At 50.1% G+C, this 144,179-nt stretch overlaps 4 protein-coding genes across 5 annotated transcripts in view; all 4 read right to left on the bottom strand.

Annotated features, from left to right (window-relative positions):
* Window positions 1-25,360: 25,360 nt before the first annotated feature.
* Window positions 25,361-53,029, bottom strand: LOC142906429 (uncharacterized). The gene is made up of 10 exons (XM_076054132.1): window positions 52,427-53,029; window positions 49,647-49,772; window positions 44,758-44,894; window positions 42,669-42,794; window positions 37,279-37,414; window positions 35,655-35,736; window positions 34,910-35,082; window positions 33,480-33,540; window positions 32,563-32,680; window positions 25,361-27,973 (listed from the first exon to the last, which is right to left on the bottom strand). The coding sequence occupies exons 2-10, from the start codon at window positions 49,659-49,661 to the stop codon at window positions 25,600-25,602; spliced, it is 3,222 nt and encodes a 1,073-aa protein (XP_075910247.1). The 5' UTR covers window positions 49,662-49,772; window positions 52,427-53,029; the 3' UTR covers window positions 25,361-25,599.
* Window positions 53,030-59,037: 6,008 nt separating this feature from the next.
* On the bottom strand, window positions 59,038-95,956 carry LOC116957884 (transcription initiation factor TFIID subunit 6-like). Its single transcript, XM_076054026.1, has 12 exons — window positions 95,815-95,956; window positions 95,019-95,134; window positions 83,633-83,867; window positions 79,306-79,448; window positions 74,788-74,865; window positions 74,550-74,651; window positions 72,668-72,850; window positions 64,334-64,408; window positions 63,009-63,134; window positions 62,637-62,837; window positions 62,148-62,339; window positions 59,038-61,490 (listed from the first exon to the last, which is right to left on the bottom strand). The coding sequence occupies exons 1-12, from the start codon at window positions 95,954-95,956 to the stop codon at window positions 60,930-60,932; spliced, it is 2,154 nt and encodes a 717-aa protein (XP_075910141.1). The 3' UTR covers window positions 59,038-60,929.
* Window positions 95,957-105,846: 9,890 nt separating this feature from the next.
* On the bottom strand, window positions 105,847-130,392 carry LOC142906427 (uncharacterized). Its single transcript, XM_076054131.1, has 10 exons — window positions 129,832-130,392; window positions 127,047-127,172; window positions 122,096-122,232; window positions 120,015-120,140; window positions 118,378-118,513; window positions 116,760-116,841; window positions 116,015-116,187; window positions 114,806-114,866; window positions 113,192-113,309; window positions 105,847-108,456 (listed from the first exon to the last, which is right to left on the bottom strand). Exons 2-10 carry the CDS (start codon window positions 127,059-127,061, stop codon window positions 106,086-106,088), a joined length of 3,219 nt encoding a protein of 1,072 aa, XP_075910246.1. The 5' UTR covers window positions 127,062-127,172; window positions 129,832-130,392; the 3' UTR covers window positions 105,847-106,085.
* A 6,012-nt stretch (window positions 130,393-136,404) lies between these two features.
* The window catches only part of TAF6 (TATA-box binding protein associated factor 6), a 38,662-nt gene continuing 30,887 nt past the window's right edge, over window positions 136,405-144,179 (bottom strand). The window contains exons 11-15 of one of the 2 annotated variants that reach the window (XM_032980318.2): window positions 141,749-141,823; window positions 140,365-140,490; window positions 139,994-140,194; window positions 139,505-139,696; window positions 136,405-138,850 (exon numbers count right to left, since the gene is read on the bottom strand). In XM_032980318.2, coding sequence (XP_032836209.2) covers window positions 138,287-138,850; window positions 139,505-139,696; window positions 139,994-140,194; window positions 140,365-140,490; window positions 141,749-141,823 — 1,158 coding nt within the window. In that variant the 3' untranslated portion in view covers window positions 136,405-138,286. The remainder of the gene's footprint in view (window positions 138,851-139,504; window positions 139,697-139,993; window positions 140,195-140,364; window positions 140,491-141,748; window positions 141,824-144,179) is intronic. The other variant, XM_032980319.2, reaches the window with a different exon arrangement.

Below are 144,179 nucleotides of genomic sequence, written 5' to 3'. Positions count from 1 at the left end.
TATCTCCACGTGTCTCTGTGTCTCCATGTGTCTCTGTATCTCCGTGTGTCTCTCTGTCTCCTGTGTCTCTGTATCTCCACGTGTCTCTGTGTCTCCACGTGTCTCTGTATCTCTATGTGTCTCTGTATTTCCATGTGTCTCTGTATCTCCACGTGTCTCTGTGTCTCCATGTGTATATGTATCTCCGTGTGTCTCTCTGTCTCCTGTGTCTCTGTATCTCCACGTGTCTCTGTATCTCCACGTGTCTCTGTAACTACACGTGTCTCTGTATCTCCCTGTGTCTCTGTGTCTCCACGTGTCTCTGTGTCTCCACGTGTCTCTGTATTTCCACGTGTCTCTGTATCTCCACGTGTCTCTGTATCTCCACGTGTATCTGTGTCTCCTGTGTCTCTGTATCTCCACGTGTCTCTGTGTCTCCACGTGACTCTGTATCTCTATGTGTCTAGGTATCTTCACGTGTCTCTGTATCTCCACGTGTCTCTGTATCTCCATGTGTCTCTGTATCTCCACGTGTCTCTGTGTCTCCATTTGTCTCTGTATCTCCGTGTGTATCTCTGTCTCCTGTGTCTCTGTATCTCCACGTGTCTCTGTGTCTTCACATCTCTCTGTATCTCCACGTGTCTCTGTATCTCCACATTTCTCTGTATCTCCCTGTGTCTCTGTGTCTCCACGTGTCTCTGTGTCTCCACGTGTCTCTGTATTTCCACGTGTCTTTGTATCTCCACGTGTCTCTGTATCTCCATGTGTATCTGTGTCTCCTGTGTCTCTGTATCTCCATGTGTCTCTTATCTCCATGTGTCTCTATCTCCACGTGTCTCTGTATCTCCACGTGTCTCTGTATCTCCACGTGTCTCTGTATCTCCATGTGTCTCTGTATCTCCACTTGTCTCTTTATCTCAATGTGTCTCTATATCTCCACGTGTCTCTGTATCTCCACGTGTCTCTGTGTCTCCACGTTTCTCTGTATCTCCACGTGTCTCTGTATCTCCACGTGTCCCTGTGTCTCTATGTGTCTATGTTTCTCCATGTGTCTCTGTATCTCCATGTGTCTCTGTATATCCACGTGTCTCTTTATCTCAATGTGTCTCTGTATCTCCACGTGTCTCTGTATCTCGACGTGTCTCTGTGTCTCCACGTGTCTCTGTATCTCCACGTCACTCTGTATCTCCATGTGTCTCTTGTCTCCATGTGCCTCTATCTCCACGTGTTTTTGTATCTCAATGTGTCTCTGTATCTCAATGTGTCTCTGTATCTCCAAGGGTCTTTGTGTCTCCATGTGTCTCTGTATCTCCCTGTGTCTCTGTGTCTCCACGTGTCTCTGTATCTCCATGTGTCTCTGTATCTCTCTGAGTCTCTGTATCACCACGTGTCTCTGTATCTCCGTGTGTCTCTGCATCTCCACGTGTCTCTGTATCTCGACGTGTCTGTATATCCATGTGTCTCTGTATCTCCACGTGGCTCAGTATATCCATGTGTCTCTTTATCTCCCTGTGTCTTTCTATCACCATGTGTCTCTGTATCTCCACGTGTCTCTGTGTCTCCATGCGTTTCTGTGTCTCCATGCGTCTCGGTGTCTCCATGTGTCTCTGTACCTCCCTGTGTCCCTGTATCTCAATGTGTCTCTGTATCTCCCTGTGTCTCTGTATCTCCACGTGTCTCTGTGTCTCCACATGTCTCTGTATCTCCACGTGTCTCTGTGTCTCCACGCGTCTCTGTATCTCCATGTGTCTCTGTATCTCCACGTGTCTCTGTATCTCCCTGTGTCTCTGTTTCTCCACGTGTCTCTGTCTCCACGTGTCTCTGTGTCTCCTGTGTCTCTGTATCTCCACGTGGCTCTGTGTCTCCACGTGACTCTGTATCTCCATGTGTCTATGTATCTTCACGTGTCTCTGTATCTCCATGTGTCTCTTGTCTCCATGTGTCTCTATCTCCACGTGTTTTTGTATCTCCACGTGTTTTTGTATCTCCATGTGTCTCTGTATCTCCCTGTGTCTCTGTATAACCATGTGTCTCTGTATCTCCACGGGTCTTTGTGTCTCCATGTGTCTCTGTATCTCCCTGTGTCTCTGTGTCTCCTCGTGTCTCTGTATCTCCATGTGTCTCTGTATCTCCCTGAGTCTCTGTATCACCACGTGTCTCTGCATCTCCACGTGTCTCTGTATCTCGACGTGTCTGTATATCCATGTGTCTCTGTATCTCCACGTGGCTCAGTATCTCCATGTGTCTCTTTATCTCCCTGTGTCTTTCTATCACCTTGTGCCTCTGTATCTCCACGTGTCTCTGTGTCTCCATGCGTTTCTGTGTCTCCATGCGTCTCGGTGTCTTCATGTGTCTCTGTATCTCCCTGTGTCCCTGTATCTCAATGTGTCTCTGTATCTCAATGTGTCTCTGTATCTCCCTGTGTCTCTGTATCTCCACGTGTCCCTGTGTCTCCATGTGTCTCTGTATCTCCATGTGTCTCTGTATCTCCATGTGTCACTGTATCTCCACGTGTCTCTGTCTCTCAATGTGTCTCGGTATCTCCATGTGTCTCTGTATCGCCACGTTTCTCTGTCTCCACGTGTCTCTGTATCTCCATGTGTCTCTGTATCTCCATGTGTCTCTGTATCTCCACGTGTCTCTGTGTCTCCATGTGTCTCTGTATCTCCGTGTGTCTCTCTGTCTCCTGTGTCTCTGTATCTCCACGTGTCTCTGTGTCTCCACGTGTCTCTGTATCTCTATGTGTCTCTGTATTTCCATGTGTCTCTGTATCTCCACGTGTCTCTGTGTCTCCATGTGTATATGTATCTCCGTGTGTCTCTCTGTCTCCTGTGTCTCTGTATCTCCACGTGTCTCTGTGTCCCCACATGTCTCTGTATCTCCACGTGTCTCTGTATCTCCGCGTGTCTCTGTATCTCCAAGTGTCTCTGTATCTCCCTGTGTCTCTGTTTATCCACGTGTCTCTGTGTCTCCACGTGTCTCTGTGTCTCCACGTGTCTCTGTATTTCCACGTGTCTCTGTATCTCCACGTGTATCTGTGTCTCCTGTGTCTCTGTATCTCCATGTGCCTCTGTGTCTCCACGTGACTCTGTATCTCAATGTGTCTATGTATCTTCACGTGTCTCTGTATCTCCATGTGTCTCTTGTCTCCATGTGTCTCTATCTCCACGTGTCTCTGTATCTCCACGTGTCTCTGTATCTCCATGTGTCTCTGTATCTCCCTGTGTCTCTGTATCACCATGTGTCTCTGTATCTCCACGGGTCTTTGTGTCTCCATGTGTCTCTGTATCTCCCTGTGTCTCTGTGTCTCCACGTGTCTCTGTATCTCCATGTGTCTCTGCATCTCCACGTGTCTCTGTCTCTCGACGTGTCTGTATATCCATGTGTCTCTGTATCTCCACGTGGCTCAGTATCTCCATGTGTCTCTTTATCTCCCTGTGTCTTTCTATCACCATGTGTCTCTGTATCTCCACGTGTCTCTGTGTCTCCATGCGTTTCTGTGTCTCCATGCGTCTCGGTGTCTCCATGTGTCTCTGTATCTCCCTGTGTCCCTGTATCTCAATGTGTCTCTGTATCTCCCTGTGTCTCTGTATCTCCACGTGTCTCTGTGTCTCCACATGTCTCTGTATCTCCACGTGTCTCTGTGTCTCCACGCGTCTCTGTATCTCCATGTGTCTCTGTATCTCCACGTGTCTCTGTATCTCCCTGTGTCTCTGTTTCTCCACGTGTCTCTGTCTCCACGTGGCTCTGTGTCTCCTGTGTCTCTGTATCTCCACGTGTCTCTGTGTCTCCACGTGACTCTGTATCTCCATGTGTCTATGTATCTTCACGTGTCTCTGTATCTCCATGTGTCTCTTGTCTCCATGTGTCTCTATCTCCACGTGTTTTTGTATCTCCACGTGTCTCTGTATCTCCATGTGTCTCTGTATCTCCCTGTGTCTCTGTATAACCATGTGTCTCTGTATCTCCACGGGTCTTTGTGTCTCCATGTGTCTCTGTATCTCCCTGTGTCTCTGTGTCTCCACGTGTCTCTGTATCTCCATGTGTCTCTGTATCTCCCTGAGTCTCTGTATCACCACGTGTCTCTGCATCTCCACGTGTCTCTGTATCTCGACGTGTCTGTATATCCATGTGTCTCTGTATCTCCACGTGGCTCAGTATCTCCATGTGTCTCTTTATCTCCCTGTGTCTTTCTATCACCTTGTGCCTCTGTATCTCCACGTGTCTCTGTGTCTCCATGCGATTCTGTGTCTCCATGCGTCTCGGTGTCTCCATGTGTCTCTGTATCTCCCTGTGTCCCTGTATCTCAATGTGTCTCTGTATCTCAATGTGTCTCTGTATCTCCCTGTGTCTCTGTATCTCCACGTGTCCCTGTGTCTCCATGTGTCTCTGTATCTCCATGTGTCTCTGTATCTCCATGTGTCACTGTATCTCCACGTGTCTCTGTCTCTCAATGTGTCTCTGTATCTCCATGTGTCTCTGTATCGCCACGTTTCTCTGTCTCCACGTGTCTCTGTATCTCCATATGTCTCTGTATCTCCATGTGTCTCTGTATCTCCACGTGTCTCTGTAACTACACGTGTCTCTGTATCTCCCTGTGTCTCTGTGTCTCCACGTGTCTCTGTGTCTCCACGTGTCTCTGTATTTCCACGTGTCTCTGTATCTCCACGTGTCTCTGTATCTCCACGTGTATCTGTGTCTCCTGTGTCTCTGTATCTCCACGTGTCTCTGTGTCTCCACGTGACTCTGTATCTCTATGTGTCTATGTATCTTCACGTGTCTCTGTATCTCCACGTGTCTCTGTATCTCCATGTGTCTCTGTATCTCCACGTGTCTCTGTGTCTCCATTTGTCTCTGTATCTCCGTGTGTATCTCTGTCTCCTGTGTCTCTGTATCTCCACGTGTCTCTGTGTCTCCACATCTCTCTGCATCTCAACGTGTCTCTGTATCTCCACGTTTCTCTGTATCTCCCTGTGTCTCTGTGTCTCCACGTGTCTCTGTGTCTCCACGTGTCTCTGTATTTCCACGTGTCTTTGTATCTCCACGTGTCTCTGTATCTCCATGTGTATCTGTGTCTCCTGTGTCTCTGTATCTCCATGTGTCTCTTATCTCCATGTGTCTCTATCTCCACGTGTCTCTGTATCTCCACGTGTCTCTGTATCTCCACGTGTCTCTGTATCTCCATGTGTCTCTGTATCTCCACTTGTCTCTTTATCTCAATGTGTCTCTATATCTCCACGTGTCTCTGTATCTCCACGTGTCTCTGTGTCTCCACGTTTCTCTGTATCTCCACGTGTCTCTGTATCTCCACGTGTCCCTGTGTCTCTATGTGTCTATGTTTCTCCATGTGTCTCTGTATCTCCATGTGTCTCTGTATATCCACGTGTCTCTTTATCTCAATGTGTCTGTGTATCTCCACGTGTCTCTGTATCTCGACGTGTCTCTGTGTCTCCACGTGTCTCTGTATCTCCACGTGACTCTGTATCTCCATGTGTCTCTTGTCTCCATGTGTCTCTATCTCCACGTGTTTTTGTATCTCAATGTGTCTCTGTATCTCAATGTGTCTCTGTATCACCATGTGTCTCTGTGTCTCCACGTGTCTTTGTATCTCCACGTGTCTCTGTATCTCCATGTGTATCTGTGTCTCCTGTGTCTCTGTATCTCCATGTGTCTCTTATCTCCATGTGTCTCTATCTCCACGTGTCTCTGTATCTCCACGTGTCTCTGTATCTCCACGTGTCTCTGTATCTCCATGTGTCTCTGTATCTCCACTTGTCTCTTTATCTCAATGTGTCTCTATATCTCCACGTGTCTCTGTATCTCCACGTGTCTCTGTGTCTCCACGTTTCTCTGTATCTCCACGTGTCTCTGTATCTCCACGTGTCCCTGTGTCTCTATGTGTCTATGTTTCTCCATGTGTCTCTGTATCTCCATGTGTCTCTGTATCTCCATGTGTCTCTGTATCTCCACTTGTCTCTTTATCTCAATGTGTCTCTATATCTCCACGTGTCTCTGTATCTCCACGTGTCTCTGTGTCTCCACGTTTCTCTGTATCTCCACGTGTCTCTGTATCTCCACGTGTCCCTGTGTCTCTATGTGTCTATGTTTCTCCATGTGTCTCTGTATCTCCATGTGTCTCTGTATATCCACGTGTCTCTTTATCTCAATGTGTCTCTGTATCTCCACGTGTCTCTGTATCTCGACGTGTCTCTGTGTCTCCACGTGTCTCTGTATCTCCACGTGACTCTGTATCTCCATGTGTCTCTTGTCTCCATGTGTCTCTATCTCCACGTGTTTTTGTATCTCAATGTGTCTCTGTATCTCAATGTGTCTCTGTATCACCATGTGTCTCTGTATCTCCAAGGGTCTTTGTGTCTCCATGTGTCTCTGTATCTCCCTGTGTCTCTGTGTCTCCACGTGTCTCTGTATCTCCATGTGTCTCTGTATCTCTCTGAGTCTCTGTATCACCACGTGTCTCTGTATCTCCGTGTGTCTCTGCATCTCCACGTGTCTCTGTATCTCGACGTGTCTGTATATCCACGTGTCTCTGTATCTCCACGTGGCTCAGTATATCCATGTGTCTCTTTATCTCCCTGTGTCTTTCTATCACCATGTGTCTCTGTATCTCCACGTGTCTCTGTGTCTCCATGCGTTTCTGTGTCTCCATGCGTCTCGGTGTCTCCATGTGTCTCTGTATCTCCCTGTGTCCCTGTATCTCAATGTGTCTCTGTATCTCCCTGTGTCTCTGTATCTCCACGTGTCTCTGTGTCTCCACATGTCTCTGTATCTCCACGTGTCTCTGTGTCTCCACGCGTCTCTGTATCTCCATGTGTCTCTGTATCTCCACGTGTCTCTGTATCTCCCTGTGTCTCTGTTTCTCCACGTGTCTCTGTCTCCACGTGTCTCTGTGTCTCCTGTGTCTCTGTATCTCCACGTGTCTCTGTGTCTCCACGTGACTCTGTATCTCCATGTGTCTATGTATCTTCACGTGTCTCTGTATCTCCATGTGTCTCTTGTCTCCATGTGTCTCTATCTCCACGTGTTTTTGTATCTCCATGTGTCTCTGTATCTCCATGTGTCTCTGTATCTCCCTGTGTCTCTGTATAACCATGTGTCTCTGTATCTCCACGGGTCTTTGTGTCTCCATGTGTCTCTGTATCTCCCTGTGTCTCTGTGTCTCCACGTATCTCTGTATCTCCATGTGTCTCTGTATCTCCCTGAGTCTCTGTATCACCACGTGTCTCTGCATCTCCACGTGTCTCTGTATCTCGACGTGTCTGTATATCCATGTGTCTCTGTATCTCCACGTGGCTCAGTATCTCCATGTGTCTCTTTATCTCCCTGTGTCTTTCTATCACCTTCTGCCTCTGTATCTCCACGTGTCTCTGTGTCTCCATGCGTTTCTGTGTCTCCATGCGTCTCGGTGTCTCCATGTGTCTCTGTATCTCCCTGTGTCCCTGTATCTCAATGTGTCTCTGTATCTCAATGTGTCTCTGTATCTCCCTGTGTCTCTGTATCTCCACGTGTCCCTGTGTCTCCATGTGTCTCTGTATGTCCATGTGTCTCTGTATCTCCATGTGTCACTGTATCTCCACGTGTCTCTGTCTCTCAATGTGTCTCTGTATCTCCATGTGTCTCTGTATCGCCACGTTTCTCTGTCTCCACGTGTCTCTGTATCTCCATATGTCTCTGTATCTCCATGGGTCTCTGTATCTCCACGTGTCTCTGTGTCTCCATGTGTCTCTGTATCTCTGTGTGTCTCTCTGTCTCCTGTGTCTCTGTATCTCCACGTGTCTCTGTGTCTCCACATATCTCTGTATCTCCACGTGTCTGTGTCTCCACGTGTCTCTGTATCTCCACGTGTCTCTGTAACTACACGTGTCTCTGTATCTCCCTGTGTCTCTGTGTCTCCACGTGTCTCTGTGTCTCCACGTGTCTCTGTATTTCCACGTGTCTCTGTATCTCCACGTGTCTCTGTATCTCCACGTGTATCTGTGTCTCCTGTGTCTCTGTATCTCCACGTGTCTCTGTGTCTCCACGTGACTCTGTATCTCCATGTGTCTATGTATCTTCACGGGTCTCTGTATCTCCACGTGTCTCTGTATCTCCATGTGTCTCTGTATCTCCACGTGTATCTGTGTCTCCATTTGTCTCTGTATCTCCGTGTGTATCTCTGTCTCCTGTGTCTCTGTATCTCCACGTGTCTCTGTGTCTCCACATCTCTCTGTATCTCCACGTGTCTCTGTATCTCCACGTTTCTCTGTATTTCCCTGTGTCTCTGTGTCTCCACGTGTCTCTGTGTCTCCACGTGTCTCTGTATTTCCACGTGTCTTTGTATCTCCACGTGTCTCTGTATCTCCATGTGTATCTGTGTCTCCTGTGTCTCTGTATCTCCATGTGTCTCTTATCTCCATGTGTCTCTATCTCCACGTGTCTCTGTATCTCCACGTGTCTCTGTATCTCCACGTGTCTCTGTATCTCCATGTGTCTCTGTATCTCCACTTGTCTCTTTATCTCAATGTGTCTCTATATCTCCACGTGTCTCTGTATCTCCACGTGTCTCTGTGTCTCCACGTTTCTCTGTATCTCCACGTGTCTCTGTATCTCCACGTGTCCCTGTGTCTCTATGTGTCTATGTTTCTCCATGTGTCTCTGTATCTCCATGTGTCTCTGTATATCCACGTGTCTCTTTATCTCAATGTGTCTCTGTATCTCCACGTGTCTCTGTATCTCGACGTGTCTCTGTGTCTCCACGTGTCTCTGTATCTCCACGTGACTCTGTATCTCCATGTGTCTCTTGTCTCCATGTGTCTCTATCTCCACGTGTTTTTGTATCTCAATGTGTCTCTGTATCTCAATGTGTCTCTGTATCACCATGTGTCTCTGTATCTCCACGGGTCTTTGTGTCTCCATGTGTCTCTGTATCTCCCTGTGTCTCTGTGTCTCCACGTGTCTCTGTATCTCCATGTGTCTCTGTATCTCTCTGAGTCTCTGTATCACCACGTGTCTCTGTATCTCCGTGTGTCTCTGCATCTCCACGTGTCTCTGTATCTCGACGTGTCTGTATCTCCACGTGTCTCTGTATCTCCACGTGTATCTGTGTCTCCTGTGTCTCTGTATCTCCACGTGTCTCTGTGTCTCCACGTGACTCTGTATCTCCATGTGTCTATGTATCTTCACGTGTCTCTGTATCTCCACGTGTCTCTGTATCTCCATGTGTCTCTGTATCTCCACGTGTCTCTGTGTCTCCATTTGTCTCTGTATCTCCGTGTGTATCTCTGTCTCCTGTGTCTCTGTATCTCCACGTGTCTCTGTGTCTCCACATCTCTCTGTATCTCCACGTGTCTCTGTATCTCCACGTTTCTCTGTATCTCCCTGTGTCTCTGTGTCTCCACGTGTCTCTGTGTCTCCACGTGTCTCTGTATTTCCACGTGTCTTTGTATCTCCACGTGTCTCTGTATCTCCATGTGTATCTGTGTCTCCTGTGTCTCTGTATCTCCATGTGTCTCTTATCTCCATGTGTCTCTATCTCCACGTGTCTCTGTATCTCCACGTGTCTCTGTATCTCCACGTGTCTCTGTATCTCCATGTGTCTCTGTATCTCCACTTGTCTCTTTATCTCAATGTGTCTCTATATCTCCACGTGTCTCTGTATCTCCACGTGTCTCTGTGTCTCCACGTTTCTCTGTATCTCCACGTGTCTCTGTATCTCCACGTGTCCCTGTGTCTCTATGTGTCTATGTTTCTCCATGTGTCTCTGTATCTCCATGTGTCTCTGTATATCCACGTGTCTCTTTATCTCAATGTGTCTCTGTATCTCCACGTGTCTCTGTATCTCGACGTGTCTCTGTGTCTCCACGTGTCTCTGTATCTCCACGTGACTCTGTATCTCCATGTGTCTCTTGTCTCCATGTGTCTCTATCTCCACGTGTTTTTGTATCTCAATGTGTCTCTGTATCTCAATGTGTCTCTGTATCACCATGTGTCTCTGTATCTCCACGGGTCTTTGTGTCTCCATGTGTCTCTGTATCTCCCTGTGTCTCTGTGTCTCCACGTGTCTCTGTATCTCCATGTGTCTCTGTATCTCTCTGAGTCTCTGTATCACCACGTGTCTCTGTATCTCCGTGTGTCTCTGCATCTCCACGTGTCTCTGTATCTCGACGTGTCTGTATATCCATGTGTCTCTGTATCTCCACGTGGCTCAGTATATCCATGTGTCTCTTTATCTCCTTGTGTCTTTCTATCACCTTGTGTCTCTGTATCTCCACGTGTCTCTGTGTCTCCATGCGTTTCTGTCTCCATGCGTCTCGGTGTCTCCATGTGTCTCTGTATCTCCCTGTGTCCCTGTATCTCAATGTGTCTCTGTATCTCAATGTGTCTCTGTATCTCCCTGTGTCTCTGTATCTCCACGTGTCCCTGTGTCTCCATGTGTCTCTGTATCTCCATGTGTCTCTGTATCTCCATGTGTCTCTGTATCTCCACGTTTCTCTGTCTCCACGTGTCTCTGTATCTCCATATGTCTCTGTATCTCCATGTGTCTCTGTATCTCCACGTGTCTCTGTGTCTCCATGTGTCTCTGTATCTCCTTGTGTCTCTCTGTCTCCTGTGTCTCTGTATCTACACGTGTCTCTGTGTCTCCACATGTCTCTGTATCTCCACGTGTCTCTGTATCTCCACGTGTCTCTGTAACTACACGTGTCTCTGTATCTCCCTGTGTCTCTGTGTCTCCACGTGTCTCTGTGTCTCCACGTGTCTCTGTATTTCCACGTGTATCTGTGTCTCCTGTGTCTCTGTATCTCCACGTGTCTCTGTGTCTCCACGTGACTCTGTATCTCCATGTGTCTATGTATCTTCACGTGTCTCTGTATCTCCACGTGTCTCTGTATCTCCATGTGTCTCTGTATCTCCACGTGTCTCTGTGTCTCCATTTGTCTCTGTATCTCCGTGTGTCTCTCTGTCTCCTGTGTCTCTGTATCTCCACGTGTCTCTGTATCTCCACATCTCTTTGTATCTCCACGTGTCTCTGTATCTCCACGTTTCTCTGAATCTTCCTGTGTCTCTGTGTCTCCACGTGTCTCTGTGTCTCCACGTGTCTCTGTATTTCCACGTGTCTTTGTATCTCCACGTGTCTCTGTATCTCCATGTGTATCTGTGTCTCCTGTGTCTCTGTATCTCCATGTGTCTCTTATCTCCATGTGTCTCTATCTCCACGTGTCTCTATATCTCCACGTGTCTCTGTATCTCCACGTGTCTCTGTATCTCCATGTGTCTCTGTATCTCCACTTGTCTCTTTATCTCAATGTGTCTCTGTATCTCCACGTGTCTCTGTATCTCGACGTGTCTCTGTGTCTCCACGTGTCTCTGTATCTCCACGTGACTCTGTATCTCCATGTGTCTCTTGTCTCCATGTGTCTCTATCTCCACGTGTTTTTGTATCTCAATGTGTCTCTGTATCTCAATGTGTCTCTGTATCACCATGTGTCTCTGTATCTCCACGGGTCTTTGTGTCTCCATGTGTCTCTGTATCTCCCTGTGTCTGTGTCTCCACGTGTCTCTGTATCTCCGTGTGTCTCTGCATCTCCACGTGTCTCTGTATCTCGACGTGTCTGTATATCCATGTGTCTCTGTATCTCCACGTGGCTCAGTATATCCATGTGTCTCTTTATCTCCTTGTGTCTTTCTATCACCTTGTGTCTCTGTATCTCCACGTGTCTCTGTGTCTCCATGCGTTTCTGTCTCCATGCGTCTCGGTGTCTCCATGTGTCTCTGTATCTCCCTGTGTCCCTGTATCTCAATGTGTCTCTGTATCTCAATGTGTCTCTGTATCTCCCTGTGTCTCTGTATCTCCACGTGTCCCTGTGTCTCCATGTGTCTCTGTATCTCCATGTGTCTCTGTATCTCCATGTGTCTCTGTATCTCCACGTTTCTCTGTCTCCACGTGTCTCTGTATCTCCATATGTCTCTGTATCTCCATGTGTCTCTGTATCTCCACGTGTCTCTGTGTCTCCATGTGTCTCTGTATCTCCGTGTGTCTCTCTGTCTCCTGTGTCTCTGTATCTCCACGTGTCTCTGTGTCTCCACATGTCTCTGTATCTCCACGTGTCTCTGTATCTCCACGTGTCTCTGTAACTACACGTGTCTCTGTATCTCCCTGTGTCTCTGTGTCTCCACGTGTCTCTGTCTCCACGTGTCTCTGTATTTCCACGTGTATCTGTGTCTCCTGTGTCTCTGTATCTCCACGTGTCTCTGTGTCTCCACGTGACTCTGTATCTCCATGTGTCTATGTATCTTTACGTGTCTCTGTATCTCCACGTGTCTCTGTATCTCCATGTGTCTCTGTATCTCCACGTGTCTCTGTGTCTCCATTTGTCTCTCTATCTCCGTGTGTCTCTCTGTCTCCTGTGTCTCTGTATCTCCACGTGTCTCTGTGTCTCCACATCTCTCTGTATCTCCACGTGTCTCTGTATCTCCACGTTTCTCTGTATCTTCCTGTGTCTCTGTGTCTCCACGTGTCTCTGTGTCTCCACGTGTCTCTGTATTTCCACGTGTCTTTGTATCTCCACGTGTCTCTGTATCTCCATGTGTATCTGTGTCTCTATCTCCATGTGTCTCTTATCTCCATGTGTCTCTATCTCCACGTGTCTCTGTATCTCCACGTGTCTCTGTATCTCCACGTGTCTCTGTATCTCCATGTGTCTCTGTATCTCCACGTGTCTCTTTATCTCAATGTGTCTCTATATCCCCACGTGTCTCTGTATCTCCACGTGTCTCTGTGTCTCCACGTTTCTCTGTATCTCCACGTGTCCCTGTCTCCACGTGTCTCTGTATCTCCACGTGTCTCTGTATCTCCATGTGTCTCTGTATCTCCACGTGTCTCTTTATCTCAATGTGTCTCTATATCTCCACGTGTCTCTGTATCTCTACGTGTCTCTGTGTCTCCACGTTTCTCTGTATCTCCACGTGTCCCTGTCTCCACGTGTCTCTGTATCTCCACGTGTCTCTGTATCTCCACGTGTCCCTGTCTCTATGTGTCTCTGTTTCTCCACGGGACCCACCCCGAGCCGGGGGGGGCCCCAGCCCCGAGCGGGTCGACGGGCGGAGCGGCTGCCGGGCCCCAGGAGGGCGTGCAGCAGGGTTGGTTTTACGACTCCGACCTAGGTGAGGAACGAACGTGGACGGGCTCGGGATCGGAGTCGACGATGTCGTACGACTCCGACCTGACCGACGACGATAGCGCCGAGTTCGGCAAGCGGGGAGACGGGGAGGGCGAGGAGTACGACGAGCAAGCCGTCCTCGACTTCGTGCGAGCGACTCGCGGGAGGCGAGGGGTGGACGCCGAGACTTCCTTCCCCGACATGGTGGCCTTCCTGGCGACCGCATGGAAGATCTACCGCACCGTAGACGATGGCGCTTGCGCTTATGGGGATTACGCGAGACTGAAGTATTTGTCGATGAGGATAAAGGCGAGGCTGCGCGCTCTCCGGCCCCCCCCCGGTGACCGCCGAACCGGTCGTCGCCGGGGGCGATGACTGCCGGGGGCAGGAGCGGCAGGACGCGAAGCCTCCCGTTACACCGGAAATACCACCCGGCTCGCTGATACGCCAGGGCCGGGAGGGAGCGTCGCAGCTTGGACAAACCTTCTGCGAGATGTGAAATGGTTTCGTGCGAGAACAGTTGAAAAGTCGAGGCAGTGCCTAGTCGGACTTGCCTCTCTATGCCGCCTCGTGGCTGCGTTTTTTTTCCTACCGAACGCTGAGCACGGCCACCCGTGCTGCAGTTGGTTTACTGGGCTCGATGGGAGGTTTCCGGCTCCTCTCGCGAGGCACAGCGGTTAATCTCCGTGTCGTGCGCTGCGGGCGGGCCCGGGACTGTGTAGTTGTTGGTTTGTTGTTGTTTTTGCTCGGAGACGCCGGGCATGCGCGCGTGTACGCGCGCGCGCAGGCACGCGGCGATCGGGGTGTTTGGTTTACGCTCTAATGGCAAGTCGGTCACGCGCGCGATGGCGAGCGTGGACCCCGAAGCCGTTTTTTTTCGCGCAGGTGTTCACTCACGTGCTGGCAGGCCCCCCCCCCCCCCCCTGTGCAGCGCGGGTGTTGGATTCCGGACCCGGGGTGGTTGGGTTTCCCACTTCTCTCGGTGTGAAGCGGTTTTCTTTGCACTTGTCCGTGCCTTTGGCGAGCGGCTGTATCGGTTGCTTTTGCTGCGCACGCGATGATGCGCGAGGACCTGTCTCTGGGTTGATGGCTGGGATCACCAGTGTCTGGTGGCGGTGCGTGGGTCGCACCTGGCCACGGATTGTTTTCTGCTTCCTGTTTTAGTGTCATTACGATACGATGTTTTCCTTTTGTAACGACATGCACGCTTGCGTTGATGGTGACGTGTTTTTTTCTGACTGTGGCTGTTGTTGACGGCTCGCGCGATGGTACGCACATGGACCTTGTGTATTGGACTCTGTGTATTGGAGACTCGCTGTATGAAAACTGAAACCACCAGAGCATTTGCTGCTGGGAAATAAAGGATTCAAAGGTCAAAGGTCTCCATGTGTCTCTGTATCTCCATGTGTCTCTGTATATCCACGTGTCTCTTTATCTCAATGTGTCTCTGTATCTCCACGTGTCTCTGTATCTCGACGTGTCTCTGTGTCTCCATGTGTCTCTGTATCTCCACGTGTCTCTGTGTCTCCATGTGTCTCTGTATCTCCATGTGTCTCTGTATTTCCATGTGTCTCTGTATCTCCACGTGTATCTGTGTCTCTATGTGTCTCTATCTCCACGTGTCTCTGTGTCTCCCTGTGTCTCTGTATCTCCATGTGTCTTTGTTTCTCCATGTGTCTCTGGATCTCCACGTGTCTCTGTATCCCCATGTGTCTCTCTATCCCCATGTGTCTCTGTATCTCCACGTGTATATGTGTCTCTATGTGTCTCTGTATCTCCACGTGTCTCTGTATCTCCCTGTGTCTCTGTATCTCCATGTGTCTCTGTATCTCCACGTGTCTCTGTATCTCCACGTGTCTCTGTATCTCCATCTGTCTCTGTATCTCCACGTGTCTCTGTATCTCCCTGTGTCTCTGTATCTCCATGTGTCTTTGTGTCTCCAAGTGTCTCTGTATCTCCACGTGTCTCTGTGTCTCCGGGCGGGGTTTCTGCCGTTCGCGCGCCGCTGATTGGGGAGGGCCGCTCAAACAGTGGCGCGAATACGCGCTCGCTCGGCGCTTTAACTCGCTACTCCGCGATTAGACAATTGTGCGGGTGCGTGACCGTGACACAGCCACCCAGGTACGCGATCGCTAAGCACTATTGTGAGCGATATCACGGGTACGCGAGCACTGGGCACCACCGAAAGTCGGCACGTATGCCCGTACACGCCGCGTAGTACTGTACACAATTGCACGGGTGCGCGATCGCAACGCCGTCACACCGGTATGCAAGCGCTATGCGCTATTGTAAACAATCGTGCGGGTACGTAAACACCGCACACTTCGTCTCGAGGTGAACAGCTGCGCATACACCTAGACACCCAGCACACTTTGCCCTCCACTTCACACTCCCAAAAGACCACACAACACAGTTTTATCCCCCCACTAGCGAATTTTATTTACCTCGAGTAACCAATTTTATCTACGCGTGATGGTATGGGTCAGTGGACGCTAGTCTATCCCTCGGAGGTCTTCGATTCAATTTCTCCTACCGATCGCCCCGCTCTCTATCCTGGATTTAAAACGCTTAAACTTACGCCTCTCTCCCTCGCACTTACTTCCACCCTGCTGTGCTGACCGCTGTAAGGGGACGAAGCGGCGAGATGTCTCTGTAGAGGAGCGAGCCTGGCGGTGCTGGAGTACATCTCACGGACGTCTCGGACGGCTGACTCTGCTGCTCCTGGAACCGCGATGATCTTGAAGAAGAACTGACTTCCTACCTGAATCCCCCTCCCTTTATCCTACCTCAAACAAAGGAATTTCGCCGTTTCGGTCTCTTGGCCTCCCGTCCAATCAGGGGCTCGGATTTTCCCGCCCTATCGATACCCGGATCCCAGCTTGGGTGACGTCGCCGCAGTGATCCCACCGACGTCCGCTCTCTGTTCTCCCGCTACCAGTCCACTGACCCATGCTTGTGCGTGTGTGGTTCCACTCGCGGTGGCTCGATGGCCCTTGCCGTGACCATGCAACTTTAATATTAGGTTGCGGAGCCGCAGGGCATGTCAGCTACAGGGGGAAGATCGCCTAATTTCCCGGCCGCAGGAAACCATGAAGTTCGATCCCACTAGGGACTTCTGAACAAAAACCTATCAGCCGGGTGACCTCCCCTCCCGGCTCTACGTGGGGCGTGTGTGCGTTTGTGTGGGGGGGGGAGGGGGGGGGTGGCGAGGGTGCACCGCGTCGGCATCCCCCGGTGGCGGCTTCGTGGCGGTGGACACGACCTCGGCAGAGCGGCTCTGCTGCGGCGGCCTTACGACTGTGCAGTGGGCAAAACGCGGATGTCTGAGAAGGCACCGGCCCCGGGAGAGTGGCGGGAAATCCGGGGCATTGGGACGGCGTCCACGCTCTCGAACGGTCGGACGAAGATGCGCTACGAGCGCTGCCATCCGTTCTGGACGACGATGCGCTCGCCTCTTACACCTCCCTTCCCGTGCGCAGCGACACCACGCCGCAGGCGGCCCACGAGGCGTTGGGGGAGATCTAATCAACAGCTGAGGGCGCCTTTAGATGGTTTCAGGACCCCCAGTGTGGGGCTGGAGAGTCCCCTTTAGCCTACAGGGGTGCGCTGCTCGTGTTGGCGAGGAGGGCTTTCCCTCGCCTGGCCAACGAGGCGCTCGAGAACCTCGTGGTTGAGCACCTTGTCGCCTGTCACTTGCCACGCCGGCGCTGTAATGCCGGTGGTGATGCCGGACGAACGTAAGGGCTGCCCGGATCCTAAAACCCCATGAGCAGGTCACGGGCCGGGCGTAACCAGTGGGCCAGGTGGCCGGCGTGGCAGGGGGGATCAGCCGGGCTGTTACCGCGGTGCTATCAGGGCCAGCTACACCAATCACCAGGCCTGTACCGTCGCTACGTGCTGTCTACGTAGCAGCTCAGAGCGGGCCTCCAGCAGCTAGCCGAAGCCATCGCTGTGGGAGGTCTACACGGTGATCCGGGGGCTGACGGAGCAGAGAGGCCAGGGGCATGACTAACCGCGGTGCCGCTGGGCGCCGCCTCTACAACACCGTGCCGAGCCACCCCGACAGCACGCCCAGTGGGTCTTTCACAGTTGCGGTCGACAGGGGCACGTGGCAAGAAGGTGCCGGAGGCAGCCTACAAGAACCACGCGAGTGACGCTATCCCGATCACTCGGCACGCGAGAGCGTCGGGCCGGTCGGCCGGGCCGGCAATCCACACTCCCAACACCGCCAAATCGCCGCTGGCGGCCTCCTCGGGGTTGGCGTTGCCATCCTGGTCGAGTGAAGGGGATCGCGACGGGGCCGGGGATCGAGACGGGGCTGGGGAGTGAGTCGCGACGGGACGTGATTCCGCGGTCGGAAGCAGCGTCACGCTCGGAAGTGACGTCACCGCGTGGGATGACATCGCGGGTTACTAGCAACGCCGGCGGGTTGCCAGGGCCAATGGCCCCGGGGCTGAGGCAGCACAGGCAACCGCCGGTGCGCCGCGGAGCTGTCTCGTGCACCGCCTCGCCCCCGCGATGCGGCGGAGTGAGACGGGGCCGGGAGAGGCACATCACAAAGGGCGCCCCCGCAACAAAGGAGGGGGAGGGGGGAGGGGGGAGGTCTCACGGAAAGGCCCACCCCCCAACCCCCACCCCCCAATGCAATGGGGGGGCTGCCCAACACCACAGTGGGGCCCATTCTACATCACAATGGGGGGCCACCTCTCACTACATGGGGAACCCAGGCCGCACCCCAGTGGGGAGCCCACCCCTTGTGACAAGGGCGCATTCACCATGCTGTGACACACCCCAGAGAGGGGGGAACAACTTATTTGAGCCGGTTCACATCCATCCCCCGTCACCTTGCCATACACCGCGGGATAGCGAGCCTGGTCAGTAGCCGGACTCAGCAACATGATGGAAGAAGCTGGGAAGGCGGGTAGGAGCGGCCACGTCAGGAACCTCGGTCCTGGTCGGTGCAATCGTGGGAGTGTCGGCACGCATCCTGGTTGACACGGGGGCACTGGCCACAATCATCTCGAGCACCATGGACGAGATGCTGCTGGATAAAAATCGCAGGGAGTTTGGGCTTCCTGTGCCAGGTTCAAGCCCCGATACAGATTGGGCAGCTTTCGGTAGCTGGACCCATCCTTGTCTCCGCAATGCTGCCCGTGACCTGCCTATTGTGGACGGGACTTTCTGAGGAAAATACAGGGAACACATCTCCATTTCCTGAATGCGTGGAGGGACGGTGCCGGCCGAGTGGTACCCTGAGTGCAGGCTCTGGTCAGTGAGTCTGTCTCCATTCCCCCGGCAGCCCAGATACTGATACTGCTGCGATATTGGTCCTCCCTCGTGACAGCCTGGCCGGACTCACCCGTCCAGGTGTCTCCGGCGCCAGCCACCACGGATCGCCATGCACAAGTGGGGGCCGAGACTATTGTCCAGGGGAACCAGCATCTATTCATTCAAGTGCTGAACACCTCGAACAGAGGAGCAGTGGTGCAGGTGGGAATGGTTCTGGCCCACGTTAGTCCCTTGTCACTCGGAGTCCCTGGGATGGGGCCAGAGCTCGTGGGAAGCATCAGCCAGTCCGAGGACAGAGGGGACGACTCGTGGATGGACCAGTTGGTGGGACCCAAGCCGGATTTGCCACCCGATCAGAAGCACCAGGGGACAAGACACGCCAACGCGGAAGCATTGCCCCGGCTTGCGCCCCAGGTCCCTTGTCCATGCACTGCAGGCACGGCACGCTGCAAGGAGGCGATGCCGGAGGGAACGGTCATCGCTACCGTAAACATGGCAGTTGGTGCACAGGGTGAGGTCCAACCTGCATTGGATGCGTGCGGTGGAAGCCACCACCCCGGGTAACCCGGGTGCCTCTGAAGCCCATCACGGTGACCAGGGTCAACGAATTGGTCGCGTTGGACATCTTGGGACCGCTGCCGGTCACGCCATGGGGAAATAAATACTTGTTGGTTGGATTCGAGTACTGCACGAGGTGGCCGATGGCGTGGGCTCTCCCGGACCAGATGGCATAGAACATTGCTGATGCCTTCGTGGGGGGCTATGTTCTTGACAAGGGGGCCACCGGAGCGGTGCACTCTTACCAAGGACGTGTGCTCTATCCTGGGCACTAAAAAGGTCCGAACATCTCCATATCATCCCCAGATCGATGGGATGGTGCAGCGGCTTAACCACCATAGCGACCACGCTGTCCCAAGTGGTGGACGAGAACCACTCTGATTGGGACCTCCACATCCCTTCGGTCTTAGCGGCGTACAGGGTGGCCCCGCACGCAGCTTAGGGGTTCTCGACGTTTTTCCTGATGTACGGACGAGATCCCATCCCACCTATTGAGATGCAGCTGACGTACATTCCCACGAGAGCCGACGCATGGCCAAAGGCACTGAAGGCCTCCCTTATTTATTTGAGGAAGGCCCGCCAGGCAGCCGAGGCCACATCAGCCGACAGCCATGGGAGAAATGTACGGATATGGGAGAGGACAGCGACAGCCAAGCCCTGTAAAGTCGGGGACCAGGCATGGCTACACTGTCCTCAGGTGCCGGTCGGCCTGTCACCGAAACTGCACCCACTGTGGAAAGGGCCGGTCAAAGCACTCCGACCGCAGTGCATCCAGGTCCAATTGGGTAAGCGGCGATGGTCTGTGCACACCACGCGCCTTCAGCCGTACATCTCTCCGCCCCTATTGCCTCCACCATCCTCTGCATCGTCACCGCCATCATCATCACCCCTGCCCTGGCCGAGGTCGCTGGCCACCACTCGCCGACCTGTGAGGGGTTCGGTGCCCTGTGTTCCCTCGTAACCTACAGCGCCCCGTGTGAGGCCTGATGGAGAGGCGGCGCGACCGGGGGTCGCGGGGGCTGGAGGGACGGCAGCACGGGGCGAGGCGCCACCGGCGCCACCGAACCGGGGGCCGCGGTGAGAAGGGCTCTGACGGAGGGAGCCGCCGCGCTCATCTGCGGCCCGTGGATGCCCCGGGCTGTTACGGAGCACTGGCTGGAGACCCGGGAAGACCATTCAATTGATGTTGTTATATTGAATTGTATGGTTGCTAAGGGGTTAAGGGTTGTTGTCACTATAAATGGGGGTGGGGGGCTCATGGGGAGACTGAAATGGTCGATGGCGTAGGCAGAACCGAGGACGGGTTTTTTTTCTTCCCGGGGGGGGGGGGGGGGTGATGTAAGGAATGTCAGGGGAAGGATTCCCGCCAAAAGGAGGGGGACAGTGGAGCGGGAGAAGGGGGAGGAGCGGGTGAGGAGACATGAGAGAAAACTGGCGGAAAAGGGAGAAGAACTGGCAGGAAATGGATGGAGAAGGCTGGGGACGAGTGTGGACTGGGGGTAGCAATGAAGGACGAACCCCCTGCAACCATGCGTCAGCTCTCCTTTACACCACTATCACCACCACTATCAGAACTTCACAAACAGTCACCGCGTCACATGGCAACATCTCGCTACTGTACTTGTACTCACCTTACTGTATGTAGCTCGTGTACAGTTCGTCGCACAACCCCATTTAAAATAAAAACAGAATAAGAACTGTCCATTGCCCGGTGTGTTTTACAAATGCCTGGGGAGATTTCTTTAGTCCCAGACCGTCACTGGTTGTGCCAAGTACTTTGTGTGTAATCAGTGCGACCTTCTCACCACACTACTCGCCACACTGCTCAACTTTATACTTATTGTTGACGTTGGTGGTTATCTGTGGAGTGTGCACATGCGTGTTCCCTGTATATGTGTGTGTGCAATTCTAAGGATGTGTAGTGACTGTGCTTGTCACTATGGTGCCGGGGCTTGCGAAGCCACGGCCGGTAATGTGTTGTCTTTACGGGCAGCCCGTGTTACGGGATGTAGTACCACCGGCCCTAGCGGGCTTGGGTGAGCGCTGGTTAGCACGGAGGCACCGCGAGCAGTGTGCGGTGCGGGCTCCCGGTGAGGGAGCGAGAGGGAGTATCAGCCAGCCAGGGTTACATTGGGGCATGATACTCTGGTTGACCAGCCGACACGTGAACGGACGATATTGGAGGGGGGCCACCCGTAGACGGGGGCCGTGGGGCGGTCACGTGGTCCAAAGGAGCTCTCGGGAACCTTCGAGAAGGAGCTCAAGAGGCTTGGAAGGTGGGCTGGGCGAGGGGCGCAGCCAGCCTCAGTCCGGGAGCATATAACGAGGGCCCCGTGAGGAGCTCGAGGTTCTTCGTGTGCTAGTGTCAAGAAGATCCACGTCGGGGAGAAGAAGTATCTAGCCACACGGTCCAGGACCCGTTTGTGGTCCAGGCCGGGAGAGCGAACCGTGTCTAGTTCTGCCGTAGCGTGGTTAGATGGGCATTCGAGACCCGAGTGTAGATCGTGTTGTGTGACGTGTTAAGTCGGAATAAAGTGTTGCTCCCAAGATAGCGTCTGCGACTCAGTTGGACTCACTACAGATGCATTACGCCTCTTCCGACAAGCAAGCCAGCATCGAGACTCAAGGTGATTGAAAACAAAACTCTTTTTTCTATTAATGTCACTTTTTTACATGTTTTCTTCAGAATGTAATATTTATTTCAGTATTACATGTGTAGTGTAGCAGCGCCGACGGGTGGCTAGAAGTAGCAATTGTGGGTGTACCCACCCAAGGGGAGACAGTATACACGGGAAAGTCCACAAGCAGAAGAACTGGGGCAAGGGTCATGGGACTGATAAGAACTGGGCACAGGGTCATGTAAAGGATCCATCGTTGAGCTCCCAGAACCAGCTAGAAGGTTCGACAGTAGCTTCCAGGACTAGCCAAAGACCCGGACAATACGGAATGCGTACGTGATTGGCCAACCCCCAAGTCGGTGGGTGAAGTTCACAGTTTTGTCGGGTTCGCCTCCTATTACCGATGGTTCGTTCCTCAGTTCGCAACGATTGCCAAACCGCTTCATGCTTTGATCGCTAAAAAACCAAAGTTTCGATGGGGGGGAGGAAGAGGCTGTGTTTTGCTGTGCTGCGTGATCACCTTGGTCACGGACCTCGCCTTGACTATCCAGATGTATCCTTGCCATTCGTATTAGATATGGATGCCAGTGATATGGGCATAGGCGCTGTCCTGTCCCAGGTAAAGAACGGCATGGAAAGGGTGGTTGCATCCTGTCCACCACGGAGCAGCACCGTTGCGTAACCCGCAGGGAGCTTTTGGCCATGGTATATTTTATACAGCAGTCTCGGCCATATCTTTATGGCAGGGACTTTGCAGTTCGCACGGACCACGCGGCCCTTCAGTACTCCTTGCGCAGTCGACCAGCCTTCCAGGCCAACTTTTTCACTAGCTGGAAATACTGCAAGAGTACTCATTCAGGGTAGTTTACCGAAAAGGTCTGCGGCACTGCTATGCACATGCACTGTGCGCGATGTGTGTGCTCGGTGGGTGCTGCCTGGTATAAACCACCTGCAGCTGGGTCGCCACAGGTCGTGGCGGCATCTAGAGATGCAGTACCAGCCGAGGGGGTTACCGAGTGGGGACGGCTGCAGGTGGAAGACGTGTCATTGCTGAGCTTACGGCGCCGCGCTGAGTCGGATCGCACAAATCTCGCTCCTACGAGGACTTTTGACTAGGTGGGATGAGGGGCTGCAGCACCATCGTATAATGGTTCCCACTGAACTGCGGGGTAGAGTGATGCGGGTGGCGCACGAAGATAAATTCTTGCACCTCGGAGTCTGGAAGACGTTGACACTCCAGCGAGATTTGTATTGGCCGGGTTTGTCAAGCGATGTGTACCGCCTGGTAAAGGGGCTGTGCTGATTGTGCGCACCAGAAACCACCGTTAAGAAGGGCTGAGTCTTCATTGCAATTCATCACAGTGTCTCGAATTAATGAATTGGTTGGGGGCCGTTTCCGGCTACCCAAAATGGGAATACATTTCCCCTGGTCGGCGTGAAATATTTTTCCCAGAGGCCAATAGCTTGGCGACTACCAGACCAATGTTGCATCCATTGCCAACGCTTTTTTGCATGGCCATGTGATGGACAAGGGAGCGCCTGAGTAGCTTCTCAAGGATCGAGGGCGGAATTTTTCGTCGAAACTGCTGCGCGAGGTGTGCGATGCTCTGGGCACCAAAAAGGTTAGAACTTCTCCATACCATCTTCAAACGGATGACATGGTTGAACGCCTGTACAGGACCTTAACATCAATGCCCTGTGAGGCTGTTAATGAGGTGCAGACGGATTTGGATTTGCACATCTCAGGAGTTCCTACAGCATACAGGATGGCCCCACATGCCTCAACAGGATTTTACCCGTTCGACCTTATGTACGGGCGAGAGAATGAACCTCCCCCATGGAAGCTTAATTGGGTATGTCCTTGAAAGGAAAGAAGGACGCCATCTCCACGCCCATGCAGGCCACGCTCGGGCAATTGTCTGAGGCACGCGAAGCGGCTAGAGGGAACTCTGGCAAAGTGCAGGCGGCTAACGAAAAGAACGCAGGGCGGCGGGAGTAAGTGCTTCCATGGAAAGTTTGGGTCAGGGCTTGGTTGCACTGCCTGCAGGTATCACCGGGTACGTCCCCCAAATTGCACCAGCCATGGTGAGGTCCGGTTGAGGTGGTGGAGGTTCGAAAGGCGGTGTGTGCGGATATAGGCGAACATGGCCATTGGTTCATTAACCCGTCACGCCTGAAGCCCTATGTTAATTCACAGTTAGACAGTTCATTCCCAAATACTCTAGGGCCGGTGTCTTGATGTGTCCAAAAGCCGGGGTGGTCGGCCCCGGAAGCTGTGCCTCAGAAAAGTTGACTTGTGTTGCCCACAGGATCCGAGCCACCGACATCTGGGAATCCTCCCGAAGCTGCCTCGGGAGAAGCACCCCAGGCAGGAGTCCAGTTGAGTTGTTCCGATGAGTCCAGGGAGGGGCCGAGCCCTTCAAGCCTTTTGTGCAAATCCCCAGAGCCCCAAGGAACAAAAGACCACGCGCAAGGCGGGGGACCGGCGTCGAGAACCCGGTCCAAATGTGCAAAGTTCCGTTCATCGGATACGCTACCCCATGTTGGATATTTTCACGTCATGAGCGGTTGTAAAGGGAATGTGAATCAGAATCGTGTTCATCGAATGACGGGTCATATATTTTTTTACTTCGCTCGCCCTTGCAGAGTTTTGTTATTCTGTTATCAAACTTTGTTCCGCCCTACTCTTGATTGCGTGTTGTTCTGCGGGATGTTGCTCTGCCGTAACAAACGTGATGTTGCTAAATATTATCCAGGACGGCTATCTTTTTAAAGAGAGCGGGGGGTGATGGAGCGTAGCAGCGCTGACTGGTGGCCAGAAGCAGCAATTGCGGGTGTACCCACCCAAGGGGAGACAGTATACATGGGAAAGTCCACAAGTGGAAGAACTCGGCCAAGCGTCATGGAAGGGACCCATCTTTGAGCTCCCAGAACCAGCTAGAAGGTGGCAAAGGCAGGGCCGGGCCCCGCTGGAAGCATATAAGGGGGTGAGCGAGGAAGCTCGGCTGTCCGTGGGAATTGGGGTCGTCTCGCCATGGAAGTCGTCATCGCCATCGTCGCTGCCGTCATTGTCATCGCCCGACGTCGCCACTGCTGGATAGTCAGCCAGCTATCCAGGCATTTATCGCCATCGAGCTATATGGTCAGCGTCACATTATGTGCTCAGTAAGTTGTGCAGTGTGAGTACAAATGTAAAGGTGCTAACTACTCACTGTTCGGTAACCTGCATTGCCACCAGCTATCAAAGGGGCAGTGCAGCGTTACCTCTCTGTGTGAATAACGGTTGGGGTCAGACGAGGTGAAGTGGATCACAGTCACAGTTTGGTAAGAACCAATCAGACAGTTCCACGTGGGAATGTGGGATTGGTTAGACCTGGCCACAAACGGGTATAAGAAGGGTGAGTGCGGAAAGCGAGGGGAGTTCTGACCCCCTACACGAAGACCGGGCAGAAGATAGCCAGGACCCTGGACCCGGCCTTCCAGCCCTTCTGAGGGCTAAGGCTCGGCGTATCCAGCGGTCAAGACCCACCGGGCCAGCGGTGGGTCAGATATCCTCCCCTAGGTCCCAGCCGGAGGACTCTAGGATAGCGGTAGACTTGAGAGTAAGTCCCGCCAGGACAGGAGGCTGTACCTCCTTAGGTTAGCAAGAGATCCGTGTGTAGGTCCCGCTAAGTCCGGAGGCTGTACCTTCTTAGGGTAACGGGTGAGGGGACCATATACCCTTTGTGTGTTAGGGAGTGTATCAGAGGACAATAAACAGAGTGTGCCTCATCAGAAGTTTATTCGTCATCATACAACACTACTTAAGTAATATAAATAAAGATGCCTCTCCAGTTATTGTCTCCTACAATACACATGCAAATGTACAATATTTCTTCTGATGAGTCTAAGAAGGCTTTTCTGGTATAACCGTAGCACACTGACAATATCGCCATTTAATAATAATAATACATTTATTTTGTACAGCACTTTTCCCACGCACGTGGGGGTCCGGATGGGTGTTAGCACAAATGGGTGGGGGCCCTGACGGGTGAGAGTCCGGAGAGGTGGGGGTCCGGACGGGCGGTGGCACGGACGGGCGGTGATCTAGATGGGTGGTGGCATGAGCGGGTGGGAGCCCAGACAGGTGGGGGTCCGGACGAGTGTGGGTCTGGACGGGTGAGGGTCCGGACGGGTGGGAGTCCAGATGGGTGGGGGTCTAGATGGGTCGCTTCACGAACAGGTGGAGTTGCAGATGGGTGGGGGTCCAGACGGGTGGGAGTCTGGACGGGCGGGGGTCCGGATCGGTGGGTGTCCGCACGGATGATGGCACAGACGGTTAGGGGTCCAGACGGATGGGGGCACGGATGGGTAGATGTCTGGATAGGTCGGGGTCCAGGTGGATTGGAGCCCAGATGGGTTGGGGCACGGACGGCTGGGAGTACGGATGGGTGGGAGCCCGGATGGGTGGGGGTCCGGATGGATGAGTATCCGGACGGCTGGTGGCATAAATGGTTGAAAGCCCAGTCGGATGGGTGTCCAAACGGGTAGGGGGATGGACGGCTTGAATTTTGGATGTGTAGGGGTCCGAATGTGTGGGGGCACGGACGGGTGGGGGCACGGACGGGTGGGGGCCAGGATGGGAGGGGGCACGGACGGGTGGGGGCCCGGATGGGTGGGGGCCAGAATGGGTGGCGGTCAGGATGGGTGGGGTCTCGGATGGGTGGGGGCACGGATGGGTGGGGGCCCAGATGGGTGGGGGCACGGATGGGTGGGGGCCCGGATGGGTGGGGGCACGGATGGGTGGGGGCACGGATGGGTGGGGTCTCGAATGGGTGGGGTCTCGGATGGGTGGGGGCACGGATGGGTGGGGTCTCGGATGGGTGGGGGCCCGGATGGGTGGGGGCCCGAATGGGTGGGGGCATGGATGGGTGGGCGCCCGGATGGGTGGGGGCACGGATGGGTGGGGTCTCGGATGGGTGGGGTCTCGGATGGGTGGGCGCACGGATGGGTGGGGTCTCGGATGGGTGGCGTCTCGGATGGGTGGGGGCACGGATGGGTGGGGTCTCGGATGGGTGGGGGCCCGGATGGGTGGGGGCCCGGATGGGTGGGGGCACGGATGGGTGGGGGCCCGGATGGGTGGGGTCTCGGATGGGTGGGGTCTCGGATGGGTGGGGGCACGGATGGGTGGGGGCACGGATGGGTGGGGTCTCGGATGGGTAGTTTCTCGGATGGGTGGGGGCCCGGATGGGTGGGATCTCGGATGGGTGGGGGCACGGATGGGTGGGGGCCCGGATGGGTGGGGGCACGGATGGGTGGGGGCCCGGATGGGTGGGGTCTCGGATGGGTGGGGGCACGGATGGGTGGGGGCACGAACGGGTGGGGGCACGAACGGGTGGGGGCACGGACGGGTGGGGGCACGAACGGGTGGGGGCACGGACGGGTGGGGTCTCGGATGGGTGGGGGCACGGATGGGTGGGGTCTCGGATGGGTGGGGGCACGGATGGGTGGGGTCTCGGATGGGTGGGGTCTCGGATGGGTGGGGGCACGGATGGGTGGGGTCTCGGATGGGTGGGGGCCCGGATGGGTGGGGGCCCGGATGGGTGGGGGCCCGGATGGGTGGGGGCACGGATGGGTGGGGTCTCGGATGGGTGGGGTCTCGGATGGGTGGGGGCACGGATGGGTGGGGTCTCGGATGGGTGGGGTCTCGGATGGGTGGGGTCTCGGATGGGTGGGGGCCCGGATGGGTGGGGTCTTGGATGGGTGGGGTCTCGAATGGGTGGGGGCCCGGATGGGTGGGGGCCCGGATGGGTGGGAATCCGGACGAATGAGTGTTCGGACGGCTGGTGCCATGAACGGGTGGAAGCCCAGTCGGGTGGGTGTCCGTTCGGGTAGGGGCATGGATGGGTTGGGGTCTGGCTGTATCGGGGTCCGAATGTGTGGGGGCACGGATGGGTGGGGGCAGGAACGGGTGGGGGTTTGGACGTTTGGGGTCTCCCACGGGTACGTGTCTGGACGGCTGTGGGCCTGGACGGCTGGGGGTGTGGACGGGTTGGGGCCTCGAGTTGATGCTTGTAAGTGGATGATGATGATGATGATAGCAATGATGGTTGATAGCATCTGCGCATTTTAATTGGGGAAGAGTTCCGGGCGGCTGCCCGTGCAGCTGATTGTGGGTAGGATGAGGGAGCGGTGGGGTTGCGAGCACGAGGAAGCCGTGTGTCGTCATCCTCAGCACGGCCTCCGCAGACGAGACGTTTGAACAACTTGCGCACAAAGTGCCAGATTCTCGTGCGCCTGCTTTTGGGCCCGCAAGGTTCACACGCTTCTGCTTCCCGCGTCATCCATGGGTGTTGGAGAGCTTCTTTTGGGGTGGGTCGCTCTTCTGGCGTCCAACTGAAAACACAAAAAGTACACTTCTTAAAATAACCAAATTAAAAAGAGAGACTGCTCCCCATAACAGAGGTGTTGTTTTGCGTTAGATCGCAGAAATATGAATGTGTCGTAAAACCCGCCACCACCCACGTTCGCTGCGTAAATAAAACATCCCAATTAGTTACTGGTTCAACACACCGATGGCGCTGGAGAGTAAACCAACAACATTTACCGTACAAGCCTCGTGACGTTTCGCCAGTAATTACAACCAGCCTCATCAGGCGACAGCCAGAATTGTGGAGAAATCCTCCTAACCGAAAAAAACCTCTTATGGATAATATTGGTCGCACAAGCCTCCGTGTTAAACAGACACTGTTGCCTATTTAATTCACGTATAAATTAACCTCGAATTGTTATCTTCTAAGCGGGGACCAACGTTTTTCACACAAATCCTTTTGTTTTTTGAAGCCCGTGTCTCACCATACAAATTATGTGACCATGTTAGGAATATAAAAGTGTGAAGATGACTTTTCCTTTTTGACGCATCTCCACGGAGAGATGCGGTGAGTGCTGGAGGCTCATTTGTGCCATGTTGCTGGTGCTTGCTCCATGCTCATTCTATGCATCCTTTGGTAGGATGTGCTGGTACTGATTGTAACAGAGAGAATTAGAATCTGATTCAGATTTCTTCTTCCCATTTTACTTTGGAGGGAAACTATTACGGATGAGTTTTCTATTTTCAATCAATAACCGAGATAAGACCATGAGTGACAGATAAGGTGGTTCCTCGTGTAAATAGGAAGGGTCTAAGTTTAGTTCCAAGCTTATTTTGTTTAACCAGATGAGAACTGAAAAGACCAGGATAGTCAATTTTACAAGCGCAACCTGGGGCATCAGTCTGCCATGACGGGTGATGATTGCCTCTGCGAGGTCCGTGTCTTGTCAAAAGTCTGCCTTTAAGTCCATGTGTCTATATGAGTGTGTGGGTGTGTAAGTCAGCATCTATACGAGTCGTTGGGTCTCCATGAGTCTTTGAATCCGAGTCTATGGCACGGGGTCGGCAACCTTTCAAAGAAGCACTAGAGCCATTTTTACTTTTTTAACTTTGACCAAAAGGGTTTGAGAGCCGCATCACATGCAGAGTTACATGTACCCAAACACAGCAGCAGGTATACAGCAGATAACAATAACACATTCTGATTTCAATACACAAAACAGGTGATGGAATAAACTGTCTCTTTAGTTTTTGTCCCCTTTAGTTAACGATACAGTTTGACGACGTATTGTTGCCACCAAGACATTCCACAGTGACCCATTCCCTGGCATATTTAATCAATTATTGGGTTTTTTGGATTAGATCGAGTAAATATAGAAATGTATAATTAAACCCACCACCTCCCGACACAGCTAATTAGTAAGGTTTGTCACGTAAACAGAAAATGCCAATTCGTTACTAGTACAGCACTAGTGTATAGTGTAGTGTATAGTAGTGTAGTGTATAGTAGTGTAGTGAATAGTAGTGTAGTGTATAGTTGTGTATAGTAGTGTATAGTAGTGTAGTGTATGGCAGTGTAGTGTATAGCAGTGTAGTGTATCGTAGTGTAGTGTATAGTAGTGTATCGTAGTGTATAGTGTAGTGTATAGTATTGTATAGTGTAGTGTATAGTAGTGTAGTGTATAGTAGTGTAGTGTATAGTAGTGTAGTGTATAGTGTAGTATATAGCAGTGTATAGTGTAGTGTATAGTAGTGTATAGTGTATAGTAGTGTAGCGTATAGTAGTGTAGTGTTGTATAGTAGTATATAGTGTAGTGTATAGTGTAGTGTATAGTAGTGTAGTGTATAGTAGTGTAGTGTACAGTAGTGTAGTGTATAGTAGTGTAGTGTACAGTAGTGTAGTGTATAGTAGTGTAGTGTACAGTAGTGTATAGTAGTGTATAGTGTAATCCTCACAGGGCATCACAACAGTTGATTCAGCCCTTATCAGCAGCAAGCATTTTGGATATTTTTACTTGTGCACAATTCTCTTAAGGCTTTTGCTTCACTGAAGCCAATATTAGATTTTGCCAATTTACTGTTCTCAATAATCTTGGCAACCTCATGCCTAGTCATCTCAGCTTATGCGGGCGATGACTAACTTTCTGAGTCCTCTTTCAGCAATTATCTCATCGACAGGGATTGTACGGTGGGGCACCAGCAAAATGAAGACCTTCAGGCAGGACTGAAACCATATCGCCGGATAATTCAACGTTCAATGATAGGGATTACCGTTGAACAATCACAGGTGTAAGGGAATCTGCGAGCCACCCTTCCGCGCACACGCACCACGCAGACACAACATCTCCGCTCTCACGAACACGCACCAATCACACGCGCGGGAATATGCTGGACGGGGGGCGGGGGGTCAAGGGTTAAAGGGCAAATGACGTCACCCGGTCCAGAGGCGTACCAGACGTGGATGTGTATTGGGAGCAAGGGCGGAGAGGTTAAAAGGGGGCTGTGTGCTCGGGGTTGGCTTGGAACGAGAGTCGCTTTGCGATATTTTTTGGTTCTATTCGGTAAAGTCACGTAGGTAAAAAAAAATCACGACGTTTCGGCCACAACACAAGTGGCCTTCATCAGGTGAAGGGACCGGACTATCCAGAGGACAGTGTCCGGTCCCTTCACCTGATGAAGGCCACTTGTGTTGTGGCCGAAACGTCGTGATTTTTTTGTTTTATTTTTTTACCTACGTGACTTTACCGAATAGAACCAAAGAGTGTGGATCCTTGCAGTCACGAAAGCTTCAAATCTAGAATTGCTGTGCGTTGTTGAATTAAAGAAGTGGTTCAACTATTCCCCGACTCCTCTTCACAGGTATGGCTATTTTAGTGCACACAATCGACAGGAGGTACAAGAATAATGGCCTCGCATAATATGCACGCGTAATGAGTGTGATTACCATATAAATAACCCAACCGGCAATGCATACCCATTGTCATTTACAGTAAAACATTGGATTGCGAGTAACTTGGCATGCGAGTGTTTTGCAAGATGGACAAAACTTTCAAATAAATATTAATTTGATATACGAGCGAGGGTCTAGCAATACGAGTAGTGTACGTGTATACACTTTGTCTGCCGAGCGTCACGTGATCACAACTGATGTACGAGTGCTTTGGATTACAAACACGTTTCCGGAACGAATTATGCTGCGCAATTCAAGGTTTTTACTGTACATGCATTCATTAATCCCCCCCAAACCCAACTTCGTTCAAGACGGGCTCGCAAGTGATGCCATCACACACCTACCCCTCTATTTAAGGAACGAAACAGTAGGGGATTTGTCCACAAATCTTGCTGTCGCCTGATGAAGCGAGTTGTAATTACTGGCGAAATGTCGAATTCTGATTGTAAATGTTGTGGCTTCGCTTTCCAACACACCGGTGTGCTGTACTAGTAATGATTTACGCGATCTAACCCAAAAAAAACCTGTATTAGGGGTGAAAACCTACGTGTTAAATTATCAGTTTAACACGTGACCAATATTATTATAGTGTAGTGTAAAGTGTAGTGTATAGTGTAGTGTATAGTGTAGTGTATAGTAGTGTATAGTGTAGTGTATAGAGTAGTGTATAGTAGTGTATAGTGTAGTGTATAGTGTAGTGTATAGTGTAGTGTATAGTGTAGTGTATAGTGTAGTGTATAGTGTAGTGTAAAATAATGTTTAAGATTTTTTTTTAAAAGCTGCCTGCAGTGAACCAATGATTATGCTGATCAGATGTACTCATTTTCTGCTGCGGGTATCTTCACAAATGCACCCAATAAATTCAAGGTAGAAGCCAAAGAGCTGCGTTCGGCTCCAGAGCTACAGGTTGACAACCCCCTAAGTCTACGGCATTAGTCTGCTGTCAGTAGTTAGCGATGATTGCTGCTTTGCAAGTAATAATCCACATCGGGTAACTCGCGGTGTAATTTTTGAATTTGACAAACTTTAGCTCTGACGCCGGCCCACAATGGCCTACTCTTGCGATGAATGCCACCGGGTCACTGCCTCCTGCTACAAAGCGCAGAGGTGTCGTGGAGTGTTACCATGGTGGTTCTTACACCCTCGTTGCTAATCAGGAGGGCACGGCCAAGTTACAAGTGCAAAGTGACATCGTGATGAGGGGGTGGGGAGGATGAGTTGCACGAGGGGACGCCTGCTGCATATTTGTTCTCCCTGTGGTCGTGTGGATTTTTCTCTGGGTACTACGGTTTTTCCTGCACGTTTAGAATAAACGTAACGCGTTCAGAGTATTTGACTGCTGCTATGCACACGACAATAAGCCACTTCGTTCAGCTATCATTTGTGGCCAGTGTTGCTTCTGTTAAAGGGCCGTATAGCTCCGTGGGCCTTACCTGGTTATATAAAAAATAGTTTCGTTTAGATTGGTGGGTGACTGGTCCAGGAGTTTTAGTCCAGAATACGTGATCGCTCGTTTAGCTCAGTCTGCTAAGTGGGGACATTGCAGGAACAATCCCAATTGCTCCTCACCACCTCCCCATTGTGTCGAAATTTTAAGGTGGTGAAATGTAATCGGACGTGAATTTGCGAGTGAATGCCGAGGGAAATCCAAAGTGGGACACTTACTGTAGGAAACACTTGATGAACTCCTGGAAAGAGCTGTCCAAGTCGTTCAGGAACGTGTCGAGAGGAAAGCAGTGAGGCATTCGTTCGATGCATCCCTCAGTCAGCTGTCCAGATTCGTCTGGGGAAGGGACAACAGATAACGAAATGGATCACAGTATTAGCCTTTCATACGACAACAGCAAAAGGTGCAGATAATCATTTAGTGGGGAAGCCAATGAGGGAATTCTGAAAGCTAAAGCACGGGATTCAATTGTCGTCCAGTGCCGTCCTCTCTCCAGAACGTCGGTGGCACGCAGCCACGAATTGAAAACTAATTTATTTGAGAACTGCTTTTGGTGCTTAGTTTGTTGTCCTTCCACCGGCAAACCTCTGATCAGCATGCTTGGCGGCGTACGGCGCGAAAGAAGTTCAATGTACGTGGGGGCGGAGCCGGGGGGGGTGACAGGGGTGACATTCTGCGTATAAGTGTACGACACTCGGTCTGGCGGACTCCGTGCAACTGCATTGTCAGAGCGTGTCCGCCAACCGATGGCGTCTAGTTCAACAACCTGACTCTCTAAATCATTCTTGAAATTGAAATGGCAATCGCGAACGAGAGCTGAATGAAGTGGTATATCATTACGTCAAGATTTATAGCAGCCAAATGCGTTTAAACGCACGATGTTGATTCTAAACGTGGGGGGGGGGAACTGAAGCACGTGGAGAGAAATGCACGCAACCCAAGAGGAAAACATGCAAACTCAAAATATACAGGCATCAGGGTCGAGATGGACATCACAAACTGGATGTATCCAATTCGCATCTTCGTTATATATATAAAAAAAAAAACGTGTTTCCGAATACATTAATCAAGCTACATCCATTTCACGTTCTTAAAAAAATGCATTATAGCAGAACTGACTGTATTTTTCCCTTACCGAAATACATGCTCCGAAGCGGTGCAGCCTCCAGCATTTCTGATGGAGGATCATTCAGGATCTGGAAATAGATTCACACGTTTGTTGGTACATCACTGGAAAGTTCAGAGCTTCTTGTAGTTACGGTTTCATATAAATTCGATTATTTCTCGATGATGCATCCAATTAGTCGGATCGAACCACAAGTTGTGCTGCCGCAAATGGTGCATTCCCCAAGTGCTTGCCACAAACAGTTTGAAACCCCCCCCCCAGCTGCGATACATTTCCACGTGATGATAAGCCAATTTGTTGAGCTATCATTGATGGCAAGGTCGCTTGTGCAAAATAAGTTCATCCCTCAGCGGGGGTTGCCTGGTAGGATGGGGATGGTTTAGTTTGATTTGTTTGTGTTTGGGTAATTTGTTTACCTTGCGTGCACTTTACACTCCTAACGTGTTTTGTACTGTTTGTTGTTGTAACATTCTTACCCCGTGCCCCTATTGGACATCTGTGAAAAAAAGCTTTACAGCTCTTCGGATTCCTCCAGTATAAATACACATTCTGATTCAAATTTCGCTAAGGTACCTTTTATCTGGGTGTATTGGGTTAATCTACTCAATTAGTTTAACGTATATTAATCCCATATGAGTATATAATAACATATATAAAAGGCCCAAAGTGGAATAAGAGAAATGGCCATCGCACAAAACTTATTAATGAATCTAACCGACATTCCTAATGACCTAGAAAATATAGAAGTTATATTTAGTAGTTTGCGTGGTAGCTGCAATGACGGTAAATGAGGAAAACTCGGCTTTGTGTTGAAATGTGAAACAAAGAGTGGGTAAAATATTAACATTAAAATCCATTGCTTTTTTTTTCTCTTTAAAAGTGACATCCACCCTTAAATTTGTATGGGTTTTGGGACGATTGGCTTAAACAAATTTTTCTCACCAATATCATCCATAAGGGAGGTTTTTGAGTTAGATCGCGTTAATATAAATGCGTCGTTCTACCTGCCACCATCCGACACAGTGAATAATTAAGGTTTGTCACGTAAACAAAACATGCCAATCCGTTACGAATTCAGCACACCGGTGTATGGAAGAGTAAACCCACAACATTCACCATTCACTGCGGTGTGCTGAACTCATGCAATTTGTCCACAAATTGCAGGGTAAGTATGCATCACTTGTGAACTGCATGCATTTGATGCTCGCAAGTGTTCATTCTCTTCTTACATTCAACCAACAAAATAAACTTCGAAGAAGCAAGTGCTCCGTGCTCAATGGGTAATCATAGCCACGTGGTTTGGCTTGCCGCAAGGAAATTTTGAAGATAAATTGTTACCACCTGTGAATGACTAATTATAGCAACTTTCATGTATTACCGCGCTTATATTGCCCTACATGACGGCTATGTCACGTGACTATACAGTGTGGTGATTGTACCTTCGTGAGGCCAGGGACATCCAGCCAGAATTTCCACGTCGGAAGCAGCCTTTTGCCCACGGCCAACTCGGCCAGTATGACGCCAACCGACCAAAGGTCGATGGGCGAGCCGTATGGGAGACCCAGCAGAGCTTCGGGGGCCTTGTAGCCCGGGGTCCCCCTGACCTTGACAACTGTACAGAAGGAAGAGACGATGACGGTGGTCCGGAGCACAAAGTTGTCTTTGTGATGTTTTCTCACGCGATGCGCTCACCTACCTTGGACGTCACAGGGTAGGTGTGGATTTCCACTGGAATGTGAACCATCCCTTCTTGCAATGGATCTACCATAACCTTATTACCCAGGGCTTAGGCAGCGTCGCTTATATTAACAGAAAATAGTACACGGGAGACATGCTACTATGGTACATTGCAAGTAACACCATCCTATTGTAAATTGATATGATGGACTCGTGGATTTGTTAGTACAGTATAAACCTTGGATTGCGAGCATAATTCGTTCCGGAAACGTGTTTGTAATCCAAAGCGCTCGTATATCAAAGCGCTCGTATATCAGTTGTGATCACGTGACGCTCGGCAGACAAAGCGTATACGTACTGTTCGTATTGCAAGACCTCGCTCGTTTATCAAATTAATATTTATTTTAAAAATGTGCTCGTCTTCCAAAAACTCGCAATCCAAGGTTCTACTGTATCTAGTTACAACGACATCTCAGGGGTTGTTAACGTGCTCCAAAAACAACTTACACGGTTGGTCTTCATTAAAGCAGGCGTTAAAGTCAATCATCTTTATGGAGCCTGTGTCATGGTCGACCACCATTATGTTTCCCTGAAGAAGAAGGAGAAGGAGAGAAAATGTGCATTAGGCTATAGGTCTGAGCATGACATGTTGCCTGCACACTACACAACTATACACTACACTACAATACACTATACACTACACTACTATACACTACACTATTATCCACTATACACTACACTACTATACACTACACTGCTATACACTACTATACATGACACTACTATACACTACACTACTATACACTACACTACTATACAATACTATACACTACACTGCTATACACTACACTGCTATACACAACACTACTATACACTACACTACTATACACTACTATACACTACACTACTATACAATACTATACACTACACTGCTATACACTATACACAACACCACTATACACTACTATACACGACACTACTATACACTACACTGCTATACACTACACTACTATACACTACACTGCTATACACAACACAACTATACACTATACTACTATACACTACACTAGTATACACTACAATGCTATACACTACACAACTATACACTACACTACTATACACTACACTACTATACACTCCACTATACACTATGCAACTATAAACAACACTACTATACTCTGCACTATACACAACACTACTACTATACACTGCACTATACACTACACTACTATACACTACACTACTATACACCACACTACTATACACTGCACTATACTATATACTACACTACTATACACAACACAACTATACACAACACTACTATACACTGCACTATACTATACGCTACACTATACACTGCACTATACTATACACTACACTACTATACACTACACTACGTATACACTACACTAATGTACACAACACTATGTATACACTGCACTATACTATACACTACACAACTATACACAACACTACTATACAATGCACTATACTATACACTACACAACTATACACAACACTACTATACACTGCACTATACACTACACTACTATACACTGCACTATACACTACACTACTATAGACTACTATACACTACACTACTATACACTATACTATACACTACACTACTATACACTATACTATATACTACACTACTATACACTATACTATATACTACACTACTATACACTGCACTATACTATACACTACTATATACTATACACTATACTACACTACACTATACACTACACTAGGAGTCTGCAGCATGACATGTGCAGAACTCGTCACCAATTACCTCGGCCTCAGTAGCAGTCCTTAGGCGGTCATAGAAACGAGTTCTCATCATTACTGTGGGGGTCTTACTGACTATAGGAAAGGCCGTAAAAGCGGAAGGTTGCAAGCCAAATCGTTGTAAGCCAGAGGCCACCTGTATATTTTTTCACGAAAGATTGGATGCTTTGGTTAACAACAATAGCGCCAATTCTAATATCCACTTAAATTTGTAAGAACGAAGTCTGAATACCGGATTAAACCTGTCAACCTCAAGATAATGTGAACTGGGGGCGTGTGATGACCTAAACTGTGAGCTTTGCTTATGAGTCCTAATTGAGATATGATTCTCCAAACTTACTGGCGTGATGTTCCCATGAACAACTTTCTTTTCTTTAAAGAAAGCCAAGACCTCCAGCAAAGATCGTCCGTACAATTTAACAAGGTCCAAAGGGAAGGGACCTTTCTGCCGCAGGACATCCTGAAGATTCCCTCCCCTGAAGACAAAAAACACATCCAATGCCGATAAAGTCATACATATTCCAACGTAAATGTGCTTACATATCTAATATACATGTGCAATGAATATTGTTACACCGTAACGGTAAGGTAAGGCTTGAGATACGTACATATTCCTGGAATGTATATTGATTTAAACTGACTTAAAACATTCCGACTGTTTACCAGATGTTTTGCAGCAAATAAAGAAACATTCTTGATATATTCTAATCTATATATACAGTATACTGCTGCAGAGTCTGCAGATACTACTAGAGTCTGTAGATACTACTATAGAGTCAGTATATACTACTATAGAGTCTGCAGATACTGCTATAGAGTCTGTAGATACTATAGAGTCTGCAGATACTACAATAGTCAGTAGATACTACTATAGAGTAAGTAGATACTGATATAGAGTCTGCAAATACTACTATAGAGTCAGTAGATACTACTATAGAGTCAGTAGATACCACTATAGAGTAAGTAGATACTACTGTAGAGTCAGTAGATACTATTAGAGAGTCAGTAGATACTACTGTAGAGTCAGTAGATACAATTATAGAGTCAGTAGATACTACTAAAGATGCAATAGGTACTACTATAGAGTCTGTAGATACTACTATAGAATCAGTAGATACTACTATAGAGTCAGTAGATACCACTATAGATTAAATAGGTACTACGATAGATTCTGTAGATACTACTATAGAGTCAATAGATACTATAGTAATATCTATTAACTGGCACAAAACTGACACCTTTATTCAAGGCATCATGTTTGCAATAACCACAACACAAGCAGTCAAAAATGCAAACAAAAAGAGACAACTCTGATGATATGCACTGTCCTTGAATTTGATTGGTCCACACCCGAGACGGCTTTTCTTAGAGCCTAGTCTCCACTGGTGTTGGACCAGATGACGCCAAAAGACTAGGCTCTAAGAAAAGCCGTCTCGGGTGTGGACCAATCAAATTCAAGAACAGTGCTAATATCTATTTCGATTTAAAGCTTTCGTGACTGCAATGATTCATCTTCTTTGGTTCTTTCGGTAAAGTCACGTAGAATGAGAATAAAATAATAAATTGATAAAATAAAATAACACAATAATATTCTCACGACGTTTCGGCCACAACACAAGCGGCCTTCATCAGGTGAAGGGAGCGAGACTGTCTGGTAGGACAGCGCTGGAGTGAGAGAGCCACGTTCAGATCACGGCTTTTAAGCTGTGTGAGAGGAACAAAGAGCCTTGACGAAGGAATTAGCATAAAATTTAGCATTGAAAAGGCTGAATGATTAGCTTGTGACTGGTCACAGAAATAGCTATGTTAAAAGTTAAAGCATACACATCCGCAGAGGCACCCATTGTTAAAAGGAATTAGCATAGAATTTAGCATTGAAATAGCTAAATTAAGGCATTCGCTTGTAACTGCTACAGAAATAGTTACGTTGAAGTCAGAGCATACACATTCACCGAGGCACTTAGTACAAATCAAAACAGGAGAATTTAGCATTGAAATAACTAGGCGAATTTAGCATTGAAATAACTGGGTGATTTGCTGGTGACTGGTCACAGAAATGACTACACATCTGAGCTATTCACAGTACTATATAGTGAACCAATAAAAACTAAAATATAAATTACCTTCATGTTATCAATAAACTCTATATTCTCCAATCAACTAAGCTACCAACCATAAGTCTTTATATATCACAATGCTATATGGCGAAAAAATGGGTGGATTCTTACCCTCAAATTTCCGTACCACGGATAGCTACGGGCCCCGTTCAGACGGACGAGTTCGTCCATGGTCGGAACAGAGGAGGGGGAGAGAGACAGCTGCGAAGCCCTAGTATACTCCATGTTGTAAACCATACCATTAACCGTGGTGTGAGAGGTATTAAGAGGCAATGCTGGCGAAAGAGCTGCGGTCTGAAGGTCATCGTAAAATTACAATTAATTAAGAACAGAAATGATTTAACACATCTTTCCAGTGGTTACTAAGCCTGAATCCATCTTCTCGGTTGAAATTGTCTCTGTGCTTGTATATGTGAATGGCCTCATGAACGAATCTCTCATGGTAGCCAGTTGGTTTGCAAAGAACCTCCGTCTTGGAGAAGTCAATGTCATGTGAGCCCACTGAATTGTAACAGTGATCTGCCACGGCAGAGGAGTTCGTCTTACCGTGTTTCAAGTCTGCTTTATGTTCGCGGATGCGGTCCGAGATATGTCTTTTGGTTTCTCCAATGTAGCTACTACCACAGAGGCACTTTAGTTTGTAAATGCCCGGGTACTGTATGTCTGGAAGAGCATCTTTTACAGATGGAACTAAATCACGGATTTTGTGTACTGTGTTGAATCGGACCTGGATCTTGTGTTTATTCAGGATTTTGGAGATCTTTTTAGTGACCCCTGAAATGTAGGGTAAGGTGATGGTTTTGAGTGGCTCCACAAGAGGATCCTTCTTCATGACTGGAGTGATGGCTTTGCGGATTGTGTAGTCGGAGTAGCCATTAGCCCTGAGAGCCTGGTGTACGTGCTTGAGTTCACTGGTAATGTGTTCCTGGTCGGAAATGCATTGGGCTCTATGGTATAGAGTCTTGATGAGGCAGTTCTTCTGGGATGGATGGTGGTGGGAATCCGGTTTCAAGTAAGCATCTGTATGGGTAGCTTTCCTGTAGACAGAGTGGCTCATTGAACCATCATGTCTCCTTTTAATTAAGACATCTAGAAAGGGTAGTTTGCCATCTTTTTCGACCTCCATGGTAAATCTGATGGCTGGGTGTATGGAATTGATGTGGTCGCGGAATTGGTCTAGAGCAGGCTGGCCATGTGGCCAGATGACAAAGGTGTCATCAACGTACCTCTTCCATAAGGTCGGGCGTAGAGTGGCAGTCTGGATGGCGTCAGTTTCAAATTTTTCCATGAATACGTTGGCTACAACCTGCTCTAGACCAATTCCGCGACCACATCAATTCCATACACCCAGCCATCAGATTTACCATGGAGGTCGAAAAAGATGGCAAACTACCCTTTCTGGATGTCTTAATTAAAAGGAGACATGATGGTTCAATGAGCCACTCTGTCTACAGGAAAGCTACCCATACAGATGCTTACTTGAAACCGGATTCCCACCACCATCCATCCCAGAAGAACTGCCTCATCAAGACTCTATACCATAGAGCCCAATGCATTTCCGACCAGGAACACATTACCAGTGAACTCAAGCACGTACACCAGGCTCTCAGGGCTAATGGCTACTCCGACTACACAATCCGCAAAGCCATCACTCCAGTCATGAAGAAGGATCCTCTTGTGGAGCCACTCAAAACCATCACCTTACCCTACATTGCAGGGGTCACTAAAAAGATCTCCAAAATCCTGAATAAACACAAGATCCAGGTCCGATTCAACACAGTACACAAAATCCGTGATTTAGTTCCATCTGTAAAAGATGCTCTTCCAGACATACAGTACCCGGGCGTTTACAAACTAAAGTGCCTCTGTGGTAGTAGCTACATTGGAGAAACCAAAAGACATATCTCGGACCGCATCCGCGAACATAAAGCAGACTTGAAACACGGTAAGACGAACTCCTCTGCCGTGGCAGATCACTGTTACAATTCAGTGGGCTCACATGACATTGACTTCTCCAAGACGGAGGTTCTTTGCAAACCAACTGGCTACCATGAGAGATTCGTTCATGAGGCCATTCACATATACAAGCACAGAGACAATTTCAACCGAGAAGATGGATTCAGGCTTAGTAACCACTGGAAAGATGTGTTAAATCATTTCTGTTCTTAATTAATTGTAATTTTACGATGACCTTCAGACCGCAGCTCTGTCGCCAGCATTGCCTCTTAATACCTCTCACACCACGGTTAATGGTATGGTTTACAACATGGAGTATACTAGGGCTTCGCAGCTGTCTCTCTCCCCCTCCTCTGTTCCGACCATGGACGAACTCGTCCGTCTGAACGGGGCCCGTAGCTATCCGTAGTACGGAAATTTGAGGGTAAGAATCCACCCATTTTTTCGCCATATAGCATTGTGATATATAAAGACTTATGGTTGGTAGCTTAGTTGATTGGAGAATATAGAGTTTATTGATAACATGAAGGTAATTTATATTTTAGTTTTTATTGGTTCACTATATAGTACTGTGAATAGCTCAGATGTGTAGTCATTTCTGTGACCAGTCACCAGCAAATCACCCAGTTATTTCAATGCTAAATTCGCCTAGTTATTTCAATGCTAAATTCTCCTGTTTTGATTTGTACTAAGTGCCTCGGTGAATGTGTATGCTCTGACTTCAACGTAACTATTTCTGTAGCAGTTACAAGCGAATGCCTTAATTTAGCTATTTCAATGCTAAATTCTATGCTAATTCCTTTTAACAATGGGTGCCTCTGCGGATGTGTATGCTTTAACTTTTAACATAGCTATTTCTGTGACCAGTCACAAGCTAATCATTCAGCCTTTTCAATGCTAAATTTTATGCTAATTCCTTCGTCAAGGCTCTTTGTTCCTCTCACACAGCTTAAAAGCCGTGATCTGAACGTGGCTCTCTCACTCCAGCGCTGTCCTACCAGACAGTCTCGCTCCCTTCACCTGATGAAGGCCGCTTGTGTTGTGGCCGAAACGTCGTGAGAATATTATTGTGTTATTTTATTTTATCAATTTATTATTTTATTCTCATTCTACGTGACTTTACCGAAAGAACCAAAGAAGATGAGTGCTAATATCATTATCAGAGTTGACTCTTTTTGTTTGCATTTTTGACTGCATGTGTTGTGGTTACTGCAAACATGATCCCCTTGTATAAAGGTGTCAGTTTTTGTGCCAGCTAAAAGGGTAAAAACCTATTACTATATCTTGTTACTGGCAAAGGAGGTCTTTTAGTGTAAAGGCTTACCCCGAGCTCTCAATACTCTGATAGTGCACTGTTTTTGAGTTGTACGCCTTATGGTGTCATCTGGTCCAACACCAGTGGAGACTAGGCTCTAAGAAAAGCCGTCTCGGGTGTGGATCAATCAAATTCAAGGACAGTGCCAATATCATTATCAGAGTTGTCTCTTTTTGTTTGAATTTTTGACTGCTTGTGTTGTGGTTACTGCAAACATGATCACCTTGTATAAAGGTGTCAGTTTTTGTGCCAGCTAAAAGGGTAAAAACCTATTACTTTATCTTCTTACTGGCAAAGGAGGTCTCAACATGACTGTGTGAAGCAATTTGGTGTAATCCTTACGTGATGAGACTGAGAACCAGGTGCATTTTCCCATTCCACATGAATTCATCCAACAGCCTGACGACCCTCCTGTTTCTCAATTTCCTGAGGAAGGTAGCTTCATGCAAACGATCCACCTCCGTCATCCTGTGTGTAACGAATTCGACACAGATCAGACATCTCATCACAAACTACTACGAACCTCCATTACCGTGTACACCGGCAACTCTTTTAAACTGAACTATTATATATGCATATTCTTGGTTATTTCGGTAAAGTCACCACGTAGAAGGGAAACAATAAAATATTCAAAATATAAAACAATAAAATTCTCACGACGTTTCGACTGCAACACAAGCAATCATCATCATCATCAGGTGTGAAAACCACACCTGTGAAAACCAGATCTGATGATGATTGCTTGTGTTGCAGTCGAAACGTCGTGAGAATTGTATTGTTTTATATTTTTATTATTTTATTGTCTCCCTTCTACGTGGTGACTTTACCGAAAGAACCAGGAATATGAATCCCTGCAGTCACGAAAGCTTTAAATCAAAATGTATTATATATTCATTTTACAAGGTAAGGCCTACTGAGCTATGTAGTTCTTTGTCAGAAGTGATTTGGCTACAGAGAATGCTCAACGAGGTGGCTTACCATTTGGAAATGTTAGGCACCCAAATACTCTTAAAACAAGTGTTTCTAAATGTTGAGAGAAATATCCCGGAGGACCCGGAGAAAAAAATCCACATGAACACGGTGGAAGAGAGAGAGAAGACGCTAACTCCAAATACATAGCAGGTCGCTCAAGAGCTGCAACATTTCAAGTGGTAAACGTTCAGACTATGAACGGTGCAGGCTGCTCAACAAGTAAATGAAATTTGATGGGGAACGCGATACAGCAACTCCGATTAGCACAGTTGACTACGTACAGTGTGAAAGAAGTTTGATTTAAAGCTTTCGTGACTGCAGGGATTCATATTCTTGGTTCTTTCGGTAAAGAACCAAGAATATAAATAAATATATTGTTTCCCTTCTACGTGACTTTACCGAAAGAACCAAGAATATAGTGCGAAAGAAGTTCAACATACATATGTATTATGCTATACACTACATACTTCACTACAGACTACACTATACACTACATACTACACTACACACTACACTACTATACACAACAGCAAACATTAAACTAATTTTCAATGGTACAGTATATTTTTCAAGTAGTGGTACCCCAAACTTTCGCAGCTCTTAAAAATTCCCCTTTTCACACCATCAATAGGTAAACTCCCCCTCCCCCCCGCGCCAACCGGCATGTGCACCCGCATGTACACCACCTCTACACCGTTCATCATGCTAAGTCGGCCAATCAGATGCTAATTTTTATGATAATTCCTTTGTCAAGTCACCTTGTTTCCTCGCACACAGCTTAAAGGTCGCGGTCTGAGCGTGGCTGTGTTTCACTCCAGCGCTGTCCTCGAGACAGCCTGGTGTTGTGGCCGAAACGTCGTGATTTTTGTTGTTTTATTTTTTACCTACGTGACTTTACCGAATAGAACCAAAGAGTATTAATTTAACTCATTTCTTTAGAACGGCTTTTTGTGTTTAGTTTGTTCTCCTTAGCTCACCCCCCCCCCCCCCCCCCGATTATCACGGTTGGCTACGTACAGTGGGAAATAAGTAGTACGGAGTTAGACTGATGGCCTTAATCTAAGTTTTCTTGTGGTTGTTGTTGTTGTTTGACTTGCATCCCACTGGGATTTTTTTGCACACAGCGTTGGTGGTGAACGGTGCTTTTTTCAGGAATATTTTTGCTGTTTTTTTTTTCCATGGATTTTCTGTTTGCACAGTCACACAAAGTCACTTTAAGATGTTTTTCTTGTTCGTGTTTTAGTTTTTTTGTTTGTTGTGGTTGCACCCGATTCAAGAGCCGAATGGCTCACAGGGCTATACCAAAATAAATCAAACTGAAACTGAAAGCTGAAACACACATTAACTTCGCCAATCACGGAGCTTTCAATTGATTTGTTCCCATTTCCCGAGGCAGATATTTCGAAAGTTCGCAAGCTTGCAAATCTAAAATCGTCGTCCTGTTCCAACGTATTCTCACCTGTCAGCATTGTGTGTAACCTTCACTGCCACAATGATCTTATTCTTGCTGTCCGTGCATTCAAATACGTTGCTATATATTCCTGAGCCGAGTTGGGACGAAAACCAATAGTGGCGATTGATGCAGTACTTCCTCACCTAGGCATGGGGAAAGGGTTGGGGGGGGGGCAGAAGAGGAATGGGATCAGTGAGTGCAGCACGAGGCAGTTTATACAGTAATGGATATTCATTGTGATAGATGTCATTTGTGATTTATATGCATTCAAATTTCGATTTAAAGCTCTGCGTGACTGCAGGGATTCACATTCTTGGTTCTTTCGGTAAAGTCACGTAGAAGGGAAACAATGTCAATTTTTATTGTTTTATTTTCATTATTGTATTATTTCCCTTCTACGTGACCTTACCGAAAGAACCAAGAATATTATATGCATTCATTAACCACCCCCCCACCCCCCTCTGGCCTTCGCAACCGATTGGCTCACACGTGACGGCATGCCATTTATCCTTCCTCTCTTTAAGACAGAAACAGGAGGTATTCCCCCACAACTCTGGCTGTCGCCTGATGATGCTCGTAATTACTGGGTTTACTCTCCAAAACACCACTGTGCTGTACGAGTAACGAATCGGCATGCTCCGTTTACGCGACACAACTTACTAATTGGCTGTGTTGGGTGGTGGCCGGTTTAATGACACATTCAAATGTATGTGATCTAACACAAAAATATCTATTATGGAGTTTAGACATCAGGTCGCACGACCCCCACATGCTCTTTGGTTCCATTCGGTAAAGTCACGTAGGTAAAAAATAAACAAAAATCACGACGTTTCGGCCTTCATCAGGTGAAGGGACCAACCTGTCCAGAGGACAGCAGAGGACAGGTTGGTCCCTTCACCTGATGAAGGCCACTTGTGTTGTGGCCAAAACGTCGTGATTTTTGTTTATTTTTTTACATACGTGACTTTACCGAATAGAACCAAAGACTATGGATCCTTGCAGTCACGAAAGCTTCAAATCTAGGACCCCCACATGCTCGTAAATAATCGGTGAAATACAAATCAACGTATAGGCGGTCTGCTCGTGGTGGGCGGTACAAAGAACAGCAAATTTTTGCGCAACAATCACTTATTTCCCCGCCGTGTTTCGCAAAACCCCGGTCGGAAAATCTTGCGGGGGGGGTCGGTGGTGGTGGTGCGAGTCAAAATCAGCTCTCCTGACGCGGAAGCAGCCGGAAGACGAAACGTTACTAGCGGCTGAACGCGAAGACGCTTCACAGCCTGCTGCTGTGTGGCAGCACCCAGCCATGATGGCGATCGGCTGGCTCCGTGTTCCACAAAGGCAGATTTGACTCCTGATGCCCTGGACTTTTGTCGGACGCTTTCTCGATGCACGCGCGGAATAATTTCTCGGTGGGCGGGTGCCATCAAAAAAAGGTCGCGACTCCCGTCACCGCGTTCGAATGGGGAAGAGCGGCCGCCGATTCAAAAGACAGCTCCGGATGGAGAGCCTGCAGCCCACTGAGCTGCAGATGACTTCACCAAAGAATTCAGTATCGCGTGCCTCTCTATCCACACCGGGGACACACTTTTTTGGTTTTGTAATATGCTTCGACGGCATTTTTATTTAGCGTCTGCTAACCCCAGGGGCGGGCAACCTTTCACAGAAGCAGCAGCGAAAATTGTCTGAGAGCCACAATCACACGGAGAGGCTACAGCACAGACAGGCAGCAGGGAATCTGCAGCAGCCGAAAATATTCCGACTGAAATCAACTTAACAGGTGATGGAATAAACTGCGTCTAATGCGGATTCGTACCTGCCCTTGGCTATGCATTACCAATACAGTTTGACTGTTGTCCATTTTGTGGTCACCATTCCCCGCATTAATTAATCAATAATCTTAACGTTACATTATGTTTAAGATTTAAGTCAATTAAAAAAAGGGCAAAGCAGCAGCCCGCAAGGGGGCAGCCTACAGAGCCCCTCGCTGCTCCGCAGAAGCAGCAGCAGCAGCAGGTTTGCCGGTCCGTGTGCTAGCACCGATGGTCAACTACAATTCCCAGAGCGGTAGTGAAAGCACGTTAAATAAGCAGGCTTGAACGTGGATCCGTGCCTGCAGAAACACACACGGCGTGATGGGCAGTCGAGAGCAGTGAAGAAACATCCAAATGTTGTTCTGTGCTCCCTGTGCTTCCACGTCTGTGCTCAAAGCCTTTACCAAACCTTCCCAGGACCAGCATGGTAAAAAAAAATAATGGTTCAATTAGCACAAGCCCAAACCAAAGTTGGGCTTGTGCAGGGCTCATCCAGCAGTGGATTCGCAATCGGGCCGTGCATGTGACCCGTCCAAAGCGTCTCGATGCATCTCCCGAGTTGTGTCTGTCACGCAATTTGTGCGCGTGGTTCCAATGTCAATGCACTCGGGTTGTAACTTTTCTCATCCGCACGATGGCAAATAATGGCTCACATTCCTCAATAGCGTTGCCAAGTAGGAAATAAATATGTAACGAGTGACGTTTCGGGCAATGTGGCTTCGTCACAGCACGTAACGATCATACAAAACGACTGTTATAACCTGTGAAGAAGAGGCATCAGCCGCAACGTTGCGTAGTATATGTTTTTTTTTAATGTTCTTGTAAGGCAATGTTAATGACGAATGTGTTATGATGCATCATGAAAAAGGGGCATTGCATGAAACGTTGGCCATTGTACTTTTTTTTCTCCAAAACGGCGTTTTTGACGAATTAGTTTTATGTTGACGTTGTTGTTGAATTCAGAATCAGGACGTTTATTTATACTGCAGGAATCCGATGAGCTATAAAGCTCTTCTTTCAACTGGCGTCCAGAACTTGGGACCAATGCCCCCCGGCAGCTGCAAGCTGCAGCAGCAGCAGCACCAACTAAAAAAAAAGTCGCCATAACATTGCTGCACTTGACTGAATGTGTTTCAGATGGCGACTTTGTATTCTTTCTGGAACGCCATCCTGGAATTGCTCCCCCACACAAGTTACGGAGATTCAGACCTCACCGTCGACTATTTCTGCATACAAACATCAGACGTGCACACTCCTCGCCGCTCCGTGTGACTCCATGAGGCTTGCTGGGGTTCGGCGAGAGATGTTAATGCCCTCGCCTGGTATACAGGAGGACGTAGATTTGACCCAGGCCCTGCCGACCCCCTGACCATGGACGTCCAGGTCACCATGGAAGTCCAGTTTACCATGGAAATCCAGTTTACCATGGAAGTCCAATTCACCATGGAAGTCCAGTTTACCATGGAAATCCAGTTTACCATGGAAGTCCAATTCACCATGGAAGTCCAGTTTACCATGGAAATCCAGTTTACCATGGAAGTCCAATTCACCATAGAAGTCCAGTTCACCATGGACGTCCAGTTTACCATGGCAGTCCAGTTTACCATAGAAATTCAGTTTAACATGGAATTCCAGTTCGCCATGGAAATCCAGGTTATCATGGAAGTCCAGTTTACCATGGAAGTTTAGTTTACCATGGAAACTCAGTTTACCATAAAAATCCAGTTTACCATGGAAGTCCAGTTCACCATGGAAGTCCAGTTTACCATGGCAGTCCAGTTTACCATGGAAATTCAGTTTACCATGGGATTCCAGTTCACCATGGAAATTCAGTTTACCATGGAAGTCCAGTTTACATCGGAAGTCACGTTTACAATGGAAGTATACTTTACCATGGACATCTAGTTTACCATGGAAGTTAATTTACCATGAACATCGAGTTTACCATGAAAATCCAGCTCACCATGGAAGTCCAGTTCACCAAGGAATCCAGTTTACCATGGAAGTCCAGTTTAGGATGGAAGTTAAATTTACCATGTAAGTCTTGTTTACCATGGCATTCCAGTCCACCATGGTAGTCAAGTTCACTATGTAAATTCAGTTTACTATGGAATTCCAGTTCACCATGGAAATCGAGTTGACCATGGAAGTCCAGTTTACCATGGAAATCCACTGCACAATGGAAGTCCAGTTCACCATGGAAGTTCAGTTTACCTTGAAAATCCAGTTTACCATAGAAATCCAGTTTACAATGGAAGTATATGTTACCATGGACATCTAGTTTACCACGGAAGTTCAGTTACCATGAACATCGAGTTTACCATGGAAGTCCAATTTACAATGGAAGTCCAGTTCACCATGGAAGTCCAGTTTACAATGGAAGTATTTTACCATGGAAATCCATATTCTTGGTTCTTTCGGTAAAGTCACGTAGAAGGGAAACAATAAAAATAACAAAAATATGAAACAATGAAATTATAAAATTATATTATTTTATTGTTTCCCTTCTACGTGGTGACTTTACCGAAAGAACCAAGAATATGAATCCCTGCAGTCATGGGTTAACTGAAAGTTCTGTTAACCCATGGACATCCAGTTTACCATGGCAGTCCAGTTTAGGATGGAAGTTCAGTTTACCAAGGAAGTCCAGTTCACCATGGTAATCAAGTTCACTATGGAAATTCAGTTTGCCATGGAAATCTAGTTCACCATGGAAGTCCAATTTACCATGGAAGTCCAGTTTACCATGGAAGTTCAGCTTACCATGGAACAGCTCAGTGGGTCTTACCTGGTAAACATAAAAAAATATATTCTTTGCTCTTTTGGTAAAGTCACGTAGAAGGCAAACAATTAAATAAAAATACATAAAACGATAAAATTCTCACGACGTTTCGACTGCAACACAAGCAGTCGAAACGTCGTGAGAATTTTATTGTTTCATATATATTTTTTATTGTATTGTTTCCCTTCTACGTGGTGACTTTACCGAAAGAACCAAGAATGTGAATCCCTGCAGTCACGAAAGCTTTCAATGAAAATAAAAAAATAGTTTACATCGTTAAGTTTAATAGTTTAGCTTACCCTTTTAAGTTTCATTGCTCTGGAGAATCAGCGTAAGAACGCAGTGGTGGAGGCGGGCACGGCCCCACGAAGTTGCTGCGTGACGTCACCGGGATGAGTGACGTAACAGCGAATGCGGGGATTCTCCTGGCACGTGACCAAAAACGAGACACGTAAAACGAATAGAACGTATTCTCTGCAGCACTGTTGTGTAAAGGGGCCGTCCATGAATGACGTCACGCACCTGGGGGGGGGGGCGTGGTCAGCCATTTGTGACGATGTATGACGGGGGGGGGGGGGTTGAGAAATGTGACGTCACATCAAAATGCGCAACTTTAAATCAAAATATAGAATTGTTACAAAAACACTAATTCTTAGCTCTCGGTAAAGTCACATTGCAGGGAAACAACGTGACTTTACCGAAAGAGCTAAGAATATAAATTAATGCAGTCACGAAAGCTTTAAATCAAAATTTAAAACACTAATTGTTATAACACTCCTACAACATCAGAGTGCAGCAAAAATCACGACATTTCGGCCACAACACAAGCGGCCTTCATCAGGTGAAGGGACGAGACTGTCTGGAGGACAGCGCTGGAGTGAAAAAAGCCACGCTCAGATCACGACCTTTAAGCTGTGTGAGAAGAAACAAAGCGCCTTGACAAAGGAATTAGCATATAATTTAGCATTGAAATGGCTGAGTGATTAGCTTGTGACTGGTCACAGAAATGGCTATGTTAAAGTTAAAGCATACACATCCGCAAAGGCAACCCTTAACAAAGGAATTAGCATAGAATTTAGCATTGAAATAGCTAAGTTAAAGTATACACATCCGCAGAGGCACCCCTTGACAAAGGAATTAGCATAGAATTTAGCATTGAAATAGCTGAGTGATTAGCTTGTAACTGGTCACAGAAATAGCTATGTTAAAGTCAGAGCATATACATTCACCGAGGCACCTAGTACAAATCAAACAGGAGAATTTAGCGAAACACAACCACGCTCAGACCGCGGACCTTTAAGCTGTGTGCGAGCAAACAAGGTGTCCTGACAAAGAAATGAGCATAAAAATTAGCATTTGATTAGCCGATTTTAGAAAAGAGGTGGTGTACGTGCCGGTGGACTTGCCGTTTGGCGCGGGGGGGGGGGGAGTTTACCTATTGATGGTGTGAAAAGGGAATTTATAAGAGCTGCGAAAGTTTGGGGTACCACTACTTGAAAAATATACTGTACCATTGAAATTAGTTTAATGTTTAGTTCGATTTAGAACATCTTTCCAATGGTTGCTTAATTTGAAACCATCTTCTCGGTTGAAATTGTGTCTGTGTTTGTAGATCTGAATTGCCTCGTGAATCTACAAACACAGACAATTTCAACCGAGAAGATGGTTTCGAATTAAGCAACCATTGGAAAGATGTTCTAAATCGAACTAAACATTAAACTAATTTCAATGGTACAGTATATTTTTCAAGTAGTGGTACCCCAAACTTTCGCAGCTGTTATAAATTCCCTTTTCACACCATCAATAGGTAAACTCCCACCCCCCGCGCCAAACGGCAAGTCCACCGGCACGTACACCATCTCTTTTCTAAAATCGGCCAATCAAATGCTAATTTTTATGCTAATTTCTTTGTCAGGGCACCTTGTTTGCTCGCACACAGCTTAAAGGTCCGCCGTCTGAGCGTGGTTGTGTTTCGCTAAATTCTCCTGTTTGATTTGTACTAGGTGCCTCGGTGAATGTATATGCTGACTTTAACATAGCTATTTCTGTGACCAGTTACAAGCTAATCACTCAGCTATTTCAATGCTAAATTCTATGCTAATTCCTTTGTCAAGGGGTGCCTCTGCGGATGTGTATACTTTAACTTAGCTATTTCAATGAGCCATTTCAATGCTAAATTATATGCTAATTCCTTTGTCAAGGCGCTTTGTTTCTTCTCACACAGCTTAAAGGTCGTGATCTGAGCGTGGCTTTTTTCACTCCAGCGCTGTCCTCCAGACAGTCTCGTCCCTTCACCTGATGAAGGCCGCTTGTGTTGTGGCCGAAACGTCGTGATTTTTGTTATTTAACTTTTTTACCTACGTGACTTTACCCAATAGAACCAAAGAGTATGGATCCTTGCAGTCACGAAAGCTTTAAATCTAGAATATGACAGGGGGGTTTGAGAAATGTGACGTCACATCAAAATGTGCAACTTTAAATCAAAATATAGAATTGTTATAAAAACACTAATTCTTAGCTCTCGGTAAAGTCACGTTGAAGGGAAACAACGTGACTTTACCGAAAGAGCTAAGAATATGAATTAATGCAGTCACGAAAGCTTTAAATCAACATTTAAAACACTAATTGTTATAACAACACTCCTACAACATCAGAGTGCAGCGCCATAGGAGGTACGAAGCTCAGTGGGCCTTACCCCGTACAATGTATATACATTTAAAAAACATTTAATATGATAGTGTAGTTAAATAGTTTTAATTTAATAATTTAATTTACCTTCTTTGGTTCTTTCGGTAAAGTCACGTAGAATGAGAATAAAATAATAAATTGATAAAATAAAATAACTCAATAATATTCTCACGACGTTTCGGCCACAACACAAGCGGCCTTCATCAGCGCTGTCCTACCAGTCTCGTCCCTTCACCTGATGAAGGCCGCTTGTGTTGTGGCCGAAACGTCGTGAGAATATTGTTATTTTATAAATTTATCATTTTATTCTCATTCTACGTGACTTTACCGAAAGAACCAAAGAAGATGAATCCTTGCAGTCACGAAAGCTTTAAATCGAAATTTAATTTACCTTCAGACGAGACTCGTGTCTGCCCGAGTCGCGGTTGAAGCACGGAGTGAGACGCCCGAGCTCCACGAAAGCGATCACGTGCCACGTGACGTCACCGGAAGAAGTGACGTTGGCCAGGAGTTTCCTGGCACGTGACCACTGACGAATGACGTCACCGCCGGAAGTCGCAGCCCAGGCCAAGGAGTGAACAAAAACGTTCACGCATTTAAGAGGAAAATAAATAAGCAATATTTAAGTACAACTTTCATAAAAACACCGTGCTAGCAATGGCAGAACTCCACTGTTCCAGGAAGTGGCCCCGAAGCTTGCCATGACGTAAGGGGACGGTGGCCAGTTACAGCCAACGTCACTTGAGCGTGGACAATTAGACCCAAGCCGAAACGTAACATATAAAAAAAAGATTGTTTAGAATTTTTTTTAAATGTGATGATAGAATATAGTATTGTCATCGGTATGCCATAAGTATACCAAGTTTGCAGTCGATACCGCATTGGGAAGTGGGTTTAAATTGAGTTACAACATTTGAGGATACAACAGAGTTAATAAAAAGCGTGTAATAATAACAATAAAAAACGTCGTGTTTTATATTTTTTTTAATCTACGTGACTTTACCGAAAGAACCCCGAGAGAGAGAGTGTATGGATTCCTACAGTCACGAAAGCTTCAAATCAACATTGAGGAAAGTAAAAGCGAAGCCTCTTGTGATATTTTGGGTTCATATTCTTTGGTTCTTTCGGTAAAGTCACCACGTAGAAGGGAAACAATAAAATAATAAAAATATAAAACAATAAAATTCTCGCAACTTTTCGACTGCAACACAAGCAATGAAAACCACAGCAAGGAAATTTGAAAATGTTTTAAAATTGTTATTATTTTATTGTTTCCCTTCAACGTGGTGACTTTACCGAGAGAACCAAGAATATGAATCCCTGCAGTCACGAAAGATTTAAATCAAAAATATTTTTGGTTCTTTCGGTAAAGTCACGTAGAAGGGAAATAATAAAATAATAAAAATCAAACAATACAATTCTCACAACGTTTCGATTGCAACACAAGCAATCATCATCAGGTGTGAAAACCACAGCAATATATATTTTTTAAATTGGTGTTTTTTTCACGAATATTCAAATTTTCTTGCTGTGGTTTTCACACCTGATGATTGCTTGCGTTGCAATCGAAACGTCGTGAGAATTTTATTAATGTAGAATTGAAGCTTTCGTGACTGCAGAAATGACTATACTTGCTTTTTTTCGGTAAAGTCACGTAATTAAGAAATAAAATTTAACTAAATACATTTTATTCATAATCTTAGCTCTTTCGGTAAAGTCATGTTGAAGGGAAACAATAAAATAATAAAATATATATAAAACAATAAAAATTCTCACGACGTTTCGACCATAACACAAACGGTCATCATCAGATGTGAAATACATTTTATTATACATTTATTATTTAATTTGTATTATTTCCCTTCTACGTGGTGACTTCACCGAAAGAACCATAGAATATGAATCCCTGCAGTCACGAAAGCTTTAAATCGAAAATTAACCACGCCTTGTGGTAATGATGATGGTGATGATGGCAACGCATTCCGTTCTGCATACAACTCAACGCGTGACAAGCACGAATGGGGCCCTGAAACAGATTCAATAAATGTGGTCTTATCAAGAGATGCGGTGAATATCAGTGGACTCTCAACTGGTGGCTCAAATAGGACATCAGACGCCAGAAAATTATGGTTAAATAAACGATGTACAGTCTACACAGTGTATTTAACTCGGCATTGGCATTAATCACGGTCGAGAACTCTAGATTAATAATATCCCCTTTACAATACACACCCGTGGCTACGCATGAATATACAACAACAAACTTAAGTGCGATCAGTATAAAGTGAGCAGTGTAGTGAACAACAAGTCGCATTCGTGACACAAAGCGTGAGGCCACAACCAGTGTGGCAGACTGAAACATCTGCCCAGGCATTTCTAAAAACACCGGGCTATGGACAATTGTTGTGTTTTTATTTTAAATGTGGTTGCGCTACCAAACTGCACACGAGCTGCACACCACAGTAAGGTGAGCACAGTAGGGAGATGTTGCCATGTGACGCGGTGACTTTGCCAGGTGGTGATAGTGGTGGTCGTGGTGATGATAGTGGTGTTGATAGTCGTCGTGGTGACGTCACCGCCACTTAGTGGCGAATGGCGGTTGTTGTTGGTGGTGGTCGTGGTGATAGTGGTGGTGGTCGTGGTGGTGATAGTGATGGTGGTCGTGGTGGTGATAGAGATGGTGGTGGGGATAGTGGTGGTGATGATATTGGTGGTGGTAGTGGTGATAGTGGTGGTGATGAGACTGGAGCGTGCTACTAAGAGATGGGGCCTTACCATCAGCCCCACCGAAACTAAGCACCTGCCTGGGTATTTTGTACCATCGGACACTCCACCCCCACAACTCCCAATCGGTGATGGGGCAGTTGTGGAGAGAGTGGAGAGTTTCCCATACCTGGGCAGTGTGCTTATGACCGGCTCCAGTTTAATAGCAGAGGTTCTCACTCCGAATCAGTCGAGCGGCAATCTTTTCATCGGTTGTGTAACGCTGTGTGGAAGCTACCTGGTCTGTCACTCCGCACTAAGCTTCAGGTCTTCTCGGCCACGGTCATTCCCTCCCTTCTCTACGCTTGCGAAACGTGGACCCCCCTAATGGAACATCTTCGCCGGTTAGAAACATTTAGGCTGGCCTGCCTACGATCCATCCTGGGTTTAACCAGGCTGGATTGTGTGAGGAGCTCACAAATCCTTGAAAGATCTGGGAAAGGTCCCATCGGTGAGCTCCTCCGGCAGGCAAGGCTGCGTTGGCTAGGTCATGTAGCCCGCATGCCCAGCCACCGCATGCCGAAACAGCTTTTGTTCGGCCGGATTGAGGGGGGTAAACGGGCGCGGTACGGGCTAGAGAAGAGATGGAGTGATGTGGTACAGGAGGACGTGGAGCTGAGTGGACTTGCCGATGACTGGTACCAGCGGTGTCAAGATCGGCCTCTGTGGAGGAGGCTCGTGAAGGATGCTACTGGGCAGTTGGAGGCAGTCGCCCTCTAACAACAACGGAGGGCGGAGGAGCGACGCTCACAACAACGAGCGGAGCGCCGGGTGGCTAAAGCACAGCAGGTTGGCACAGTAGGGGGCACAGGTGGTGCATCAGCCAGTCATATCAGTCAGTCGACCCGTGGCACCTGGGTCTGCCCCGTGACCTGCCAGCGGGCGTTCGACACTTCACGTGGCCTCAAGGTGCACATGGCCTGGCACAAGTGTCGTGGTGACGTCACCGCCACTTAGTGGTGAATGGCGGTTGTTGTTGTTGATAATCGTGGTGGTGAAAGTGGTAGTAGTGGTGATGATAGTGATGGTGATCGTGGTGGTGGTGATAGTGTTGGTGGTCGTGGTGATAGTGGTGATGATAGTGGTGGTTGTGATAGTGTTGGTGGTGATAGTGATAGTGGTGATCGTGGTGGTAATGATAGTGGTGGTAATAGTGATGGTGGTGATGATCGTGGTGGTAGTGATCGTGGTGGTGATGATCGTGGTGGTGATGATAGTGGTGGTGATAGTATTAGTGGTGGTGATGATAGTTGTGGTAATGATAGTGGTGAATGTGGTGGTGATAATGGTGGTGATATCTGTTGTGGTATTGGTGGTTGTGGTATTGGTGGTGGTGATAGTGGTGGTGATGATAATCGTGGTGGTGATAGTGGTAGTGGTGGTGATAGTGGTGGTGATGATAATGGTGGTGATATCTGTGGTGGTAGTGGTGATAATAATGGTGGTGTTGATAGTGGTGGTGATGATAGTGTTTGTGATTATCGTGGTGGTGGTGATAATGGTAGGGGTGGTGGTGATAGTGTTAGTGGTGGTGATGGTAGTTGTAATGATAGTGGTGATTGTGGTGGTGATAGTGGTGATGGTGGTGATAGTTGTGGTGATTATAGTGATGTTGGTGATAGTGGTGGTAATGATAGTGGTGGTGATAGTGGTGTTGATGATAGTGGTGATGATAGTGGTGGTGATAGTGATGATTGTGTTGGTGATAATTATCTAATATTGGTGGTGGTGATAATGTTGGTGATCATAGTGATATTCGTGGTGATAGTAATGGTGGTGAAGATCTTGGTGGTAGTGGTGATGATGGTGGTGATAAGTGGTGGTGATGATAGGCCTGGGTTAAATGTGTAGTGACAGTGCTGACTATATATATTTTATTATTTTATTGTTTCCCTTCAACGTGACTTTACCGAAAGAACCAAGAATATGAATCACTGCAGTCACGAAAGCTTTAAATCAAAATAGTGCTGACTGCTGTACAGCAGCTGCAACTGCAGGTGGACACTTGGCGCACACGCCGCTGAGCATACACGCGGTGTGTGTGTGCCGGCAGGGCGGAGGAACTGGGGCAAGGGTCACTGTAGACCTCGTGGGCAAGCCCCTGGAACCCTCTGGAGGGTTCGAGAAGGGAAGAGGCGCGGCTAGGGCGGAGCCAAGCCGCGCCGAGGGGAACAAAAGCAGCGGAGAGCGAGAGCTCCGGGCTGCCAGTTCTGGGAGTGATCTCGTCTCGTCGTCGCTGTCATCACCGCCTTCATCACCGCCGCCTTTGCCCGATCATTGCGGGGCCGGACAGCGGTTGGCTGTCTCGGTTCGACGCCGTCGGCGCAACGCGGACAGGGTCGTGTCTGGGCCGGGTCGTGCGGCAGCGTGGTCGTGCGTGAGAGAGGGGGCCGGAGTTGGTGGCGTGAACTCGGCAACAACAATAAAAGGTGGAGGACGATGCCTCCTGCGATGACCTCGTCTCCGACTGAGTGTGTGTGTGCGACGCACGCCACCCGCACTCACACACAAGCCTCGAGCGTCGAGCAGAAGAGTCACACACACCGACGCTACAAATGTAGAGGCAGTCCTCGGCTTAGAAACACAATTCTTTCCTGAGACCCGTTCGTAATTCGAACGGTTTGTAAGAACACAACAATGTACTGTATTTAAATGCCCATTAAATTAGTTACGATTCAACATCAAAGGGAAGACTTGTTAAAACCATAAGAAATATTGTAAATTTGCACCTGATACTGTACTAATTCTGTATCGTAAATAAAAGATAAAAGAAAGTAACGCGATTAGAAAAATTAAAGTTTTGTTTTTTCTTACCTCGAGTCTCGATGCTGGCTTGCTGCTATTAGTGAGCAGCGCCTAAGGCCGACATGGCACACGTGGTTCGTGCCACCAACCGTCCAGACACCCACCCATTCGTGCCACCACCCGTCGGGACCTCCACCCATCCGTGCCACCACCCGTCCGGACCCCCACCCATCCGGATTTGAGTTAAATGTGCAGGGAGTCATCGACTTTTGAACATAATTTGTTCCCGAGACCCGTTCGTAAGTCGGAACACAACAATGTACGTAATTTGTTTTAGTATTTATCATATTGAATACGTTTCACTGGTCAGTGATTTTAGTAGAAAGGCGCCATATAAAATAAATGCATTATTATTAAATGCCCATATGGTCAGCGTGATGAAATGTGTCGTGGTTCAACAGAAAATGGAGAACCTTGTTAGACTTGTAAGAATACATATTGTACATTTGCATGTTTAACACTGTAATAAATACTGTATGGTGAATAAAACATAAAATAAAGTAATATGAATAGAAAATAAAAGTTGTGTTTTCACTTACCTTGAGGCCCGATGCTGGCTTGTTGGAAGGAGCGTAACGAGTTATCATCGGCCCCTTCAGAGGCACCGCTCGCTAACAGAGATACAATTTGTGAGCTCACACAATCCAGCTTGGTTAAATACAGGATGGATCGTAGGCAGGCCAGCCTAAATATTTCTAACCAGCGAAGATGTTTCATTCGGGGCGTCCACGTTTCGCAAGCGTAGAGAAGGGAGGGAATGACGGTGGCCGAGAAGACCTGAAGCTTCGTGCAGAGCGACAGACAAAGTAGCTTCCACACAGCATTTCGCAACCGATGAAAAGATAATGCCGCTCGACTGATTCGGAGCGAGACCTCTGCTGTCAAACCGGAGCCGGTCATGAGCACACTGCCCAGGTATGGGAAACTCTCCACTCTCTCCACAAATGCCCCATCACCATTTGGGAGTTGTAGGGGTGGAGTGTCTAATGGTACAAAATACCCAGGCAGGTGCTCAGTTGTGGTGGGGCTGATGGTAAGGCCCCACTTTTTAGTGGCACGCTCCAGGTTCAGCAGCAGCGCCTCCAACTCCTCCTCCGAGTGAGCAGCAATCACCAGATCATCGGCATATATAACATGGTTGACCAATAGGGAGCTATCCCTTGACCGCACCCGGGCATCGATCAGCCTCCAATTGTATCTGTACCAGATGGAAATTCCTCTGGTGCAGCCATCGAAGGCTTTACGAATCCACAATCTTCATCATTCCCATCATCACCACCTTCACCCCCATCACCACCAACTTCATCGGCATGCACCAGTTGCATAATACAGGCGGCCCCCGCTGTTACGTTACAATGCATCCATGGAAAAGCCGTTGTCGTAAATCGGATCATCATAAAACTGAACAGACAGTAAAAACATCACTTGCTGATGTGTTTTTTTTCCACTTTTATTGGCCGTATTTAACGGAATTTATTAGGTAAACATCTACACAAGCACTTGAGAATAACAAGTGCTCCACACCAGGTCACATCGAAAACCAGATCGACTCTGTTTCAAATGAATCGACCAATCACAAACAATCGATTCCGACTTCCAAACGGAAACGTCACCGCGCGTGTAAAGAAACAACCTTAATAAAACGTCACATGATCGTCATGTGCCCGTTACGCGCAAGACACAGAGCGGTGGCGCGGTGGTTAGCGCCTCGCGCTCCGAACCCGGTGACTCGAGTTCAATCCCGGGCTCCGGCCAACATCAACGGTGAGCGAAGAAATCCGAACCGATCCCGGGAACCCACCTCGCCATTCTCCTGCCAGCACTGACCAGCGCGGTGAAGTATGGCTAAAAAAAGCCGCTGCCTTCATCTAGCAGCAGATAGACCAAGGATCGTAAATAATCACTATTATTATGACTACACCACAAAGGATTGTTGCTTCTGGAAATAACTTTGTTTTGCGCCTAAAAAACGGTCCCTAACTCAGAGGTGTGCTTGCACAGGCGGCTCCGCAATCTGCGGTAACAGATTTTGGAATTCTTGAATCCATCCGTGTGGCGCTTTTCACTGTCACCCACTCGTATACAGCGCGGTGGGATCCCTCCGGGCCCCCGGGAGGCGTGCGTCATTTCCCGTGATCCTAAACCACTGCTCCTAAAACTCCACAATCGTTTAAAAAACATTCCCCACAATTTGCACTTTTTAACAAACAACCTCTCGTCGCCACACGCGTGAAAATGTCGTCCTCTGTTGTCCTTCCCCCGCACCTCCGATGAGCGCGGTTGGTCTACGTCCCGCGCGGAAGAGGCTCAACGTACATGTCAAATATTTGTCGTCATTGCCATTATCCTCAGCCGTGATCAATTCACCGCTGGATGAAGGCCTCGCCACCGGGCAACCAACCCGCGTGCCGTTTCCATCGCTCTGTCACCCCCGTTCGACGTGCTCTGCACCCACTGTGCCCGTGATTTATCCTTGGAACATTTAACAACCACCCCCCCCCCCCCCCCAACATTGAAACACAGACAGCTCCACCTGTGACGCAATTAATTTATCAACAATGGCACCACAGTGGCAAGATTTTAATCCAGCCTCGCCTGGTATGCAGGAGGTTGCGGGTTCGATCCCAACCCTGACGACGTCTGCGCTGCTGCTGTATATTTGGAGTTAGCGTCTCTGTCTCTCTCTCTCCCCGTCGTCACGAAGATTTTTCTCCGCATCCTCCGCTTTTTTCCCTCCACATTTAGAATGAACGTTCCGCGTTTGGAGTATATGGCTGCTAGAAATGTCCACGCGGTAAGCCACTTTGCTGAGCTATCACTTGCCGCTGGGTCGCTTCTGAGAAAGCGCTACACAGCTCAAGTGGGGCCTTTCCTGGTGAAATAAAAAAGGTAAAACAGTTTTGTGTTTTTTTAGCGAATGCGCCAACTCCATAGGATTCCCGCTAAAGCCACAGTCAATTGATCGCAGACTGGCCCACGGCCACTTCCCCGCACCTCCGTTGAGCACCGTTGGCCACGTACGGCGCTAAATAATGTCAACGTCCACACGCACACACGTGTACAGTTTCCACATACGCACGTACATACGCGCGGCCGTGTGAAGCAGCAGTACCAACCTCATGGCGGGGGAGGCAGCAGAGCGCGTAGCTATGGACTGGGTGTGCAGGCGGTGCGTAATAGCATCGGCAGGTGGGTGGGGGGTGTAAATCCACTGCTCTAGAGAGTTCAACACTACTATCCAGACACCATCACTATCATCTCGACTCCCCTGCCACCACCGCCACCGCCGCCGCCGCCGCCGCCGCCACCACCGCCGTGGCCCGGGGCTAAGCCGAGCCCGTCGTCCCGGGCTCCGGTTTAGGCACAGCGGAGCCCGTCCCACCAGGCGCCGTCCCCGAGCCCGTGCCCCCACCGCCGCCGCCGGCGGCGGCCGTCGCCCCCGCCACCGTCACCGTCACCGCACTGCTCGTAGCGCCGGCTCCGCCTCCTGCCCCCGGCGCGCCTGGCTTGCGCAGCACCACCATGGCCTGGCCGTCGGCGCCCTCCTGCTTGACGGCGATGAGCTGCGGCACGCTGCTGCTCCTTGCCGTGACGCCGCCCGGCGAGGACGACGCCCCCACGGGCGCCGGCGCCGGCGCCGCCGGCTTGCCGGTCACGTCGAGCGACGAGGAGGATGACGACGACGACGATGAGGAGGACGAGGAGGACGAGGAGGAGGGCAGCACCGAGACGGTGATGCCCGGTGCCAGCTTCTGGCTTGGCGCGAGCAGCTTCACCACGGTGGGCGTGCCGGTCGTCGCCATCGTCGCCGACAACGATGAAGACAACGAGGCGGTGGCGGATGACGAGGTGGAGGGTGACGAGGTGGAGGAGGACATCGGTAGGATCTGCGTGGGAGAAGTCTGGAGGTTTTCTCGTGGTGGTGGTGGTGGTGGAGGAGGGCGGTGCGTTTGTCTGTGTGGGTGCTCGCTAACAGCACTTGCCCCAACAGTCTATTAATGCTACACGGGAGATCGCTGTCTTTGTGTTTTGTGCGCATAGCAACATCATCAACATCGTCATTATTCTGTCATCTTCAATACATTGCCATCATCCTAATTTATCCATTACCAATAGCAGCAGCAACATCAACATTATCGTGTGTGTTTGCGTGCACGTGTGCTAACAGCACTTGGCCCAATAGTCTCTTAAGGCTATTACGGGGGATCTTTGTCTTTGTGTGTACGAGCGAGAGTCCCGCTTACTGTCGAATATTTGAACTGGTCCTGGGCCCTCCCCTAGGTCGACTCAGCCTCAAATGAGTAGCTTGTGCGGTGGTGTAGTAAACATCGCCACTGGGGAGACAGAGGCGGCCGGGCGTGGTGCTGGCCACCCACCCCCTCGTGTGCCGTGCCAGCCTTCATAGGTGCTGCTCGCCAACAGCGTTTGCCTCAATAATCTGTTAAGGCTATAAAGGGGATTTTGCCTGTGTTGTCTGTGCGCGCACGTGTGTCTGTGTGTCTGTGTGTCTGTGCGCGCACGTGTGTCTGTGAGTGTGAGATCACCTGTGTGGGGCCGGTGGGGGCCGACACAACGATGAACTTGGGGGGCAGCCCAGACGCGTCGCTCCCCCCCGGCATGGACGTGGAATAGAGCCCCCCCCCCGAGCCTGGCACCTTGATGATGGTGGAGGAGCGGGTGGGCAGCGCCGTCTGGGGGCTCGCGAGAGAGTGAGGGGCACCGATGGCGCCACGCACCTGGGGGGGTGGGCACAGCAGCGACGTCGGCAAAGCCGTCGTCACTCATCCACCGTCGTCGATAACATCATCGCGATCAAACGAAATCCGTCAGCGTCATCGTCGATGCAGCGTCATGACTTGCAGGCGAGTGAAGGCGTGAAGAGGCGGTGGGCCTCAGGCGGGTACAAGCGCCGTGAACGCAATGGCGGTGAGCCAAAGCCACCCGCGGGCGAGTGAAGGTGAGAGCGCGCGGAGCGGTTGCTGGGTTTACGACGGGGCGACTGAGGTGACGGTGGCGAGTCTGAAGCCGCTCACCTGCGGGTGAGTGAAGGTGAGCGTGGAGCGGTTGAGCTGCAGGCCCTGAGCGGTGGGTGAAGAGGAGGAGGAGCTGACCTGCACGCGGGCCTTGGTGACGTGGGTGCACAGCAGGGGGCCCAGGTGCCCATAATCCGCCTTGTAGGCCTCCGCGCTGTCGGGGCCCGGACGAAGCTTCACCAGCACGGGCGCGCAGTGCTTCTGTTGATCACAAAGCGCAGACGTGTCACCGCCGCCGCAGCACCCCGCAGCCACACCGCTATACCGCCAACACCACACCACCACCACCACCATCATCATCCACTACCCCCCCCACACCACCGCCGCCACGCGCACACGCGCGCAATCTTGCGGAGCGAGCGCTCGGCTGACCAGTAGCAGCGTCTGCACGTGCTGTGCCCCGATCTTGTCGATGTTGCTGATCACCGGGCCCTCCAGCACCTGCCGGATGCGGTCGCCCTCGGCGGGGAGGCGCGGGATGACGAGCGTCTTAATCACCTACGCGCGCAGACAGAGAGGCCGTTGGGGCAAGCGCTGTGAGCGAGCAGCGGGCGCCAGCGAAGGTCGGCACGGCGCACGATGGGGTGGGAGATCAGCACCGCGCCCGGCTGCCCTCGTATCCCCAGTGGCGATGTTGACCACACAGCGCACCAGGTACTCAATTGAGGCTGAGACAGTCTAGGCGAGGCCTAGGATCGGTTCAAATAATCGTCACCCGTGTTGGCTGTGAACGGGAATCGAAGTTGGGTCGCCGGGTTCGTAGAGTAGCGCGCGAACCGCGAAACCACCGCTCCACATTTACACAACACACACACAACACACATACACACAACACACAACACACATACACAACACACACACACAACACACACACATACATACACAACACACACATACATACACAACACACACGATAAACACACAACACACACGATACACATACACACAAAACACACACACTATACACACAACACACACGATACACACACACACAAAACACACACTATACACACACAACACACACGATACACATACACACACACGATACACACACAACACACACGATACACAACACACACACAAAACACACACACGATACACAACACACACACATACGCACACACACGATACACATGCACACATGCACACGATACACATGCACACACACGATACACATACACACACACACAACACGATACACATACGCACACACACAGTGTATTGTATAGTAGTGTAGTGTATAGTAGTGGTGTAAAATAGTGTAGTGGATAGTGGTGTAGTGTATAGTAGTATAGTGTATAGTAGTGTAGTGTATAGGAGTGTAGTGTATAGTAGTGGTGTAAACTAGTGTAGTGGATAGTGGTGTAGTGTAAAGTAGTGTAGTGTATAGTAGTATAGTGTATAGTAGTGTAGTGTATAGTAGTGGTGTAAAATAGTGTAGTGGATAGTGGTGTAGTGTAAAGTAGTGTAGTGTATAGTAGTATAGTGTATAGTAGTGTATAGTTGTATGCATGCATGTTGAACTTCTGTCACAACGCGCTAATCGGTGGTGCAGCATCAGAAACGGGGTCAGTGCGACGACGTGCCGCTGGCCGGCTACAGCCAGCCCGATTGCTTCTGGCCGTCGCGAAGGGGAGCAGAGGCGGCGGGTTGGGGGGGGTTGGGGGGGCAGGGGAGTTGAGCGGGGAGAGGCTCACGTCGAAGCCGAGCTCGGCGAGTCCCGCGATGCAGCCGTAGCGTGTCGTCCACGGCGTCTCGTCGTCGTGCAGACTCTGCGACACGCGTTCCACAAAGTCAAAAAGGTTCCCCGTGGAGCCACGACGGACTGCTGGGGCAAGTGCGGCTAGCGAGCAGCGAGCACCTACGAAGGCCGGCACGGCACACGAGGGGGTGGTGGGTGGCCAGCACGATGGCAGACCGCCGTTGCATCCCCACCGAATAGTCACAAGCAATGCACACACAGACAGTTTGCGCGCTTGGATATGAGAGTTGCGCTTTTATAAATTAACTTACTTACTTAACAAATAAGACGCGCACAAAGGTCCCCCGCGTAGCCTTAACATACTTGTGGGGGCAAGTGCTGTTGGCGAGCAGCACCTATGTAGACCGGCACTGTACACGAGGGGGTGGGTGGTCAGCACCACGCCAGGCCGGGTGTGAGTGAGTGGAGTTTGTATGATCTCTCCCTGTTCTACAGAGTGTGAATGAGTGGAGTTTGTATGATCTCCCCCTGTCCTGCAGGGTGTGAGTGAGTGGAGTTTGTATGATCTTCCCCTGTTCTGCAGGGTGAGTGAGTGGAGTTTGTATGATCTTCCCCTGTTCTGCAGGGTGAGTGAGTGGAGTTTGTATGATCTCTCCCGGTACTGCAGGGTGTGAGTGAGTGGAGTATGTATGATCTCCCCCTGTCCTGCAGGGTATGAGTGAGTGGAGTTTGTATGATCTTCTCCTGTTCTGCAGGGTGAGTGAGTGGAGTTTGTATGATCTCTCCCGGTACTGCAGGGTGTGAGTGAGTGGAGTTTGTATGATCTCCCCCTGTCCTGCAGGGTGTGAGTGAGTGGAGTTTGTATGATCTCTCCCTGTCCTGCAGGGTGTGAGTGAGTGGAGTTTGTATGATCTCTCCCTGTCCTGCAGGGTATGAGTGAGTGGAGTTTGTATGATCTCCCCCTGTCCTACAAGGTGTGAGTGAGTGGAGTTTGTATGATCTCCCTCTGTCCTGCAGGGTATGAGTGAGTGGATTTGTATGATCTTCCCCTGTTCTGCAGGGTGAGTGGAGTTTGTATGATCTCTCCCGGTACTGCAGGGTGTGAGTGAGTGGAGTTTGTATGATCTCCCCCTGTCCTGCAGGGTGTGAGTGAGTGGAGTTTGTATGATCTCCCCCTGTCCTGCAGGGTGTGAGTGGAGTTTGTATGATCTCCCCCTGTCCTGCAGGGTGTGAGTGAGTGGAGTTTGTATGATCTCTCCCTGTCCTGCAGGGTGTGAGTCAGTGGAGTTTGTATGATCTCTCCCTGTCCTGCAGGGTATGAGTGAGTGGAGTTTGTATGATCTCCCCCTGTCCTACAAGGTGTGAGTGAGTGGAGTTTGTATGATCTCTCCCTGTCCTGCAGGGTATGAGTGGAGTTTGTGTAGAGGTGTTAACTACGCGCTGTTGCGTAACCTGCATTGCCACCAGGGCAGTGCAGCATTACCCCTGGGTACAACGGTTGGGGTCAGTCGAGGTGAAACGGATCGTGGCCAGGGTTTGGTGCGAACCAATCAGACGGTTCCACGTGGGAATGTATGATTGGTTCTACCTGGCCACGAAGGGGTATAAGACGGGTGACCCAACGGACCTCGGGGAGTTCTCTCCCTGCACGAAGATAGAAGACTGGGCTGAAGCCTAGCTAGGACCCTGGACCAGCCTTTCAGCCCTTCTAAGGGCTAAGGCTCGGCATACCCAGTGGTCAGGACCCACCGGGCCAGCGGTGGGTCAGATAGCCTCCCCTAGGTCCTAGCCGGAGGACTAGGATAGCGGTAGACGTGTGAGTCCCGCCAAGTCCGGAGGTTGTACCTCCTTAGGTATCAAGGAGGTTAGCCGTAGACGTGTGAGTCCCGCCAGGTCCGGAGGCTGTACCTCCCTAGGGTATCGGGTGAGGGGACCGAATATCCCTCTGTGTGTGTTAAGCGTTGTAATACAATAAACAGAGTGTGACTTCCTAAATAATTCTGCTCGTCCTTACAACACTACAACTGGAGTCAGAAGTGGTTGAAAATGGAAACAAGAAGTTCAGCCCACGCGCGGAGCCAGAACGAAGATAATGGTGTCTCACCTGCGAGCACCGCCAGCTCCGCTGAAAATTCTGCCGCGTTGTCCGCCGCCCAGCCACCGGTTGTGCAGCCGGTTGCTCCTCCTGCCATGGGGGACGGACTCAGGGCAGCACACGGCCGTCTAGCCCAACTCCTACACGCCGCGTCCTCCATTCTCGAAGAGATCAACTTGGAGGTTGCGGGCAGGCCGAGTCAACTGCCGGCAGACGTTCCCGCCATCGGCCAAGGCGGACATTTTGATTTTCCCGCCAGGGAACCATGTGATCCCGCTGGAAGCGGAAGCCAGGGGCATGCTGGGAACGCGGGGGGGCAATCACAACCCGCAACGTCATCAGCACGCGACGCTAAAAATTCAAGTTCCTCAGCGGACGCCGCATTATCACTGTACCGACATGGTACAGTAGACCCTGTTGGCCGGGAAATCACCGATCTCCGGTTCAAGACGCTGCCAGCTGAGGAGGAGACGACGTCCGCCCTCCAACAACGCCTGCCCATCTTCCGGGAATTCGTATCTGAAGAGGGCGACTGGGCGGCGTTCCAGCGTCGCTTCCTGAGCCACCAAGAGATGGTGGGCTGGTCGGACGCACAGGCGCTCCGAGCACTACCGGCCACTTTGGATGACGACGCTCTCGCCTCGCTCCTCACCATCCCCAGGCAACAAAGGGCGACTCTTCAATCGGCCCTCCGACGGATGTCCGACGTCTACGGGCCTCCATCCGATTTTACGACAGGCGACGCCGCCCTAAAGAGTCTCCGTTGGCATTCCGGACCGCTCTACTGGTGATGGCAAGAGCGGGTTACCCTCGCATGGACGACGAGGCCATCGACGCCATCGTTCTCCAGAAGATGCTGGAGCTGGCGCACGAGCTGCGCATCGTCATCCAAGCAGTGGACGACAGTATGTGCTCGCTACGAGCCGCTCGGTGCATCCACGCACATCTGCTGCTCCACATGGAATCGACCATCGCCACCTCGGCTTCGACGTCGGAGCCTGCCAGCAGGGACGCCGAGTTCTCCCCCGACCGGGCCTTCATGGCGACCAGGTCAACGGGCCGGCGACCGTCCGACCACGCTGGTCGCCGCAACGACCAGCAGCGGGGACGGCCTTCTCCACGCGGCGACGTGACGTGCTTCAACTGTGGCCGACGAGGCCGCATCTTCTCTGACTGCCGTGCGCCTCGACGACGCCCTTCCGCATTCCGGGGCCAGGACTACAGGACGTCCACGGCATCGCGGCAAAACCAGGCAAGTCGCGACGCCTCTCACGCTCGGCCCTCATTCACACCATACACACTGCAACGCACCATAAGAAGGGCTCGCTATTCGGCGTGTGATGGGGGGTATTCTGGCGTTTGTTCGCGGCCACTTGGACCTGGGCAGTGGTCTGAGTTGGCCCATAGGGTAGTCGCGGCGACGGCAGGTTCGTCCGTGGTTGTCGGATCAATCGAGGGTGTGGAATTTCGCGTGTTGGTCGATACTGGTGCGTCGGTTACGATCATTTCGGATTTGATTTACAATATACTGCCCGTACGATGCCGCCCCTTGGAACGGGTTTCTATCCCGTGTTTCGCCGCTAATGGCAGTTCACTGGGCATTATTGGGCAAATTCGGGCGCAAATTTCGATTGGAGACATTAAATTGGCAGGGCCTATTTTGGTCTCTTCTTCCCTCGCCGTGCCGTGTTTGTTAGGCACTGATTTTCTCGCGAAAATGCCTATTAAGATCCTTGTAGATCAAGGCTGCATCGAACTCCCGTCGGGTCGACGGATGGCGTTCTTGCCCACACCCTCACATCCGCGCATGGCTAGTGCCTCGGTGCAGGCGTTTGTCGCGAGCACAGTCCACATTCCGCCAGGGACACAAATGCTCGTGCCCTTGCAACTTAAAAAAACGCTAGCCCCGGAGGCCTCGGCACATGGCATTTTGCTGGGGCCTTCAAACGCAGCTGCTAAGGGGTTAGATTTGGTGGCTGCACAGACCCTCGTAGCAGCCGACAGGGAGCCGTTCTTGCAGGTTTTGAATGTCGGATTGTCCACAACCGTCATTCCGCAAGGAACTGTGCTCGCTCACGCGACCCCGGTGCCGTTGGGGACCGGAGTCGCGGGACACGTGCATGACACACCGCAGGTCCCACCTCCTTCCGAATCGGATGAGAGATGGTTGGACGCGCTCTGCACAGACACGGGTGATCTGTCTCATTCGCAGCGAATTAAATTGCGCGCTCTTCTGTGAGAATTTTCCGATGTCTTCAGTAAATCTAAATTTGATATTGGCTGCACCAAGCTGCTGCGTCACCACATTGATACTGGTGACGCTGCCCCGATTCGACAAAACCCGTTTCGGCTTAGCCCGGCAGAGAAACAGCATGTTAAATCGGCTGTGGATGACATGCTGGAGGCCGATATAATTTCTCCCTCCACTAGTCCCTGGGGTGCTCCAATAGTGCTGGTCAAAAAGCACGATGGCAGTCTCCGTTTTTGCGTTGATTTTCGGTGCCTAAAAATCTCGGTAGCGGACGCCTACCCTCTCCCTCGTATGGACGAGTCATTGGATGCCCTGGCAGGGGCGCACTTTCTCCACCTTGGACCTTCTGTCGGGGTTTTGGAAACTCCCCCTCGACGAATTGTCAAAACCTAAGACTGCTTTTCGGACACCACAGGGCCTTTTCGAGTTTAATAGATTGCCCATGGGTCTCCACTCGGCCCCAGCGACGTTCCAGAGGCTCATGGAGCTGGTCCTCGCTGAGCTCCAGTGGGACTCATGTCTCATTTATCTTGACGACGTCATCGTCTTTAGCCGCACGTTCGGCGAACACATGGAACGGTTGCGTGCTGTCTTCTTGAAAATGCGGGCCGCTAACTTGAAATTCAAGCCGCAGAAGTGTCACCTTCTGCGTGAGTCTGTGCGCTATCTGGGCCACATAGTTAGCCGCTCGGGTATCTCTACCGACCCTGAAAAAAACAAATGTGTTCAACATTGGCCGACCCCTACATCTGCGGGCGATGTTTGCAGTTTTATTGGTTTTGCGTCGTACTACCGCCGGTTTGTTGCTGGCTTCGCGACGATTGCCAAGCCGCTCCATGCCCTTACGTCAAAAGGGGTGGTGTTTCATTGGGGGGACGCAGAACAGGCTGCGTTCGACTCCTTGCGGAACGCGCTCGTGACGGCACCGTCCCTTGCGTACCCCAATTTTTCCGTGCCATTCGTGTTGGACACCGACGCTAGCAATACGGGGATTGGGGGTGTTCTGTCCCAAAAAGTTGATGGCATTGAAAGGGTTGTTGCCTATGGTAGCAGAGTCTTGTCTCTTGCTGAACAAAGATACTGTGTGACCAGACGTGAGCTGCTGGCCATTGTTTTTTTGTTATTCAGCAATACAGGCCGTACCTGTATGGTCAGCATTTTACCGTGCGATCTGATCATTCGGCTTTACAGTACGCTCTGCGGGTTGACCAACCGTCCGGACAGCTTTCTTGATGGCTCGAAGTCCTTCAGGACTACGATTTCAATGTCACTTACCGTAGGGGTGCACAACACACGAATGCCGATGCGTTGTCTCGCCTCCCGCCGGCTCAAAAATGTGCGTGTTTTTTGGGCTCGGGCCGTTGTAAGCCGCCACTGCCTGCGCAGGTCGCGCCTCTCACAACGGTGTCAGCCGCACTTCCCGCCGCCTCAGCGCCGATGTTGGATCATGCAGATCCAATGGCCAGTGACGATTTGCTGGGGCTAACTTTGGCCGAATGGGGTCGGCACCAGAGCGAGGACATGTCGTTATTGAGGTTGCGTCGCCACGCGAATAATGCGGTTCCAAGACAGGGCAAATTTAATTCATTTGTCATGAAGCACGGCTTGTTGATGCATTGGGATGCTGACTCGTGTCAACATAAAATCGTCGTGTCATCCGCCTTGCGATGCAAGGCCGTATGGGCGGCGCATGAGCGTTTATTGCACCTGGGTGTTCATAAGACCATTGGGTTGTTGCGGTTGCAATTTTTCTGGCCGGGCATGCTGCGCGACGTCACTGACATTTTGCTGGGATGCACCCATTGTGCGCAACGTAAACCGCCGGCTAAACTGGCATGTCCACCCCTGCAACCCATTTCGGTCTCTCGTATAAATGAGTTGGTGGCTCTCGATATTTTGGGCCCTTTTCCTACTACGCCACGGGGTAATAAGTACCTTCTGGTTGGGGTAGAGTATTTTACACGGTGGCCTATGGCCTGGGCCCTCCGCAACCAGTCGGCGGCGGCCGTTGTGGACGCCTTTGTTCAGGGCTACGTCCTAGACAAGGGCGCACCAGAACAGTTGCTGACCGATCAGGGAAGAAATTTTTCGGGAGCCTTGCTGAATGATGTGTGCCGCCTGTTGGGCACTAAGAAAGTGCGCACTTCGCCCTACCATCCCCAGACCGACGGCATGGTGGAGCGCCTTCATAGAACTCTCACCGCTATGTTATGCCATCAGGTCGATGAATCCCACCTCAATTGGGACTTGCAGGTTCCGGGGGTCCTCGCCGCATACCGTATGGCACCTCACGCGGCGACGGGATTTTCCCCGTTCTTTCTAATGTACGGCAGGGATGCCTTTCCTCCCGCCGACGTTCGGCTGGAAATCGAACAGCCACCGCAAAAGTCAAAGCTCGTTGACCACTTGCGATTCAACCTCCGTAAGTTGGCCGAGGCACGGGAGGCCGCCATTGAAAATTCGGCTTCCCGCCAACGGGCGAATTTGCGACTACGGGACCCTCGGACGTACACGCATCGGTGGGCACCGGGAGACAGGGCATGGCTCCACTGCCCCCAGGTGCCTGTGTCCACGTCGGCCAAACTCCTCAGACCATGGCGAGGCCCGGTTGAGGTAGTGGAAGTCCTGCGTCCCCAATGTGTTAAAATTAGCTGGGGACGGCGTCGCTGGTGCGTTCACCCCTCTCGGTTAAAACCCTTTGTCACGCCACGCGTCCCTTCACAACACACACGACACGGGGGCCGAGTGTGCGACGCGTCCGACGAGCCGGATGTTGCCCCGTTGGTGCCTAACCCACAGCGCAGGCGCGTCATTCCTCCTGCAGATGACGCGGGAGTGACGGCTCCATGCAGGCCATGTTCGGCCTCAATGGACCGTGGAGCAGCAGGTGTCCCCGTGGAGATGCCTAAAGGCCCACCGGATGCTCTGGCTCATCCTCCTCCTTCCCTTGTGCCGCCGACAAAGCCTGCCATCCCCTACGATGGTCCCGCGAAACACACGCGCGCGAAATTTCGCCGGTTGTTATAATGTTTTTTTTTATGTCTAGTGCCTTGTACATACGTTATGTTGTTAAGGGGGGTATTTATAGGGGTTTTATTGTTCTTGTTCTTGTTGTTCGTGAGGCACACTCACAATTCTTCTACCGTTGGTAATTTCGGAGTTTCCCATTGTTGCAGCCGGGACGGCTGGAGCTTCCGAAGGAGGGGGTGATGTAGAGGTGTTAACTACGCGCTGTTGCGTAACCTGCATTGCCACCAGGGCAGTGCAGCATTACCCCTGGGTACAACGGTTGGGGTCAGTCGAGGTGAAACGGATTGTGGCCAGGGTTTGGTGCGAACCAATCAGACGGTTCCACGTGGGAATGTATGATTGGTTATACCTGGCCACGAAGGGGTATAAGACGGGTGACCCAACGGACCTCGGGGAGTTCTCTCCCTGCACGAAGATAGAAGACTGGGCTGAAGCCTAGCTAGGACCCTGGACCAGCCTTTCAGCCCTTCTAAGGGCGAAGGCTCGGCATACCCAGTGGTCAGGACCCACCGGGCCAGCGGTGGGTCAGATAGCCTCCCCTAGGTCCTAGCCAGAGGACTAGGAGAGTGGTAGACGTGTGAGTCCCGCCAAGTCCGGAGGTTGTACCTCCTTAGGTATCAAGGAGGTTAGCGGTAGACGTGTGAGTCCCGCCAGGTCCGGAGGCTGTTCCTCCCTAGGGTATCGGGTGAGGGGACCGAATATCCCTCTGTGTGTGTTAAGCGTTGTAATACAATAAACAGAGTGTGCCTCCTAAAGAAGTCTGCTCGTCCTTACAACACTACATTTGTATGATCTCCCCCTGTCCTACAAGGTGTGAGTGAGTGGAGTTTGTATGATCTCTCCCGGTACTGCAAGAGTGTGAGTGTGGGGCCCTCCTGAAACCCTCGAGACTTTGCGAGGCCTCTGCCGGGTCAACGGAGCGCAACTGCGACAGCAAACGAGGCAAGCAGCACCTTCACGAAGGTCTTGGTCGAGCGGGACTGGATGTTGTTCGTCGTGGAGCTGAAGTTCTTGCAGATCTGGGCCATGAGGCGGGCGGCAAAGTCGCGCAGGGCCCAGTGGTTGTCCACGTCGGGGCGCAGGCAGAGCTGCCGGCTCACGATGCACGTCACCACCGCGGGGATCAGCTCGTGCAGCTGCACACGGGGGCACATCAAGACAAAAGATTGGGCGCCGCGGTGGCGGGATGTTAACTGGATCACCTGGTATGCAGGAGGTCGTGGGTTCGATGCCGACATGCTGTATAAATTGGGTCCTCCGGTTTTTCCCTCCACATTGAGAATCAACACCGTGCGTTTAGAGCATTTGGCTGCGGTATATTTCCACAAGATAAGCCACTTCATTGGGCTATTGTTCTGAAAAAGAGCGAAAAAGCTCAGTGGGCCTTACCTGGTAAAATATAGTTTGAAGATTCAGATGCGCTTTTGCGGCCGTCTGGAATGCTCTTCCTTCCAAACTCGGGCCGCTGGGTTCATAGTGCAATGCACTAACCGCTGCGACCACCACTCCCCACATACGTTGTCAGGTCCCGCTCGTTGCACTCTAAGTGCTCGCCACAAATGAACCACAGTACCTCGCTGATCTCATCAAGGAGCATAAACCAGATTTTAAATTTTAATTCTACTCTCCCCCCTGGCTCCCCCCCCCTCTCTTGCCTTATACAATATCCTTGTTACGAGCAACTCTTGTCTGCTCCAGCAAATTACTTCTTGCTGTGGACTATCCCACCTGATGACGGAGGCTTGTGTTGCTTCCGAAACGTCGTGATTTGATTAACTTCATTTTATTTTTTACCTACGTGACTTTACCGAAAGAACCAAAGAGTATGGAGCATAAACCATCACGTGAACTTCGCTCATCCTCGCAGTGGCCTTTGGCTAATCATCGGACAAAGACGGTCACCGGCAACGCGCACTCAGAGGTGCGTTTCTGTTGCTGTCTGGAAAACTGTTCCATCCGATATTAGGAACATCACTGGGAGCAATGCACTTTGAAATCATCATCTAGATTGAAAACTTCCATTTCTTTCTTAACGGCTTTTCGCATTTCGTTTGTCGCCCTTCCCATACACCTCTGATTAGCGCTGTTGGCTACGTACGGTGCGAAAGAAGTTTAACATGCATACATACAGTCATACCCCCCCTATATAGCCTTAACAGACTATTGAGGCAAGTGCTGTAAGCAACAATGGAGGCCGGCAAGGCACACGAGGGGGTGGGTGGCCAGAACCACGCCCAGCTGCCTTTGTCTCCCTAGTGGCGATGTTCACTACACACCGCACCGGGGGGGAGACCCAGGATCGGGGGGAGACCCAGGATCGGGGGGAGACCTAGGATCGGTTCAGATAATCGTGACCGGTATTGGTGGCCATGAGCAGGAACCGAACTTGGGTTGCCGGGTTCGTAGTGGAGCGCACTAAACACTTTGCTACACACGCACAGACATGCACAAACGTACAAACACAAAGATCCCCGGTGTTGCCGTTCAAAGGCTGTTGAAGTATGCAAACACACACACACACACCCACAAAACGCAGCAAAACACACATGCGTACAAAGACAAAGATCCCCCTTTATAGCCTCAACAGACTTTTGGGGCAAGTGCTGTTGGCGAGTAGCACCAATGAAGACCAGCACTGTGGCAGACGGAGGGGGGTGGGTGGCCAGCACCATGGCTGACGCACGGAGCCACAGACACACAAAGCAACATCATCCTGCGCCCATCCCCATTCAACGCCCGCCATAGCCAGCAACGCTCTCTCCTATCTCCTACTGAGGAAGCAGAGGAAGCAGTGGCAGCGTGGGGGGGAGGGGGGGGGTGTTCACAGGAGCTCACGTATTTCTCCAGGTAGAGGGTCTGGTTGTCCAGCAGGGCCTTGGTCATCCTCATGAGGTAGATGAGCAGAGCCAGGTTATTCTGAGCGACGTTCACGCGCACCTGCAGGAGCCGGAGGGTAGTGCACAAATAGCAGTGTCAGAGACAATGGGATCCTGGGTTCCGGCCTGGAGCAGCTGAGGCTGCCGCATGACGAAGCCGAGTGTTACGAGTGCCCGGAGAAGGGAGTTGAACTCACTCCCTCAGAGATGAAGGTGCTGAATCGTGGCAGCATCTGGTACAGCCCCGGGTCGCTAGCGATACTCTGCAGTGCTTCCTGTAACACAGACAAAGATCCACCGTATAGCCTTAACAGTATGGTGGGACGAGTGTTGTTACAGAGCACCGCAGAAGGCTGACACGGCACACGAGGGGGTGGGTGGCCAGCGCCACGCCGGGTCGCCTTTGTATCCCCATTTGCGATGTTTACACACCGCACCAGGTACTCATTTGAGGCACGCACACATGACAAGAACAACTGCCATTTGCCACTAAGTGGCGGTGACATCACCACGGCGCCTGTGCCAGGCTATGTGCACGTTGAGGCCACGTGAAGTGTCGAACGCCCGCTGGCAGGGCATCACGGGGCAGACCCAGGTGCCACGGGTCGACTGACTGAGACGACTGGCTGATGCACCACCTGTGCCCCCTACTGTGCCAACCTGCTGCACTTCAGACGCCCAGCGCTCCGCCCATTGTTGTGAGCGTCGCTCCTCCGCCCTCCGTTGTTGTTGGAGGGCGACTGCCTCCAACTGCCCAGTAGCATCCTTCACGAGCTTCCTCCACAGAGGCCAATCTTGACACCGCTGGTACCAGTCATCGGCAAGTCCACTCAGCTCCACATCCTCCTGTACCACATCACTCCATCTCTTCTCTAGCCCGTGCAGCGCCAGTTTAGCCCCTTCTATCTGGCCGAATAAAAGCTGTTTAGGCATGCGGTGGCTGGGCATGCGAGCTACATGACCCAGTCAAAGCAACTTTGCCTGCCGGAGGAGGTCACCGATGGGACTTTGTCCAGATCTTTCAAGGATTTGTGAGCTCCTCAAGAAGGGAGAGAATTACTGTGGCTGAGAAGACCTGGAGCCTCGTGTGGATTGACAGACCAGGTAGCTTCCACACAGCGATGATAAAATAATGCCGCTCGACTGTTTGAGAGTGAGACCTCTGCTGTCAAACTGGAGCCAGTCATGAGCACACTGCCCAGGTGTGGGAATCTCTCCACTCTCTCCACAACTGCCCCATTACAAATTGGGAGTTGTGGGGGTGGAGTGTCTGATAGTACAAAATACCCAGGCAGGTGCTTTGTTTTGGTGGGCCTGATGGTAAGGCCCCACCTCTTAGTGGCAAGCTCCAGGTTCAGCAGTAGCGCCTCCAACTCCTCCTCTGAGTGAGCAGCAATCACCAGATCATCCGCATACGTAACATGGTTGACCAATAGGGAGCCATCCGTTGACTGCACCCGGGTATCGATCAGCCTCCCATTGTATCTGTACCAGATAGAAATTCCTCCGGTACAGTCATGGAAGGCTTCACTAACGTGGTCAAAACAGATGTTAAGTAATGTGGGAGCCAGAGGACATTCCTGTCGCACCCCAAGGTGTACAGGGAATGGCTCTGACTCCCAGACACGTAGTTTTACCCGGGCCCGCTCACCATCATGTAGGTCCTTAATGATTGTGAGCATAGTCAGGGACTCTGAAAGCACGAAGAACAACCCAGAGCCTAGGCCTACTGATGGTATCATAGGCCTTGATGAGGTCAATAAAGCAGAGATGTAGGTCTTGTTGGAATTCCCAACACCTCTGCTGTAGCAGACAGGCAGACAATATGGTATCTGTGCAGGACCGCCCTTTCCTGAAAATGGCTCTGCAAGCCTCTCCTCAGCGTGTCTGGCAAGGCGATGTTGAATAAAAACCTTGTCAGGACCTTTCCCGGCACACTGAGGAGTGAGATGCCCCTGTAGTTGTTACAGTCTGTGCGGTCCCCCTTCTTAAAAAGGAGGACCACCAGGGCATCCTTCCAATCCTGCGGAACCCGTCCAGTGGTCCAGACTGTTATGATGTCATGTAGGGCAGTCTGTGCATAAACGCTACCCTCCCTTAGCATTTCACTTGGGAGATCATCCCTGCCTGGTGCCTTTCCTGATCTCGACTTGGGATCGCCTTCAGTACTTCCTTAACAGATGGCACCTCAGCCAGCCACTCGCAGGCGGTAACTCCTTCTTCCAATCTTGACTTATAGCTTTCGTGACTGTAGGAATTCATATTCTTTGGGCCTTCCGGTAAAGTCACGTAGATAGATTCAAAGATGATGACTGCTCGTGTTGCGATCGAAACTTCGTAGTTTTAGTCATTTTCTTTGAACCTATCTACGTGACTTTACCAAAAGACCCAAATAATATACTTCTTCCAATATTTGAGGCACCCCAGCGTCAGCAGGGTCATCCCCACTTTACCCCATGATGTTTTCCAGGCTGAGGGATTTCACCCCCCCGAAGACCTCACAGAATTGCTCAGCAAATCTTAAAATCTGTTCCTGGGTATCGGAGATTGGATCACCCTTCTTTCCCCTAATGATGGAGATAGGTGTGGCGTTGCAAGTAACTTTTTTGATGGCACTGATGCAGAGTCCATCTCCACAGCAACTGACGCTGTGGATTTTTTTGTGTGGGTTTTTTGTTTTCATTTTTATTTTCTATCGACGCGACTTTACCGAATGAACCCAAGAATATCTACATGGAGTCGTTTTTTGTTCACAGCACAATGTCACGGTTCATGATCGATCTCCTGGGGTTAGGCCACACGCAACAATGCGACGTCAACAGAAACCACCAAACGCATCCAATCCAATTAAACTGCCACGTGTACAAGCTAACCGGCTGTGTGGCTAACCGGCTGTGTGGCTAACCAGCTGTGTGGCTAACCGGCGGTGTGGCTAACCGGCTGTGTGGCTAACCGGCGGTGTGGCTAACCGGCTGTGTGGCTAACCGGCGGTGTGGCTAACCGGCTGTGTGGCTAACCGGCTGTGTGGCTAACCGGCTGTGTGGATATCCGGCTGTGTGGCTAACCGGCTGTGTGGCTAACCGGCTGTGTGGATATCTGGCTGTGTGGCTAATCGGCTGTGTGGCTAACCGGCTGTGTGGCTAACCGGCTGTGTGGCTAACCGGCTGTGTGGCTATCCGGCTGTGTGGCTATCCGGTTGTGTGGTTATCCAGTTGTGTGGTTATCCAGCTGTGTGGATATTCAGCTGTGTGGCTATCCAGCGGTGCGGATATCCAGCTATGTGGCTAACCGGCTGTGTGGCTAACCGGTTGTGTGGCTAACCGGTTGTGTGGCTATCCAGCTGTGTGGCTATCCGGCTGTGTGGTTAACCGGCTGTGTGGCTATCCAGCTGTGTGGCTAACTGGTTGTGTGGCTATCCGGCTGTGTGGCTAACTGGCTGTGTGGCTAACCGGCTGTGTGGATGTCCAGCTGTGTGGATATACAGCTGTGTGGCTATCTGGCGGTGTGGCTATCCGGCTGTGTGGATATCCGGCTGTGTGGCTATCTGGCTGTGTGGATATCCGGCTGTGTGGCTATCTGGCTGTGTGGCTAACCGGCTGTGTGGCTATCCGGCTGTGTGGATATCTGGCTGTGTGGCTATCTGGCTGTGTGGCTAACCGGCTATGTGGCTATCTGGCTGTGTGGCTAACCGGCTATGTGGCTATCTGGCTGTGTGTGGCTATCCGGCTGTGTGGCTAACCGGCTGTGTGGCTATCCAGCTGTGTGGATATCCGGCGGTGTGGATATCCGGCGGTGTGGCTATCTGGTGGTGTGGCTATCCAGCTGTGTGGATATCTGGCGGTGTAGATATCCAGCTGTGTGGCTATCTGGCGGTGTGGATATCCAGCTGTGTGGATATCCGGCTGTGTGGCTATCTGGTGGTGTGGCTATCCAGCTGTGTGGATATCTGGCGGTGTGGATATTCGGCGGTGTGGATATCTGGCGGTGTGGATATCCAGCTGTGTGGCTATCTGGCGGTGTAGATATCTGGCTGTGTGGCTATCTGGCGGTGTGGATATCTGGTGGTGTGGGTATCCAGCTGTGTGGATTTCTGGCAGTGTAGATATCCAGCTGTGTGGATATCCGGCGGTGTAGATATCCGGCTGTGTGGCTATCTGGCGGTGTGGATATCTGGCGGTGTGGCTATCTGGTGGTGTGGCTATCCAGCTGTGTGGATATCTGGCGGTGTAGATATCCAGCTGTGTGGCTATCTGGCGGTGTGGATATCCAGCTGTTTGGATATCCGGCTGTGTGGCTATCTGGTGGTGTGGCTATCCAGCTGTGTGGATATCTGGCGGTGTAGATATCCAGCTGTGTGGCTATCTGGCGGTGTGGATATCCAGCTGTTTGGATATCCGGCTGTGTGGCTATCTGGTGGTGTGGCTATCCAGCTGTGTGGATATCTGGCGGTGTGGATATTCGGCGGTGTGGATATCCAGCTGTGTGGCTATCTGGCGGTGTAGATATCCGGCTGTGTGGCTATCTGGCGGTGTGGATATCTGGCGGTGTGGATATCTGGTGGTGTGGGTATCCAGCTGTGTGGATTTCTGGCAGTGTAGATATCCAGCTGTGTGGATATCCGGCGGTGTATATATCCGGCTGTGTGGCTATCTGGCGGTGTGGATATCTGGCGGTGTGGATATCTGGCGGTATGGATATCGGGCTGCGCGCGTCACCGCTCGCTTGGACTCGCAGGAGCCGACGCAGGCCTCCGTGATCTCCTTGTAGTAGAGCTGCTGCTCCACGGAGAGCTCGTGAGTGGCGCGCGCTTTCACGCGCACCGCGGCGCCCTCCGCTGGCACTTTCCTCTTGTCCTTGCCTGCGCGAGACGGGGCAGAGGGGTAGTGCGGGGGAGACGGAGGGAGAGAGGGCATGTACGCATGGACGCATGTTTGTTTGTACTCTGAAGTTCTTTCGCGCCGTACGCAGCCAAGCCGTGCGTTTCAGAAGTGCGGGCTCACCGAACTTGCGGACAGACGGGGCAAGGGAGTGGGTGAGAGAGGCCTGGTGTTCGTGGGACAGAGGGTGTGAGTGGGAATCGAACTCGGGTCGCCGGATTTGTAGAGCGGCGTGCAGACCGTAACCAAAATTATCCCACCAAGACAAAGAATCCCTAGTGCCTATTTTTTTTAAACCACACCAGGTACTCATTCGAGGCTGAATCGACCTAGAAGAGGCCCAAAACTGGCAGGAGGTCACGGGGCAGACCCAGGTGCCACGGGTCGACTGACTGAGATGACTGAGATGACTCCCCCCACACCCGCCCGAACACACACGCGTGCTCACACACACACGCCTGCTCACACACACACGCCTGCAACAACAACAACAACAACCGCCATTCGCCACTAAGTGGCGGTGACGTCACCACGACGCTTGTGCCAGGCTATGTGCACCCTGAGGCCACGTGAAGTGTCGAACGCCCGCTGGCAGGAGGTCACGGGGCAGACCCAGGTGCCACGGGTCGACTGACTGAGATGACTGGCTGATGCACCACCTGTGCCCCCTACTGTGCCAACCTGCTGTGCTTTAGCCACCCGGCGCTCCGCTCGCTGTTGTGAGCGTCGCTCCTCCGCCCTCCGTTGTTGTTGGAGGGCGACTGCCTCCAACTGCCCAGTAGCATCCTTCACGAGCCTCCTCCACAGAGGCCGATCTTGACACCGCTGGTACCAGTCATCGGCAAGTCCACTCAGCTCCACGTCCTCCTGTACCACATCACTCCATCTCTTCTCTAGCCCGTGCCGCGCCCGCTTAGCCCCCTCAATCCGGCCAAACAAAAGCTGTTTCGGCATGCGGTGGCTGGGCATGCGGGCTACATGACCCAGCCATCGCAGCCTTGCCTGCCGGAGGAGCTCACCGATGGGACCCTGCCCAGATCTTTCAAGGATTTGTGAGCTCCTCACACAATCCAGTCTGGTTAAACCCAGGATGGATCGTAGGCAGGCCAGCCTAAATGTTTCTAACCGGCGAAGATGTTCCATTAGGGGGGTCCACGTTTCGCAAGCGTAGAGAAGGGAGGGAATGACCGTGGCCGAGAAGACCTGAAGCTTAGTGCGGAGCGACAGACCAGGTAGCTTCCACACAGCGTTACGCAACCAATGAAAAGATATTGCCGCTCGACTGATTCGGAGTGAGACCTCTGCTGTTAAACTGGAGCCAGTCATAAGCACACTGCCCAGGTATGGGAAACTCTCCACTCTCTCCACAACTGCCCCATCACCGATTGGGAGTTGTGGGGGTGGAGTGTCCGATGGTACAAAATACCCAGGCAGGTGCTTAGTTTTGGTGGGGCTGATGGTAAGGCCCCACCTCTTAGTGGCACGCTCCAGTCTCAGCAGCAGCGTCTCCAACTCCTCCTCTGACTGAGCAGCTATTACCAAGTCATCAGCATACATAACGTGGTTGAGCAATAGGGAGCCATCCCTTGACCGCACCCGGGCATCGATTAGCCTCCCATTATATCTGTACCATATGGAGATTCCCCCGGTACAGCTATTGAAGGCTTCACGAACTACGTGGTCAAAATAGATGTTAAATAATGTGGGAGCCAGAGGACATCCCTGTCGCACCCCAAGGTGTACAGGGAATGGCTCTGACTCCCGGCCACGCAGTTTTACCCGGGCCCGCTCACCATCATGAAGGTCCTTAATGATCGTGAGCAGAGGGTCAGGTACTCCAAAAGCACGAAGAACGACCCAGAGCCCAGGCCTACTGATGGTATCATAGGCCTTGACCAGGTCAATAAAGCAGAGATGTAGGTCTTGTTGGAATTCCCTACACCTCTGCTGTAGCAGACGGACAGAAAATATGGCATCTGTGCAGGACCGCCCTTTCCTGAAACCGCATTGGGGCTCCGCAAGCCTCTCCTCAGCGTGCCTGGCAAGGCGATGCTGAATAATCCTTGCCAGGACCTTTCCCGGCACACTGAGGAGTGAGATGCCCCTGTAGTTGTTACAGTCTGTGCGGTCCCCCTTCTTAAAAAGGGGGACCACCAGGGCATCCTTCCAATCCTGCGGAACCCGTCCAGTGGTCCAGACTGTTGTTATGATGTCATATAGGGCAGTCTGTGCACAAACGCCACCCTCCCTCAGCATTTCGCTTGGGAGATCATCTCTGCCCGCTGCCTTTCCTGGTCTCAGACTCCGGATCGCCTTCAATACTTCCTCAGCAGATGGCACCTCAGCCAGCCACTCACAGGGGGTGACTTCATCCAATATTTGAGGCACCGCAGCCTCAGCAGGGTCATCCTCACTTTGTGCCACGATGTTTTCCTGGCTGAGGGATTTTCCCTCCCCCAGGACCTCACAGAAATGCTCAGCAAATCTGCGAACCTGTTCCTGGGGGTCGGAAATTGGATCACTGTTTTTTCCCCTAATGATGGTAATAGGTGTGGCGCTGCAGGTTACTTTTTTGATGGAGTTAAATAGAGATTTGTGATCACGGGCCACTGAGGCAGACTCCATCTCCTCAGCAACCCGCGACCACCACCCATCCTTGCAGCGCCTCACGGCTCTCCGAACCTCCGAGCGAAGGCTGCGGTAAGCCTCCTCATTCTCTGACGTGGGATTCTGTAGCCGATGACAGTGGGCCTGTCGCTTTTTCTCAACCATCCTGAACAACTCCTCTGTCATCCAGGGTGTCTGGGGAGGTCTGGACCGCGTACCCAAAGCAGCCATTGCAGCTGCATGAGTCACAGTCCTAAACCTCGCCCATTTACCCTCGACATCAGGAGGAGTCGGGGACGATGCCAATCCCAGCCGCAAGCGATGATGAAATTCTCGCTTGCAACTTTCATCAGATAACTGAGACCAGGCCACTTTAGGTTGGAATGGGGTCCTGGGTGTACACCCACCACCGGAGTGGAAGAATGGCAGGCGCATCTTACAGATGACTAGTCGATGGTCAGAGGGCAGATCAGCTCCACGGTAGGTCCTGGTGTCAAGGACATGGGCTCGCATTCGCTGGTCCGTCACTATGTAGTCCAGCAGATGTTCTTGCTTGGACCCGGCATGCATCCATGATGTTGTGTGGATGCGCCGATGCCGGAACAGCGTGTTGGTAATTACAAGCCCATGGGCTGCACAAAAATCTAGCAGCCTCCTACCGTTGTTATTGAGCTGATCTGGCCCATGCCCTCCAATCACTCCAGACCAGGTGCCAGTATCATGACCAACTCGGGCATTGAAGTCACCCAACATGATGACTCTATCCCGAGGGGCCACTTTAGCCAGCACCTGTGACAGGAGGTCATAGAAGGCATCTGACTCATCGGCTTTGCCTGCATCCCTCCACGGATGTTCATCTTCGGTGGGGGCATAAGTAACCACGACCACCATTCCTCGCCTCCGGTTGATGGGAAGGCGAGCCCAAAGTAGCCTGGGGCTTACAGCTTCCCACACCTCACCGCCACGCTCCCACGCCCCCTTCATTCTTTTGTTCAAAAGAAGACCCACACCCTGTTGTTTGGCAGTCTGCTGCCCCGAGTAGAGGACTGTCCACCCCTCATGGTGGCAGGAGCCAGAGCCGGTCCACCGGACCTCCTGAATGCCGCATAGATCCAGGCGGTACCGGTCCAGCTCCCGACAGAGGAGTGGCAGCCTCTCCTCTGCAGTGAGCGTTCGAACATTCCACACACACACGCGCGTGCTCACACACACACACGCGCGTGCTAACACACACACACGCGCGTGCTCACACACACACACGCGCGTGCTCACACACACACACGCGCGTGCTCACACACACGCCTGCTCACACACACACGCGTGCTCACACACACGCATGCTCACACACACACGCCTGCTCACACACACACACGCGTGCTCACACACACGCCTGCTCACACACACACACATGCGCGCGTGCTCACACACACGCATGCTCACACACACACGCGTGCTCACACACACACGTGCTCACACACACACACGCGTGCTCACACACACACGCGTACTCACACACACACACACGCGTGCTCACACACACACACGCGTGCACACACACCCTTGCCGTCGGAGGGCCCGCTCGTGGAGGCCTTGTGCCCAGGCTTGAGGTTCCCGTCGCTCTGTCCGGGCTTCATGATCCTCATGGGCTCCGTCGCCTCCTTCTTCTGCTGCTCCTTAGGCGCTGGGGTTCGGGGGTGGTGGGAGGAGGGTGGGGTGGGTGTGATGAGGGATGCAAAGTTAGTCGGGATTATGGTATTTGTGCAGGACCGCCCCAGCCTGAAGCCACATTGATCCTCCAAATTCAATCCCAATAGGTTCCAGTGATTACAATGGTCAGAATGAGTGACCCCCGGACTGTGCACACTAAAAATTACTCAAGTAAACACCCTGACTGTGAGAACACGGGCCGAATGGCATATGAATCTGCTTAAATAATACAAACATACAGCCAATGCCCTATTAACCGGCGTCTGTCATAGTCTGCAAGACGAATCTTCCTTCACGTATCCGGAAACATTCCGGCAGCCATCCGGCATCTTGCCCGTGCGCTTATCGTAGGTCCGTTTCTTTTTATTTCCACGGGAGCTTCGGGATACTGCCGAGTGGTGGTGCCAGCGGCAGTCTGTACATACAGTTTGTTCGTCCATCAAAGGTCGATGATGACCACGGCACACTTCATTGGGATGAGTCTGGGGCACGGTGAGAAGGCAGGTGACTGAAAAGGCCAACCTGAGCCCAGAACACTCCTATGGCACACTGGACATGATATGTTGGTCGCAGCCTCCTGGGGGACGGGCCTCTTGATACGGGCCTTGCGCCGTTGACTCTTCGGCATGGCAGTAGTACAGTACATACAGTAATGTACTACTGTACACTGTACCCTAAACAGCCCCACCGCTGCTCTATATTGAACTTAAAGAATACTCTACAACCGACTGGTGAGTGCCTTTTGTAAAAAGGGCATCTTGTTATTATTTCTTCTGTCATCGTAAAAAAAAAATTGTCACATTCGTTTCTTTACTGAAAAGTGTTTCAATGCACTTGTAAATTTGCGTAAGTCTAATATACTTCATTAACAGGCACCCTTCATTGTCCCCCGTGGACGCAGGATCACGCAGCTTTAGTTGTACTGCGCTTGGGTAACCAGGAAGGCCCCACCGAGTGTCCCACGACTCATTTTCAGGAGGGTCCTGCCCAAGTTTTCGCAGTGAGTGGGGAGGGGGGGCGACGTTCGCAACGTGCAATCACAACTTGTGTATACTTTTACATTCTTTTGAATGAATTTAGACCGTAACGCCCGCACACAGGCCTGCTCTTGCGAATGACGTCACGGGATCTTCACCGTCCGCTGTAGGGCAGGCGGTGCGTCGTTTTATTGTAACGGTTAATACTCACGCAGAATTAACCCCCTCCCATTCAGAGGACGTGCGTGTATGCCATCGGTTCTTCTTCCGATTCCATTCCGGTGAGGTACGTGTTAAACGAAGATGAAATAACTTCAACAGTACGCCTTCAGGTCGGGAGACATTCCGAGGCTCTCACAAGGCCATGCGGGGAGGTGCATGTGGCACGGTTTGGCGCCGGCAATCGTAGAGAGCGGTCGTGTCGCTACCATTCTCTGCGGTGAGTACGATGTCTTTAGAAACAAACGGCCGCGATGCTCTCTCTAAATAAAGCGAACGCCGAGTTGCTCGCACGTTCGGAGATTCGGCGGTGCGCGGGACACCTACCCTGTAACGTGCAGACGTCTCGGAACGGGTTGATCACAGCGACCGCTGGATTCAAACCGCGAACCTCTGAAACAAGCGGCGAACGCGATACCACAAGACCACGTCATGGCCTCTATACACGTGGGGAGTGGTCGTGCAGCGGATAGCGCACCATCATCGGGCCGCCAGGAGCAACCTAAAGCATCGGGTGTGCTCATCATCTGTTACAACTGTGGCCTCAGGGGCCACGTGGCTGTGGGATGCCGGGTACCGCGACAGTGACGGCCGTGACCACAGGTGCTCCAGCCTACCCACCCCCGCATCTAACTCCGGCAAGTCGCGGCACCACACATGCTCGGCCTGTACACACACATATCCCTACCTCGCGCACTCCAGTGCACAAACCCCGGGGTTTGACCGTGGGTTCGTCGGGTTGCGGCGGGGTCGAGAGGGCGCTAGGGCTGAGCCAGTGGACCAAATTGGCCCACCGTGTTGTTACTGCGTCGGCAGGTACGTCCGCGGTCGCAGGGTGTATAGACGGGGTTGAGGTGTGGGTCCTCGTCGATACGGGTGCGTCGGCGACTATTGTCTCGGATTTGATCTATAATATCCTTCCTGTGCAGAGCCGTCCCTTGCTGCCAGTTGATGTTCCATGTTATGCAGCAAACGGGGGTTCGTTGGGTATCATAGGCCAAATCCGAGCACAAATTTGCATTGGGGATATAAAATTGTCTGGGCCAATATTAGTTTCTTCCTCGCTAGTGGTTCCGTGCTTGTTGGGGACAGACTTTTTGGCCAAAATGCCGATTAAAATATGAATTGATCAGGGGTGCATCGAGCTCCCTTCGGGCCGACGTGTACAATTCCTGTCCTCCCCCGTCACCTCACGGGCGGCATGCACAACGGTACAGGCAGTCGTCACCCGTATAGTGCAGGTACCACCGGGCGCGCAAATGCTCGTGCCTCTCCGGTTGCGTCGACCTTTCGCTCCGGGTGTGACGGATCACGGTGTCGTGTTGGGGCCCTCGAGGGCTAGGGAGAACGGATTGGATTTGGTGGCCGCCCAAACGATCGTTAAGGGGAGCGATGAACCATTCATCATGGTCCTTAACGTCGGAGCGCAGACGGCCGTAGTTAACCAAGGCACCGTGCTTGCACACGCGACGCCGGTACCCGTAGTAGAAACGGTTGTGGGGCAAATGGGGAGGGGTCTTCCGACTTACCCACGTCCCGTTGAGGACGAGGGTTGGGCGGATGCGCTATGTTCCGAAACAAGTGATCTCTCCGACTCCCAGCGCGCCGACTTACGCACCCTTCTGATCGAATTTGCCGATGTCTTTAGCAAACATAAGTATGATATCGGATGCACCAAATTATTGCGACATCATTTCGACACGGGTGACAATGCCCCGATATGCCAAAATCCTTTTCGGTTGAGTCCCGCTGAAAAGGATCATGTCAAATTGGCTGTAGATGACATGTTGGCCGCAGATATCATATCTCCGTCCACCAGCCCATGGGGAGCACCCATAGTGCTTGTCAAAAAGCACGATGGGTCCTTGCGATTCTGTGTAGATTTTCGGCGCCTAAATAAAATCTCTGTGGCCGATGCGTATCCACTTCCCCGGATGGACGATTCCCTGGATGCTTTGGCAGGCACACGTTTTTTTCCACGCTGGACTTGTTATCCGGATTTTGGCAACTCCCATTGGTTGATGAGTCCAGACCGAAGACTGCCTTTCGTACACCTCAAGGCCTATTTCAATTTGATCGGTTACCCATGGGTTTACATTCCGCTCCGGCGACGTTTCAACGCCTTATGGAACTGGTTTTGGCTGGCTTGCAATGGGACGTTTGTCTCATCTATCTGGACGATGTCATCGTGTTCAGCAAAACATTTGACGAACACCTGTTGCGATTGCGCGCCATGTTCCTCAAAATGCGTGCTGCAAATTTGAAATTCAAGCCGCAAAAATGCCACCTGCTCCGGGAATCCGTGCGGTATATAGGACACATCGTCAGCCGATCGGGCATTTCTACCGATCCCACGAAGACGCAGTGCGTCAGCTCCTGGCCGACCCCCACCTCGGTGGCTGAGGTCAGGAGTTTTGTTGGTTTCGCATCCTATTATCGGCGGTTCGTTGCGAACTTTGCTACCGTTGCCAAACCTTTGCATGCCCTGACGGCAAAGGCAGCGAGGTTTTGTTGGGGCCAGGCCGAGGAGATCGCTTTCCGTTCCCTTCGCGACGCTCTCGTGCAGACTTCACCATTAAGCTACCCCGATTTTTCCAAACCCTTCCTGCTCGATACTGACGCCAGCAATACGGGTATCGGGGGTGTGCTCTCGCAGGTCATCGATGGTGTGGAGCGCGTGGTGGCTTATGGCAGTAGGGTCCTGTCCCCGGCGGAGCAGAGATATTGTGTCACGCGTCGGGAGCTGTTGGCCATTGTATACTTCATACAACAGTATCGGCCATATCTGTACGGGCGGCATTTCACCGTCCGTACAGACCATGCGGAATTGCAATACGCCTTGCGGGTAGACCAGCCCTCGGGGCAATTGTCCCGATGGCTCGAGGTCCTTCAGGACTTTGATTTTACTACCACGTATCGGAAGGGTGTTCGACACGCTAATGCGGATGCCCTATGTCGTCTGCCACCCGCCTCCGATTGCGCTTGCCTCACGGGTTCGGGGCGTTGCAAGCTGCTAGATGATGGCACCGTGTCTGACGCTGCAGTCCTTGCTGCCACCACCGAGGACCCCTTGTTGGTGGGTCCTATCGAGCAGTGGGGTAAGGACTCCTTGCTGGGGTTGTCCATTACAGAATGGGGGCGCCTCCAGATGGAGGACGCATCCCTGATCACGTTGCGTCGTCGTGCGGGGGATTCCTTGAAGGGAGTGACGGGCGTTGACTCGTTCGGATTGCGCCAGGGGCTCCTGCTGCATTGGGACGGGAACGCCCGCCGACACAGGCTGGTGGTGCCTTTTGCTCTACGGTGTAAGGCCGTGTGGGCTGCTCACGAGCGGCTTTTGCACTTGGGGACCCATAAGACCCTTGCCATGCTCCAGCTGGACTTTCTCTGGCCGGGTATGGCTAGGAACGTGGATGACCTCCTGGGTGCATGCACTCCATGCGCCCAACGGAAACCACCAGCGAGAGCCGCCCGTCCACCGATAGTCAATTACAGTCTCTCGGGTTAATGAACTCGTTGCACTTGACATATTGGGGCCCTTCCCTACGACCCCTAGGGGTAACAAGTACCTGCTGGTTGGCGTGGAATACTTTACACGCTGGCCTATGGCATGGCCCCTCTCCAACCAGTCAGCAGCGGCCGTCGCCGAGGCCTTTATCCAGGGCTACGCCCTCGACAAAGGTGCTCCCGAACGGTTGCTGACTGACCAAGGGAAGAATTTCTCTGATGTCCTTCTGCACGAGGTGTGTGCGCTTCTGGGTACAAAGAAAATTCAAACTTCTCGCTATCACCCGCAAACTGATGGTATGGTAGAACGCCTGCACAGGACCCTCACGTCTATGTTGTGTCACCAAGTGTGTGACTCCCAGACCGATTGGGACCTTCAGATCCTGGGTGTTTTGGCGGCCTACAGGATGGCTCCTCACGCGGCGACCGGTTTCTCGCCGTTCTTCCTGATGTATGGTCGCGATGATGACCCGCCTATTACAACTCAGTTGCGGGTCTCCGAACCAAACGAGAAATAAAAATTGGCCGACCACATCAAATTTAACATCCGGAGGTTGACCGAAGCGCGGGAGGCAGCCGCCCAAAACTGTCATTCTCGTCAGAAGGCCAACTTTACGGTTGCGGTTGCACAAGTCACACACCCATGCGTGGAAGCCCGGGGACAAGGCTTGGTTGCACTGCCCTCAAGTGCCATTGGCAACCTCGGCAAAATTGTTGCGGCCATGGAGGGGTCCAGTGGAAATTGTACAGGTCATGCGGCCACAATGTATCCGCATTCAGTGGGGAAAACGCCGCTGGTACGTCCACCCCTCGCGGCTTAAGCCGGTTGCGACACCTCGTGCCCCTCCACTACACCACACAGGCCGAGCATGCGATGTGTCCGCTGACCCCGGGACGGCAACTCCGCCGCCTGGCCCTGATGTACCACTAACTGTGCCATCTTCAGGTGCCCCGAGGATGACGACCTCCGGGCCGCTTGCGCCACCCGGCGGGGATTAGGGCTGCCCTCTCGAGACGTCAGGGGGTTGTGCACCCGCACGGACAGCGCCCACCACCGGCACGGCCGGGTTCCCCCCCGACGATGGGCCGCAAAACGGACTCGTGCTAAAACGTGCCGGTTGTTGTGACTTCTTGTTGCACTTGTTATGTTCTTCCTTTTCTGCACGGACGGGTGGCTCAGGTTGAATGCGGGGGGGGAAGGGGGGGGGGAAGTATGTACATATTGTACATAGGGAAATTTTGTACAGGCGGGTTTGGTTATTGTTGGGGTGTTTGTTATTATGAGGCATGCACAGTTGGGGTTTTGTTATATTTTTATTGTTGATGTTGTTACAGCCGGGACAGCTGCGAGCCGTACGGGAGGTGGTGATGTAGGGGTGTTGTGTGATACAGAGGTACAGCCGAACCTTGGTGTGATCCTAGGTGGCTACAATGACGTCCGCTTCTACAGCCCCGCCCAGTGGGTTATGGGTATAAAGGGTGGGGAGTGAGGAAGCTCGGGGCAGAGTGTTGGGACCAAGAATGAAGTACCAGGGAAGAAGGAAGACCAGCTAAGTAGAACCCTGGGACTCCCCTGACTGCTGTCCTTCTCAGGATCGGCAGGGCAAGCCAGCGGTACGGCCCCAGGAGCCACAGAGCCGACGTCCTTCTAAGGGCCGGTCTGGTTGGTGGGGTGCCGTGATCGGAGCTTAACCAGGGCCAGATCAGACAGCCTCCCCTAGAGCCCTTAGCTGGAGGAATCGGGGAACATATGCTTAGGCTAGATAGCCTAGGGGGATATTCCTAAGTGTATTCGGGTGAAGGGGGCGCTACCCCTTCAGTGTGACCCCTTGTTATAAGTAAATAAGTGCTGCCTCTACTCTACAGTCTCCGTGTCACTGGAACCCACTACAGAAACAAGAAGATGCTCGGTGTAGTCGGCACTTTGCTTCGTTCACCATTTCGTTTTTTTCAATGCTTTATGTTAACCCCTCCCCCCCCACTTTTAAATGAAAGATTTCACGGAAGATCACGCTCTCTCTCCTCCTTCTTACCGCTTCCCCCTCTATCTCTACCCACCCCCCTCTCTACCCCCTCTCTCTCTACCCCCTCACTCTCTCTACCCCCCCCCTCTCTCTACCCCCCTCTCTCTCACAACTCTACCCCCTCTCTCTACCCCCCCCATCTCTCTACCCTCTCTCTACCCCTCTCTCTCTACCCCCCCTCTCTCTACCCCCTCTCTCTACCCCCCCTCTCTCTACCCCCCCTCTCTCTTTACCCCCACTCTCTCTACCCCCCCTGCTCTCTCTACCCCCCCTCTCTCTACCCCCTCTCTCTCTACCCCCCTCTCTCTCTTCCCCCCCCCTCTCTCTACCCCCTCTCTCTCTCTACCCCCCCTCTCTCTACCCCCCTCTCTCTACCCCCCCTCTCTCTACCCCCCTCTCTCTACCCCCCCCTCTCTCTACCCCCTCACTCTCTCTACCCCCACTCTCTCTATCCCCTCTCTCTCTACCCCCTCTCTCTCTACCCCCTCTCTCTCTACCCCCTCTCTCTCTACCCCCTCACTCTCTCTACCCCCCTCTCTCTCTACCCCCCTCTCTCTACCCCCTCTTTCTCTACCCCCCTCTCTCTACCCCCCCTCTCTCTACCCCCCCTCTCTCTCTACCCCCACTCTCTCTACCCCCCCTGCTCTCTCTACCCCCCCTCTCTCTACCCCCTCTCTCTCTACCCCCCTCTCTCTCTTCCCCCCCTCTCTCTACCCCCTCTCTCTCTCTACCCCCCCCCTCTCTCTACCTCCCTCTCTCTACCCCCCCTCTCTCTACCCCCCTCTCTCTACCCCCCCTCTCTCTACCCCCTCACTCTCTCTACCCCCACTCTACCCCCCCTCTCTATCCCCTCTCTCTCTACCCCCTCTCTCTCTACCCCCTCTCTCTCTACCCCCCTCTCTCTACCCCCTCTCTCTCTACCCCCTCTCTCTCTACCCCCTCACTCTCTCTACCCCCCTCTCTCTCTACCCCCCCTCTCTCTACCCCCTCTTTCTCTACCCCCCTCTCTCTCTACCCCCCCTCTCTCTACCCCCCTCTCTACCCCCTCTCTCTCTACCTCCTCTCTCTACCCCCCCTCTCTCTACCCCCTCACTCTCTCTACCCCCACTCTCTCTACCCCCTCTCTCTCTACCCCCTCTCTCTACCCCCCTCTCTCTCTACCACCCCCCCCCCCCTCTCTACCCCCTCTCTCTCTACCTCCTTCTCTCTACCCTTCGTCTCTCTCGATCTCTCTCGCCCGCTCACACACAACATCGCTCACACACAACATCGCTCACACAACATCGCTCACACACAACATCGCTCACACACAACATCGCTCACACACAACATCGCTCACACACAACATCGAGTCCCTCCACCGTTATTCGACAATCTACACGAACTTCTGGGAGTGCACGGTTGACTAGGTACGGTGCGAAAGAAGCTCAACATAGCACGGTTGGCTAGGTACGGTGTGAAAGAAGTTCAACATAGCACGGTTGGCTAGGTACGGTGCGAAATAAATTCAACACATACATAATATGGTTGGCTCGGTACTGCTCGAAAGAAATTCAACACACATGCATAGCACGGTTGACTAGGTACGGTGTGAAAGAAGTTCAGCACACATGCATAGCACGGTTGACAAGGTACGGTGTGAAAGAAGTTCAACACATGCATAGCACGGTTGACTAGGTACGGTGTGAAAGAAGTTCAACACACATGCATAGCCTCCTCCACAGAGGCCGATCTTGACATCGCTGGTACCACTCGTCGGCAAGTCCACCCAGCTCCACATCCTCCCATGCCGCGTCCCGTCCATGTCTTGCTCTTTGGTTCTTTCGGTATAATCTCGGAGAAATAAAACAAATCAAATCATAGAGTACGACGTTTCGATTGCAACACAAGCAACCGTCATCAGGTAGAACTACATTCGAGACAGCCGCCGCCTCTCCCACCAAGGCTGCCAGGGCTGAACACCCAATGGGGGGAGCAGGTGGCAGGACGGGCACGTCGGCTGGGGCCCGTCGAGAAATTCGTGGCCGAGGGAGGCGATTGGGAGGCGTTCGTCCGCCGATTCGAGACTGCCGTCCACGCTCTCGACCGGTCGGACGAAGATGCGCTACGAGCGCTGCCATCCGTTCTGGACGACGATGCGCTCGCCTCTTACACCTCCCTTCCGTGCGCAGCAAGACCACTGTTGTATATGTAGGTTATGAAAATTTAATGAAAATAATGAAAATCAAATGAAATTTTTAATTTGCATAATGTGTGTAATTACGCGTATTAATTATGGTAATTCGAGAGATACTCGTATTAATTTATGCGAGTGTGTGTGAGTATGATAATGCAAGTCGTCATGATATTTAGGGTCGTATCCAATCAGAATAAGACAATTGATCATATGCAGTTATGCAGGTGTTGTGAGCGTGAATGCCAGAGTCAACGCGGCTTCGTTGTTTTTCTCCGTATTATCAATAAGGATACGATTATTCTCGCTTTAACATTTATTGATTATGTGTGTTAGTGTGCTTATGATAGGTCCACCAGGCTTCAGTCTCAATCGCAGAACAATTCTTATGCAGAATCACGGAAAGAATCAGACAGTTGCTTCTGCATTAATCAATTTTATTCTCTAGATAAACTTTAATTTTGGATAATATGAGAACTCTCAATCTCGAAATTTCAACACAGCATTAACACGGTAACCATCACGACTGCGTGGTTTCACTTTGATTAATTTCCCCCACGTATCGCGAGTGTTGTTGGTGAGAGAGAGAGAGAAGCTAAACATATGCATTCGCTATTCTAAACAAAACCTTAACACTCTATTATAAATGATTATACTGGAATTTGCACACACAGTACCGCGTTCATTCCTAGATCCATAAACAAGATTATGCTATTAAAGACGACCGACTAAAATATTTCTCAGTGACCGTATTCATGTAACTTGATGGCAACAATGTTTTCCTTTATCAGCTAATAGTTGACGCACTTATCATGAGTCTTCTTGTATGTGTTAATGCGTGAGCGTTGTTGATCTCGTGGCATCAATGCTTTGCGTAAAGCAGACGCCAAGGTTGGGCATCCCTTGTATCAAAAATGTGTTTGTTCCCGGCAGAGTGGTGGGGGGTGTGAGGGTGAGAGTGTGAGAGAGGGGGGGGGGGCATACGAACGCGGCTGCCACAGTTTCTGTCCACAGCTGGCTGGAAGAGTCGGCACGACGCTCGCCGTCGGCCGATGGGTGTTGAGTGCGGGCACGCTGCCCTCTCCTGGTGCTGCTCGAACGCTCTCAGCGCACGGTGGCGCGAAGTGGCTCGTGGCGCGAACAGTGGCGCGAAGTGGCGCGCAGTGGTGCGCTGTAGCGCACGCTGGCGCTGGTGGCGCGCTCTGAAGTGGTGCGCAGTGGTGGCGCTGGTGGCCCGAACAGTGATGCGCAGTGGCGCGCGCTGGCTCTAACACTCTTGCTGGTCAGGCTCTTTCCACTGCTGGATGAGCCAAGTCGCACGCGCTCTCTCTGTTGAGATGCCCGAGCGCTCTCAGCTGATTCGTTGGCAGCAGCAGGCTTCTTCACTGCTGTAATAGCTGAGTCGACACGACGCTTGGCCGCTGGTTCGTTGACTCTTTTGTTTGTTGGTGCTGGCCAAGCTTTTCCGCTGCTGGATGGCTGGCACTTATGTAGGAATACAGTTTCGAGTTTTTTCTTTGCCTTTCTTTCCCTGAACTCACTTTCGTTGATACATCGCGACTCAGCGATCCTCGCTACTCAGCGAGGCTCGCGCTCCTTGGAGCCAGCTGTTCGCTGCGACTGCTCGTGTCTTGTCGAACTTCTTGAACTGTTGATCTGTCTTGACTGAACTTTTGAAAAGATGGTTGGACCGTTATATTCAAAAAAATTATCCGCTCTGCGCAGTGAAAGGGGGGGGGGCGTGGCCTGTGTGTGTGTACGTGCGTGTGTGTGGCATTCCACAAGCCATCTGCGTTATACGATCCTGGGGGGCGGAGGGGCGACCCTCTTTGTAACAAGCCATTCCTCACTAGGGTGTTAAATTCTTTTCTCGTGCTGTGGGGAGAGACAAAGGCGGCCAGGATCTCTTTCTCTCTCCAACCCTTGAGTGAGAGAAAACAGATACCCCTTTTTCACTGTCCTTCCGTGGCAGTATGGAGATTTTGTAGATAACCTCTCTGCCCTCTCTTGGAGTTTATTATTCTATACATTCATTGTTTTTTACGATTTCCATCTGTGTTTGCGTGTTTTTGGGTTTGTGTGTTTTATGCATTATTTTTCTTTATTATTAAAAAAATATATGATATATATAACGGCAAATATTATTGTTAATCTCAATTTTGGAAAAGGCATATATCCAACACCACGCCACAGGCGGCCTAGGAGGCTTTGGGGGAGATCTACTCAACAGCTGTGGGCACCTTTAGACGGTTTCAGGACCGCCAGCGTGAGGCTGGAGAGTCCCCTTTAGCCTACAGGGGTGCGCTGCTCGTGTTGGCGAGGAGGTCTTTCCCTCGCCTGGCCAATGAGGCGCTCAAGAACCTCGTGGTTGAGCACCTTGTCGGCTGTCACTTTCCACGCCGGCGTTGTAATGCCGGTGGTGATGCTGGACGAACGTAAGGGCCGCCCGGATCCTAAAAGCCCATGAACAGGTCACGGGCCGGGCGTAACCAGTGGGCCAGGTGGCCGGCGTGGCAGGGGGGAGCGGCCGGGCTGTTACCGCGGCGCTATCAGGGCCAGCTACGCCAATCACCAGGCCTGTACCGTCGCTACGTGCTGTCTACGTAGCAGCTCAGAGTGGGCCTCCAGCAGCTGAGCCGGAGCCATCGCTGTGGGAGGTCTACACAGTGATCCGGGGGCTGACGGAGCAGAGAGGCCAGGGGCATGACCAGCCGCGGTGCCGCTGGGCGCCGCCTCTACAACACCGTGCCGAGCCACCCCGACAGCGCGCCCAGTGGGTCTTCCACAGTTGCGGTCGACAGGGGCACGTGGCAAGAAGGTGCCGGAGGCAGCCTACAAGAACCACGCGAGTGACGCCATTCCGCGAGCGTCGGGCCGGTCGGCTGGGTCGGCAATCCACACCCCCAACACTGCGAACTCGCCGCCGGTGGCCTCCTCGGGGTTGGCGTCACCATCCTGGTCGAGTGAAGGGGATCGCGATGGGGCCGGGGATCGTGACGGGGCCGGGGATCGCGACGGGGCCGGGGAGTGAGTCGCGACGGGACGTGATTCCGTGGTGGGAAGCGGCGTCACGCTCAGAAGTGACGTCACGGTCGGAAGTGACGTCACCACGTGGGGTGACATCGCGGGTTACTTAGCAACGCCGGCGGGTTGCCAGGGCCAATGGCCCCGGGGCTGAAGCAGCACAGGCAACCGCCGGTGCGCCGCGGAGCTGTCTCGTGCACCGCCTCGCCCCCGCAATGCGGCGGAGTGAGACGGGGCCGGGAGAGGCACATCACAAAGGGCGCACCCACAACAAAGGAGGGGGAGGAGGGAGGGGGGAGGTCTCACGGAAAGGCCCACCCCCCAACCCCCACCCCCCAATGCAATGGGGGGGCTGCCCAACACCACAGGGGGGGCCCATTCTACGTCACAATGGGGGGCCACCTCTCACTACATGGGGAATCCAGGCCGCACCCCAGTGGGGAGCCCACCCCTTGTGACAAGGGCGCATTCACCATGCTGTGACACACCCCAGAGAGGGGGGAACAACTTCTTCGGGCCGGTTCAGATCCATCCCCCGTCACCTCGCCATACACCGCGGGATAGCGAGCCTGGTCAGTAGCCGGACTCAGCAACACGATGGAAGAAGCTGGGAAGGCGGGTAGGAGCGGCCACGTCAGGAACCTCGGTCCTGGTCCGTGCAATCGTGGGAGTGTCGGCACGCATCCTGGTTGACACGGGGCACTGGCCACAATCATCTCGAGCACCGTGGACGAGATGCTGCTGGATAAAAATCGCAGGGAGTTTGGGCTTCCTGTGCCAGGTTCAAGCCCCGATACAGATTGGGCAGCTTTCGGTAGCTGGACCCATCCTTGTCTCCGCAATGCTGCCCGTGACCTGCCTATTGTGGACGGGACTTTCTGAGGAAAATACAGGGAACACATCTCCATTTCCTGAATGCGTGGAGGGACGGTGCCGGCCGAGTGGTACCCTGAGTGCAGGCTCTGGTCAGTGAGTCTGTCTCCATTCCCCCGGCAGCCCAGATACTGATACTGCTGCGATATCGGTCCTCCCTCGTGACAGCCTGGCCGGACTCACCCATCCAGGTGTCTCCGGCGCCAGCCACCACGGATCGCCATGCACAAGTGGGGGCCGAGACTATTGTCCAGGGGAACCAGCATCTATTCATTCAAGTGCTGAACACCTCGAACAGAGGAGCAGTGGTGCAGGTGGGAATGGTTCTGGCCCACGTTAGTCCCTTGTCACTCGGAGTCCCTGGGATGGGGCCAGAGCTCGTGGGAAGCATCAGCCAGTCCGAGGACAGAGGGGACGACTCGTGGATGGACCAGTTGGTGGGACCCAAGCCGGATTTGCCACCCGATCAGAAGCACCAGGGGACAAGACACGCCAACGCGGAAGCATTGCCCCGGCTTGCGCCCCAGGGCCCTTGTCCATGCACTGCAGGCACGGCACGCTGCAAGGAGGTGATGCCGGAGGGAACGGTCATCGATACCGTAAACATGGCAGTTGGTGCACAGGGTGAGGTCCAACCTGCATTGGATGCGTGCGGTGGAAGCCACCACCCCGGGTAACCCGGGTGCCTCTGAAGCCCATCACGGTGACCAGGGTCAACGAATTGGTCGCGTTGGACATCTTGGGACCGCTGCCGGTCACGCCATGGGGAAATAAATACTTGTTGGTTGGATTCGAGTACTGCACGAGGTGGCCGATGGCCTGGGCTCTCCCGGACCAGATGGCATAGAACATTGCTGATGCCTTCGTGGGGGGCTATGTTCTTGACAAGGGGGCCACCGGAGCGGTGCCCTCTTACCAAGGACGTCTGCTCTATCCTGGGCACTAAAAAGGTCCGAACATCTCCATATCATCCCCAGATCGATGGGATGGTGCAGCGGCTTAACCACCATAGCGACCATGCTGTCCCAAGTGGTGGACGAGAACCACTCTGATTGGGACCTCCACATCCCTTCGGTCTTAGCGGTGTACAGGGTGACCCCGCACGCAGCTTAGGGGTTCTCGACGTTTTTCCTGATGTACGGACGAGATCCCATCCCACCTATTGAGATGCAGCTGACGTACATTCCCACGAGAGCCGACGCATGGCCAAAGGCACTGAAGGCCTCCCTTATTTATTTGAGGGAGGCCCGCCAGGCAGCCGAGGCCACATCAGCCGACAGCCAAGGGAGAAATGTACGGATATGGGAGAGGACAGCGACAGCCAAGCCCTGTAAAGTCGGGGACCAGGCATGGCTACACTGTCCTCAGGTGCCGGTCGGCCTGTCACCGAAACTGCACCCACTGTGGAAAGGGCCGGTCAAAGCACTCCGACCGCAGTGCGTCCAGGTCCAATTGGGTAAGCGGCGATGGACTGTGCACACCACACGCCTTCAGCCGTACATCTCTCCGCCCCTATTGCCTCCACCATCCTCTGCATCGTCACCGCCATCATCATCACCCCTGCCCTGGCCGAGGTCGCTGGCCACCACTCGCCGACCTGTGAGGGGTTCGGTGCCCTGTGTTCCCTCGTAACCTACAGCGCCCCGTGTGAGACCTGATGGAGAGGCGGCGCGACCGGGGGTCGCGGGGGCTGGAGGGACGGCAGCACGGGGCGAGGCGCCACCGGCGCCACCGAACCGGGGGCCGCGGTGAGAAAGGCTCTGACGGAGGGAGCCGCCGCGCTCATCTGCGGCCCGTGGATGCCCCGGGCTGTTACGGAGCACTGGCCGGAGACCCGGGAAGACCATTCAATTGATGTTGTTATATTGAATTGTATGGTTGCTAAGGGGTTAAGGGTTGTTGTCACTATAAATGGGGGTGGGGGGCTCATGGGGAGACTGAAATGGTCGATGGCGTAGGCAGAACCGAGGACGGGTTTTTTTTCTTCCCGGGGGGGTGATGTAAGGAATGTCAGGGGAAGGATTCCCGCCAAAAGGAGGGGGACAGTGGAGCGGGAGAAGGGGGAGGAGCGGGTGAGGAGACATGAGAGAAAACTGGCAGAAACGGGAGAAGAACTGGCAGGAAATGGATGGAGAAGGCTGGGGACGAGTGTGGACTGGGGGTAGCAATGAAGGACGAACCCCCTGCAACCATGCGTCAGCTCTCCTTTACACCACTATCACCACCACTATCAGAACTTCACAAACAGTCACCGCGTCACATGGCAACATCTCGCTACTGTACTTGTACTCACCTTACTGTATGTAGCTCGTGTACAGTTCGTCGCACAACCCCATTTAAAATAAAAACAGAATAAGAATTGTCCATTGCCCGGTGTGTTTTACAAATGCCTGGGGAGATTTCTTTAGTCCCAGACCGTCACTGGTTGTGCCAAGTACTTTGTGTGTAATCAGTGCGACCTTCTCACCACACTACTCGCCACACTGCTCAACTTTATACTTATTTATTCTTAGTTTTTTCAGTAAAGTCACGTTGAAGAGAAACAACAAAATAACAAAATATATATAAAACAATAAAAAATTCTCACGACGTTTCGACCATAACTCAAACGGTCATCATCAGGTGTGTCGGTTTGCATAAATTTATTTTGAAAACGGCATATTTTTTATTTATTTATATATAAAAAAATAACGTTTGCGTCACGCGCAACGATTGGCAGTTTGCCCAGGACTAGTCCATCTATTTTTTGAAAAGAGGAGGGGGGAGACGAAATTTGTTTTTATGTATGCTGTCTGAAAGCCACTGTAAGCGTGAACAATCAATCAAGAACTGAAATGATTTATCAAATCTTTCCAATGATTGCTAAGATAGAATCCATCTTCTCGGTTGAAATTGTCTCTGTGCTTGTATATGTGGATAGCCTCATGAACGAATCTCTCATGGAAGCCAGATGGCTTACAAAGAACCTCCGTCTTGGAAAAGTCAATGGCATGTGAGCCTACTGAATTAGAACAATGATCTGCTACGGCCGAGGTGTTGGTCCTACCGTGTTTAAGGTCTGCTTTATGTTCACGAATGCGGTCCGAGATATGGCGTTTGGTTTCTCCAATGTAACTACTACCACAGAGGCAACTTAGTTTGTAGACACCAGGGTATTGTATGTCCGGAATCACATCTTTTACAGACGGAACCAGATCACGGATTTTATGTAATGTGTTGAAACGGACCTGGATCTTGTGTTTATTCAAGATTTTGGAGATCTTTTTTGTGATCCCAGCAATGTAGGGTAAAGTGATGGTTTTGAAAGGCTCCTCAAGAGGGTTCTTCTTCATGGTTTGAGTGATAGCTTTGCGGATTGTATAGTCGGAGTAACCATTAGCCCTAAGAGCTTGGTGTACGTGCTTGAGTTCACTGCTTATGTGTTCCTGGTCGGATATGCATTGGGCTCTATGATACAGAGTCTTGATGAGAGAATTCTTCTGTGATGGATGGTGGTGGGAATCCGGTTTCAGATAAGCATCCGTATGGGTAGCTTTCCTGTAGACAGAGTGGCTCATTGAACCATCAGGTCTCTTTTTAATTGGATGTCCTAATTAAAAAGAGACCTGATGGTTCAATGAGCCACTCTGTCTACAGGAAAGCTACCCATACGGATGCTTATCTGAAACCGGATTCCCACCACCATCCATCACAGAAGAATTCTCTCATCAAGACTCTGTATCATAGAGCCCAATGCATATCCGACCAGGAACACATAAGCAGTGAACTCAAGCACGTACACCAAGCTCTTAGGGCTAATGGTTACTCCGACTATACAATCCGCAAAGCTATCACTCAAACCATGAAGAAGAACCCTCTTGAGGAGCCTTTCAAAACCATCACTTTACCCTACATTGCTGGGATCACAAAAAAGATCTCCAAAATCTTGAATAAACACAAGATCCAGGTCCGTTTCAACACATTACATAAAATCCGTGATCTGGTTCCGTCTGTAAAAGATGTGATTCCGGACATACAATACCCTGGTGTCTACAAACTAAGTTGCCTCTGTGGTAGTAGTTACATTGGAGAAACCAAACGCCATATCTCGGACCGCATTCGTGAACATAAAGCAGATCTTAAACACGGTAGGACCAACACCTCGGCCGTAGCAGATCATTGTTCTAATTCAGTAGGCTCACATGCCATTGACTTTTCCAAGACGGAGGTTCTTTGTAAGCCATCTGGCTTCCATGAGAGATTCGTTCATGAGGCTATCCACATATACAAGCACAGAGACAATTTCAACCGAGAAGATGGATTCTATCTTAGCAATCATTGGAAAGATTTGATAAATCATTTCAGTTCTTGATTGATTGTTCACGCTTACAGTGGCTTTCAGACAGCATACATAAAAACAAATTTCGTCTCCCCCCTCCTCTTTTCAAAAAATAGATGGACTAGTCCTGGGCAAACTGCCAATCGTTGCGCGTGACGCAAACGTTATTTTTTTTATATATATAAATAAATATGCCGTTTTCAAAATAAATTTATGCAAACCGACACACCTGATGATGACCGTTTGAGTTATGGTCGAAACGTCGTGAGAATTTTTTATTGTTTTATATATATTTTGTTATTTTGTTGTTTCTCTTCAACGTGACTTTACCGAAAAAACTAAGAATATGAATTACTGCAGTCACGAAAGCTTTAAATCAAAATTTATACTTATTGTTGACGTTGGTGGTTATCTGTGGAGTGTGCACATGCGTGTTCCCTGTATATGTGTGTGTGCAATGCTAAGGATGTGTAGTGACTGTGCTTGTCACTATGGTGCCGGGGCTTGCGAAGCCACGGCCGGTAATGTGTTGTCTTTACGGGCAGCCCGTGTTACGGGATGTAGTACCACCGGCCCTAGCGGGGCTTGGGTGAGCGCTGGTTAGCACGGAGGCACCGCGAGCAGTGTGCGGTGCGGGCTCCCGGTGAGGGAGCGAGAGGGAGTATCAGCCAGCCAGGGTTACATTGGGGCATGATACTCTGGTTGACCAGCCGACACGTGAACGGACGATATTGGAGGGGGGCCACCGGTAGACGGGGGCCGTGGGGCGGTCACGTGGTCCAAAGGAGCTCTCGGGAACCTTCGAGAAGGAGCTCGAGAGGCTTGGAAGGTGGGCGGGGCGAGGGGCGCAGCCAGCCTCAGTCCGGGATCATATAACGAGGGCCCCGTGAGGAGCTCGAGGTTCTTCGTGTGCTAGTGTCAAGAAGATCCACGTCGGGGAGAAGAAGTCTCTAGCCACACGGTCCAGGACCCGTTTGTGGTCCAGGCCGGGAGAGCGAACCGTGTCTAGTTCTGCCGTAGCGTGGTTAGATGGGCATTCGAGACCCGAGTGTAGATCGTGTTGTGTGACGTGTTAAGTCGGAATAAAGTGTTGCTCCCAAGATAACGTCTGCGACTCAGTTGGACTCACTACAGATGCATTACGCCTCTTCCGACAAGCAAGCCAGCATCGAGACTCAAGGTGATTGAAAACAAAACTCTTTTTTCTATTAATGTCACTTTTTTACATGTTTTCTTAAGAATGTAATATTTATTTCAGTATTACATGTGTAGTGTAGCAGCGCCGACGGGTGGCTAGAAGTAGCAATTGTGGGTGTACCCACCCAAGGGGAGACAGTATACACGGGAAAGTCCACAAGCAGAAGAACTGGGGCAAGGGTCATGGAACTGATAAGAACTGGGCACAGGGTCATGTAAAGGATCCATCGTTGAGCTCCCAGAACCAGCTAGAAGGTTCGACAGTAGCTTCCAGGACTAGCCAAAGACCCGGACAATACGGAATGCGTACGTGATTGGCCAACCCCCAAGTCGGTGGGTGAAGTTCACAGTTTTGTCGGGTTCGCCTCCTATTACCGATGGTTCGTTCCTCAGTTCGTAACGATTGCCAAACCGCTTCATGCTTTGATCGCTAAAAACCAAAAGTTTCGATGGGGGGAGGAGGAGGCTGTGTTTTGCTGTGCTGCGTGATCACCTTGGTCACGGACCTCGCCTTGACTATCCAGATGTATCCTTGCTATTCGTATTAGATATGGATGCCAGTGATATGGGCATAGGCGCTGTCCTGTCCCAGGTAAAGAACGGCATGGAAAGGGTGGTTGCATCCTGTCCACCACGGAGCAGCACCGTTGCGTAACCCGCAGGGAGCTTTTGGCCATGGTATATTTTATACAGCAATCTCGGCCATATCTTTATGGCAGGGACTTTGCAGTTCGCACGGACCACGAGGCCCTTCAGTACTCCTTGCGCAGTCGACCAGCCTTCCAGGCCAACTTTTTCACTAGCTGGAAATACTGCAAGAGTACTCATTCAGGGTAGTTTACCGAAAAGGTCTGCGGCACTGCTATGCACATGCACTGTCTCGCCTGCGGCCGAGTGCGCGATGTGTGTGCTCGGTGGGTGCTGCCTGGTATAAACCACCTGCAGCTGGGTCGCCACAGGTCGTGGCGGCATCTAGAGATGCAGTACCAGCCGAGGGGGTTACCGAGTGGGGACGGCTGCAGGTGGAAGACGTGTCATTGCTGAGCTTACGGCGCCGCGCTGAGTCGGATCGCACAAATCTCGCTCCTACGAGGACTTTTGACTAGGTGGGATGAGGGGCTGCAGCACCATCGTATAATGGTTCCCACTGAACTGCGGGGTAGAGTGATGCGGGTGGCGCACGAAGATAAATTCTTGCACCTCGGAGTCTGGAAGACGTTGACACTCCAGCGAGATTTGTATTGGTAGGGTTTGTCAAGCGATGTGTACCGCCTGGTAAAGGGGCTGTGCTGATTGTGCGCACCAGAAACCACCGTTAAGAAGGGCTGAGTCTTCATTGCAATTCATCACAGTGTCTCGAATTAATGAATTGGTTGGGGGCCGTTTCCGGCTACCCAAAATGGGAATACATTTCCCCTGGTCGGCGTGAAATATTTTTCCCAGAGGCCAATAGCTTGGCGACTACCAGACCAATGTTGCATCCATTGCCAACGCTTTTTTGCATGGCCATGTGATGGACAAGGGAGCGCCCGAGTAGCTTCTCAAGGATCGAGGGCGGAATTTTTCGTCGAAACTGCTGCGCGAGGTGTGCGATGCTCTGGGCACCAAAAAGGTTAGAACTTCTCCATACCATCTTCAAACGGATGACATGGTTGAACGCCTGTACAGGACCTTAACATCAATGCCCTGTGAGGCTGTTAATGAGGTGCAGACGGATTTGGATTTGCACATCTCAGGAGTTCCTACAGCATACAGGATGGCCCCACATGCCTCAACAGGATTTTACCCGTTCAACCTTATGTACGGGCGAGAGAATGAACCTCCCCCATGGACGCTTAATTGGGTTTGTCCTTGAAAGGAAAGAAGGACGCCATCCCGACGCCCATGTAGGCCACGCTCGGGCAATTGTCTGAGGCACGCGAAGCGGCTAGAGGGAACTCTGGCAAAGTGCAGGCGGCTAACGAAAAGAACGCAGGGCGGCGGGAGTAAGTGCTTCCATGGAAAGTTTGGGTCAGGGCTTGGTTGCACTGCCTGCAGGTATCACCGGGTACGTCCCCCAAATTGCACCAGCCATGGTGAGGTCCGGTTGAGGTGGTGGAGGTTCGAAAGGCGGTGTGTGCGGATATAGGCGAACATGGCAATTGGTTCATTAACCCGTCACGCCTGAAGCCCTATGTTTATTCCCAGTTAGACAGTTCATTCCCAAATACTCTAGGGCCGGTGTCTTGATGTGTCCAACAAGCCGGGGTGGTCGGCCCCGGAAGCTGTGCCTCAGAAAAGTTGACTTGTGTTGCCCGCAGGATCCGAGCCACCGACATCTGGGAATCCTCCCGAAGCTGCCTCGGGCGAAGCACCCCAGGCAGGAGTCCAGTTGAGTTGTTCCGATGAGTCCAGGGAGGGGCCGAGCCCTTCAGGCCTTTTGTGCAAATCCCCAGAGCCCCAAGGAACAAAAGACCATGCGCAAGGCGGGGGACCGGCGTCGAGAACCCGGTCCAAATGTGCAAAGTTCCGTTCATCGGATACGCTACCCCATGTTGGATATTTTCACGTCATGAGCGGTTGTAAAGGGAATGTGAATCAGAATCGTGTTCATCGAATGACGGGTCATATATTTTTTTACTTCGCTCGCCCTTGCAGAGTTTTGTTATTCTGTTATCAAACTTTGTTCCGCCCTACTCTTGATTGCGTGTTGTTCTGCGGGATGTTGCTCTGCCGTAACAAACGTGATGTTGCTAAATATTATCCAGGACGGCTATCTTTTTAAAGAGAGCGGGGGGTGATGGAGCGTAGCAGCGCTGACTGGTGGCCAGAAGCAGCAATTGCGGGTGTACCCACCCAAGGGGAGACAGTATACATGGGAAAGTCCACAAGTGGAAGAACTCGGCCAAGCGTCATGGAAGGGACCCATCTTTGAGCTCCCAGAACCAGCTAGAAGGTGGCAAAGGCAGGGCCGGGCCCCGCTGGAAGCATATAAGGGGGTGAGCGAGGAAGCTCGGCTGTCCGTGGGAATTGGGGTCGTCTCGCCATGGAAGTCGTCATCGCCATCGTCGCTGCCGTCATTGTCATCGCCCGACGTCGCCACTGCTGGATAGTCAGCCAGCTATCCAGGCATTTATCGCCATCGAGCTATATGGTCAGCGTCACATTATGTGCTCAGTAAGTTGTGCAGTGTGAGTACAAATGTAAAGGTGCTAACTACTCACTGTTCGGTAACCTGCATTGCCACCAGCTATCAAAGGGGCAGTGCAGCGTTACCTCTCTGTGTGAATAACGGTTGGGGTCAGACGAGGTAAAGTGGATCACAGTCACAGTTTGGTAAGAACCAATCAGACAGTTCCACGTGGGAATGTGGGATTGGTTAGACCTGGCCACAAACGGGTATAAGAAGGGTGAGTGCAGAAAGCAAGGGGAGTTCTGACCCCCTACACGAAGACCGGGCAGAAGATAGCCAGGACCCTGGACCCGGCCTTCCAGCCCTTCTGAGGGCTAAGGCTCGGCGTATCCAGCGGTCAAGACCCACCGGGCCAGCGGTGGGTCAGATATCCTCCCCTAGGTCCCAGCCGGATGACTCTAGGATAGCGGTAGACTTGAGAGTAAGTTCCGCCAAGACAGGAGGCTGTACCTCCTTAGGTTAGCAAGAGATCCGTGTGTAGGTCCCGCTAAGTCCGGAGGCTGTACCTTCTTAGGGTAACGGGTGAGGGGACCATACACCCTTTGTGTGTTAGGGAGTGCATCAGAGGACAATAAACAGAGTGTGCCTCATCAGAAGTTTATTCGTCATCATACAACACTACTTAAGTAATATAAATAAAGATGCCTCTCCAGTTATTGTCTCCTACAATACACATGCAAATGTACAATATTTCTTCTGATGAGTCTAAGAAGGCTTTTCTGGTATAACCGTAGCACACTGACAATATCGCCATTTAATAATAATAATACATTTATTTTGTACAGCACTTTTCCCACGCACGTGGGGGTCCGGATGGGTGTTAGCACAAATGGGTGGGGGCCCTGACGGGTGAGAGTCCGGAGAGGTGGGGGTCCGGACGGGCGGTGGCACGGACGGGCGGTGATCTAGATGGGTGGTGGCATGAGCGGGTGGGAGCCCAGACAGGTGGGGGTCCGGACGAGTGTGGGTCTGGACGGGTGAGGGTCCGGACGGGTGGGAGTCCAGATGGGTGGGGGTCTGGATGGGTCGCTTCACGAACAGGTGGAGTTGCAGATGGGTGGGGGTCCAGACGGGTGGGAGTCTGGACGGGCGGGGGTCCGGATCGGTGGGTGTCCGCACGGATGATGGCACAGACGGTTAGGGGTCCAGACGGATGGGGGCACGGATGGGTAGATGTCTGGATAGGTCGGGGTCCAGGTGGATTGGAGCCCAGATGGGTTGGGGCACGGACGGCTGGGAGTACGGATGGGTGGGAGCCCGGATGGGTGGGGGTCCGGAAGGATGAGTATCCGGACGGCTGGTGGCATAAATGGTTGAAAGCCCAGTCGGATGGGTGTCCAAACGGGTAGGGGGATGGACGGCTTGAATTTTGGATGTTTAGGGGTCCGAATGTGTGGGGGCACGGACGGGTGGGGGCACGGACGGGTGGGGGCCAGGATGGGAGGGGGCACGGACGGGTGGGGGCCCGGATGGGTGGGGGCCAGAATGGGTGGCGGTCAGGATGGGTGGGGTCTCGGATGGGTGGGGGCACGGATGGGTGGGGGCCCAGATGGGTGGGGGCACGGATGGGTGGGGGCCCGGATGGGTGAGGGCACGGATGGGTGGGGGCACGGATGGGTGGGGTCTCGGATGGGTGGGGTCTCGGATGGGTGGGGGCACGGATGGTTGGGGTCTCGGATGGGTGGGGGCCCGGATGGGTGGGGGCCCGAATGGGTGGGGGCACGGATGGGTGGGGGCCCGGATGGGTGGGGGCACGGATGGGTGGGGTCTCGGATGGGTGGGGTCTCGGATGGGTGGGCGCACGGATGGGTGGGGTCTCGGATGGGTGGCGTCTCGGATGGGTGGGGGCACGGATGGGTGGGGTCTCGGATGGGTGGGGGCCCGGATGGGTGGGGGCCCGGATGGGTGGGGGCACGGATGGGTGGGGGCCCGGATGGGTGGGGTCTCGGATGGGTGGGGTCTCGGATGGGTGGGGGCACGGATGGGTGGGGGCACGGATGGGTGGGGTCTCGGATGGGTAGGGTCTCGGATGGGTGGGGGCCCGGATGGGTGGGGTCTCGGATGGGTGGGGGCACGGATGGGTGGGGGCCCGGATGGGTGGGGGCACGGATGGGTGGGGGCCCGGATGGGTGGGGTCTCGGATGAGTGGGGGCACGGATGGGTGGGGGCAGGAACGGGTGGGGGCACGAACGGGTGGGGGCACGGACGGGTGGGGGCACGAACGGGTGGGGGCACGGACGGGTGGGGTCTCGGATGGGTGGGGGCACGGATGGGTGGGGTCTCGGATGGGTGGGGGCACGGATGGGTGGGGTCTCGGATGGGTGGGGTCTCGGATGGGTGGGGGCACGGATGGGTGGGGTCTCGGATGGGTGGGGGCCCGGATGGGTGGGGGCCCGGATGGGTGGGGGCCCGGATGGGTGGGGGCACGGATGGGTGGGGTCTCGGATGGGTGGGGTCTCGGATGGGTGGGGGCACGGATGGGTGGGGTCTCGGATGGGTGGGGTCTCGGATGGGTGGGGTCTCGGATGGGTGGGGGCCCGGATGGGTGGGGTCTCGGATGGGTGGGGTCTCGAATGGGTGGGGGCCCGGATGGGTGGGGGCCCGGATGGGTGGGAATCCGGACGAATGAGTGTCCGGACGGCTGGTGCCATGAACGGGTGGAAGCCCAGTCGGGTGGGTGTCCGTTCGGGTAGGGGCATGGATGGGTTGGGGTCTGGCTGTATCGGGGTCCGAATGTGTGGGGGCACGGATGGGTGGGGGCAGGAACGGGTGGGGGTTTGGACGTTTGGGGTCTCCCACGGGTACGTGTCTGGACGGCTGTGGGCCTGGACGGCTGGGGGTGTGGACGGGTTGGGGCCTCGAGTTGATACTTGTAAGTGGATGATGATGATGATAGCAATGATGGTTGATAGCATCTGCGCATTTTAATTGGGGAAGAGTTCCGGGCGGCTGCCCGTGCAGCTGATTGTGGGTAGGATGAGGGAGCGGTGGGGTTGCGAGCACGAGGAAGCCGTGTGTCGTCATCCTCAGCACGGCCTCCGCAGACGAGACGTTTGAACAACTTGCGCACAAAGTGCCAGATTCTCGTGCGCCTGCTTTTGGGCCCGCAAGGTTCACACGCTTCTGCTTCCCGCGTCATCCATGGGTGTTGGAGAGCTTCTTTTGGGGTGGGTCGCTCTTCTGGCGTCCAACTGAAAACACAAAAAGTACACTTCTTAAAATAACCAAATTAAAAAGAGAGACTGCTCCCCATAACAGAGGTGTTGTTTTGCGTTAGATCGCGGAAATATGAATGTGTCGTAAAACCCGCCACCACCCACGTTCGCTGCGTAAATAAAACATCCCAATTAGTTACTGGTTCAACACACCGATGGCGCTGGAGAGTAAACCAACAACATTTACCGTACAAGCCTCGTGACGTTTCGCCAGTAATTACAACCAGCCTCATCAGGCGACAGCCAGAATTGTGGAGAAATCCTCCTAACCGAAAAAAACCTCTTATGGATAATATTGGTCGCACAAGCCTCCGTGTTAAACAGACACTGTTGCCTATTTAATTCACGTATAAATTAACCTCGAATTGTTATCTTCTAAGCGGGGACCAACGTTTTTCACACAAATCCTTTTGTTTTTTGAAGCCCGTGTCTCACCATACAAATTATGTGACCATGTTAGGAATATAAAAGTGTGAAGATGACTTTTCCTTTTTGACGCATCTCCACGGAGAGATGCGGTGAGTGCTGGAGGCTCATTTGTGCCATGTTGCTGGTGCTTGCTCCATGCTCATTCTATGCATCCTTTGGTAGGATGTGCTGGTACTGATTGTAACAGAGAGAATTAGAATCTGATTCAGATTTCTTCTTCCCATTTTACTTTGGAGGGAAACTATTACGGATGAGTTTTCTATTTTCAATCAATAACCGAGATAAGACCATGAGTGACAGATAAGGTGGTTCCTCGTGTAAATAGGAAGGGTCTAAGTTTAGTTCCAAGCTTATTTTGTTTAACCAGATGAGAACTGAAAAGACCAGGATAGTCAATTTTACAAGCGCAACCTGGGGCATCAGTCTGCCATGACGGGTGATGATTGCCTCTGCGAGGTCCGTGTCTCGTCAAAAGTCTGCCTTTAAGTCCATGTGTCTATATGAGTGTGTGGGTGTGTAAGTCAGCATCTATACGAGTCGTTGGGTCTCCGTGAGTCTTTGAATCCGAGTCTATGGCACGGGGTCGGCAACCTTTCAAAGAAGCACTAGAGCCATTTTTACTTTTTTAACTTTGACCAAAAGGGTTTGAGAGCCGCATCACATGCAGAGTTACATGTACCCAAACACAGCAGCGGGTATACAGCAGATAACAATAACACATTCTGATTTCAATACACAAAATAGGTGATGGAATAAACTGTCTCTTTAGTTTTTGTCCCCTTTAGTTAACGATACAGTTTGACGACGTATTGTTGCCACCAAGACATTCCACAGTGACCCATTCCCTGGCATATTTAATCAATTATTGGTTTTTTTGGATTAGATCGAGTAAATATAGAAATGTATAATTAAACCCACCACCTCCCGACACAGCTAATTAGTAAGGTTTTTCACGTAAACAGAAAATGCCAATTCGTTACTAGTACAGCACTAGTGTGTAGTGTAGTGTATAGTAGTGTAGTGTATAGTAGTGTAGTGAATAGTAGTGTAGTGTATAGTTGTGTATAGTAGTGTATAGTAGTGTAGTGTATAGTAGTGTAGTGTATAGTAGTGTATAGTAGTGTCGTGTATAGTAGTGTATAGTAGTGTTGTGTATAATGTATAGCAGTGTAGTGTATAGTATTGTATAGTAGTGTATAGTAGTGTAGTGTATAGTAGTGTTGTGTATAGTTGTGTAGTGTATGGCAGTGTAGTGTATAGCAGTGTAGTGTATCGTAGTGTAGTGTATCGTAGTGTATAGTGTAGTGTATAGTATTGTATAGTGTAGTGTATAGTAGTGTAGTGTATAGTAGTGTAGTGTATAGTAGTGTAGTGTATAGTAGTGTAGTGTATAGTGTAGTATATAGCAGTGTATAGTGTAGTGTATAGTGTATAGTAGTGTAGCGTATAGTAGTGTAGTGTTGTATAGTAGTATATAGTGTAGTGTATAGTGTAGTGTATAGTAGTGTAGTGTATAGTAGTGTAGTGTACAGTAGTGTAGTGTATAGTAGTGTAGTGTACAGTAGTGTATAGTAGTGTATAGTGTAATCCTCACAGGGCATCACAACAGTTGATTCAGCCCTTATCAGCAGCAAGCATTTTGGATATTTTTACTTGTGCACAATTCTCTTAAGGCTTTTGCTTCACTGAAACCAATATTAGTTTTTGCCAATTTACTGTTCTCAATAATCTTGGCAACCTCATGCCTAGTCATCTCAGCTTATGCGGGCGATGACTAACTTTCTGAGTCCTCTTTCAGCAATTATCTCATCGACAGGGATTGTACGGTGGGGCACCAGCAAAATGAAGACCTTCAGGGAGGACTGAAACCATATCGCCGGATAATTCAACGTTCAATGATAGGGATTACCGTTGAACAATCACAGGTGTAAGGGAATCTGCGAGCCACCCTTCCGCGCACACGCACCACGCAGACACAACATCTCCGCTCTCACGAACACGCACCAATCACACGCGCGGGAATATGCTGGACGGGGGGGGGGGGGTCAAGGGTTAAAGGGCAAATGACGTCACCCGGTCCAGAGGCGTACCGGACGTGGATGTGTATTGGGAGCAAGGGCAGAGAGGTTAAAAGGGGGCTGTGTGCTCGGGGTTGGCTTGGAACGAGAGTCGCTTTGCGATATTCTTTGGTTCTATTCGGTAAAGTCACGTAGGTAAAAAAAAATCACGACGTTTCGGCCACAACACAAGTGGCCTTCATCAGGTGAAGGGACCGGACTATCCAGAGGACAGTGTCCGGTCCCTTCACCTGATGAAGGCCACTTGTGTTGTGGCCGAAACGTCGTGATTTTTTTGTTTAATTTTTTTACCTACGTGACTTTACCGAATAGAACCAAAGAGTGTGGATCCTTGCAGTCACGAAAGCTTCAAATCTAGAATTGCTGTGCGTTGTTGAATTAAAGAAGTGGTTCAACTATTCCCCGACTCCTCTTCACAGGTATGGCTATTTTAGTGCACACAATCGACAGGAGGTACAAGAATAATGGCCTCGCATAATATGCACGCGTAATGAGTGTGATTACCATATAAATAACCCAACCGGCAATGCATACCCATTGTCATTTACAGTAAAACCTTGGATTGCGAGTAACTTGGCATGCGAGTGTTTTGCAAGATGGACAAAACTTTCAAATAAATATTAATTTGATATACGAGCGAGGGTCTAGCAATACGAGTAGTGTACGTGTACACGCTTTGTACTGCCGAGCGTCACGTGATCACAACTGATATACGAGCGAGGGTCTAGCAATACGAGTAGTGTACGTGTATACACTTTGTCTGCCGAGCGTCACGTGATCACAACTGATGTACGAGTGCTTTGGATTACAAACACGTTTCCGGAACGAATTATGCTGCGCAATTCAAGGTTTTTACTGTACATGCATTCATTAATCCCCCCCAAACCCAACTTCGTTCAAGACGGGCTCGCAAGTGATGCCATCACACACCTACCCCTCTATTTAAGGAACGAAACAGTAGGGGATTTGTCCACAAATCTTGCTGTCGCCTGATGAAGCGAGTTGTAATTACTGGCGAAATGTTGAATTCTGATTGTAAATGTTGTGGCTTCGCTTTCCAACACACCGGTGTGCTGTACTAGTAATGATTTATGCGATTTAACCCAAAAAAAACCTGTATTAGGGGTGAAAACCTACGTGTTAAATTATCAGTTTAACACGTGACCAATATTATTATAGTGTAGTGTATAGTGTAGTGTAAAGTGTAGTGTATAGTGTAGTGTATAGTGTAGTGTATAGTAGTGTATAGTGTAGTGTATAGAGTAGTGTATAGTAGTGTATAGTGTAGTGTATAGTGTAGTGTATAGTGTAGTGTATAGTGTAGTGTAAAATAATGTTTAAGATTTTTTTTTAAAAGCTACCTGCAGTGAACCAATGATTATGCTGATCAGATGTACTCATTTTCTGCTGCGGGTATCTTCACAAATGCACCCAATAAATTCAAGGTAGAAGCCAAAGAGCTGCGTTCGGCTCCAGAGCTACAGGTTGACAACCCCCTAAGTCTACGGCATTAGTCTGCTGTCAGTAGTTAGCGATGATTGCTGCTTTGCGAGTAATAATCCACATCGGGTAACTCGCGGTGTAATTTTTGAATTTGACAAACTTTAGCTCTGACGCCGGCCCACAATGGCCTACTCTTGCGATGAATGCCACCGGGTCACTGCCTCCTGCTACAAAGCGCAGAGGTGTCATGGAGTGTTACCATGGTGGTTCTTACACCCTCGTTGCTAATCAGGAGGGCACGGCCAAGTTACAAGTGCAAAGTGACATCGTGATGAGGGGGTGGGGAGGATGAGTTTGCACGAGGGGACGCCTGCTGCATATTTGTTCTCCCTGTGGTCGTGTGGATTTTTCTCTGGGTCCTATGGTTTTTCCTGCACGTTTAGAATAAACGTAACGCGTTCAGAGTATTTGACTGCTGCTATGCACACGACAATAAGCCACTTCGTTCAGCTATCATTTGTGGCCAGTGTTGCTTCTGTTAAAGGGCCGTATAGCTCCGTGGGCCTTACCTGGTAAAATAAAAAATAGTCGAGAATACGTGATCGCTCGTTTAGCTCAGTCTGCTAAGTGGGGACATTGCAGGAACAATCCCAATTGCTCCTCACCACCTCCCCATTGTGTCGAAATTTTAAGGTGGTGAAATGTAATCGGACGTGAATTTGCGAGTGAATGCCGAGGGAAATCCAAAGTGGGACACTTACTGTAGGAAACACTTGATGAACTCCTGGAAAGAGCTGTCCAAGTCGTTCAGGAACGTGTCGAGAGGAAAGCAGTGAGGCATTCGTTCGATGCATCCCTCAGTCAGCTGTCCAGATTCGTCTGGGGAAGGGACAACAGATAACGAAATGGATCACAGTATTAGCCTTTCATACGACAACAGCAAAAGGTGCAGATAATCATTTAGTGGGGAAGCCAATGAGGGAATTCTGAAAGCTAAAGCACGGGATTCAATTGTCGTCCAGTGCCGTCCTCTCTCCAGAACGTCGGTGGCACGCAGCCACGAATTGAAAACTAATTTATTTGAGAACTGCTTTTGGTGCTTAGTTTGTTGTCCTTCCACCGGCAAACCTCTGATCAGCATGCTTGGCGGCGTACGGTGCGAAAGAAGTTCAATGTACGTGGGGGCGGAGCCGGGGGGGGTGACAGGGGTGACATTCTGCGTATAAGTGTACGACACTCGGTCTGGCGGACTCCGTGCAACTGCATTGTCAGAGCGTGTCCGCCAACCGATGGCGTCTAGTTCAACAACCTGACTCTCTAAATCATTCTTGAAATTAACATTTGTTGAATGTCGCCCCGGCCTGAAATCCTGGCTCCGCCCCTGAATGTACGTACATGAGGTAGCACCGCTGCCTTCCACTCGGCTCTGTCATCCGCCGGTCTCGCCACATCCTTATGTGCGTCCAAGTCCATCCGCTTTAATGTCCGTCAAAATATAGAATTTCTAATGCGCACAGCATTTACTCACTCGCGATGAGAGAATTACTCAGAGGCGCAAGTAACCACGGGCAAGCAGGAAGGCCGCCACGCAGTGGACTCCAATCACCTGGCCAAGTTTAGATTTGAAGCTTTCGTGACTGCAAGGATTCATCTTCTTTGGTTCTTTCGGTAAAGTCACCACGTAGAATGAGAATAAAATAATAAATTAACAAAATAACACAATAAAATTCTCACGACGTTTCGGCTACAACACAAGTGGCCTTCTTCAGGTGGCCTTCTTCCTTTCACCTGAAGAAGGCCACTTGTGTTGTGGCCGAAACGTCGTGTGAATTTTATTGTGTTGTTTTATTTTCTTAATTTATTATTTTATTTTATTCTCATTCTACGTGACTTTACCGAAAGAACCAGAGAAGACAGCTGGCCAAGCTCGATGGTTTCTCTGTATTTGAAGGTGTCATCTATTACACTATTAATGTATCCTCCTATTTTACAAGGCAAGGCCCGCTGACATATATAGCGCTGTTTTAGCAGAGAAATGGCAATCGCAAACGAGAGCTGAACGAAGTGGTATATAATTACATCAAGATTTATAGCGACCAAATGCGTTTAAACGCACGATGTTGATTCTAAACGTGGGGGGGGGGGGGAAACTGAAGCACGTGGAGAGAAATGCACGCAACCCAAGAGGAAAACATGCAAACTCAAAATATACAGGCATCAGGGTCGAGATGGACATCACAAACTCGATGTATCCAATTTGCATCTTCGTTATATATAAAACAAAAACGTGTTTCCGAATACATTCGTCACGCAACATCCATTTCACGTTCTTAAAAAAATGCATTATAGCAGAACTGACTGTATTTTTCCCTTACCGAAATACATGCTCCGAAGCGGTGCAGCCTCCAGCATTTCTGATGGAGGATCATTCAGGATCTGGAAATAGATTCACACGTTTGTTGGTACATCACTGGAAAGTTCAGAGCTTCTTGTAGTCACGGTTTCATATAAATTCGATTATTTCTCGATGATGCATCCAATTAGTCGGATCGAACCACAAGTTGTGCTGCCGCAAATGGTGCATTCCCCAAGTGCTTGCCACAAACAGTTTGAACCCCCCCCCCCCCCCAGCTGCGATACATTTCCACGTGATGATAAGCCAATTTGTTGAGCTATCATTGATGGCAAGGTCGCTTGTGCAAAATAAGTTCATCCCTCAGCGGGGGTTGCCTGGTAGGATGGGGATGGTTTAGTTTGATTTGTTTGTGTTTGGGTAATTTGTTTACCTTGCGTGCACTTTACCCTCCTAACGTGTTTTGTACTGTTTGTTGTTATAACATTCTTACCCCGTGCCCCTATTGGACATCTGTGAAAAAAAGCTTTACAGCTCTTCGGATTCCTCCAGTATAAATACACATTCTGATTCAAATTTCGCTAAGGTACCTTTTATCTGTGTTGAAATGTGAAACAAAGAGTGGGTAAAATATTAACATTAAAATCCATTGCTTTTTTTTTCTCTTTAAAAGTGACATCCACCCTTAAATTTGTATGGGTTTTGGGACGATTGGCTTAACAAATTTTTCTCACCAATATCATCCATAAGGGAGGTTTTTGAGTTAGATCGCGTTAATATAAATGCATCGTTCTACCTGCCACCATCCGACACAGTGAATAATTAAGGTTTGTCACGTAAACAAAACATGCCAATCCGTTACGAATTCAGCACACCGGTGTATGGAAGAGTAAATCCACAACATTCACCATTCACTGCGGTGTGCTGAACTCATGCAATTTGTCCACAAATTGCAGGGTAAGTATGCATCACTTGTGAACTGCATGCATTTGATGCTCGCAAGTGTTCATTCTCTTCTTACATTCAACCAACAAAATAAACTTCGAAGAAGCAAGTGCTCCGTGCTCAATGGGTAATCATAGCCACGTGGTTTGGCTTGCCGCAAGGAAATTTTGAAGATAAATTGTTACCACCTGTGAATGACTAATTATAGCAACTTTCATGTATTACCGCGCTTATATTGCCCTACATGACCGCTATGTCACGTGACTATACAGTGTGGTGATTGTACCTTCGTGAGGCCAGGGACATCCAGCCAGAATTTCCACGTCGGAAGCAGCCTTTTGCCCACGGCCAACTCGGCCAGTATGACGCCAACCGACCAAAGGTCGATGGGCGAGCCGTATGGGAGACCCAGCAGAGCTTCGGGGGCCTTGTAGCCCGGGGTCCCCCTGACCTTGACAACTGTACAGAAGGAAGAGACGATGACGGTGGTCCGGAGCACAAAGTTGTCTTTGTGATGTTTTCTCACGCGATGCGCTCACCTACCTTGGACGTCACAGGGTAGGTGTGGATTTCCACTGGAATGTGAACCATCCCTTCTTGCAATGGATCTACCATAACCTTATTACCCAGGGCTTAGGCAGCGTCGCTTATATTAACAGAAAATAGTACACGGGAGACATGCTACTATGGTACATTGCAAGTAACACCATCCTATTGTAAATTGATATGATGGACTCGTGGATTTGTTAGTACAGTATAAACCTTGGATTGCGAGCATAATTCGTTCCGGAAACGTGTTTGTAATCCAAAGCGCTCGTATATCAAAGCGCTCGTATATCAGTTGTGATCACGTGACGCTCGGCAGACAAAGCGTATACGTACTGCTCGTATTGCAAGACCTCACTCGTTTATCAAATTAATATTTATTTTAAAAATGTGCTCGTCTTCCAAAAACTCGCAATCCAAGGTTCTACTGTATCTAGTTACAACGACATCTCAGGGGTTGTTAACGTGCTCCAAAAACAACTTACACGGTTGGTCTTCATTAAAGCAGGCGTTAAAGTCAATCATCTTTATGGAGCCTGTGTCATGGTCGACCACCATTATGTTTCCCTGAAGAAGAAGGAGAAGGAGAGAAAATGTGCATTAGGCTATAGGTCTGAGCATGACATGTTGCCTGCACACTACACAACTATACACTACACAACTATACACTACACTACTATACACTACACTATTATCCACTATACACTACACTACTATACACTACACTGCTATACACTACTATACATGACACTACTATACACTACACTACTATACACTACACTACTATACAATACTATACACTACACTGCTATACACTACACTGCTATACACAACACTACTATACACTACACTACTATACACTACTATACACTACACTACTATACAATACTATACACTACACTGCTATACACTATACACAACACTACTATACACTACTATACACGACACTACTATACACTACACTGCTATACACTACACTACTATACACTACACTGCTATACACAAACACAACTATACACTATACTACTATACACTACACTAGTATACACTACAATGCTATACACTACACAACTATACACTACACTACTATACACTACACTACTATACACTCCACTATACACTACGCAACTATAAACAACACTACTATACACTGCACTATACACAACACTACTACTATACACTGCACTATACACTACACTACTATACACTACACTACTATACACCACACTACTATACACTGCACTATACTATATACTACACTACTATACACAACACAACTATACACAACACTACTATACACTGCACTATACTATACGCTACACTATACACTGCACTATACTATACACTACACTACCATACACTACACTACGTATACACTACACTAATGTACACAACACTATGTATACACTGCACTATACTATACACTACACAACTATACACAACACTACTATACAATGCACTATACTATACACTACACAACTATACACAACACTACTATACACTGCACTATACACTACACTACTATACACTGCACTATACACTACACTACTATAGACTACTATACACTACACTACTATACACTATACTATACACTACACTACTATACACTATACTATATACTACACTACTATACACTATACTATATACTACACTACTATACACTGCACTATACTATACACTACTATATACTATACACTATACTACACTACACTATACACTACACTAGGAGTCTGCAGCATGACATGTGCAGAACTCGTCACCAATTACCTCGGCCTCAGTAGCAGTCCTTAGGCGGTCATAGAAACGAGTTCTCATCATTACTGTGGGGGTCTTACTGACTATAGGAAAGGCCGTAAAAGCGGAAGGTCGCAAGCCAAATCGTTGTAAGCCAGAGGCCACCTGTATATTTTTTCACGAAAGATTGGATGCTTTGGTTAACAACAATAGCGCCAATTCTAATATCCACTTAAATTTGTAAGAACGAAGTCTGAATACCGGATTAAACCTGTCAACCTCAAGATAATGTGAACTGGGGGCGTGTGATGACCTAAACTGTGAGCTTTGCTTATGAGTCCTAATTGAGATATGATTCTCCAAACTTACTGGCGTGATGTTCCCATGAACAACTTTCTTTTCTTTAAAGAAAGCCAAGACCTCCAGCAAAGATCGTCCGTACAATTTAACAAGGTCCAAAGGGAAGGGACCTTTCTGCCGCAGGACATCCTGAAGATTCCCTCCCCTGAAGACAAAAAAACACATCCAATGCCGATAAAGTCATACATATTCCAACGTAAATGTGCTTACATATCTAATATACATGTGCAATGAATATTGTTACACCGTAACGGTAAGGTAAGGCTTGAGATACGTACATATTCCTGGAATGTCTATTGATTTAAACTGACTTAAAACATTCCGACTGTTTACCAGATGTTTTGCAGCAAATAAAGAAACATTCTTGATATATTCTAATCTATATATACAGTATACTGCTGCAGAGTCTGCAGATAATACTAGAGTCTGTAGATACTACTATAGAGTCAGTATATACTACTATAGAGTCTGCAGATACTGCTATAGAGTCTGTAGATACTATAGAGTCTGCAGATACAATAGTCAGTAGATACTACTATAGAGTAAGTAGATACTGATATAGAGTCTGCAAATACTACTATAGAGTCAGTAGATACTACTATAGAGTCAGTAGATACCACTATAGAGTAAGTAGATACTACTGTAGAGTCAGTAGATACTATTATAGAGTCAGTAGATACTACTGTAGAGTCAGTAGATACAATTATAGAGTCAGTAGATACTACTAAAGATGCAATAGGTACTACTATAGAGTCTGTAGATACTACTATAGAGTCAGTAGATACTACTATAGAGTCAGTAGATACCACTATAGATTAAATAGGTACTACGATAGATTCTGTAGATACTACTATAGAGTCAATAGATACTACTATAGTAATATCTATTAACTGGCACAAAACTGACACCTTTATTCAAGGCATCATGTTTGCAATAACCACAACACAAGCAGTCAAAAATGCAAACAAAAAGAGACAACTCTGATGATATGCACTGTCGTTGAATTTGATTGGTCCACACCCGAGACGGCTTTTCTTAGAGCCTAGTCTCCACTGGTGTTGGACCAGATGACGCCAAAAGACTAGGCTCTAAGAAAAGCCGTCTCGGGTGTGGACCAATCAAATTCAAGAACAGTGCTAATATCATTATCAGAGTTGACTCTTTTTGTTTGCATTTTTGACTGCATGTGTTGTGGTTACTGCAAACATGATCCCCTTGTATAAAGGTGTCAGTTTTTGTGCCAGCTAAAAGGGTAAAAACCTATTACTATATCTTGTTACTGGCAAAGGAGGTCTTTTAGTGTAAAGGCTTACCCCGAGCTCTCAATACTCTGATAGTGCACTGTTTTTGAGTTGTACGCCTTATGGTGTCATCTGGTCCAACACCAGTGGAGACTAGGCTCTAAGAAAAGCCGTCTCGGGTGTGGATCAATCAAATTCAAGGACAGTGCCAATATCATTATCAGAGTTGTCTCTTTTTGTTTGAATTTTTGACTGCTTGTGTTGTGGTTACTGCAAACATGATCACCTTGTATAAAGGTGTCAGTTTTTGTGCCAGCTAAAAGGGTAAAAACCTATTACTTTATCTTGTTACTGGCAAAGGAGGTCTCAACATGACTGTGTGAAGCAATTTGGTGTAATCCTTACGTGATGAGACTGAGAACCAGGTGCATTTTCCCATTCCACATGAATTGATCCAACAGCCTGACGACCCTCCTGTTTCTCAATTTCCTGAGGAAGGTAGCTTCATGCAAACGATCCACCTCCGTCATCCTGTGTGTAACGAATTCGACACAGATCAGACATCTCATCACAAACTACTACGAACCTCCATTACCGTGTACACCGGCAACTCTTTTAAACTGAACTATTATATATGCATATTCTTGGTTATTTCGGTAAAGTCACCACGTAGAAGGTAAACAATAAAATATTCAAAATATAAAACAATAAAATTCTCACGACGTTTCGACTGCAACACAAGCAATCATCATCATCATCAGGTGTGAAAACCACACCTGTGAAAACCAGATCTGATGATGATTGCTTGTGTTGCAGTCGAAACGTCGTGAGAATTGTATTGTTTTATATTTTTATTATTTTATTGTCTCCCTTCTACGTGGTGACTTTACCGAAAGAACCAGGAATATGAATCCCTGCAGTCACGAAAGCTTTAAATCAAATGTATTATATATTCATTTTACAAGGTAAGGCCTACTGAGCTATGTAGTTCTTTGTCAGAAGTGATTTGGCTACAGAGAATGCTCAACGAGGTGGCTTACCATTTGGAAATGTTAGGCACCCAAATACTCTTAAAACAAGTGTTTCTAAATGTTGAGAGAAATATCCCGGAGGACCCGGAGAAAAAAATCCACATGAACACGGTGGAAGAGAGAGAGAAGACGCTAACTCCAAATACATAGCAGGTCGCTCAAGAGCTGCAACATTTCAAGTGGTAAACGTTCAGACTATGAACGGTGCAGGCTGCTCAACAAGTAAATGAAATTTGATGGGGAACGCGATACAGCAACTCCGATTAGCACAGTTGACTACGTACAGTGTGAAAGAAGTTTGATTTAAAGCTTTCGTGACTGCAGGGATTCATATTCTTGGTTCTTTCGGTAAAGAACCAAGAATATAAATAAATATATTGTTTCCCTTCTACGTGACTTTACCGAAAGAACCAAGAATATAGTGCGAAAGAAGTTCAACATACATATGTATTATGCTATACACTACATACTTCACTACAGACTACACTATACACTACATACTACACTACACACTACACTACTATACACAACAGCAAACATTAAACTAATTTTCAATGGTACAGTATATTTTTCAAGTAGTGGTACCCCAAACTTTCGCAGCTCTTAAAAATTCCCCTTTTCACACCATCAATAGGTAAACTCCCCCTCCCCCCCGCGCCAACCGGCATGTGCACCCGCATGTACACCACCTCTACACCGTTCATCATGCTAAGTCGGCCAATCAGATGCTAATTTTTATGATAATTCCTTTGTCAAGGCACCTTGTTTCCTCGCACACAGCTTAAAGGTCGCGGTCTGAGCGTGGCTGTGTTTCACTCCAGCGCTGTCCTCGAGACAGCCTGGTGTTGTGGCCGAAACGTCGTGATTTTTGTTGTTTTATTTTTTACCTACGTGACTTTACCGAATAAAACCAAAGAGTATTAATTTAACTCATTTCTTTAGAACGGCTTTTTGTGTTTAGTTTGTTCTCCTTAGCTCACCCCCCCCCCCCCCCCCCCGATTATCACGGTTGGCTACGTACAGTGGGAAATAAGTAGTACGGAGTTAGACTGATGGCCTTAATCTAAGTTTTCTTGTGGTTGTTGTTGTTGTTTGACTTGCATCCCACTGGGATTTTTTTGCACACAGCGTTGGTGGTGAACGGTGCTTTTTTCAGGAATATTTTTGCTGTTTTTTTTTCCATGGATTTTCTGTTTGCACAGTCACACAAAGTCACTTTAAGATGTTTTTCTTGTTCGTGTTTTAGTTTTTTTGTTTGTTGTGGTTGCACCCGATTCAAGAGCCGAATGGCTCACAGGGCTATACCAAACTAAATCAAACTGAAACTGAAACACACATTAACTTCGCCAATCACGGAGCTTTCAATTGATTTGTTCCCATTTCCCGAGGCAGATATTTAGAAAGTTCGCAAGCTTGCAAATCTAAAATCGTCGTCCTGTTCCAACGTATTCTCACCTGTCAGCATTGTGTGTAACCTTCACTGCCACAATGATCTTATTCTTGCTGTCCGTGCATTCAAATACGTTGCTATATATTCCTGAGCCGAGTTGGGACGAAAACCAATAGTGGCGATTGATGCAGTACTTCCTCACCTAGGCATGGGGAAAGGGTTGGGGGGGGGGCAGAAGAGGAATGGGATCAGTGAGTGCAGCACGAGGCAGTTTATACAGTAATGCATATTCATTGTGATAGATGTCATTTGTGATTTATATGCATTCAAATTTCGATTTAAAGCTCTGCGTGACTGCAGGGATTCACATTCTTGGTTCTTTCGGTAAAGTCACGTAGAAGGGAAACAATGTCAATTTTTATTGTTTTATTTTCATTATTGTATTATTTCCCTTCTACGTGACCTTACCGAAAGAACCAAGAATATTATATGCATTCATTAACCACCCCCCCACCCCCCTCTGGCCTTCGCAACCGATTGGCTCACACGTGACGGCATGCCATTCATCCTTCCTCTCTTTAAGACAGAAACAGGAGGTATTCCCCCACAACTCTGGCTGTCGCCTGATGATGCTCGTAATTACTGGGTTTACTCTCCAAAACACCACTGTGCTGTACGAGTAACGAATCGGCATGCTCCGTTTACGCGACACAACTTACTAATTGGCTGTGTTGGGTGGTGGCCGGTTTAATGACACATTCAAATGTATGTGATCTAACACAAAAACATCTATTATGGAGTTTAGACATCAGGTCGCACGACCCCCACATGCTCTTTGGTTCCATTCGGTAAAGTCACGTAGGTAAAAAAATAAACAAAAATCACGACGTTTCGGCCTTCATCAGGTGAAGGGACCAACCTGTCCAGAGGACAGCAGAGGACAGGTTGGTCCCTTCACCTGATGAAGGCCACTTGTGTTGTGGCCAAAACGTCGTGATTTTTGTTTATTTTTTTACATACGTGACTTTACCGAATAGAACTAAAGACTATGGATCCTTGCAGTCACGAAAGCTTTAAATCTAGGACCCCCACATGCTCGTAAATAATCGGTGAAATACAAATCAACGTATAGGCGGTCTGCCTGTGGTGAGCGGTACAAAGAACAGCAAATTTTTGCGCAACAATCACTTATTTCCCCGCCGTGTTTCGCAAAACCCCGGTCGGAAAATCTTGCGGGGGGGGTCGGTGGTGGTGGTGCGAGTCAAAATCAGCTCTCCTGACGCGGAAGCAGCCGGAAGACGAAACGTTACTAGCGGCTGAACGCGAAGACGCTTCACAGCCTGCTGCTGTGTGGCAGCACCCAGACATGATGGCGATCGGCTGGCTCCGTGTTCCACAAAGGCAGATTTGACTCCTGGTGCCCTGGACTTTTGTCGGACGCTTTCTCGATGCACGCGCGGAATAATTTCCCGGTGGGCGGGTGCCATCAAAAAAAGGTCGCGACTCCCGTCACCGCGTTCGAATGGGGAAGAGCGGCCGCCGATTCAAAAGACAGCTCCGGATGGAGAGCCTGCAGCCCACTGAGCTGCAGATGACTTCACCAAAGAATTCAGTATCGCGTGCCTCTCTATCCACACCGGGGACACACTTTTTTGGTTTTGTAATATGCTTCGACGGCATTTTTATTCAGCGTCTGCTAACCCCAGGGGCGGGCAACCTTTCACAGAAGCAGCAGCGAAAATTGTCTGAGAGCCACAATCACACGGAGAGGCTACAGCACAGACAGGCAGCAGGGAATCTGCAGCAGCCGAAAATATTCCGACTGAAATCAACTTAACAGGTGATGGAATAAACTGCGTCTAATGCGGATTCGTACGTGCCCTTGGCTATGCATTACCAATACAGTTTGACTGTTGTCCATTTTGTGGTCACCATTCCCCGCCATAATTAATCAATAATCTTAACGTTACATTATGTTTAAGATTTAAGTCAATAAAAAAGGGCAAAGCAGCGGCCCGCAAGGGGGCAGCCTACAGAGCCCCTCGCTGCTCCGCAGAAGCAGCAGCAGCAGCAGGTTTGCCGGTCCGTGTGCTAGCACCGATGGTCAACTACAATTCCCAGAGCGGTAGTGAAAGCACGTTAAATAAGCAGGCTTGAACGTGGATCCGTGCCTGCAGAAACACACACGGCGTGATGGGCAGTCGAGAGCAGTGAAGAAACATCCAAATGTTGTTCTGTGCTCCCTGTTCTTCCACGTCTGTGCTCAAAGCCTTTACCAAACCTTCCCAGGACCAGCATGGTAAAAAAAAAATGGTTCAATTAGCACAAGCCCAAACCGAAGTTGGGCTTGTGCAGGGCTCATCCAGCAGTGGATTCGCAATCGGGCCGTGCATGTGACCCGTCCAAAGCGTCTCGATGCATCTCCCGAGTTGTGTCTGTCACGCAATTTGTGCGCGTGGTTCCAATGTCAATGCACTCGGGTTGTAAATTTTCTCATCCGCACGATGGCAAATAATGGCTCACATTCCTCAATAGCGTTGCCAAGTAGGAAATAAATATGTAACGAGTGACGTTTCGGGCAATGTGGCTTCGTCACAGCACGTAACGATCATACAAAACGACTGTTATAACCTGTGAAGAAGAGGCATCAGCCGCAACGTTGCGTAGTATATCGTTTTTTTAATGTTCTTGTAAGGCAATGTTAATGACGAATGTGTTATGATGCATCATGAAAAAGGGGCATTGCATGAAACGTTGGCCATTGTACTTTTTTTTCTCCAAAACGGCGTTTTTGACGAATTAGTTTTATGTTGACGTTGTTGTTGAATTCAGAATCAGGACGTTTATTTATACTGCAGGAATCCGATGAGCTATAAAGCTCTTCTTTCAACTGGCGTCCAGAACTTGGCACCAATGCTCCCCGGCAGCTGCAAGCTGCAGCAGCAGCACCAACTAAAAAAAAAGTCGCCATAACATTGCTGCACTTGACTGAATGTGTTTCAGATGGCGACTTTGTATTCTTTCTGGAACGCCATCCTGGAATTGCTCCCCCACACAAGTTACGGAGATTCAGACCTCACCGTCGACTATTTCTGCATACAAACATCAGACGTGCACACTCCTCGCCGCTCCGTGTGACTCCATGAGGCTTGCTGGGGTTCGGCGAGAGATGTTAATGCCCTCGCCTGGTATACAGGAGGACGTAGATTTGACCCCGGCCCTGCCGACCCCCTGACCATGGACGTCCAGGTCACCATGGAAGTCCAGTTTACCATGGAAGTCCAGTATACCATGGAAATTCAGTTTACCATGGAAGTCCAGTTTACCATGGAAATCCAGTTTACCATGGAAGTCCAATTCACCATGGAAGTCCAGTTTACCATGGAAATCCAGTTTACCATGGAAGTCCAATTCACCATAGAAGTCCAGTTCACCATGGACGTCCAGTTTACCATGGCAGTCCAGTTTACCATAGAAATTCAGTTTAACATGGAATTCCAGTTCACCATGGAAATCCAGGTTACCATGGAAGTCCAGTTTACCATGGAAGTTTAGTTTACCATGGATATTCAGTTTACCATGGAAGTCCAGTTTACCATGGAAATCAAGTTTACCATGGAAACTCAGTTTACCATAAAAATCCAGTTTACCATGGAAGTCCAGTTCACCATGGAAGTCCAGTTTACCATGGCAGTCCAGTTTACCATGGAAATTCAGTTTACCATGGGATTCCAGTTTACCATGGAAATTCAGTTTACCATGGAAGTCCAGTTTACATCGGAAGTCACGTTTACAATGGAAGTATACTTTACCATGGACATCTAGTTTACCATGGAAGTTAATTTACCATGAACATCGAGTTTACCATGAAAATCCAGCTCACCATGGAAGTCCAGTTCACCAAGGAATCCAGTTTACCATGGAAGTCCAGTTTAGGATGGAAGTTAAATTTACCATGTAAGTCTTGTTTACCATGGCATTCCAGTTCACCATGGTAGTCAAGTTCAATATGTAAATTCAGTTTACTATGGAATTCCAGTTCACCATGGAAATCCAGTTGACCATGGAAGTCCAGTTTACCATGGAAATCCACTGCACAATGGAAGTCCAGTTCACCATGGAAGTTCAGTTTACCTTGAAAATCCAGTTTACCATAGAAATCCAGTTTACAATGGAAGTATATGTTACCATGGACATCTAGTTTACCACGGAAGTTCAGTTACCATGAACATCGAGTTTACCATGGAAGTCCAATTTACAATGGAAGTCCAGTTCACCATGGAAGTCCAGTTTACAATGGAAGTATTTTACCATGGAAATCCATATTCTTGGTTCTTTCGGTAAAGTCACGTAGAAGGGAAACAATAAAAATAACAAAAATATAAAACAATGAAATTATAAAATTATATTATTTTATTGTTTCCCTTCTACGTGGTGACTTTACCGAAAGAACCAAGAATATGAATCCCTGCAGTCATGAAAGCTTTAAATCATCGAAGTTCAGTTAACCCATGGACATCCAGTTTACCATGGCAGTCCAGTTTAGGATGGAAGTTCAGTTTACCATGGAAGTCCAGTTCACCATGGTAATCAAGTTCACTATGGAAATTCAGTTTGCCATGGAAATCTAGTTCACCATGGAAGTCCAATTTACCATGGAAGTCCAGTTTACCATGGAAGTTCAGCTTACCATGGAACAGCTCAGTGGGTCTTACCTGGTAAACATAAAAAAATATATTCTTTGCTCTTTTGGTAAAGTCACGTAGAAGGCAAACAATTAAATAAAAAAATAAAAATACATATAACGATAAAATTCTCACGACGTTTCGACTGCAACACAAGCAGTCGAAACGTCGTGAGAATTTTATTGTTTCATATATATTTTTTATCGTATTGTTTCCCTTCTACGTGGTGACTTTACCGAAAGAACCAAGAATGTGAATCCCTGCAGTCACGAAAGCTTTAAATTAAAATAAAAAAATAGTTTACATCGTTAAGTTTAATAGTTTAGCTTACCCTTTTAAGTTTCATTGCTCTGGAGAATCAGCGTAAGAACGCAGTGGTGGAGGCGGGCACGGCCCCACGAAGTTGCTGCGTGACGTCACCGGGATGAGTGACGTAACAGCGAATGCGGGGATTCTCCTGGCACGTGACCAAAAACGAGACACGTAAAACGAATAGAACGTATTCTCTGCAGCACTGTTGTGTAAAGGGGCCGTTCATGAATGACGTCACGCACCTGGGGGGGGGGCGTGGTCAGCCATTTGTGACGATATATGACAGGGGGGGGGGGGTTGAGAAATGTGACGTCACATCAAAATGCGCAACTTTAAATCAAAATATAGAATTGTTACAAAAACACTCATTCTTAGCTCTCGGTAAAGTCACATTGAAGGGAAACAACGTGACTTTACCGAAAGAGCTAAGAATATAAATTAATGCAGTCACGAAAGCTTTAAATCAAAATTTAAAACACTAATTGTTATAACACTCCTACAACATCAGAGTGCAGCAAAAATCACGACGTTTCGGCCACAACACAAGCGGCCTTCATCAGGTGAAGGGACGAGACTGTCTGGAGGACAGCGCTGGAGTGAAAAAAGCCACGCTCAGATCACGACCTTTAAGCTGTGTGAGAAGAAACAAAGCGCCTTGACAAAGGAATTAGCATAGAATTTAGCATTGAAATGGCTGAGTGATTAGCTTGTGACTGGTCACAGAAATGGCTATGTTAAAGTTAAAGCATACACATCCGCAAAGGCAACCCTTAACAAAGGAATTAGCATAGAATTTAGCATTGAAATAGCTAAGTTAAAGTATACACATACGCAGAGGCACCCCTTGACAAAGGAATTAGCATAGAATTTAGCATTGAAATAGCTGAGTGATTAGCTTGTAACTGGTCACAGAAATAGCTATGTTAAAGTCAGAGCATATACATTCACCGAGGCACCTAGTACAAATCAAACAGGAGAATTTAGCGAAACACAACCACGCTCAGACCGCGGACCTTTAAGCTGTGTGCGAGCAAACAAGGTGTCCTGACAAAGAAATGAGCATAAAAATTAGCATTTGATTAGCCGATTTTAGAAAAGAGGTGGTGTACGTGCCGGTGGACTTGCCGTTTGGCGCGGGGGGGGGGGGGAGTTTACCTATTGATGGTGTGAAAAGGGAATTTATTAGAGCTGCGAAAGTTTGGGGTACCACTACTTGAAAAATATACTGTACCATTGAAATTAGTTTAATGTTTAGTTCGATTTAGAACATCTTTCCAATGGTTGCTTAATTTGAAACCATCTTCTCGGTTGAAATTGTGTCTGTGTTTGTAGATCTGAATTGCCTCGTGAATCTACAAACACAGACAATTTCAACCGAGAAGATGGTTTCGAATTAAGCAACCATTGGAAAGATGTTCTAAATCGAACTAAACATTAAACTAATTTCAATGGTACAGTATATTTTTCAAGTAGTGGTACCCCAAACTTTCGCAGCTCTTATAAATTCCCTTTTTCACACCATCAATAGGTAAACTCCCACCCCCCGCGCCAAACGGCAAGTCCACCGGCACGTACACCACCTCTTTTATAAAATCGGCCAATCAAATGCTAATTTTTATGCTAATTTCTTTGTCAGGGCACCTTGTTTGCTCGCACACAGCTTAAAGGTCCGCCGTCTGAGCGTGGTTGTGTTTCGCTAAATTCTCCTGTTTGATTTGTACTAGGTGCCTCGGTGAATGTATATGCTGACTTTAACATAGCTATTTCTGTGACCAGTTACAAGCTAATCACTCAGCTATTTCAATGCTAAATTCTATGCTAATTCCTTTGTCAAGGGGTGCCTCTGCGGATGTGTATACTTTAACTTAGCTATTTCAATGAGCCATTTCAATGCTAAATTATATGCTAATTCCTTTGTCAAGGCGCTTTGTTTCTTCTCACACAGCTTAAAGGTCGTGATCTGAGCGTGGCTTTTTTCACTCCAGCGCTGTCCTCCAGACAGTCTCGTCCCTTCACCTGATGAAGGCCGCTTGTGTTGTGGCCGAAACGTCGTGATTTTTGTTATTTTACTTTTTTACCTACGTGACTTTACCCAATAGAACCAAAGAGTATGGATCCTAGCAGTCACGAAAGCTTTAAATCTAGAATATGACGGGGGGGGGGGTTTGAGAAATGTGACGTCACATCAAAATGCGCAACTTTAAATCAAATTATAGAATTGTTATAAAAACACTAATTCTTAGCTCTTGGTAAAGTCACGTTGAAGGGAAACAACGTGACTTTACCGAAAGAGCTAAGAATATGAATTAATGCAGTCACGAAAGCTTTAAATCAACATTTAAAACACTAATTGTTATAACAACACTCCTACAACATCAGAGTGCAGCGCCATAGGAGGTACGAAGCTCAGTGGGCCTTACCCCGTACAATGTATATACATTTAAAAAACATTTAATATGATAGTGTAGTTAAATAGTTTTAATTTAATAATTTAATTTACCTTCTTTGGTTCTTTCGGTAAAGTCACGTAGAATGAGAATAAAATAATAAATTGATCAAATAAAATAACTCAATAATATTCTCACGACGTCCCGGCCACAACACAAGCGGCCTTCATCAGCGCTGTCCTACCAGTCTCGTCCCTTCACCTGATGAAGGCCGCTTGTGTTGTGGCCGGAACGTCGTGAGAATATTGTTATTTTATAAATTTATTATTTTATTCTCATTCTACGTGACTTTACCGAAAGAACCAAAGAAGATGAATCCTTGCAGTCACGAAAGCTTTAAATCGAAATTTAATTTACCTTCAGACGAGACTCGTGTCTGCCCGAGTCGCGGTTGAAGCACGGAGTGAGACGCCCGAGCTCCACGAAAGCGATCACGTGCCACGTGACGTCACCGGAAGAAGTGACGTGTCGCCAGGAGTTTCCTGGCACGTGACCACTGACGAATGACGTCACCGCCGGAAGTCGCAGCCCAGGCCAAGGAGTCAACAAAAACGTTCACGCATTTAAGAGGAAAATAAATAAGCAATATTTAAGTACAACTTTCATAAAAACACCGTGCTAGCAATGGCAGAACTCCACTGTTCCAGGAAGTGGCCCCGAAGCTTGCCATGACGTAAGGGGACCGTGGCCAGTTACAGCCAACGTCACTTGAGCGTGGACAATTAGACCCAAGTCGAAACGTAACATATAAAAAAAAGATTGTTTAGAATTTTTTTTAAATGTGATGATAGAATATAGTATTGTCATCGGTATGCCATAAGTATACCAAGTTTGCAGTCGATACCGCATTGGGAAGTGGGTTTAAATTGAGTTACAACATTTGAGGATACAACAGAGTTAATAAAAAGCGTGTAATAATAACAATAAAAAACGTCGTGTTTTATATGTTTTTTTTAATCTACGTGACTTTACCGAAAGAACCCCGAGAGAGAGAGAGAGTGTATGGATTCCTATAGTCACGAAAGCTTCAAATCAACATTGAGGAAAGTAAAAGCGAAGCCTCTTGTGATATTTTGGGTTCATATTTGGTTCTTTCGGTAAAGTCACCACGTAGAAGGGAAACAATAAAATAATAAAAATATAAAATTCTCACGTTTCGACTGCAACGCAAGCAATCATCATCAGGTGTGAAAACCACAGCAAGGAAATTTGAAAATTTTATTGTTTTAAATTTTGTATTGTTTTATTGTCTCCCTTCTACGTGGTGACTTTACCGAGAGAACCAAGAATATGAATCCCTGCAGTCACGAAAGCTTTAAATCAAGAATATTTTTGGTTCTTTCGGTAAAGTCACGTAGAAGGGAAATAATAAAATAATAAAAATAAAACAATACAATTCTCACGACGTTTCGATTGCAACACAAGCAATCATCATCAGGTGTGAAAACCACAGCAATATATTTTTTAAAGTGGTGGTTTTTTCACGAATTTTCAAAATTTTTTGCTGTGGTTTTCACACCTGATGATGATTGCTTGCATTGCAATCGAAACGTCGTAAGAATTTTATTAATGTAGAATTGAAGCTTTCGTGACTGCAGAAATGACTATACTCCTTGTTTTTTCGGTAAAGTCAAGTAATGAAGAAATAAAATTTAACTGAATACATTTTATTTTTTATTTTTATTATTTCCCTTCTACGTGGTGACTTCACCGAAAGAACCATAGAATATGAATCCCTGCAGTCACGAAAGCTTTAAATCGAAATTTACCCGCTCCTTGTAATGATGATGGTGATGATGGCAACGCATTCCGTTCTGCATACAACTCAACGCGTGACAAGCACGAATGGGGCCCTGAAACAGATTCAATAAATGTGGTCTTATCAAGAGATGCGGTGAATATCAGTGGACTCTCAACTGGTGGCTCAAATAGGACATCAGACGCCAGAAAATTATGGTTAAATAAACGATGTACAGTCTACACAGTGTATTTAACTCGGCATTGGCATTAATCACGGTCGAGAACTCTAGATTAATAATATCCCCTTTACAATACACACCCGTGGCTACGCATGAATATACAACAACAAACTTAAGTGCGATCAGTATAAAGTGAGCAGTGGTGAACAACAAGTCGCATTCGTGACACAAAGCGTGAGGCCACAACCAGTGTGGCAGACTGAAACATCTGCCCAGGCATTTCTAAAAACACCGGGCTATGGACAATTGTTGTGTTTTTATTTTAAATGTGGCTGCGCTACCAAACTGCACACGAGCTGCACACCACAGTAAGGTGAGCACAGTAGGGAGATGTTGCCATGTAACGCGGTGACTTTGCCAGGTGGTGATAGTGGTGGTCGTGGTGATGATAGTGGTGTTGATAGTCGTCGTGGTGACGTCACCGCCACTTAGTGGCGAATGGCGGTTGTTGTTGGTGGTGGTCGTGGTGATAGCGGTGGTGGTCGTGGTGGTGATAGTGATGATGGTCGTGGTGGTGATAGAGATGGTGGTGGGGATAGTGGTGGTGATGATATTGGTGGTGGTAGTGGTGATAGTGGTGGTGATGAGACTGGAGCGTGCTACGAAGAGATGGGACCTTACCATCAGCCCCACCGAAACTAAGCACCTGCCTGGGTATTTTGTACCATCGGACACTCCACCCCCACAACTCCCAATCGGTGATGGGGCAGTTGTGGAGAGAGTGGAGAGTTTCCCATACCTGGGCAGTGTGCTTATGACCGGCTCCAGTTTAATAGCAGAGGTCTCACTCCGAATCAGTCGAGCGGCAATATCTTTTCATCGGTTGTGTAACGCTGTGTGGAAGCTACCTGGTCTGTCACTCCGCACTAAGCTTCAGGTCTTCTCGGCCACGGTCATTCCCTCCCTTCTCTACGCTTGCGAAACGTGGACCCCCATAATGGAACATCTTCGCCGGTTAGAAACATTTAGGCTGGCCTGCCTACGATCCATCCTGGGTTTAACCAGGCTGGATTGTGTGAGGAGCTCACAAATCCTTGAAAGATCTGGGAAAGGTCCCATCGGTGAGCTCCTCCGGCAGGCAAGGCTGCGTTGGCTAGGTCATGTAGCCCGCATGCCCAGCCACCGCATGCCGAAACAGCTTTTGTTCGGCCGGATCGAGGGGGGTAAACGGGCGCGGTATGGGCTAGAGAAGAGATGGAGTGATGTGGTACAGGAGGACGTGGAGCTGAGTGGACTTGCCGATGACTGGTACCAGCGGTGTCAAGATCGGCCTCTGTGGAGGAGGCTCGTGAAGGATGCTACTGGGCAGTTGGAGGCAGTCGCCCTCTAACAACAACGGAGGGCGGAGGAGCGACGCTCACAACAACGAGCGGAGCGCCGGGTGGCTAAAGCACAGCAGGTTGGCACAGTAGGGGGCACAGGTGGTGCATCAGCCAGTCATATCAGTCAGTCGACCCGTGGCACCTGGGTCTGCCCCGTGACCTGCCAGCGGGCGTTCGACACTTCACGTGGCCTCAAGGTGCACATGGCCTGGCACAAGCGTCGTGGTGACATCACCGCCACTTAGTGGTGAATGGCGGTTGTTGTTGATTATAATCATGGTGGTAAAAGTGGTAGTAGTGGTGATGATAGTGATGGTGATCGTGGTGGTGGTGATAGTGTTGGTGGTCGTGGTGATAGTGGTGATGATAGTGGTGGTTGTGATAGTGTTGGTGGTGATAGTGATAGTGGTGATCGTGGTGGTAATGATAGTGGTGGTAATAGTGATGGTGGTGATGATCGTGGTGGTAGTGATCGTGGTGGTGATAATCGTGGTGGTGATGATAGTGGTGGTGATAGTATTAGTGGTGGTGATGATAGTTGTGGTAATGATAGTGGTGAATGTGGTGGTGATAATGGTGGTGATATCTGTTGTGGTATTGGTGGTTGTGGTATTGGTGATAGTGGTGGTGATGATAATCGTGGTGGTGATAGTGGTAGTGGTGGTGATGATAATGGTGGTGATATCTGTGGTGGTAGTGGTGATAATAATGGTGGTGTTGATAGTGGTGGTGATGATAGTGTTTGTGATTATCGTGGTGGTGGTGGTGATGGCAGGGGTGGTGATGGTAGTTGTAATGATAGTGGTGATTGTGGTGGTGATAGTGGTGATGGTGCTGATAGTTGTGGTGATTATAGTGATGTTGGTGATAGTGGTGGTAATGATAGTGGTGGTGATAGTGGTGTTGATGATAGTGGTGATGACAGTGGTGGTGGTGATATTGGTCATGATAGTGGTGGTAATGATAGTGGTGGTGATAGTGGTGTTGATGATAGTGGTGATGATAGTGGTGGTGATAGTGATGATAGTGGTGGTGATGATAGTGATGATTGTGTTGGTGATAATTATCTAATATTGGTGGTGGTGATAATGTTGTTGATGATAGTGATATTCGTGGTGATAGTAATGGTGGTGAAGATCTTGGTGGTAGTGGTGATGATGGTGATGGTGGTGATAAGTGGTGGTGATGATAGGCCTGGGTTAAATGTGTAGTGACAGTGCTGACTATATATATTTTATTATTTTATTGTTTCCCTTCAACGTGACTTTACCGAAAGAACCAAGAATATGAATCACTGCAGTCACGAAAGCTTTAAATCAAAATAGTGCCGACTGCTGTACAGCAGCTGCAACTGCAGGTGGACACTTGGCGCACACGCCGCTGAGCATACACGCGGTGTGTGTGTGCCGGCAGGGTGGAGGAACTGGGGCAAGGGTCACGGTAGACCTCGTGGGCAAGCCCCTGGAACCCTCTGGAGGGTTCGAGAAGGGAGGAGGCGCGGCTAGGGCGGAGCCAAGCCGCGCCGAGGGGAACAAAAGCAGCGGAGAGCGAGAGCTCCGGGCTGCCGGTTCTGGGAGTGATCTCGTCTCGTCGTCGCTGTCATCGCCGCCTTCATCACCGCCGCCTTTGCCCGATCATTGCGGGGCCGGACAGCGGTTGGCTGTCTCGGTTCGACGCCGTCGGCGCAACGCGGACAGGGTCGTGTCTGGGCCGGGTCGTGCGGCAGCGTGGTCGTGCGTGAGAGAGGGGGCCGGAGTTGGTGGCGTGAACTCGGCAACAACAATAAAAGGTGGAGGACGATGCCTCCTGCGATGACCTCGTCTCCGACTGAGTGTGTGTGTGCGACGCACGCCACCCGCACTCACACACAAGCCTCGAGCGTTGAGCAGAAGAGGCGCACACACCGACGCTACAAATGTAGAGGCAGTCCTCGGCTTAGAAACACAATTCTTTCCTGAGACCCGTTCGTAATTCGAACGGTTTGTAAGAACACAACAATGTACTGTATTTAAATGCCCATTAAATTAGTTACGATTCAACATCAAAGGGAAGACTTGTTAAAACCATAAGAAATATTGTATATTTGCACCTGATACTGTACTAATTCTGTATCGTAAATAAAAGAAAGTAACGTGATTAGAAAAATTAAAGTTTTGTTTTTTCTTACCTCGAGTCTCGATGCTGGCTTGCTGCTATTAGTGAGCAGCGCCTAAGGCCGACATGGCACACGTGATTCGTGCCACCAACCGTCCAGACACCCACCCATCCGTGCCACCACCCGTCGGGACCCCCACCCATCCGCGCCACCACCCGTCCGGACCCCCACCCATCCGGACTTGAGTTAAATGTGCAGGGAGTCATCGACTTTTGAACATAATTTGTTCCCGAGACCCGTTCGTAAGTCGGAACACAACAATGTACGTAATTTGTTTTAGTATTTATCATATTGAATACGTTTCACTGGTCAGTGATTTTAGTAGAAAGGCGCCATATAAAATAAATGCATTATTATTAAATGCCCATATGGTCAGCGTGATGAAATGTGTCGTGGTTCAACAGAAAATGGAAGCCTTGTTAGACTTGTAAGAATACATATTGTACATTTGCATGTTTAACACTGTAATAAATACTGTATGGTGAATAAAACTTAAATAAAGTAATATGAATAGAAAACAAAAGTTGTGTTTTCACTTACCTTGAGGCCCGATGCTGGCTTGTTGGAAGGAGCGTAACGAGTTATCATCGGCCCCTTCAGAGGCACCGCTCGCTAACAGAGATACAATTTGTGAGCTCCTCACACAATCCAGCTTGGTTAAACACAGGATGGATCGTAGGCAGGCCAGCCTAAATATTTCTAACCAGCGAAGATGTTTCATTCGGGGCGTCCACGTTTCGCAAGCGTAGAGAAGGGAGGGAATGACGGTGGCCGAGAAGACCTGAAGCTTCGTGCAGAGCGACAGACAAAGTAGCTTCCACACAGCGTTACGCAACCGATGAAAAGATAATGCCGCTCGACTGATTCGGAGTGAGACCTCTGCTGTCAAACCGGAGCCGGTCATGAGCACACTGCCCAGGTATGGGAAACTCTCCACTCTCTCCACAAATGCCCCATCACCATTTGGGAGTTGTAGGGGTGGAGTGTCTAATGGTACAAAATACCCAGGCAGGTGCTCAGTTGTGGTGGGGCTGATGGTAAGGCCCCACTTCTTAGTGGCACGCTCCAGGTTCAGCAGCAGCGCCTCCAACTCCTCCTCCGAGTGAGCAGCAATCACCAGATCATCGGCATATATAACATGGTTGACCAATAGGGAGCTATCCCTTGACCGCACCCGGGCATCGATCAGCCTCCAATTGTATCTGTACCAGATGGAAATTCCTCTGGTGCAGCCATCGAAGGCTTTACGAATCCACAATCTTCATCATTCCCATCACCACCACCTTCACCACCATCTTTATCATTCCCATCATCACCACCTTCACCCCCATCACCACCAACTTCATCGGCATGCACCAGTTGCATAATACAGGCGGCCCCCGCTGTTACGTTACAATGCGTCCATGGAAAAGCCGTTGTCGTAAATCGGATCATCATAAAACTGGACAGACAGTAAAAACATCACTTGCTGATGTGTTTTTTTTCCACTTTTATTGGCCGTATTTAACGGAATTTATTAGGTAAACATCTACACAAGCACTTGAGAATAACAAGTGCTCCACACCAGGTCACATCGAAAACCAGATCGACTCTGTTTCAAATGAATCGACCAATCACAAACAATCGATTCCGACTTCCAAACGGAAACGTCACCGCGCGTGTAAAGAAACAACCTTAATAAAACGTCACATGATCGTCATGTGCCCGTTACGCGCAAGACACAGAGCGGTGGCGCGGTGGTTAGCGCCTCGCGCTCCGAACCCGGTGACTCGAGTTCAATCCCGGGCCCCGGCCAACATCAACGGTGAGCGAAGAAATCCGAACCGGTCCCGGGAACCCACCTCGCCATTCTCCTGCCAGCACTGACCAGAGCGGTGAAGTATGGCTAAAAAAAGCCGCTGCCTTCATCTAGCAGCAGATAGACCAAGGATCGTAAATAATCACTATTATTATGACTACACCACAAAGGATTGTTGCTTCTGGAAATAACTTTGTTTTGCGCCTAAAAAACGGTCCCTAACTCAGAGGTGTGCTTGCACAGGCGGCTCCGCAATCTGCGGTAACAGATTTTGGAATTCTTGAATCCATCCGTGTGGCGCTTTTCACTGTCACCCACTCGTATACAGCGCGGTGGGATCCCTCCGGGCCCCCGGGAGGCGTGCGTCATTTCCCGTGATCCTAAACCACTGCTCCTAAAACTCCACAATCGTTTAAAAAACATTCCCCACAATTTGCACTTTTTAACAAACAACCTCTCGTCGCCACACGCGTGAAAATGTCGCCCTCTGTTGTCCTTCCCCCGCACCTCCGATGAGCGCGGTTGGTCTACGTCCTGCGCGGAAGAGGCTCAACGTACACGCCAAATATTTGTCGTCATTGCCATTATCCTCAGCCGTGGTCAATTCACCGCTGGAGGAAGGCCTCGCCACCGGGCAACCAACCCGCGTGCCGCTTCCATCGCTCTGTCGCCCCCGTTCGACGTGCTCCGCACCCACTGTGCCCGTGATTTATCCTTGGAACATTTAACAACCACCCCCCCCCCCCCCCAACATTGAAACACAGACAGCTCCACCTGTGACGCAATTAATTGTTCAACAATGGCACCACGGTGGCAAGATTTTAATCCAGCCTCGCCTGGTATGCAGGAGGTTGCGGGTTCGATCCCATCCCTGACGACGTCTGCGCTGCTGCTGTATATTTGGAGTTTGCGTCTCTCTCGCTCTCCCCGTCATCACGAAGATTTTTCTACGCATCCTCCGCTTCTTTCCCTCCACATTTAGAATGAACGTTCCGCGTTTGGAGTATATGGCTGCTAGAAATGTCCACACGGTAAGCCACTTCGCTGAGCTATCACTTGCCGCTGGGTCGCTTCTGAGAAAGCGCTACACAGCTCAAGTGGGGCCTTTCCTGGTGAAATAAAAACGGTAAAACAGGTTTTTTTTTTAGCGAATGCGCCAACTCCATAGGATTCCCGCTAAAGCCACAGTCAATTGATCGCCGACTGGCCCACGGCCACTTCCCCGCACCTCCGTTGAGCACCGTTGGCCACGTACGGCGCTAAATAATGTCAACGTCCACACGCACGCACGCACACACGTGTACAGTTTCAACATACGCACGTACATACACGCGGCCGTGTGAAGCAGCAGTACCAACCTCATGGCGGGGGAGGCAGCAGCGCGCGTAGCTATGGACTGGGTGTGCAGGCGGTGCGTAATAGCATCGGCAGGTGGGTGGGGGTGTAAATCCACTGCTCTAGAGAGTTCAACCCTACTATCCAGACACCATCACTATCATCTCGACTCCCCTGCCACCACCGCCACCGCCGCCGCCGCCACAACCGCCGTGGCCCGGGGCTAAGCCGAGCCCGTCGTCCCAGGCTCCGGTTTAGGCACAGCGGAGCCCGTCCCACCGGGCGCCGTCCCCGAGCCCGTGCCGCCACCGCCGCCACCGGCAGCGGCCGTCGCCCCCGCCACCGTCACCGTCACCGCGCTGCTCGTGGCGCCGGCTCCGCCTCCTGCCCCCGGCGCGCCTGGCTTGCGCAGCACCACCATGGCCTGGCCGTCGGCGCCCTCCTGCTTGACGGCGATGAGCTGCGGCACGCTGCTGCTCCTTGCCGTGACGCCGCCCGGCAAGGACGACGCCCCCACGGGCGCCGGTGCCGGCGCTGCCGGCTTGCCGGTCACGTCGAGCGACGAGGAGGATGACGACGACGACGAGGAGGAGGAGGACGAGGAGGACGAGGAGGAGGGCAGCACCGAGACGGTGATGCCCGGCGCCAGCTTCTGACTCGGCGCGAGCAGCTTCACCACGGTGGGCGTGCCGGTCGTCGCCATCGTCGCCGACAACGATGAAGACAACGAGGCAGTGGCGGATGACGAGGTGGAGGGTGACGAGGTGGAGGAGGACATCGGTAGGATCTGCGTGGGAGAAGTCTGGAGGTTTTTTCGTGGTGGTGGTGGTGGAGGAGGGCGGTGCGTTTGTCTGTGTGGGTGCTCGCTAACAGCACTTGCCCCAACAGTCTATTAAGGCTACACGGGAGATCGCTGTCTTTGTGTTTTGTGCGCATAGCAACATCATCAACATCGTCATTATTCTGTCATCTTCAATACATTGCCATCATCCTAATTTATCCATTACCAATAGCAGCAGCAACATCAACATTATCGTGTGTGTTTGCGTGCACGTGTGCTAACAGCACTTGGCCCAATAGTCTCTTAAGGCTATTACGGGGGATCTTTGTCTTTGTGTGTACGAGCGAGAGTCCCGCTTACTGTCGAATATTTGAACTGGTCCTGGGCCCTCCCCTAGGTCGACTCAGCCTCAAATGAGTAGCTTGTGCGGTGGTGTAGTAAACATCGCCACTGGGGAGACAGAGGCGGCCGGGCGTGGTGCTGGCCACCCACCCCCTCGTGTGCCGTGCCAGCCTTCATAGGTGCTGCTCGCCAACAGCGTTTGCCTCAATAATCTGTTAAGGCTATAAAGGGGATTTTGCCTGTGTTGTCTGTGCGCGCACGTGTGTCTGTGTGTCTGTGTGTCTGTGCGCGCACGTGTGTCTGTGAGTGTGAGATCACCTGTGTGGGGCCGGTGGGGGCCGACACAACGATGAACTTGGGGGGCAGCCCAGACGCGTCGCTCCCCCCCGGCATGGACGTGGAATAGAGCCCCCCCCCCGAGCCTGGCACCTTGATGATGGTGGAGGAGCGGGTGGGCAGCGCCGTCTGGGGGCTCGCGAGAGAGTGAGGGGCACCGATGGCGCCACGCACCTGGGGGGGTGGGCACAGCAGCGACGTCGGCAAAGCCGTCGTCACTCATCCACCGTCGTCGATAACATCATCGCGATCAAACGAAATCCGTCAGCGTCATCGTCGATGCAGCGTCATGACTCGCAGGCGAGTGAAGGCGTGAAGAGGCGGTGGGCCTCAGGCGGGTACAAGCGCCGTGAACGCGATGGCGGTGAGCCGAAGCCACCCGCGGGCGAGTGAAGGTGAGAGCGCGCGGAGCGGTTGCTGGGTTTACGACGGGGCGACTGAGGTGACGGTGGCGAGTCTGAAGCCGCTCACCTGCGGGTGAGTGAAGGTGAGCGTGGAGCGGTTGAGCTGCAGGCCCTGAGCGGTGGGTGAAGAGGAGGAGGAGCTGACCTGCACGCGGGCCTTGGTGACGTGGGTGCACAGCAGGGGGCCCAGGTGCCCATAATCCGCCTTGTAGGCCTCCGCGCTGTCGGGGCCCGGACGAAGCTTCACCAGCACGGGCGCGCAGTGCTTCTGTTGATCACAAAGCGCAGACGTGTCACCGCCGCCGCAGCACCCCGCAGCCACGCCGCTATACCGCCAACACCACACCACCACTACCATCATCATCCACTACCACCAACCCACACCACCGCCGCCACGCGCACACGCGCGCAATCTTGCGGAGCGAGCGCTCGGCTGACCAGTAGCAGCGTCTGCACGTGCTGTGCCCCGATCTTGTCGATGTTGCTGATCACCGGGCCCTCCAGCACCTGCCGGATGCGGTCGCCCTCGGCGGGGAGGCGCGGGATGACGAGCGTCTTAATCACCTACGCGCGCAGACAGAGAGGCCGTTGGGGCAAGCGCTGTGAGCGAGCAGCGGGCGCCAGCGAAGGTCGGCACGGCGCACGATGGGGTGGGAGATCAGCACCGCGCCCGGCTGCCCTCGTATCCCCAGTGGCGATGTTGACCACACAGCGCACCAGGTACTCAATTGAGGCTGAGACAGTCTAGGCGAGGCCTAGGATCGGTTCAAATAATCGTCACCGGTGTTGGCTGTGAACGGGAATCGAAGTTGGGTCGCCGGGTTCGTAGAGTAGCGCGTGAACCGCAAAACCACCGCTCCACATTTACACAACACACACACAACACACAACACACATACACAACACACACATATACACACAACACACACACACACAACACACACACACACATACACAACACACACATACATACACAACACACACGATAAACACACAACACACACGATACACATACACACAAAACACACACACTATACACACACACACAACACACACGATACACACACACACAAAACACACACTATACACACACAACACACACGATACACATACACACACACGATACACACACAACACACACGATACACAACACACACACAAAACACACACACGATACACAACACACACACATACGCACACACACGATACACATGCACACATGCACACGATACACATGCACACACACGATACACATACACACACACACAACATGATACACATACGCAAACACACAGTGTATTGTATAGTAGTGTAGTGTATAGTAGTGGTGTAAAATAGTGTAGTGGATAGTGGTGTAGTGTATAGTAGTATAGTGTATAGTAGTGTAGTGTATAGGAGTGTAGTGTATAGTAGTGGTGTAAAATAGTGTAGTGGATAGTGGTGTAGTGTAAAGTAGTGTAGTGTATAGTAGTATAGTGTATAGTAGTGTAGTGTATAGTAGTGGTGTAAAATAGTGTAGTGGATAGTGGTGTAGTGTAAAGTAGTGTAGTGTATAGTAGTATAGTGTATAGTAATGTAGTGTATAGTAGTGTAGTGTATAGTAGTGTAGTGTATAGTAGTGTATAGTTGTATGTATGCATGTTGAACTTCTGTCACACCGCGCTAATCGGTGGTGCAGCATCAGAAACGGGGTCAGTGCGACGACGTTCCGCTGGCCTGTTACAGCCAGCCCGATTGCTTCTGGCCGTCGCGAAGGGGAGCGGAGGCGGCGGGTTGGGGGGGGGGTTGGGGGGGCAAGGGAGTTGAGCGGGGAGGGGCTCACGTCGAAGCCGAGCTCGGCGAGTCCCGCGATGCAGCCGTAGCGTGTCGTCCACGGCGTCTTGTCGTCGTGCAGACTCTGCGACACGCGTTCCACAAAGTCAAAAAGGTCCCCCGTGGAGCCACGACGGACTGCTGGGGCAAGTGCGGCTAGCGAGCAGCGAGCACCTACGAAGGCCGGCACGGCACACGAGGGGGTGGTGGGTGGCCAGCACGATGGCAGACCGCCGTTGCATCCCCACCGCTAGTCACAAGCAATGCACACACAGACAGTTTGCGCGCTTGGATATGAGAGTTGCGCTTTTATAAATTAACTTACTTACTTAACAAATAAGACGCGCACAAAGGTGAGTGGAGTTTGTATGATCTCTCCCTGTTATACAGAGTGTGAATGAGTGGAGTTTGTATGATCTCCCCCTGTCCTGCAGGGTGTGAGTGAGTGGAGTTTGTATGATCTTCCCCTGTTCTGCAGGGTGAGTGAGTGGAGTTTGTATGATCTCTCCCGGTACTGCAGGGTGTGAGTAAGTGGAGTTTGTATGATCTCCCCCTGTCCTGCAGGGTATGAGTGAGTGGAGTTTGTATGATCTTCCCCTGTTCTGCAGGGTGAGTGAGTGGAGTTTGTATGATCTCTTCCGGTACTGCAGGGTGTGAGTGAGTGGAGTTTGTATGATCTCCCCCTGTCCTGCAGGGTGTGAGTGAGTGGAGTTTGTATGATCTCTCCCTGTCCTGCAGGGTGTGAGTGAGTGGAGTTTGTATGAACTCTCCCTGTCCTGCAGGGTATGAGTGAGTGGAGTTTGTATGATCTCCCCCTGTCCTACAAGGTGTGAGTGAGTGGAGTTTGTATGATCTCCCTCTGTCCTGCAGGGTATGAGTGAGTGGAGTTTGTATGATCTTCCCCTGTTCTGCAGGGTGAGTGAGTGGAGTTTGTATGATCTCTCCCGGTACTGCAGGGTGTGAGTGAGTGGAGTTTGTATGATCTCCCCCTGTCCTGCAGGGTGTGAGTCAGTGGAGTTTGTATGATCTCTCCCTGTCCTGCAGGGTATGAGTGAGTGGAGTTTGTATGATCTCCCCCTGTCCTACAAGGTGTGAGTGAGTGGAGTTTGTATGATCTCCCCCTGTCCTGCAGGGTGTGAGTGGAGTTTGTATGATCTCCCCCGGTCCTGCAGGGTGTGAGTGAGTGGAGTTTGTATGATCTCCCCCTGTCCTGCAGGGTGTGAGTGGAGTTTGTATGATCTCCCCCTGTCCTGCAGGGTGTGAGTCAGTGGAGTTTGTATGATCTCTCCCTGTCCTGCAGGGTATGAGTGAGTGGAGTTTGTATGATCTCCCCCTGTCCTACAAGGTGTGAGTGAGTGGAGTTTGTATGATCTCTCCCTGTCCTGCAGGGTATGAGTGGAGTTTGTGTAGAGGTGTTAACTACGCGCTGTTGCGTAACCTGCATTGCCACCAGGGCAGTGCAGCATTACCCCTGGGTACAACGGTTGGGATCAGTCGAGGTGAAACGGATCGTGGCCAGGGTTTGGTGCGAACCAATCAGACGGTTCCACGTGGGAATGTATGATTGGTTCTACCTGGCCACGAAGGGGTATAAGACGGGTGACCCAACGGACCTCGGGGAGTTCTCTCCCTGCACGAAGATAGAAGACTGGGCTGAAGCCTAGCTAGGACCCTGGACCAGCCTTTCAGCCCTTCTAAGGGCTAAGGCTCGGCATACCCAGTGGTCAGGACCCACCGGGCCAGCGGTGGGTCAGATAGCCTCCCCTAGGTCCTAGCCGGAGGACTAGGATAGCGGTAGACGTGTGAGTCCTGCCAGGTCCGGAGGCTGTACCTCCCTAGGGTATCGGGTGAGGGGACCGAATATCCCTCTGTGTGTGTTAAGCGTTGTAATCCAATAAACAGAGTGTGACTTCCTAAAGAAGTCTGCTCGTCCTTACAACACTACAACTGGAGTCAGAAGTGGTTGAAAATGGAAACAAGAAGTTCCGCCCACGCGCGGAGCCAGAACGAAGAAAATGGTGTCTCACCTGCGAGCACCGCCAGCTCCGCTGAAAATGCTGCCGCGTTGACCGCCGCCCAGCCACCGGTTGAGCAGCCGGTTGCTCCTCCTGCCATGGGGGACGGACTCAGGGCAGCACACGGCCGTCTCGCCCAACTCCTACACGCCGCGGCCTCCATTCTCGAAGAGATCAACTTGGAGGTTGCGGGCAGGCCGAGTCAACTGCCGGCAGACGTTCCCGCCATCGGCCAAGGCGGACATTTTGATTTTCCCGCCAGGGAACCATGTGATCCCGCTGGAAGCGGAAGCCAGGGGCATCCTGGGAACGCGGGGGGGCAATCACAACCCGCAACGTCATCAGCACGCAACGCTGAAAATTCAAGTTCCTCAGCGGACGCCGCGTTATCACTGTACCGACATGGTACAGTAGACCCTGTCGGCC

The sequence above is a fragment of the Petromyzon marinus genome, chromosome 64 (genome assembly GCF_048934315.1).
Source record: "Petromyzon marinus isolate PM22_M1 ecotype Great Lakes invasive population chromosome 64, UKy_Petmar_22M1.pri1.0, whole genome shotgun sequence".
Lineage (NCBI taxonomy): Eukaryota > Metazoa > Chordata > Hyperoartia > Petromyzontiformes > Petromyzontidae > Petromyzon > Petromyzon marinus.
The sequence above is the reverse complement of the archived record's forward strand: the minus strand, read 5'-3'. Positions and strand labels throughout refer to the sequence as shown.

What these genes read in the sequence shown, in the direction of transcription:
- LOC142906429 (XM_076054132.1), bottom strand. An exon ending in TTCATGGGAACATCACGCCA is followed by an intron (nt 35,737 to 37,278) that starts GTAAGTTTGGAG and finishes CTTCTTCTTCAG; the next exon opens with GGAAACATAATGGTGGTCGA. An exon ending in CTTTAATGAAGACCAACCGT is followed by an intron (nt 35,083 to 35,654) that starts GTAAGTTGTTTT and finishes CCTTCTGTACAG; the next exon opens with TTGTCAAGGTCAGGGGGACC.
- LOC116957884 (XM_076054026.1), bottom strand. Translation starts at nt 95,956, where the DNA reads ATGTGCCTCTCCCGGCCCCGTCTCACTCCGCCGCATTGCGGGGGCGAG. An exon ending in CAACCCGCCGGCGTTGCTAA is followed by an intron (nt 95,135 to 95,814) that starts GTAACCCGCGAT and finishes ATGGGCTTTTAG; the next exon opens with GATCCGGGCGGCCCTTACGT. An exon ending in CCTGCGAGTCCAAGCGAGCG is followed by an intron (nt 74,866 to 79,305) that starts GTGACGCGCGCA and finishes TCTGTGTTACAG; the next exon opens with GAAGCACTGCAGAGTATCGC.
- LOC142906427 (XM_076054131.1), bottom strand. An exon ending in GTTACACACAATGCTGACAG is followed by an intron (nt 120,141 to 122,095) that starts GTGAGAATACGT and finishes CGTTACACACAG; the next exon opens with GATGACGGAGGTGGATCGTT. An exon ending in CTGGTTCTCAGTCTCATCAC is followed by an intron (nt 118,514 to 120,014) that starts GTAAGGATTACA and finishes TTTTGTCTTCAG; the next exon opens with GGGAGGGAATCTTCAGGATG.